Genomic DNA, 144,179 nt, shown 5'->3' with positions numbered 1-144,179 from the left:
ACAGGTGGCTGTGTGACTTCGTTTTGGCCTGTCGTGTATAGTAAGATTTGTTATGCAATATTGTAAGAAGGTTGCTTCAGGGAAGCTGACTTGCAATGTGATGAAATGGCTGGACTCTAGCAGCCATATTGGAGTATGAAGTCACTGACCTGAAGAAGAAAAGCAATAAGTGAGAATAGTGAAGAAAAAGATGGGTGCTATGGTTCCTTGCTGACATGGAGCTGCTAGGGTAGCCTGGATTGCCTAGCTCTGAACGTCTTTTATGTGAAAGAGAAATTTCCATCTTGCTTAAGCCACTGTTATTTGGGGAGTTCTCTTTTACATGCAACCACAGTAACATTTTCTGTATTAATTGATTTATCACATTATCACATTCTCTTTATGATGTCTCTAAACCTCAGGCACCCAGTTGTACAGTGGGCCATATTCCTAGAAAACTGGATATAAATTCATTCTTCTAAACAATACCATTTTTTTTTTTTTTTGAGACAGGGTCTTACTCTGTCTCACAGGCTAGGGTGCAGTGGTGTGATCAGAGATCACAGCAACTTCCATGTCCCAGGCAGGGACAGGGTCTTGCTATGTTGCCCAAGTTGATCTGGAACTCCTGGGCTCAAGCAATCTGCCAGCCTAGACCTCCCAAAGTGCTGGGATTATAGGCATGAGCCACCGCACACAGCCTCATGTTTACCTTTTTTTTTTTTTTTTTGAGACAGAGTCTCGTTCTGTTGCCCAGGCTAGAGTGCAATGGCCCAATCTTGGGTCACTGCAACCTCTGCCTCCCAAGTTCAAGCAATTCTCATGCCTCAGCCTCCTGAGTAGCTGAGATTACACGCACATATCATCACGACCGGCTAATTTTTTTATTTTTAGTAGAGATGGGGCTTCGCCATGTTGGCCAGGCTGGTCTTGAACTCGTGACCTCAGGTGATCCACCCACCGCGGCCTCCCAAAGTGCTGGGATTACAGGCACTTGCCACTGCACCCAGCCTAACAGTACCATCTTTGACATACTGTCATGAACCCTCTTTAAATTACCTCAGAGCGAGGCTGTAGCGAGCTATGATGGTGCCACTGCACTCCAGTACAGGCGACAGAGAGAGACTCTGTCTCAGAAAAAAAAAAAATTATCCCTTTTGTAAATTGGAATATGCATAGGGTGTATTTGTTTTAAGAGGCCTGCCTATTCCTTCTACCAGATCAGAACAATCTGACAAATTCAAACTGCAGTCCTTTTGTTCCTCTTAAAGGGCATTGTGTTCATCCTTGGGGTTCCCATTTTAAGACATCACATTAAGTCATCTTTGACTGAATCCTAGACATTGTATTTGGAAAATTATTTTTTAGAAATAATTTTAAAAATAATTTTAGGTCTTTTATTTTTTTTTAGCACTATTGGAGGTTATGATTTTAGGTCCTGAAGGATATTGCCTTCTCCAGAGGCACCTGGGACACTTGCTAGTCAGCAGCAACTCAACCCCATTTTAGAACCTGGGATTTTCTTTTTTTTTTTTTTTTTTTTTTTTTTTTGAGACGGAATCTCGCTCTGTCGCCCAGGCTGGAGTGCAGTGGCCGTATCTCAGCTCACTGCAAGCTCCGCCTCCCGGGTTCACGCCATTCTCCTGCCTCAGCCTCCAGAGTAGCTGGGACTACATGCGCCTGCCACCTTGCCCGGCTAGTTTTTTGTATTTTTTAGTAGAGACGGGGTTTCACTGTGTTAGCCAGGATGGTCTCGATCTCCTGACCATGTGATCCGCCCATCTCGGCCTCCCAAAGTGCTGTGATTACAGGCTTGAGCCACCGCGCCCGGCCTAGAACCTGGGATTTTCTACACCACCTAGATATCTGGTTATTTCTTGTTCACCTTACTTTGGCCCCACAGCTCTGGCCTCCAAGGCTTATTCCTCTAGCCCCTACACCTATGAGTAGTTGAAAGTCCTGCTCTGTGGCCTCTCCCAACTAGCCCAGAGTTGGGCTCACTCCTCTGGATCTCTGTGTACCAGGATCTTATTATTTGGATAAATCTTTGATGCTTTTTAAAAAATGATTTCAGGGCCAGAAGCAGTGGTTCACGCTTGTAATCCCAGCACTTTGGGAGGCCGAGGCGGGCAGATCACCTGAGGTCGGGAGTTCAAGACCAGCCTGACCAACATGAAGAAACCCCATCTCTACTAAAAAATACAAAATTAGCCGGGTGTGGTGGTGCATGCCTGTAATCCCAGCTAATCAGGAGACTGAGACAGGAGAATCGCTTAAACCCGGGAGGCAGAGGTTTCAGTGAGCCGAGATTGCACCATTGTACTCCAGCCTGGGCAACAAGAGCGAAACTCTGTCTCAAAAAAAAAAAAAAAAAAAAAAGATTTTAGGCTGGATGAGGGGCTTACACCTATAATCCCAGCACTTCGGGAGGCCAAGGTGGGCAGATTGCTTGAGCTCAGGAGTTCGAGACCAGCCTGGACAACATGGCGAAACCCTGTCTTTACCAAAAATCCAAAAAAGAAAAAAAAAAAAAAATTAGCTGAGCATGGTGGTGCACAGCTGTAGTCCCAGCTACTTGGGAAGCTGAGGTGGGAGGATTGCTTGAGCCTGGGAAGCAGAGTTTGCAGTCAGCCAAGATTGTGCCACTGCACTCCAGCCCGGGCAACAGAATGTCACCCTGTCTCTAAAATAAAATAAAATAAAATAAAATAAAAAATTTTTTTTTTTAAAAAAGGAAAATAAGTGAAAACAATTTTGTATTTCCCCAGATTTTTCGGTTGTCTGACTTACTTCATCCACTGTTATTTGAAGCAGAATCTGGGGCATTGTATCAGGTTTATTTCTTTTATTATGATAGGAATACCAGCCTGGGCAACACAATGAAACTGTAACTGCCCAAGGGGTTCACTCGCCTGCTACCTAGACAGAGCTGATTCATCAAGACTGGGGCATTGCAATAGAGAAAGAGTAGTTCACACAGAGCCAGTTGTATGGGAGACCGGAGTTTTATTATTACTCATATCAGTCTCCCCAGCATTCGGAGAGTAGAGTTTTTAAAGATAACTTGGTGGGTTGGGGGAAGCCAGTGAACCAGGAGTGATGATTGGTCTGTAATGGCAGTTTTATTATCTTAAGTAAAATAACTCAGAAACAGCAAGTCAAGTGCAAAATGTTCTCACTTGTAAGGGGGAGCTAAATAATGTGTACACATTAAGGTAGAGAGTGGAACAATAGACACTGGAGACTCAGAAGTGTGGGAGGAAGTGCGTGAGGGATGAAAAATTACTTAATGAGTACAATGTACCCTATTCGGGTAATGGCTACACTAAGAGCCCAGATTTCACCACTATGGAATATATCCATGTAACAAAATGGCACTTGTATCCTCTAAATTGATTTAAAAAAAAAAAAATTTAAATACCTTGTAAACCCCTAGCCAAATAAATAATAAAAACTTGCACTGGTAACTCTTTTTGTTTTTAAGACAGGGTCTTGCTGTGTCACCCAGGCTGGAATGCAGTGACGCCACCTTGGCTCACTGTAACCTCCGCCTCCTGGGTTCAAGCAATTCTCCTGTCTCAGCCTCCCAAGTAGCTGGTGCCTGGATAATTTTGTATTTTTAGTAGAGACAGAGTTTTACCATGTTGGCCAGGCTGGTCTCGAACTCCTGATCTTGTGATCCGCCCAACTCGGGCTCCCAGAGTGCTGGGATTACAGTGTGAGCCACCGCGCCAGGCCTTTTTTTTTTTTTTAATTTGAGACAGAGTCTCGCTCTATTGCCCAAGCTAGAGTGCACTGGCATAATCTCGGCTCACTGCAACCTCTGCCTCCCAGGTTCGAGTGATTCTCCGGCCTCAGTCTCCTGAGTAGCTGGGATTACAGGCACACGCCACCATGCCTGGCTAATTTTTATTTTTAGTAGAGACTGGGTTTCGCCATGTTGACCAGGCTGGTCTTGAACTCCTGACCTCAGGTGATCTGCTGACCTCGACTTCCCAAAGTACTGGGGTTACAGGCATGAGCCACCATGTCCAGCCTCATTTCTTTACTTCTATATGTTTTTATTCACAGGCAGTAAAAACCTCAATTATCTCTCCATTCAAAATGTTGGAATATCTCCTCTCTCTCTCTCTCGCTCTCTCTCTCTTTTTTTTTTTTTTTTTTTTTGAGACAGAGTCTCGCTCTGTCACCCAGGCTGGAGTGCAGTGGCATGGTCTCACCTCACTGCAACCTCTGCCTCCCAGGTTCAAGAGATTCTCCTGCCTCAGCCTCCTGAGTAGCTGGGGTTACAGTTGCCTGCCACCACACCCGGCTAATATTTGCATTTTTAGTAGAGATGGAGTTTTTACCATGTTGGCCAGGCTAGTCTCAAACTCCTGACCTCAGGTGGCCTGCCTGCCTCAGCCTCCCAAAGTGCTGGGATTACAGGCATAAGCCACCGCACCTGGCCAATCCCCTTTATGGACTAAAGCTGGGCATGTTGGCTCAAGCCAGGGGTTCAAGACCAACCTGGACAATATAGTGAAAACCCACCTCTACAAAAAATACAAAAAAATTGGCCAGGCATGGTGATCCACACCTGTAGTTCTGTAGTTCCAGCTACTTAGGAGCCTTAGGTGGGAGGATTACCTGAGCCCAGAGGCAGAGGTTGCAGTAAGGTGTGCTCAAACCACTGCACTCCAGCCTAAGTGACAGAGTGAAACCCTGTCTGAAATAAATAAAATATAAAAATATAATAAAAAGGAGTGTGGACTAAGTGACTTGCTTCTGAAGACTTGAGTATGGAAAGGGTAAAAAAGATCTTTGCAGGAGAAATCTGGTAGACACCAATTGAACAAGCTGATTAAAGTGAACATTGAAACCACCATTGCAAAATTATAACTGAGCAAACCTAACCAACTCCATTTTGCTTCCAGCCTCTAAACTGTCCTTGTTCATTCCTGGGCATAGGCTGAACTACTTTTGGGAGGAAATTACTTTATAGTTTATGGTTTATAACAAAGATAAGCCGGGCGCGGTGGCTCACGCCTGTAATCCTAGCACTTCAGGAGGCTGAGGCAGGCGGATCACCTGAGGTCAGGAGTTGGAGACCAGCCTGACCAACATGGGGAAATGGGGTCTCTACTAAAAATACAAAATTAGCCAGGCGTGGTGATGGATGCCTGTAGTCCCCATACTCGGGAGGCTGAGGCAGAAGAATTGCTTGAACCCGGGAGGTGGAGGTTGCAGTGAGCTGAGACTACGCCATTGCACTCCAGCCTGGGCGACGGAGGGAGGCTCTGTCTCAAACAAACAAACAAAAAACAACCACACAAACAAAGATGATAACAATGATAACAGCCCTTTCCCAAAACAAACTCCCTTCTCCCCTGGGGACTAGACTGCCTTTGTAGGACAAACAAATTAGCCACAACATTAGAAATTATGGTTTAGGAATCATGCAGCTGGAAGCTACAAGATTCTGACCCTCCCTGTACTGTTCCTAATGAAGCAGGATATTTCCCTGACCCTTTCATGGGACTTGCAACAGGTGTGCCTCGTTTACTTAGCCAGCCACTCTCAACTCCTTGCAGGAGGAAGCAGGAAAGCGAGCAAGGCAGGAATTGGAGTGCACAAACACTGGAATTGGCTGGCTGCTTCAGCACCAGTGGGATCAAACTCCACTCAAGCGGGCCCGTTGTGTTCCACCCCTTGTGGGAGGGAGCACGCAGGTGAATGGGTACAGGAGCCAGAGTGAGTGCTTTTGGGCACCAGCAGTAGTGAACTTTGTGCAGGCCCCTCTGCTGCGTCCAGGCAGGGGTACAGCCACTTCCAAAGCCCCAGGGGGTGTGTTACAGTGCTCTTTCAGCTCTGCCATCCATGGGCAACTTTGTTAACAGCTCAGTGGACCCGCTGCCCCTTTGTGTAGGCGACTGCCCTCTGCTAGCAAAGGCAAAGGGCCAGTAGACAGCCTTTTGAATCCACACCTGTGGCTCCTGAGCTCTTGTCCGGAGTCCAGGAGAAACGAGGTCACACAAACTACCTGAAGGATGGTCATGCAGGGGATTTTATGACTAATTAAAGTGGCTTTCAGCGGGAAGGGGAGCTAAAAAAAAAAAAAGATGGAGTGGGTAGGTAATCTTCCCCTGAAGTCAGCTGTCTCTGACCGGATTGTTCTCTGAAGTTTTGCCATCAAACTGTCCCTTTGAAGTCAAGTCACTTCTCTCCAATGACCAGCCATAGTCCCCAGTGTCCAGCTGCTTCTCCTTTCTGAAGGTGAGTCTGGGGTATTTATAGGCACAGGCTAGGGCAGGGCGGGGCCATAGGTGATTTAGGAAAAGGCAACATTCAAGCAGGAAAATGGGGATATAAGTTCTCACTTTGAGCCATGGCTCAGGCTTTTCAGCTTGAGGGTAGGGATTCGCCAGAGACCTGCCCCTGTCTGCCTAGAATTTCTCTGCCTCCTGCCTCTATCATTGTATCACGAAGATCAGTGCTTGAGATATTTTGCAGACCCTGCACTTGATGAATCAGCTGGAACCACCCTAGATCGATAAACTGGCTCATCTGATCTTACGGCCCCCACCCAGGAACTGACTTAGCACAAAAGGACAGCTTCAACTTCCCAAGATTTTATCTCTGACCCAACCAATCAGCACTCCTGACTCACTGACCTTCCCCACTCACCAAATTATTCTTAAAAATTCTGATCCCTTGCCAGGCGCAGTGGCTCATGCCTGTAATCCCAGCACTTTGGGAGGCCAAGGCGGGCGGATCACAAGGTCAGGAACTTTAGACCAGCCTGACCAACATGGTGAAACCCCATCTCTACTAAAACTACAAAAATTAGTTGGGTGTGGTGGCAGGCACCTGTAATCCCAGCTACTTGGGAGGCTGAGTCAAGAGAATCGCTCGAACCTGGGAGGCAGAGGTGGCAGTGAGCTGAGATCGCGCCATTGCACTCTAGCCTGGGCAACAAGAGCAAAACTCTGTCTCAAAAAAACAAAAAAACAAACAACTCTGATCCCCAAATGCTCAGGGAGACTGATCTGAGTAATAATACAACTCCTCCATCTCCCACACAGCTGATTCTGCATGAATTACTCTTTCTCTATTGCAATTCCCCTGTCTTGATAAATTGGCTCTGTCCAGGCAGTGGACAAGGTGAGCCCGTTGGGCAATTACAAATTTGGGGGCTCGTCTGGGATTGCCCTGTAACTACCTGCCTATGGTTCAGTAGCCCCCCTCCAGCAATGGATCCAGAGGCCAGCCCAAGCAGCCACCTAGTTCTCTTGGACTGGGGGCTGACTCTGGTACTCTCTACTGGCAGAACACTGTCAACCCCAAGAGCGTGGATTTAATTGCAATAGAGAAATAGTCCTGGAGAGTCATTCCTTAACGGTAGCCCTATTATGTGGTGTCTTGTCTGTAGCCCCATTGCAAGGTACTGTTTGCAGCTCCATCATAGGGTGTCTGTCTGTTTGGCTCCTGGGAGGTCTCAGTTGGCTCTCCCTAACTAATAGGAAGAGTCCTGATTCTGGAGACTTCTCCTTAATGAGGAAGATTTCAGGGCGATTTCTCAGATGGAGAATAGGAGGTTAGTTTGGAAGGGATACTGTTGGAATTCTTGGTTAGTGATCTGATTTGGAAGGCCTTCTGTCCATCATATCTTTGTGTGTGTGTGTATGTGTGGAAGGGATCTCGGAAGGAATTGCTGATGGAAGTCCAGCAGGCCTAACTCAGAGAACCCTTCTTATTTGTCTGGTCACATCTGGTGAGCCCTGAAGAAAGTTCAACAGGCCCATCTCTGGGTGTAATTCTCATAATTTGTGTGTGTGTGTGTGTGTGTGTGTGTGAGAGAGAGAGAGACAGGGTCTCATTCTGTCACCCACGCTGGAGTGCAGTGGCATGATCTCAGCTAACAACAACCTCTGCCACCCAGGTTTAAGCAATCCTCAGCCTCTCAAGTAGCTGAAGCTACAGGCATGTGCCACCACACCCGGCTAATTTTTGTATTTTAGTAGAGATGGGGTTTCGCCATGCTGGTCAGGCTGGTCTCAAACTCCTGACCTCAGGGTTTTGCCATGTTAGCCAGGCTGGTCACGAACTTCCAACCTCAAGTGATCTGCCAGCCTCAACTTCCCAAAGTGCTAGGATTTCAGGCATTAGTCACTGCACCTAAGTCTCAAAATTTGGAAGGCCAAGGTGAGAGCATCACTGGAGCTCAGAAGTTCGAGCCCATCCTGGGCAACATAGGGAGACAGTTGTGTCTACAAAAAATTTAAAAATTTAGCCAAGTGTAATACTGGACCTGTGGTCCCAGCTACTTAGGAGTCTGAGGTAGGGGGATTTCTTGAACCCAGGGGGTTGAAGCTGCAGTTAGCCATGATCTCACCACTGCACTGCAGCCTGGGCAAGAAAGCAAGACCTTGTCTCAAAAACCAAAAATTGAATCTCATATAATTTCACACTTCATTAGTGTCTTAGTTTGGACAGCTATAACAAATTACTGTAGAGAGGATGGCTCCAATTACAATCATATATTTCTCACAGTTGTGGATGCTCGGAAGTTCAAGATCAAGGTGATTACAGATCCCATGTCTGGTAAACCCCAGCTTCCTGATTTGCATCCTTTTGCTCTGTCCTCCCAGGGTAGAGAGTATAAAGAGAGAGGAAGCCAGCACACTCCATGACTTCTAATAAGGGCACCAATCCCATCATGAGGGCTCCACCCTCATGAACTAATTACCTCCCAAAGCCTCCACCTTCTATTGGCATCCCATTGTGGTTTTCTTTTTCTTTTTCTTTTTTTTTGAGTCAGAGTCTGGCTCTGTCACCCAGGCTGGAGTGCAGTGGTGCGATCTCGGCTCACTGCAACCTCCGCCTCCTGCGTTCACACCATTCTCCTGCCTCAGCCTCCTGAGTAGCTAGGGCTACAGGCGTCCACCACCATGCCTGGCTAATTTTTTATATTTTTAGTAGAAACGGGGTTTCACTGTGTTCGCCAGGATGGTCTCAATCTCCTGACCTTGTGATCCACCCACCTCGGCCTCCCAAAGTGCTGGGATTACAGGCGTGAGCCACCGTGCCCGGCTTTTTTTTTTCTTTTTTTTTTTTTTTTTGAGATGGAGTCTTGCTCTGTCGCCCAGGCTGGAGTGCAATAGAGGGATCTCAGCTCATTGCAACCTCCGCCTCCTGGGTTCAAGCAATTCTCCTGCCCCAGCCTCCCAAGTAGCTGAGACTACAGGTGTGTGGCACCATGCCCAGCTAATTTTTGTATTTTTAGTAGAGATGGGATTTCACTATGTTGGCCAGGCTGATCTCAAACTCTTGACGTCAAGTGATCCACCCACCTCGGCCTCCCAAAGTGCTGGGATTACAGGCATGAGCCACTGCAACTGACCCCATTGGGTTTATGGTTTCAACAAATGATTTTGAAGGAGACACAAATATGTAGCTCATAACACTCAGTCACTTTATTGATACAGAATGCCTGGGGTCCCAGCTAAACCCACCCTAAGCCTGGCCCTACGTGAAAACAGCTGACCCCATTTTTCCACCCAAACACTGCCTTTTTGGCCTGCCCTGCCCCTATGCTGTGCCCACAAGGGACATTAGCTGGCAAAGCCAAAAAAAAAACAACAGCTAAGCGTGGGAGATACAAGCCGCTGAACGGCAAGCAGAGAAGCAGCAACTGAGCATTGTAGACTATGGATAGACACGGCCAACTTCAGATAGTGTGGCTTCAAGGAAAGATCCCTTCTTCCCACACCACCCCCTTTCCATCTCCCATCCCACTGAGAGCCACATCCGTCAACCAATAAAATCCTCTGCATACACTACCCTTCAATCTGTTCATGTGACCTGATTCTTCCTGGACGCTGGACAAGAACCTGGGTGCCAAGAGGGCAGGGGCTTCAACACTGCACAGAGCCTGCTCCCACCAGAGAGGAGTGACTGGCTGGTTCCAGCATTCAATCCCTCTGGCTCCCACGCTCACTTGCTCACATGCTACCTGTAATGAGTAGTGACCAGTGGTGGGCTGAGTGAAAAGAGCCATTCCAGTTCCCACCCATAAAGGGTGTCAAAGTCAAGGAAGCAATCCCGTTTCACTATGACAACCATATTACTTTTCTTTCTCTTTTCTTTTTTTTTTTGAGATGGAGTCTGGCTCTGTCGCCCAGGCTGGAATGCAATGGCATGATCTCAGCTCACTGCAACCTCTGCCTCCTGGTTTCAAGCGCTTCTCCTGCCTTAGCCTCCTGAGTAGCTGGGATTACAGTCATATGCCACCACACCTGGCTAATTTTTGTATTTTTGGTAGAGACCAGCTTTCCCCATGTTGGTCAGGCTGGTCTGAAACTCCTGACCTGGTGACCCGCCCATCTCAGCCTCTCAAAGTGCTGGGATTACAGGCGTGAACCACTGCACCCAGTCTGACAACCATACTACTTTTCTAAGTTGTATTGTAGAAGCAGAAAATACATGTCCAGGCAGAAATGATGAGATGTTCACCTGGGATAAGAGATTTATGCTACTTTTCTACTGTGTAGTTCTTGCTGGGAAGGGGCTTCTCAGGCAGGGACTTCATTTCCTAGGCCTCTGAGAAAAGAAAAATAGCTCAGAGCAGCCTGTGGTATGGGAAGTATGCAAAATTCAGCAGGCCAGAGAGACATGAGTAGAGGACTTCAGCCATGCCCTGCCATGCCCAGGCCAGGGGACAATTGTTTAAAGATATTTTGTTCCTGACAACTGCCTTACCCATTGTCTTTGAATTCCTGGAATTTGTGATACAAAGAACAATGTACAGCCAATCAATAGCTTATGTTATTTGAATATAAATTCTTGGGAAACAAGTTAGGAATTATGTTTTCTTTTTCTTTAAAAACCTACTTGGTTGGGGGCTGGGGAGTGGTTTTGGGATGACGCAAGCACATTACAGTTATTGTGCACTTTATTTCTATTATTATTACATTGTAATATATAATAAAATGATTATACAACTCACCATAATGTAGAATCAGTGGGAGCCCTGAGCTTGTTTTCCTGCAACTACACAGTCCCATCTGGGGGTGATGGGAGACAGTGACAGATCATCAAACATTAGATTCTCATAAGGAGAGCACAACCTAGATCCCTGGTATGCAGAGTTCACAATAGGGTTCATGCTCCTGTGAGGATCTAATGCTGCCACTGATCTGACAGGAGGCGTGGCTCAGGTGGTCATATGAGCGATGGGGAGTGGCTGTAAATACAGATGAAGCTTTGCTTGCTCACCTCCTGCTGTGCAGCCTGGTTCCTAACAGGCCACAGACGGTACTGGTCCATGGTTCAGGGGTTGGGGACCCCTGATGTAAAGTATTATTCTTACTTTGTAAAATAGAATGCATGTGTATAATTTATGAAAAATAAGCATGAAGAATGAATCTGTAAAACGATATACCAAATTATTAGCAATGTCATCTGGAACCATATGATTCCCCCTTTTATTTTCATTCATAAAAATATCTGTATGCCTGGGAGGCTGAGGTGGGCGAATCACGAGGTCAGGAGATCGAGACCATCCTGGCTAACACAGTGAAACCCTGTCTGTACTGAAAATACAAAAAATTAGCCGGGCATGGTGGCAGGCGCCTATAGTCCCAGCTACTCGGGAGGCTGAGGCAGGAGAATGGCGTGAACACGGGAGGCAGAGCTTGCAGTGAGCTGAGATGGTGCCACTGCACTCCAGCCTGGGAGACAGAGTGAGATTCCATTAAAAAAAAAAAAAATCTGTATGCCTAATTGTTTTACACTGGATATATAGTATGTGTTCAATAGAGAAATAAGGAAGGAAGGGAGGGAGGGAGGGAGGGAGGAAGGAAGGAAGGAAGGAAGGAAGGAAGGAAGGAAGGAAGGAAGGAAGGAAGGAAGGAAGGAAGGAAGGAAGGAAAGGGAAGGGAGGGGAGGGGAAGGGAGGGGAAGGGAGGGGAGGGGAAGGGAGGGGAGGGGAGGCGAGGGGAGGGGAGGGGAGGGGAAGGGAGGGGAACGGAGGGGAGGGGAGGCGAGGGGAGGGGAAGGGAGGGGAGGGGAGGGGAAGGAAAGGGAAGGGAAGGGAAGGGAAGAAAGGAAAGGAAAGGAAGGGGAAGGGGAAGGGGAAAGGAAAGGAGGGAGGGAATGCATTCAGACTCACACCTTTATTTATTTATTTATTTATTTATTTATTTATTTATTTATTTATTTATTTATTTTTTAATAGAGACAGCATCTCACTATGTTTCCCAGGCTGGTCTTGACCTTATGGGCTCAAGCAATCCTCCCACCTTGTCCTTTCAAACTGGTGGGATTATGGGTGTGAGCCACCACACCCCGCCCACATCTTTATATCTTTTTTTAAAAATCGAGATACTGTATTTTTAAATTGCAAGATCATAGGGATCATTACACCCAAGTAGATATTACCATCCTCCATCCAAGAGTCCTTTGAAACACTTAAGTTTATTTGAGTGAGTGTACATAACCATTGCTCTGAAAAAAAGGAGCACACATACTAGGGCTTACTGTCTCTTTAAAAAACACCATAAATATTACAACTTCTCCTCTCCCTTTTGTGATGGGAAGAAACTTAAAACAAGCTCTTGAGGGTAGGGACCAGGTAGAATCTCTTCCTTCTATTCCTGCTTCTGGCATTGAGCATTGTCACAATGGGGATGTCAAGACTGGGACCAGCCAGTGCAGTGTCAGTGGTCACCATGTGAATGGCTCACCCTGTGTGTGTGTGCATGTGTGTGTGTGTCTCTGTGATTGAGTGCACATATGCACCTGCACGTGTCTTTTTCATGACAGAGGCCCCACACCTGTGAATGGATTCTAGGCCCTGTCCGCAGGTGTGGAGGGAAGCACTCCTCTATAGAAACTGGGGACACTTCAACATGTTCTCAATGAGTTTTGGATAAGACAGAGATTATACAGCGAGCTGGAAACTTTTCTGAGCTATACTTACTTGTATATAACCAACCTCCAAAGATATGCTATTCATTTCTTTGTAGATCATTCATACGGCAAGCTTCTGTTCTTTCTTCAGGTTATTCTCCTAGAATGTAAGCTCCATGCAGGTAGGAATATCTTTCTCCTTTATTCACTGCTGTGTTCCCGGGCTTGGAGCTGGGCTTGACATAGGCACTTAATAAACGCTTGCAGATTATATTCTCCTCAGCAATGGCCTTCTTCAGGAAGCCTTTCCTAACAGCCCCAAAGTGTGACCTCTGTGTCACTTCTCTGTATCCTCAGGCTCTTTCTATTACATATTTCACAATGTCAACTTGTCAACCTAGTGGATAGACTCTAGACTCTAAACATTGTGAAAAGGAATTGAATTTCATATATTTCTATTTCCAGTGCCAAGCACCAGCACAAAATAAGTGGTTAATACATGTTTATTGAAAACACATGTACAGATAGGCGCATGCTCGGTAGTAGTTTGACACTATTACCTAGAGAATCTGATGCTATACATTTGTAGGTACCAGCAGCATAGTAGCACCTCAAAAGAGGTACTGTTAACCCTGAGAGTACAGACATCAGAAGGAAGAAGCAAAGGTTTAAAATTTTTCATTACTCGACTGGGAGCGGAGATTCATGCCTGTAATCCCAGCACTCTGGGAGGCCGAGGTGGGTGGATCACGAGGTCAGGAGATCGAGACCATCCTGGCTAACACGGTGAAACCCTGTCTCTACTAAAAATACAAAAAATTAGCCGGGCATGGTGGCAGGTACCTGTAGTCCCAGCTACTTGGGAGGCTGAGGCAGGAGAATGGCATGAACCCAGGAGGTGGAGCTTGCAGTGAGCCGAGATCATGCCTCTACACTCCAGCCTGGGCAACACAGCGAGACTCCATTTCAAAAAAAAAAAAATTTTCATTGCTCAAAGGGAGAGAGCACCAGTGCCCTTCATGGGAATGACACCTGACTGTTGTAAGGATAACCTGATTATTACAAGTTATTACAAGTTTGGGCAATGGAATTAAATACATCTTAAGTTTCATATTTTTTGGCAGATGTTTTCATGCTACCAGAGATGAAGAAAAAAAAACAGATTTGAGAAATTTGGGAATTTCCATTATGACAACGTGAGAAATTCTTGTAAGTTTTAAGAGGTCAGGTTTTTTTTTTGTTTTTCTCCCTTCCTCTTATGAATAGTTTCTAAATTACCTCAAGAATATAGGAACTCATATGGTCTAACTTTCTCAGTTTAGCTAATCATAAATCTCTATTTACTTCAACAATTCTACGTAGGGTTTTCCTACAAGGCGCAGTTCATGTTTTAGTTGTCATTATCTGCAGACAAACTGAGTATGATACTCCCATTCACAAAGATCTCATTGATTTCTCTCTCCACATAGTGAATATATTACAGAAAGAGGAAAAGACTTTGTCAGGTTTTTGCTCGTTTGTTTGTTGAGACAGAGTCTCACTGTTGTCCAGGCTGGAGTGCAGTGGCGTGATCTTGGCTCACTGCAACCTCTGCCTCCCAGGTTCAAGCGATTCTCCCCCACTCAGCTTCCTACGTAGCTGGGACTACAGGCATGCACCACCACGCCTGGCTAATTTTTGTGTTTTCAGTAGAATAGGGGTTTCACCATGTTGCCCAGGCTGGTCTCAAACTCTTGATCTCAAATGATCTACCCGCCTCGGCCTCCCAAAGTGCTGAGATTACAGGCATGAGCCACCCCCGGCCACAGTTGTTTTTCTTTTTATAGTCTGACATGAATTGGACAAGATTTGAAAGTGGCTATAATAATGACAAAAAGGTCAGAGGGTAATTGTTTGCTTCCCTGCTCAAGGAAAAAGGGAGGGGGATTCTTTTAAGGGAGGGGTTTCTTTCATAATTCTTTTACTTAATAATTAATATCTTGCTGGGTACTGTGGCTCATGCCTGTAATTCCAGCACTTCGGGAGGCCAAGGCAGGTGGATCACTTGAGGTCAGGAGTTCAAGACCAGACTGGCCAAAATGGTGAAACCCCATCTCTACCAAAAATACAAAAATAAGTCGGGCATGGTAGCATGCACCTGTAGTCCCAGCTACTCAGGAGGCTGAGGGAGGAGAATCACTTGAACCCGGGAGGCAGAGGTTGTGGTGAGCCCAGATCAAGCCACTGCACTCCAGCCTGGGAGATACAGAGAGACTTTGTCTCAAAAAAAGTGATAATAATAATAATAATAATTAATGTCTTATTCAGAAACCACCATCCAGGATCCATGATTAATTCATTCAAACGTTGATTGAGGATGTACAATTTGTCATTGTGCTTTGTGATCAAGGATATGGAAAGAAAACACTCAGTGCCTGAATTCAAGGTCATCGTGTTCAAATGAACTTGATTTGTCAAGGGAATAAGTGGTCCAGTGTGACTGGAACACATGAGGATAACACTGGGGAGATCGGTGGTGATGACCTTGTAAAGGGCCTTGTGTAACATGCTAAGGAGGTTGGATTTTGCCCTGAGAGCAACAAGGAGAGCTGATAAGTAAGGTGGTGTCATCATCAAGTTTATTATTTTGTGGTGATAACTCCAGCAACCCTTGGATAGATTGGAGTAGAGATAGCATTAACAATTAACATCAGGAGGGTCCTTTTAAGAAATACTAAAAACCTAATGTAAGGCAGTAGATTGTGGATGGAGAAAAAGGATTTGCTGGCCAATTGGATGAGCAGAGTAAGAGAGATAGAAGAGTTGAAGAAGAGGAGGAGTTGGTTCTAATTTGAAAGGCTTAATGAACTGGGCGCCGTGTCTAGTGCCTGTACGCCCAACACTCTGGGAGTCTGAGGTGGGCGGATCACTTGAGGCCGAGAGTTCCAGACCAGCCTGGCTAACATTGTGAAACCCGGTCTCTACTAAAAATAATACAAATTTAGGCCAGCATGATGGTGCACATCTGTAATCCCAGCTACTTGGGAGGCTGAGACATGACAATTGCTTGAATTCGGTAGGTGGAGGTTGCAGTGAGCCAAGATGGTGACACTGCACTCCAGCCTAGGCGACAGAGTGAGACTGTCTCAAAATAAATAAATAAATAAATAAATAAGGCTCAGTGAATATTAATCATTAATTTAGCCAGGGAATAGAAGAAGTCTGGAGGATTATGAATTTGGTTTTAGACATCCGACAGTTTGAGATGTCTATAGCACACCTCAGTGGAGACAACTGCTAGATAGTTGGAAATTGACTTGGGAAACATCAGTGGAAAGGGGTTGGTATATGAGAGATTACCAAAGAGCAAATGCTGCAGTGGAATCAAGCACAAAGGGGAAAAGAAGAGATTGGTGTGGGCAGATAAGCAGTCACTGGCAATCTTTGTAGGAATTTCAGGAGAGTGGTACAGATAGAAGCTGGATTGCATGGAACTGAAAAATAAAGGAGTAGGTTCAAACTTCTATTCCAAGAAGACAGTTGGAGAAGCACAAGAAGACAAAATGGAGAGATACATTTGGGGGTTAGGACAGAATGCTTTCTAAGAGAGAATATGAAGACAAAGCAGAAGTAAGTGATGACACAAAAGCAGGAGGAGGAGGAAGGAATTAATAGTAACAAAAATGTGTTTACTTCTCAGAAAATTTTCAGGTTTACCAATCTCAGCCACATAATTCATGTGCCTGTGCTTAGACCGGGTGTATCATTCAGGAGTTCTTTCCATTCTGGCCAATTATAATGACCCCAATTCTAAGGGACTGGAGAGTTACATAATAGCACCGCAATGCATTGCAGTTCCAGTAAGAGGTTAACATGTGACTCAATGAATAACTCAGCTGGCTGACACATTTATGGACAATGAGCCATCTGAGCATTTCAGAAAAAATTATAGACCTACAGAAAAGTTCCTTAGTGGTCATCTGGTCTAATGTCTTGGATTTGCACAAGAGGAAACTGTAAAACCAGAGAGGTAACGTGTGCATACTTATATGCTATTTAGTGTCAGTCTCCATCATAATGATCATAATCCAGGTTTTATGGTCTTATCCAGGACCTTTGTCCTCACATTTCTTTGGTTAAAGAATTAAAATAAGAGGCCGGGGGCAGTGGCTCACACCTGTAATCCCAGCACTTTGGGAGGCTGAAGGGGGAGTATCACTTGAGGTCAGGAGTTCGAGACCAGCTGGCCAACAGGGTGAAACCCCGTCTCTACTAAAAATACAAAAATTAGCCATGCATGGTGTTGTGCACCTGTAGTCCCAACTGTCAAGAGGCTGAGGCAGGAGAATCACTTGAGCCCGGGAAGCGGAGGTTGCAGTGAGCTGAGATCATGCCACTACACTCCAGCCTGGGTGACAGAACAAGACTCCAACTTAAAAAAAAAAAAAAAAAAAGAATTAAAATAAGACAAATATTATTTAAGATTGGCTCAAATTACTCATCAGCAGACCAAAATCTGAAGCATTAAGTATTCTGATTACTTTTTTATGTTTATTTTTTATAAACAGATATTTGTGGCAGAATGCATTCCAATTCCTATCAAGTGCAGTTTTCTGTGTTTTTGCTCAATTCTGTCATTACTATATCATCATTAATATGTATTGAGCTCCAATGTTTCATGATCAAAATTTAAATATTATGTGTTAGTCTCTTCTCGTGCTGCTGTAAGGACACACCCGAGCCTGGGAAGTTTTTAAAGGAAAGAGGTTTAACTGGCTCACAGTTCCACAGGGCAGGGGAGGCCTCAGGAAACACAATCATGGCAGAAGGGGAAGTAAACATGTCCTTCTTCATCTGGTGGCCACAAGAAGTGCAGAGTGAAGGCGGTGTTCGGGGGAAGCCCTTTAAAACCATTAGATCTGGTGAGAACTCACTCACTATCATGAGAACAGCATGGAGGTAACTGCCTCCATGATTCAATTACCTCCCACTAGGTCCCTCCTATGACACGTAGGGATTATGGGAGCTATGGTTCAAATGAGATTTGGGTGGGGACACGGCAAGACCATATCATATTATATGTTAGCTATGTAAAAACATGTACTCTTGATTTTGCATAATTAATCTAAAAATAGAAGAGGGGCAGAAGGACACTCAAATTTGATAGTTAAAGGGTGATATGAATATAAACTCCCCAAATAGTTTTTTCTCTATAATCTTTTGCCTGTTCTTGCAAACATTCCTCACTTTAAGACCAGGAGATTCTTATTGCCTCAGGGAAAAGAAAGAGAAGAACTAGCTTTAGGTTAAGGAAAAAAAAATTTCTAAAAGGGACGTCTACCCAGAGGGAAGCCTTCCTCTGATCTAGTGGTGCAGGATGTAGAAGATGTGCAGGAAGAGATTAGACACCAAGACCTTTGCTTTACACATAGCTCCTTCTCCCTGTCGAAACTCAAGGGATTGTAATGATAAGAGTTAGCCAGCTTGCTTTAGGCAGACAGTAAGGGAAGGGTCCCCGGAGAACCTCCCACCCACCCCACAAGTACTTACACCAGATGTTTTGCTCAGATAAGGGAACTTGCACAGGGAGTTTGCCTAAAACATGCCTGCAGTGGAAAATTCCGTTCCTTAACACATACGCGGTAAGGGAAATAAATCAATATGGAGCTGCTCAGTCCAAGGGCCTTCATGAGCACTGGGAAGACAGGGTGGAGTCACCAGAAATTCATGCCTTAAGCCTTGGTATTCAACTGTGAAAGCGGCAACCAGTAACCTACTTTCAAGTCCCCTTGTTTTGCTGAGAGCTTTCCTTTCACTTAATAAATTCTACTCTCTGACTCTTCAAGTGTCTGCATGCCTAACTCTTCCTGGTGGTGAGATGAGGACCCAGACCTAGCTGCGCTAAGGAGTAAAACATCCTGCATCAGTAATTGATTAGAAAAGGGAAAACCCAGTTTATGTTGAGGGGAGAAAATATATGTAAAGACAGATTTAGCCTGACTTCTTGTTTTGAAATGGAGAGAATACCACTGCAGAGTGCACCTAGGCCTACAGTGATGTAACGGTAGCCTAATGAGTGCAGACCTCCCTTGATGACTCAGAAGAGAGTCAAAAGTCCCCTTTCCAGCATCCTTTTTGGGGAACTGAAAGGTAATTGAGTGTGACCTGCCATTGGGTCACCATGAGGAATTGGGTAGACAGGGACCTGATAACTTCTGCCACATGTCTGAGGGAGACAGTGGCTGAGTCTTGAAGGGATGCAAAGGTGAGGTCAAGTCATATTTGTAGATCAGTGGGCCCTACCACAACTGATATGGTTTGGCTGTGTCCTCACCCAAATCTCAGCTTGAATTATAATAATCCCCAGATGTCAAGGGCAGAGACAGGTGGAGATAATTGAATCATGGGGCATTTTCACCCATACTGTTCCTGTGGTAGTGAATAAGTCTCTCAAGATCTGATGGTTTTATAAAGGACAGTTTTCCTGAACAAGCTCTCTTGCCTGCCACCATGTAAGACATGGCTTTGCTCCTCATTCGCCTACCGCCATGATAGTGAGGCCTCCCAGCCATGTGAAACTGTGTCAATTAAACCTCTTTCCTTTATAAATTACCCAGTCTCAGGTATGTCTTTATTAGCAGTGCAAGAACAGACTAATATACGCCAACCAAGAGGACAGACCAATAGTCATACCACACACTCCAGCAGCAAATGTCCCCAGTGTCCTAGTGGCTGAGCATAACCAGGGTATCAATACTAAGTTGAGCAAAAACCTTGAAGCTCACAAGGATTCCAAAGCCTATGGAGAGACTCATTTATGGATAAAAGGGCTCCCTCTTCCTGCCAAGAGCACACATGGCTTGCCTATGGAACCCTGACACCTTGAAAAGTAAGAGAAAGAAGGATGAAATGGCTCTGATGTGGAGTTAAATATTAGATTATTTAATATTTACCCAGCAGGAGATGGTCTTAACAATCTTGCAGAGACTGAGGGACCCTCATCTGACAAGTTTAACTCCTGTGGCATCCTACTTCTCTGCCTCCCTCCTCCCTCCAACCAAACAGGGTGGAGTTTAGTGAGAATGTTTAGATCAATTATAAGCAGAGACAAAGGAGTAACGGTTGTGGCATATGTGAGTTGTAGTATTTAAATTTTTAACCTTACACCAAGCATGGTGGCTCATACCTATTAATCCCGGTATTTTGGGAGGCGAAGGCAGGTGGATCACTTGAGGCCAGGAGTTCGAGACCAGCCGGGCCAACATAGCAAAACCTGTCTCTACTAAAAATATTTTAAAAATTGGCCAGGCGTGGTGGCTCACACCTGTAATCCCAGCACTTTGGGAGGCCAAGGCAGGTGCCTCACCTGAGGTCAGGAGTTCGAGACCAGCCTAGCCAATGTGGTGAGACCCTGCCTCACTAAAAATACAAAAATGAGCTGGGCATGGTGGTGGGAGCTTGTAATCCCAGCTACTCAGGAGGCTGAGAACCCGGGAGGCAGAGGTTGCAGTGAGCGGAGATTGCACCACTGTACTCTAGCCTGGGCAACAAAGAGCGAAACTCTATCTCAAAAAAAAAAATTGGCTGGTCATGGGGGTGCAGGCCTGTGATCCCAGCTACTCAGAAGGCTGAGGTAGGAGAATTGCTTGAACCCAGGAAGCCGAGGTTTCAGTGAGCTGAGATCACACCACTGCACTTCAGCCTGGGTGACGGAGGAACACTGTCTCAAAAACTAATAATAATAAAATAACAAAATGAATAAACACAATTTTAGCCTTATAACACTTGCTATGTATCAGGCACCGTGATGAGATCTTTATGTGCATTATCTCATGTGATCCACACAGCAGCCTTGTAAGTTATTATTATACCCACTTTACACATGAGGAAACTGAGACTTAGAAATGATAAGACGAGACTTGATATCAAATCACACTGATTGATTCCAGAGGCTATGTTTTTTATGTTTCCCTGTAGGTCTCTATGTTTTCCCTGTAGGTCAAGTAGAATACTTAATGAAACAATAAACATTTCAATAATCACTGATTGATTGAGGTTTTGTATACCACCCTAAACTTTTATGTCTCTGAAATTCCAAGCATCATTCATTCACTCAACAAATATTTTTGAGTACTTACTATGTGTCAGTCCCTGGGCTTAGCAATAGGTGTATAATGGTTAATCAACTGCATTTGACAAAATTGGGAGTGGTCACCCAAAAGAAAATCAGGATCTCTTGCCCTGATGTTGAACCTAAGTCACTTTTCAGACCTGGTACTGTGGAACTGAAGAGGTGGCCAGTTCACCAGAATAAAGAACCCTGAAACATCATCTTGAGTATATTCTGTAATGATTTTCAGTCCTTTATCAAAAAGACCAGTGGTCATTTACTGAAGTAGCTGGGCACTGGGAAAAGAAGAATACCCAGAGGCATTCAAGGACCATTCAACACGGGCTGAGTTGACACTGAGATTTGGAGTCCTGAGGCATTACCATGTGTTGTTTGTCTTTGTCTTTTAGTGTTTAATTTAATAACAGATACATCACACACTTAAACATACATGAGTTTCAAACATTTTTTCAGGGCTGGGTGTGGTGGCTCATGCCTATAAGCCTAGCACTTTGGGAAGCCCAGGTGGGCAGATCGCTTGAGCCCAAGAGTTCCAGACCAGGCTGGGCGACACAGTGAGACCCCATCTCTAGAAAAATAAACACGCACCACACACCACACACACACACACACACACACACACACACACAAGAAATTAGCGGAGCATGGAGGCACATGCCTGTATTCCTAGCTATTTGGGAGGCTGAGATGGCAGGATCGCTGGAGCTTAGGAGGCAAAGGTTCCAGTGAGCTGAGATCAAACCACTGCATCCCAGCCTGGGTGACAGAGTGAGACCCTGTCTCAAAACAAGCCACAAAAACACAAATTTTAAAAAATAGAATCTAGATTTGTCATTCTTCAAAATAAAGCTTTAATTGGTTTTGGATTTTCTTTTTCTTTTTTCTTTTTTTTTTTTTTTGAGATGGAGTCTTGCTCTGTAACCCAGGTTGCAGTACAGTGGTACGATCTCAGCTCACTGCAACCTCCACCTCCCATGTTTAAGCGATTCTCCTGCCTCAGCCTCTCCTGTAATCTGGGATTACAGGAGCATGCCACCATGCCCAGCTAATTTTTCTATTTTTAGTAGAGACGGGGTTTCACTGTGTTGGCCAGGCTAGTCTCGAACCTGAGGTCAGGCGATCCACCTGCCTTGGCCTTCCAAAGTGCTGGGATTACAAGTGTGAGCCACCATGCCTGGCCAAATTTACATTTCTTAGTCTACATTATTTCTAACAGATATAGATTTATTTCCAGTTTAAGAGAAAAAGACATTGTGCATGATCCAGTATGTTTTAAAGATTCACTTACTGCCTTCATCTACTAACTTCTGGTTTTTCATAAAATCCTGACTTCTTAATTGGAAATTTTTTTCACGTAACTAATTAATTGTTTTCATTTTCAGAAAATGCATAAAAGACCAATCCAAAGTTCAGAATGATCTTTTTTTTTTTGAGATGGAGTCTCCCTCTATCATCCAGGCTGGAGCGCAGTGGTGGGATCTTGGCTCACTGCAAGCTCCGCCTCCTGGCTTCACGCCATGCTCCTGCCTCAGCCTCCTGAGTAGCTGGGACCACAGGTGCCCACCACCACGCCCAGCTAATTTTTTGTATTTTCAATAGAGACGGGGTTTCACCGTGTTAACCAGGATGGTCTTGATCTCCTGACCACGTGATCCAGCCGCCTCAGCCTCCCAAAGTGCTGGGATTACAGGCGTGAGCCACCACACCCAGCCAATAATCTTATTTTTTAAAACAAAATTCCTCTAAAACAAATTAGCTTCAGGAACCTGAAATTTACTCCAAGATCCCTCGAAACAAAGCAAAAAACAACCCCAAAAAGGATCATCACATACATGAAACCAAATACATAGATCAACACTCATAGGCAAGTTAGTCTAAGTTTTTGTTCTACTGACTGGTGACTTCTATGTAAAATGAGTTTTTTAATCAGGCCACTTTCTCAGATTTTAAAACAAACCAAAAACATTTAAATTGCAAAATACAACAAGGTAAATTTGTAGGTAAAAATTAACAAACCCACAAAACTGGAGTACTTCAAAGGTGGAGGGTTCAGTGGAGGGTATAACACGAAAGGAACTTCACAACTCAGAGAAACCATTGCTGAGTTTCCTCCATGCAGCACTGAAAGTAATGGAGAATCCTTCTCTTGAACATCTCATGCGTTAAAAAAATAAATAACTAAGAGCTACAAAGCTCAGCTTGGTTTTCATATACATTGCACTTGAAGTTTAAGATCCAATACTTGCAAATTAGGTCTAGTATGGTCTATGCCATTAAATTGTGCTCACCATTGTGCTCACCAATAGCATGGAATATTTGGAAACACCACATGTTTAATGCAGTGACATATGCACTCTCCTTTTTACAAAGCAATCACAGATTGCAAATTCCATAGGGCTGTGGAAAAAAAACAGTCATCTCCCTTCTGGAGTAACAAAGAAACAAACCATTTTGGCCCACTAACATTGAAATACATGGCAGATAGGTATTCATTCTTAGATGATTATGGATTTGAAAATAAACTTCATAAACTGGGGTGAAAATTCCAATATATCACAGTGTAGAACCATGACTTTTCATTGCCTTTTGCTCACTAAGATTGTCTATACAAACTTCCGTGGGTGGAATGAAAAGCACAGTTGACTCACTGGTGATACGTACACATGTGACCATGTATGCACATCACCATAGCATGAACGAGAGACATCATGAAGTGTGGCCACACTGCAACCCTACTTTCGATACTCACTGCAGGACCTTTCTATACTCACTGCTGCTTCTTTTCTTCTTCCTCCTCCTCCTCCTCTTCTTCTTCTTCTCCTTCCTCTTCCTCTTCCTCTCTCCTTCTCCTTCTTCAACACAAACTTTTTTTTTTTTTTTTTTGAGACAGAGTTTGGCTCTTGTTGCATAGGCTGGAATGCAATGGCACAACCTCAGCTCACCGCAACCTCCACCTCCCAGGCTCAAGTGATTCTCCCACCTCAGCCTCCCAAGTAGCTGGAATTACAGGTGCCCGCCACCATGCCCGGCTAATTTTTGAATTTTTCTTAGAGACGGGGTTTCACCATGTTGGCCAGGCTGGTCTCGAACTCCTAACCTCAGGCAATCCACCTGCCTCGGCCTCCCAAAGTGCTAGGACTACGGGCATGAGCCACTGCACCTAGCCACAAAAAATTATTTTTAAAAATATTTTGGATAAATATTATTCCTATTATGCCATACTTCATCTTTGTTAAGCACCACCAACCCATCTCCTTTGGGCAGTGATAGAAAACTCATAGTTGGTAATTAAGTCTTAGTTCAAGGTTTTGAAATATGGCATCTTGTTTTAATCATGAATGAAATCTAACACTCAGGAAACTGCCACCTGCCTGAACCTACACAACCTTGGCAGAATGTTCCAGGGCACAGAGAGGCACTAGCGCAGTCAGTCAAGGTAGGACTTCAAGGTAAGTAGTTATTTTCTCCACTTCACCGTTGAACATCTTTTTCCATGAGTCGTTTGTGCAGTCAGCTCAATCTAAATAGATTATTTAACAAAAAAGATAATTTTTGTCATAATCCACAATCAGATTTTCTTCCCAAATCTTACCTACTCTTCAGAATCGGTGGTTTTGAAGACTCAATCACTATGTGGCTTTTCAGGGACACCCATAGCTAACTGTCGTCATATGCTTCCCACTGTGATACCCCCTGAGAAAGATTATACGTGGGAACTAAGAACGAACATGGAGGAAACCTGGGGATGTGTACTCATACACACCATTACAAACGGAAACTGACTGATCAGAGTAGCTAGAAAGGCTATGGTGATCCCAAGCTCCAGGCCACTTCTTGAACCATCAAATGTCCACCAAAAGCCCTAAGACAGGGCTGTTAAAGTCAAGTACAGCTGGACTTTATTGACAAAATCCAATTTGGCACTGGCTTCGTTAATGCCAACAAAAGCTGCTATGCAGCGCATGACACTGGCCCACTCTCTTAAATTTGTGGGGTTCTCCGAGGTGACTGTCGATACAAGGGTACAGTAAATCAACAACAGCAGCTGCTGTCCTGCAGCAGAGAAAATGATGGTGGCGATCACCCGCTCTGGGAAGAGGGTGACATTCTTCTGGATCTGCAGCGGGTAAAGCACCAGGGCTAGGACCGCCCCTGCTGAGAAGAGCACGAAGCTCCTCTGCACCGGGCAATGATGCCAGGTGCTGGTGTGGAGGCCTCCGGGCCCGGGGCTGCTCATCCTAGCGCTGCGGCCCCCGGGGGCAGGGTCAGTGTCCAGGGCCCCACAGACCGCCAGCAGGGAGGGGCCGGAGACGGAGGTGTTGATCATATCCCCAACCTTGGCAGCCGGCCCTGCGGCCCCGGCTCACTGAGGGCCTCAGCGTCTCGCACTGTGCGCTCAGGAGCAGCACCAGAAGTGGTCATGCAATCTGGGCATCCATCACCCCCATTGGAGAGGCGCTTCCTGGCCCAGGCGGCGTGGAAGGAAGAGTCGTGGCCCGGGACATCCCCAAGTGCGGCTTATAGGGAGGGCCTGAAATCATGCTTACGAAACATTCGAGACTAGATGGAAAATACGAAGTACAGAACATTGAGAAAAATCATAAATTACACAACTCAAGAAATTCACAAAGGAAAAAATGTAAATGTCTCATAAGTGTGTTAACATTTAGCCCAAAGAGGCTGGGCTCGGTGGCTCACGCCTGTAATGCCAGCACTTTGGGAGGCCGAGGCGGCTGGATCACGATGTCAGGAGTTCCAGGCCAGCCTGGACAACATAGTGAAACCCCATCTCTACTAAAACTACAAAAAATTAGCCTGGCATTATGGTGGGCGCCTGTAATTTCAGCTACTCGGGAAGCTGAGGCAGGAGAATTGCTTCAATCCCAGAGGCAGAGGTTGCAGTAAGCCGAGATTGTGCCACTGCACTCCGGCCCGGGTGACAGTGCACGACTCCATCTCAAAAAAAAAAAAAAAAAAAAAAAAAATTAGGCCAAAGAGATTATTTAATTTATTTGAATGGCTGTAAAGAAGGTCTCAGAAGTTCCCTAAGATCCTTAAAAGTGAGTTAAGGCTAATACAGGGAACAGTAAGTAGCAAGGACATGTAAGAAATGAGATTGTCACATGAGAACATTCCAAAATAATCACTGCAAACTATTAGCAAAGTAGACTTGGGGTCAGGGTCAAGGTGAAATAATGAAATCTGAGAATTTCACACTGAGCAGGGATTCTCAAAGGGATCGGATCTAAAACCATGTAACATTGTTAACAAACCTTGTTCCCAGCACAAGAAAACAATTAAATAGGCCGGGCACTGTGGCTCAAGCCTGTAATCCCAGCACTTTTGGGAGGCCGAGACGGGCGGATCACGAGGTCAGGAGATCGAGACCATCCTGGCTAACACGGTGAAACCCCGTCTCTACTAAAAATACAAAAAAAAAAAACTAGCCGGGCGAGGTGGCGGGCGCCTGTAGTCCCAGCTACTCGGGAGGCTGAGGCAGGAGAATGGCGTAAACCCGGGAGGCGGAGCTTGCAGTGAGATGAGATCCGGCCACTGCACTCCAGTCCGGGCGACAGAGCGAGACTCCGCCTCAAAAAAAAAAAAAAAAAAAAAGAAAACAATTAAATCTTCTGGGATGAAGGGTGGAGTGGCAATATCCACATCTTTATATAGTTACCAAAGGTCACTCAGAATGAAATCAACCAAAAATGAACTCTGAAAGCGCTCTTCCAAATAAATAAGGTAGCTGGGCGCGATGGCTCATGCCTGTAATCTCAGCACTTTGAGAGGCCAAGGTGGGTGGAAAACCTGAGGTCAGGAGTTCGAGACCAGCCTAGCCCACATGGTAAAACCCCGTCTCTACTAAAAAATACAAAAATTAGCCGGGTGTGGTGGCACATGCCTGTAGACCCAGCTATTCTGAAGGCTGGGCAGGAGAATTGCTTGAACCTGGGAGGCAGAGGTTGCAATGAGCTGAGATCAACGCCACTGCACTCCAGCCTGGGCCACAGAGTGAGACCCTATCTCAAAAAATAGAAAAAAAAAGCAAACAAATAAATAAGGTAACAAGCCAATATAATAAAAGTCAATAGCAACAATAAAAGCAAATGTAGACCCACAAAGACTTCAGATATTGAATACACATACACAAAGTAAAAAATATTGAAGTATAAAATAATTTAAAGAAATAAAGGATGGAATCACAGAAATGAGCAAGGAAAAAAGCATCTTATAAAATGTTTAGAAATATTTTAAAGGAATCAAACACAGCTTCTGGAAATAAAAATATACAATTGGCTGGGTGTGGTGGCTCATACCTGTAATCTTATCTCTTTGGGAGGCCAAGGCTGAAGGAGGTCAAGGCTCAAACTCCTTGAGCCCAGGAGTTTGAGATGAGCTTGGGCAACATAGGGAGAACCTGTCTCTATAAAAAATTGAAAAATTAGCTGGGTGTGGTGGAGTGCACCTGTAATCCCAGCTACTCAGGAGGCTGGGGTGGGAGGATTGCTTGAGTCCAGGAGATCAGGGCTGCAGTGAGCCATAATTGTGCCACTGCACTCCAGCCTGGGCAACAAAGTGAGATACTATCTAAGAAAAGCCCATATTTTGTATGTATATGTATATTTATGTATTATATTTATTATATATTTATATTTATATCATATTTATTATATTTATATTTATAATATTTATATTTATATTTTTAAAATATATATTTATATTTCTATATTTATTACATATATTTATGTATATTTTGTCAAATGTATATATTTGACAAAATTTACAGTGGATGGATCAAACAATAAATTAGACATAGCCAAAGAGAGAATTAAACTGGATATAAACCTGAAGAAATTATATGGAACAGAGCACAAAGAAACCAATGGAAAATATGAAAAAAGATAAAGAGGTATGGAGGAAAGGAAGAACTAATATGTATTAATGGAGACTGAGACGGAGAGAATAGACTGAGAGAAGAAAGGCAATTTGAACAAATAATGGCTTCTAAACCTGATAAAAATGTAATTTTACAAATGTAAATATAAGAAACACATGTATAGCTAGCAGGATAAATAAAACAACGTATAAATACCAGTATTTTAAAAGTTGACAGGCTGGGTGCAGTGGCTCATGCTTGTAATCCCAGGACTTTGGGAGGCCAAGTCAGGATTGCTTGAGGCCAAGGATTCAAGACCAGCCTGGGCAACACAGTTAGATCTTATCTCTCTATCTCTCTCTCTCTCCCTCTATGTGTATACACACACACACACACACACACACACACACGTGTGTGTGTGTGTGTGTGTATATATATATATATATATATATATATATATATATATGAAGAAAAAACTTTAAAAACAATCAGAGAGACAGGTCACCTACAACTGACTACTGACTTCTCAAAAGCAAATGGATGCTAGAAAAGTATGGAATAAGATCTTCAAATATCTTCAAAGACTTTAAAGAAAACTATCTTTTGAAAGTAAGGGCAAAACCAAGTTATTTCAGATAAGCAAAAATTGAGAATGTTTATCACTGATAGCTTTCTCACAGTAATCAGGGCAGTGTAGTATTGGTGTAAGGAAAGATATGAAGTTCAATAGAACAAAAATAGATTGATAAATATAAGATCAGTTGATTCTCAAAATGGTGCCAAGCAATTCAAGAGAAAAAGGAAAATCTTTTCTTTTCTTTTTTTTTGAGACGGAGTCTTGCATGTTGCCCAGGCTGGAGTACAGTGGCGTGATCTCAGCTCACTGCAACCTCTGCCTCCCAGGTTCAAGCAATTCTCCTGCCTCAGCCTCCCAAGTAGCTGGGATTACAGGTGTGTGCCAACACGCCCAGCTAATTTTTGTGTTTTTAGTAGAGGTGGAGTTTCACCATGTTTGGCTAGGCTGGCCTCGAACTCCCGACCTCAGGTGGTCTGCCCACCTGGGCCCTCAAAGTGCTGGGATTACAGGCATGACCCACTGCGCCCAGCCGGAAAAACTTTTCAGTAAAACATGCTGGATTGCCTGGCACAGTGGCTCACATCTGTAATCCCAGCACTTTGTGAGGCTGTGGTTGAAGGAGTGCTTGAGGGCAGGAGTTCAAGTTCAGCCTGAACAACATAGCAAGACCCTGTCTTGAGCTGGGTGTGGTGGCTCACACCTATAATCCCAGCACTTTTGGAGGCCAAGGTGGGCAGATCTCCTGAGGCCAGGAGTTCGAGACCAGCTTGGCTAACATGGTGAAACCCTGTCTCCACTAAAAATACAAAAATTACCTGGGCATGGTGGTGCATGCCTATAATCCCAGCTACTTAGGAGGCTGAGGCACGAGCATTGCTTGAACCTGGGAGACAGACATTTAAGTGAGCCGAGATCATGCTACTGCACCCCAGCCTGTGACAGAGCAAGACTCTATTTCAAAAAAAAAAAAAAAAAAAAAAGGCCAGGTGCAGTGGCTCATACCTGTAATCCCAGCACTTTGGGAGGCCGAGGTGGGTGGATCACGAGGTCAGGAGTTCAAGACCAGCCTGACCAAAATGGTGAAACCCCGTCTCTACTAAAAATACAAAAATTAGCCAAGTGTGGTGACGCATGCCTGTAATCCCAGCTACTCAGGAGACTGAGGCAGGAAAACCACTTGAACCTAGGAGGTGGAGGTTGCAGTGGGCTGAGATGGTGCCACTGCACTCCAGCCTGGGCGACAGAGCAAGACTCTGCCTCAAAAAATAAAATAAAATAAAATAAGACTGTCTCAAAAAAAAAAAAAATGGTAACGAAAAGACAAGCCATAAGTGAGAGGTAATATTTATAAAACACAGATATGATGAAGGACCTATAGTCAGAATATATAAAGGACTCTCAAAATTCAATAAGAAGAACAAACAACCAATAAAAAATGTTGACAAGATTTCAGCAGACATTACACTAAAGAAATTGTACAGGTGGCAAATATGCACATTAAGAGATGCTCAGCCTCATTAGTGTATACAGAAATGCAGAGTGAAACTACAATGGGATGTCACTATGTACTAAGTAATATATCAAACACTGGCAAAGAGATGAAGGAACTGGAACTCCTTTATACCATTGATTAGAATGCAATGGTATAGATGCTTTGGAAAAAACCATTTGGCAACATCACATTAAGTTAAACATACACTTACCATATAATCCAGTCATCCCACTATTAATTATTATTATTATTATTATTATTTGAGACATTTGAGACAGAGTCTTGCTCTGTCACCCACACTGGAGTGCAGTGATACAATCTCAGCTCACTGCAACCTCCATCTCCTGGGTTCAAGCAATTCTTCTGCCTCAGCCTCGTGAGTAGCTGGGACTACAGGTGTGCACCACTACATCCTGCTAATTTTTGTATTTTTAGTAGAAGTGGGGTTTCACCATGTTGGCCAGACTAGTCTCGAACTCCTGACCTCAAATGATCCACCCACCGTGGCCTCTCAAGGTGTTGGAATTACAGGCGTGAGCCACCGCACCGGGCCCACTCTTTATTATTTACCCAACGATGAAAGAATGTGTCCACACAAAGATGTGTATGTGAATGTTTATAGCAGCTTTATTTATAATAGCCATGAACTGGAAACAACTCAGATGCTCACCAACTCATGAATGGATAAACAAATTGTAGTACTGAGGTAGGAGATAGGACTTGACTCCAGAGTCAGGGCTCAGACACTGGATGAAATTGAGGACTAGCTAAAACAGGGATGGAGAGGAAGCTGCTTTCCACAAGACACACCCACCAGTGTGCCATGTCAGTTTACCATTGCCATGGCAACACCTGGAAGTTACCACCCCTTTCCATGGCAACCGCCTGATGACCCAGAAGTTACCACCCTTTTCCTAGAAATTTCTGTGTAATCTGCCCCTTAATTTGCATGTAATTAAAGGTGGATATAAATATGACCGTGGAACTGCCTCTGAGCTGCTGCTCTGGGCATACTGCGTTTGGGGTGGCCCTGCTCTACGACAAGCAGTAACTCTGCTGCTGCTGTACACTGCCATTTCAAGAAAAGTTGCTATTTACCACCACCAGCTCACCCTTGAATTCTTTCCTGGGTGAGGCCAAGAATCCTTCCAGGTTAAGCCCCAGTTTTGGGGCTTGCCTGCTCTGCATCAGTACAACCAGACCCTGGAAACTACTCAGCAGTAAAGATTAAATAACTACCGATACATGAAACAACATGGATGTATCGTAAAAGCATTATGCTAAGCCAGGCACGAAAAGCTATTCACTGTATGATTCCATTTATGTGACATTCTAGAGAAGATAAGACTACAGGTACAAAAAATCGATTTCCAGAGACTGAGAGTAAAAAAAGGAGATTGATCTCAAAGACTACAAGTGAAGTTTTTTGGGGGACATTGCTGGTGGAATAATTTTCCTATCTTGATTGTGGAGGTGGTTACACAACTGTATACCTTTGTCAGAAGTCATTGCATTTTAAAATGCATTTTAAAATGCATTTTACTGCATATAAGTAATACCTCAATAAACCTGACTTTTAAACAAGGATGAAAAAATATCCTTACTGTTGGCTTAGCTGAAAATCATTAAACATATTGAAATCACAGACTGATTAACATTTAGTGACGGAAGGGGTTGGAAGTCTATGAAACTGCTACATTCATACATTTAATAGATGAAGAGGTGGAGGGGGAAAATGTTGTTTCATCTCAGTAGTGATTAGGGAAAGGCGACTCAGAACACCAATGGAGGTTTCTCAGTTTCATCAAGTCTCCATCTCAGGGCCTTGGCACCTCCTGCCTGAAATGATCTTTCCCCAGGGTTTCACGTGGCTCTCCCTCACTTCATTCACATGTGCTAAAAAGTCACTTCCTCTGAGACCCTTCCTGATGACACTCTCTAACCCTTCATTTCATCACTCTCTACTTCCTTATTCTGCTTCATTTTTCTTCATCACACTCATCATCACCTAACACTATATTGTATATTAATTTATCCATTTCTTTATTGACTGTCTATCCCTAGTAGATTATACACCCACAGGGGAAAGAATTTTTTTTTTATTGTTCATCGATTGTCTCTTTGGCCTAGCACAACGCTTGTAACATAATCGGTACTCAATGAATATTTGTTAAATAATTAAATGAATAAATGAATGAATGAGAAATGGTTTTATATAGGTACTTTTCTTTCACCAGATGTGAAAAACTTATAATGTTCTGGGAGATACAAAAAATTGGATACTTTTTTTTTTTTTTGAGACAGGGTCTCGTTCTGTCACCCAGCCTGGACTACAGTGATGAGATCACAGCTCACTGCAATCTCAGCCTCTGGGGTTCAAAGCGATCCTTCCACCTCAGCCTCTTGAGTAGCTGAGACTACAGGTGCATGTCACCAGGCCCAGCTAATTTTTGTATTTTTTGTAGAGATGGAATTTCACCACATTATCCAGGCTGGTCTTGAACTCCTGAGCTCAAGCGATCTGCCCCTGTTGGCCTCCCAAAGTGCTGGGATTACAAGCCTGAGCCATCACACTTTGCCAGAAATTTAGTACTATTATATTCTATAGAGGAATGTAGATTGGCACAATGTTTTTGGAGGGCGGTTAACCAATATCTATCAAAATTAAAATGTGTGTACTTTTTGATTCAGTAAGTCTATTTTTAGAGTCTATTTGAGAGAAATATTTAGAAACATGTACAGAGATATACAAACAAGGATCTTCACTGTATCATTAAACATAACAGTGAAGAATTAGTTAAAAAGTAAGGGAATTAGGCCGAGTGCAGTGGCTTATGCCTGTAATCTCAACACTTTGGGAGGCCAAGGCAGGTGGATCACCTGAAGTGAGGAGTTCAAGACCAGCCTGGACAACATGGTGAAACCCCATCTCTACTAAAAATAAAAATATTAACTGGGCATGATGGTGGGGCGCCTGTAATCGCAGCTACTTGGGAGGCTGAGGCAGGAGAATCGCTTGAACCTGGGAGGCAGAGGTTGCAGTGAGCCGAGATCATACCACTGCACTCCAGCCTAGGTGACAGAGCGTGAAAAACAAACAACAAAAAAAAAAAAGTAAGGGAATTATTATTACAGTTAAGCTAATTCTGTGGATTATGTTGCACCTGTAAAGAAATAATAGGGTAGATTATATAGTATTAACACGGAGACAATGCACTAGAGGACCGTACAGAGTAATGGTGCAGTTTTGGGACTCTGGAGCTGAGCTGCCTGGGTTTATACCCCAGCTTTGCCATTTACTAGCTCTGTGTTCTTAGGCAAGTTACTTAATTTCTCTGTGTCTCAGTCTCATCTTCTGCCACACAAGGACTGCAGTTTTTCTCACCTTATAGAGTTAACTTGTTAATAATTGAAAGTGTTTAGAACACTGTCAGGAATATGGTAGGCACACAATAAATAACTTTATGGTTATGTTGTTGTTATAATAATAATTGTTATATATTTTACTACTAATTGTTATTATTACTACCACTGTAGAAATAGTTTCAAAAGCTGCATTAGAGTAAGCTTTTCTAGGATGAGTTAGGAAGTGTGTTTGTTTTGCTTGTCATTGTAACCCCAGAGCCTAGCCAAGTATCTGGAACATAGAAAACCATTAATAAATAGTGACTTATTGAATGATAATATATTTATACCACAAGCTGTAGAACAATATGTGTAATATGCCCTTTAAAAGGTAATTTGGCAGCGTACAGTGGCTCATGCCTATAATTCCATCACTTTGGGAGGCCATGGTAAGCAGATCGCTTCAGATCAGGAGTTTGAAACGAGCCTGGCCAACATGGCAAAATCCAATCTCTACCAAAAATACAAAACACTAGCTGAGTGTGGTGGCGCATGCCTGTAATCCCAGCTAATTGGAAGGCTGAGGCAGGAGAATCACTTCTACCCAGGAGGCACAGGTTGCAGTGAGCTAAGATTGTGCCAATATACTCCAGCCTGGGCAACAGAGCAAGACCCCATCTCAGAAAAAAAAAAAACCGTCATTTATTTTTATTTTATTTTTGTTTTTTGAGACAGAGTTTTGCTCTTGTTGCCCAGGGTGAAGTGCAATGGCACGATCTCGGCTCACCACAACCTCCACATTCCAGGTTCAAGGAATTCTCCTGCCTCAGCCTTCCTGAGTAACTGGGATTACAGGCATGCACCACCATGCCCAGCTACTTTTGTATTTTTAGTAGAAGCAGGGTTTCTCCATGTTGGTCAGGCTGGTCTTGAACTTCCGACCTCAGGTGATCTACCCACCTTGGCCTCCCAAAGTGCTGGGATTACAGGCATGAGCCACCATGCCCGGCCAAAAAAGAGTAATTTAATGCTAAAGTGTTTAGAGATGAAATATATTCACCTCTGCAACTTACTCCAAAACACATTTTTAAAAAGATGAATTATTGATGAATGGGAATTGGCATAGATGGCTGGATAGATAGGTGATAAAGCAAATAAGGTAAAATGTTAATAGTAGAATCTAAGTGGTGGGTACATGAGAGTTTCAGTGTACAAGGCTTTCAACTTTTGTGTATGAGACTGTGTATGTGTGTGGTGTGTGTGTGTGTTCACCTGCACGTGCATACGTTTAGTTAGCATGGAAGAGATTGATCGTACAGGGTTTCTCCGCAGGGGGTGCCAGCAGCATTCCATATGTTCCAGAACATTGCTCTGTCGTTTGGGAGCCTACTGGACATACTGCAGTTGTTAGCATCCCTGAGCACTATGCCCTCAACAACCAGTAGAGCTACTCACTGTGACAACCAAAAATGCTTTTCCACGTTTCCAAATGCCCAAGTGTTGTGAACCAGAATCCGCATGAAACTGGTAACTATGATGATTTCTGTGCAGTTTCATTTGTGGGGCTTAGGGGTAAGGGAAGGAAATAGAAAAAGAGAATATTACTTGTGTTGTGCTTGTGATAAAAAAAAAAAAAATGCTTACACTTAAAAAAAAAACTACATTACAAAAAATAATTGTCTGGAATAATACAATAGTTAACTCCTTAGGAGTGAGAACAAGGCCTTGGAGAGAAGGAAGTCTTTAACTTTTTACTCTATGCATCTTTAATTGCTTTTATTTTTATAAGTATGAATTGTTTTAGAATAATATAATTTTTTTTTTACTAGGGATGGGGTCTCCCTATGTTGGCTAGGTTGGTCTCAAACTCCTGGCCTCAAGCAATCAATCCTCCCACCTCAGCCTAGTACTCCCAAAGTAGTAGGATTACAGACAGGAGTTACCATGCCCAGCCGCAACAATATAACATTAAGGTAGATTTACAAAACAGAAAACGAAGGTGAAACATTTACAGAGAAAACAAGCAACAGGGAGCGCTATAGGAGATTTTGTCTTCTTTTACATGTTTTGTACTAAGGATATAATACTTTAAGGAAATAAAACTAAACTTTAAAAACAAAAAGAATATTAAAATGCATTTTAATCACACATGAAAGCTAATATTTGCTATTAGCAGTAGGTTTTTTTGATTCTCAACTATATTTATTTAAAATGTTTAGCCAGGTTCAGTGGCTCACGCCTGTAATCTCAGCATTTCGGGAGTCCGAGGCGGGTGGATCACTTGAGGTCAGGAGTCAAGACCAACCTGGCCAACGTGATGAAACCCTGTCTCTACTAAAAATACAAAAATTACCTGGGCACAGTGGTGTGTTCCTGTAATCCCAGCTACTCGGGAGGCTGAGGCAGGAGAATGGCTTGAACCTAAGAGGCAGAAGTTGCAGTGAGCCGAGACTGCGCCACTGCACTCCAGCCTGTGTGACAGACTGAGCGAGACCCTGCCTTAAAATATGTGTGTGTATATATATATATATATACACACACACACACACACATATACATACATATATATATATACATATATATATATATATCAGCTGGGCTGGGTGCAGCAGTTCACGCCTGTAATCCCAGTGCTTTGGGAGGCTGAGGTGGGAGTATTGTTTAAACTCAGGAGTTTGAGACCAACCTGGGCAACACAGCAAGACCCCATCTCTATGTACTCTAAAATTGGAAAAAAAAAAAAAAAAAAAGAAAGAAAGAAATTATTAGGTGCAGCGGCTGACACCTGTATTCCCAGCACTTTGGGAGGCCGAGATGGGGGATCACTTGAGGCCAGGATTTGAGACCAGCCTGGGCAACATACTGATAACTGATTAATTTAATTAGCTGGGAATGGTTGTGTGTGCCTGTAGCCCCAGCTACTGAGGAGGCTGAGGTAGGAGGATCATTTGAGCCCAGACTTTAAGGATGCAGTGAGCTATAATTACACCACTGCACTGCAGCCTGGGTGACAGAGTGAGACCCTGAAAGAAAAAAGAAAGAAAGAAAGAAAGAAAGAAAGAAAGAAAGAAAGAAAGAAAGAAAGAAAGAAAGAAAGAAAGAAAGAAAGAAAGAAAGGAGGGAGGGAGGGAGGGAGGGAGGGAGGGAGGGAGGGAGGGGAGGGAGGGAGGGAGGGAGGGAAAGAAGGAAGGAAGGAAGGAAGGAAGGAAGGAAGGAAGGAAGGAAGGAAGGAAGGAAGGAAGGAAGAAAGAAAAGAAAGAGGAAGGAAGAGAAATAAATAAATAAATAAATAAATAATCTTCTTTCGAGTAACCCAGTCCGCACAGAAAGTAATTCATTGGTCATTTCCACCATAAAGAGATTAGTCTGACTACCTGGTTATGATCTTATTGTAGTCTTGTTACTATGGTGACTGAAGTCGCAGTGATATGCTTGCTGGTATTGAGCATCTTTGGAAGTTATCATTGTGGATGCTGCCACTTAGTGGTGGAATGTGTTGACTCTTTGTTGCCATATTCTGTCATTTGGACAAGGATTTCAGGCAAGTTGTAGGCCTATGTCCACCGTGAACAGATAATTCCTTTATTTATTTTACAAGCATTGCTGAGTCCCTACCCTGACAGAATGCTGAGAGGCACAATGAGCATTTGAAGTATGAAGCACAGACCCTGCCCTGAAAATGCTCATTCAAGAGACAAATACACAGATGAAGATTTTAATTAAACCGTGATGCTAAGTGCCATGAAATTGTGAAGTCTCACATTTATAGAGGATTTTACAGTTCAACCCTAAGAGATGGGTAATGCCAAATAAGGGATAAGAATTTACTAGCAGAAAAAAAAAATCCATGAAGGGAGTTGGAGTGATTTCTGAGATTCCAGCTTAAGAGGCTGAGAGAGTAATGGTGCCATTGATGGAGGCACAGCAGTTAAAACAGGGAGATGATTTAGGCACAAAAGATGGTGAGGGCCGGACGCGGTGGCTCACGCCTGTAATCCCAACACTTTGGGAGACTGAGGCGGGCAGATCACTTGCAGTCAGGAGTTCAAGACCAGCCTAGCCAACATGATGAAACCCTGTCTCTACTAAAAATACAAAAATTAGTTGGGTGTGGTGGTGTGTGCCTGTAATCCCAGCTACTGGGGTTGCTGAGGCAGGAGAATTGCTTGAACCTGGGAGGCAGGGGTCTGCAGTGAGCGGAGATTATACCACTGCACTCCAGCCTGGGTGACGCAGCAAGACTCTGACTCAAAAAGAAAAAAAAAATGGTGAGATGGTGAGATGTTTCCTTTAGACCCCGAATGTTTTGGCTAGTCTTCATTTGCTCCCAGATTCATTCCCATACCCTTTGCTGACCACATGGATGGTTTTACACGGACGCTCCTAACTTCTGGTTTCAACCAACGGGAGGTACCAGGAAGAGATCAAAGGGGTGTTTCTCTCCTGCCTACCTGCATCTCTTCTCACGGTGCTGCATCCCTCCACTATGGTAGGGCCTGTCAGTCAGTTTCCTTCCCAAGGCTCTAGCTCTCACCATACTCACATAACACGTTTCTTGAAGACATCGTCAGATACTGCACTGCCTTCTATAAATTTTCTTTTTTTTTTTCCTTTTTAAAAATTTTTTTTGAGATGGAGTCTCACTGTGTCCCACAGGCTGGAGTGCAGTGGTGCAATCTTGGCTCACTCCAACGTGTGCCTCCCAGGTTCAATAGATTCTCATGCCTCAGCCTCCTGAGTAGCTGGGACTACAGGCAGCCACCACCACATCTGGTTAATCTAGAAATTTTCTTGAAGACATCATAGTTTCCATGAAATAAAATGTAGAAGTAAAGTAGAGGGCAGAGGTCTAGTCTTTGTGAACTGAACCACCACCTAGATAGGGCGGGAGATGGACTACAACCCATAAAAGGAAGTCATCAAAGATCTTCCAGAAAAATCAGAAACACGTTCTGTCCTGGACACCAAAGTAAGACAACATTTCAAGAAAATGTGATTGAAGACATTATCCAATACTGCAGGAAGGTCAAGGAGAAGATGAACCAAAATATACTACTGGACTTGTTAATTAGGATTCACTATATCCATTGCATTTCATTATTTTAGAGGTTAGTTTTAATAGAAGCAGGGGTAGACGCCAGGTTGTTGAAGGTTAACCAAATTTAAAAAGTGGGCAAAGGGTTTGAAGAAGACTTTTCAGCAAAGAAGTCACACAAATGGCATGCATATATAGTGGCACTGTTCACTTATAAAGGGTTTATTTTATTTTATTTATTTTGAGACAGGGTCTCACTCTGTTGCCCAGGCTGGATTATAATGTAGTGTCATGATCACAGCTCACTGCAGCCTCGACCTGCTGGGCTTAAGCAATCCTCCCACCTCAGCCTCCCAAGTAGCTGGGACTATAGGTGTGTGCCAACATGCCCAGCTAATTTAAAATATTTTTTTTTTTTTTTTTTTTTTTTTTTTTTTTTGTAGAAATGGGTCTCACTCTGTTGCCCAGGCTAGTCTGGAACTCCTGAGCTCAAGTGATCCTCCCTCCTTGGCCTCCCAAAGTACTGGGATTACAGATGTGAGTTACTGTACCCAGCTAATGAGCCAATTTTATAGAATCTTGTTTTTTGTGTGTGTATTTGGTTTTTTTTTGAGACAAAGTCTTGCTCTGTCGCCCAGGCTAGAGTACAGTCGCACCATCTTGGCTCACTGCAACCTCTACCTCCCAGGTTTAAGTGATTCTCCTGCCTCAGCCTTCTGAGTAGCCAGGATTACAGGCCCACGCCACAATGCTAGGCTACTTCACCATGTTGGCCTGGCTGTTCTCAAACTCATGACTTTGTGATCTACCCGTCTTGGCCTCCCAAAGTGCTGGGATTATAGGCGTGAGCCACTGCGCCTGGCATAATTTTATAGAATCTTAATTATAATCTCAATAAAGTTAAATGGAGAATGTTCAAGGAAATTGAGGAAAAAGAATTAAAGCATTATACATGATTGCTCAGCAGACAATGAAGCTTTGACCCATAATTTTTTTGTTTATTTAACCTTATTTGAGAGAAATTTGTCTTAATATAAAAGCATGTTTCTAGAGGAGAAATCTCAAAATTAATTAGTGGTGAATCTGCATATTGTGTGACATGAAAATAAACCCAAGGAGAATGACTTTACTTTGAATATGTCAATATGAAGTAAGATGTAAAAATGGTAAAACCAGTCCTGGCTTATCTCATTTGCAATTTTAATGTTACTGCTTTAAACTAAGAATCCGAAGAATTCTATTCTTAGGCCTTAGAAAGGAATAGGACTATCCACGTTGGAAGGGACTTATAATGTAGCTTTTAGAATCTTTTTGCTTCACATGGATCTCACAGCAGAGCAACTGAGATAAACCTGCAGCTAGTTCGAACTTGATGTCAGAAGAAAAGACAACAGAAAATCTTTTTCTTTTTCATAAGCTTCTCTCTATTCACACTAACCCTAATGATTATTCACCCTTCTTTTGGTATAATCTAGAGGTTCTTGCCACAGTCATTTATTTGTTCCTTTAGCCTAAAATGTCAGAAGCACCAGTTATTACTCTTTCACTGTGACATATACACTTTAGATAAATTAACTCTGAAATTTCCTTGTTGGTTGGCATCACTTGGACTTATACTGTTCTCCTGGGATTGGTTACAATGAGTTTAATACATCTAGAGCACTGCCAAAGCATTATAGCAAAATATCAGAGCACCTCTGGCAGTATTCTGGAAAGCATACTGTGCAAAATGCAAAAGTCTCCCTATTTAATTATGCACTTGACATTGCAATGAATTACAGAATCAGCCTTTATGGATAACCAAATATATATATTGAGTGCTCACTGCTTTGGGTGTTTTGTTTGTTTCCAGTGGGGTTGGAAGCTTTGGTTTTAAGGAGAAGAAAACTAAAGAAAGTTCTAAATGCTTGGGGATCAGAAAATTGATCCAGTTTTCAAACACCAGGTGCAAAGATGAGAGTAGGAGTTAGTTTTCGCAAATAGGTAGATTCTGCTAAGTATATCATGGTGCACTTCATGTTGATCCTGAGGCTTATGAGAACTTAAACACAGAAGACATTAGGAACCAAGAGGGAGACAGGAGAGACAAGAGAGACAGAAAAAACACACAGAGGGAATTTTCTCCTTCCTTCCTTCCTTCCTTTTATAATTTTATATTTTATAAAAAATATAAAAATATAATTTTTATATTTTTAGTAGAGACGGGTTTCACCATGTTGGCCAGGCTGATCTCAAACTCCTGATCTCAGGCGATCCACCCTCCTTGGCCTCCCAAAGTGCTGGGATTACAGGTGTGAGCCACTGCGACTGGCTAATATTTTTTCTTTTCCTAGAGATGGGTCTCACGATGTTGCCCAGCTGGTTGTAAACTCCTGGACTCAAGCGATCCTCCAACCTTGGCCCCCCAAAGCACTGGGATTACAGGCATGAGCCACAGCAGTTGGTAAGAATATTTTCTTTTTGAGCAAACCTGAAACTTTACAAAAATGGACAATGTACTAGGCAACAAAGGAAGAGTCAATGAATTCCAAGGAGTTTTACTATTATACAAGCTATGTTCTCTTACCTTACTTTGGCCAGGGTAATTGTTTGTAGATTAAGGAATCTATTCACTGATTTAAACAGAAAGGGATTAAGTTGGCTTACCCATAAGCCCTCAGGAGTTCTGAACAAAGAGCCTTTACCTACGACAGTATTCCAGAAAGAGAATACTAGGTTGAATTTGTAAGATCAGGTCCTAGTACTCCACTGAACTAGGCTGTCAAGGGAGCTACTGATGTCACTGGGATCAGAAAGAGCAGGATCAGGATGCTTTCCACAGAGGCAGGAAGCCGCTTCCAACTGCACCACATCTGCCTTGACTCACTCCAGCCAAAACAGGCACCCTGTGCACTGCCTCTCTCTCTCTCCATATAGCTTACTTCCAGGTTAAAATCTTCTGCAAATTCACCTGATTAGGAGAACTTCAATCACACCTAGAACCCTGGCTTCAAGGATGTGCCAATAATCAATTGTTGCCTCTCAGTTCCAAATTCACTCCCTCAGAACCTGCTGTGTATTAATGGATTGGACTTCTTTTGAAGCATTTCTTTTGCAGTAAGTGTGATGTGAAGCTTTGCCAGTAGAGGGCGATGAAGGACTGTTGCAGGAAGAAGGTGACACCACCCACCACCCCCATCCCTTTCCAGATTTTCTCTCCCTCCCTTCCTTCATCCTTTTACAAATATTTATTTTTGCATTTTTTTTTTTTTTTTTACTGCTCTTTGTGGAGTAGGGCTACTCCATAGTGTGCCCATTTATGTTTTATTTATTTTTACTTATTTTAGAGACAGGGTCTCACTATACTGCCCAGGCTGATCTCAAACTCCTGGGCTCAAGTGATCCTCCCACCTTGGCCTCCCAAAGTGCTCTGGGATTACAGGCATGAGGCATTGTCCCTGGGTTTTTTGTTTGTTTGTTTTGTTTTGTTTTGTTTTGTTTTGTTTATAGGGTCTTGCTCTGTCACCCAGGCTGGAGAGCAGTGGTACAATCACAGCTCACTGCAGCCTCAAACTCTGAGGCTTAGGAAACTCTCCTGCCTCAGCCTCCTGAGTACTGAGTAGCTGGGACCACAGGCATGGGCCGTCATGCCCGGCTAATTTCTTTTTAAGAAAGTTTTTGTAGAGATGGGCATCACGATATGTTTCCCAGGCTGGTCTTGAACTTGTGACCTCAAGCAATCCTCCTGCCTTGGTGTCCCAAGGTTCTGGGGCTACTGGCATGAGCCAGTGGGCCAGCCTTCTTTTCCATATTTCATTGTTCGGTTTTTGTGTTTTCTTTCTCCTGCCACATGGTGGGTTAGGGTACCAGCATGGGAGGACATCAGTGGTGCTCTGCAGCAGCCATGTGCACCCAGAGATCACAGTATCTCAGAACCTTGCCACCCTGGCCTAGGCCTGGTGACCTCCTTGCCTTGGTCCTCCTGATGGGTACACTGTGTGCCCAACCCTGACACCCACTGCAGTGCCCCAACTCCCATTGTGCACCTGCATTCCGTGCCAATATTGATGGGATGCAATAAAATTAGTAATTAGAGGGACATTTATGCTTTGGAAAACATTTATTAAAAACCCATAAAATTGAAAAAATTGAGCTAAATATTAAATTTGAAAAACGAGTTCAAGAGCAACAGAGCAAACAGAATAAGGGGAACAAAATTACAAAGATAGAGGCACAAATCAATGAATAGAAAACCACAGAAAATTAGAGAGAATGACCCAAACAGGAAGCTGGGTTTTTTTTCTGTTTGGTGGTTTGTTTTATTTTATTTTATTTTTTTTGAGACAGAGTCTCACTCTGTCGCCCAGCCTGGAGTGCAGTGGTGCAATCTCGTCTCACTGCAACCTCTGCCTCCCAGGTTCAAGTGATTCTCCCGCCTCAGCCTCCTGAGTAGCTGGGACTCCAGGTGCATGCAACCATGCCCAGCACATTTTTTGTATTTTTAGTAGAGACAGGGTTTCGCCATGTTGGTCTTGAACTCCTGGCCTCAAGTGACCCACTGGCCTCGGCCACCCAAAGTGTTGGGATTACAGGCGTGAGCCACCATGCTTGGCAGAAGCTGGTTTTTTTAAAAGATTACTTAGGCTGTGCACAGTGGCTCACGCCTGTAATCCCAGCACTTTGGGAGGCCAAGATGGGTGTATTGCCTGAGCTCAGGAGTTCAAGACCAGCTTGGACAACATGGAGAAAACCCATCTCTACAAAAAATACAAAAATTAGCCAGGCATGATGGTGCACACCTGTAATCCCAGCTACTCCGGGGGCTGTAGTGGGAGGATCACTTGAGCCCAGGAGGTCGAGGCTGCAGTAAGCCAAGATGGTACCACTGCACTCCAGCCAGGGTGACAGAGAGACCCTGTCTCTAAAAAAAGAAAAGGTAATTTAGGCAAAGAGATAAAAGATACAAAGAAGTAGTAGACAAAATGAAGCAAACAAACAACCAGAGTCAATAATAATAGAAATAACAGAGGTTTTAAAACCGAGTTGACATTAGTATAATCCCCCATGTAAAAATGATCCCAAACTAGAAAGTTTTCCAAATGAGCTCTACCTCAAAACGTAGCGTTATTCTCTATAATATTCTACTGTCCTTTAATAACACATTGTAATTCAATTCATCAAAACTTTATACAACTCTGTGATTGGTGCTTTTTTTTTTTTTTGAAACAGAGTCTCCCTCTGTCACCCAGGCTGGAGTGCAGTGGTGCAATCTCGGCTTGCTGCAACCTCTGCCTCCCAGGCTCAAGCAATTCTCCTGCCTCAGTCTCCCAAATAGCTGGGATTACAGGCATACACCATCACACCTGGCTCATTTTTGTATTTTTAGTAGAGATGTGGTTTCACCATGTTGGCCAGGCTGGTTTCGAACTCCTGGGCTCAAGTGATCCACCCTCTCTGGCCTCCCAAAGTGCAGGTATTATAGATGTGAGCCACCTCGGCCAATGGTTGGTACTTTTATCAGTGCAAAATATATTAATTCATGTAATAAATTTTTATCAATTAGTTTCTATTGGCAAGACACAATGCTAATATTAGGGATACATTTCTGGATAAGATATGTAAGTCTCTTGCCTTTATGTTGCCTATATTCCAGTGGATGAAATGTACAAAAAAACCCACAAGTAAATATCACATAAACAGAATAAAGTATGGTTGGGCCTTGTGTGGTGGCTCATGCCTGTAATCCTAGGACTTTGGGAGGCCGAGGTGGGCAGATCACCTGAGGTCGAGACTTTGAAACCAACCTGGCTAACATGGTGAAACCCCATTTCTACTAAAAATACAAAATTAACTGGGCATGGTAGCACAAGCCTGTAATCCCAGCTACTTGGGAGGCTGAAGCAGGAGAATTGCTTGAACCCGGGAGGCGGAGGTTGCAGTGAGCCAAGATTGTGCCATTGCACTACAGCCTGGGTAACAGGGCTAGACTCCATCTCAAAAAATAAAATAAAATAAAATAAAAATAAAGTATGGTTACATTTATGTGAAACTTAGGTATTTTATATATATATATATGACGTATTTGAACTCACAAAAAAGTTAACAGTGGACCATGTTATGTTTTGGCTCTTGAAATTCTTCCATCCAAGTACTAAAAAGGCCCAACCCTGCTTAGCTTTAAGGAGATCAGATGAAATTGGGCGCCTTCAGGGAGGTATGGCCATAGAGTTGGCTCTTGAAATTCTGTCAGAGGCTGGGTGTGGTGGCTCATGCCTATAATCCCAGCACATTGGGAGGCCGAGGCAGGTGGATCACCTGAGGTCAGAAGTTCGAGACCAGCCTGGCCAATATGGTGAAACCCTGTTTCTACTAAAAGTACAAAAATTAGCCAGGCATGGTGGCAGACACTTGTAATCTCAGATGCTTGGGAGGCTGAGGCAGGAGAGTCGCTTGAACCAAGGAGGCGGAGGTTGCAGTGAGCAGAGACCGTGCCAAAGCACTCCTGCCTGGGCATCAGAGTGAGACTCTGGCACCAAAAAAAAAAAAAAAAAAAAAAAAAAAATTCTATCAGAAACAGTTAAATTACTTAATATTTTTGTTTGCACTAGTTTGCAAAAATTAAAAGCCATCCTCACTTTCTTTTTAGAATGTGTTTAATTTTATTCCAGATTGAAGGGATACACATGCATGTTTGTTAAACAGGTATACTGAGTACTAGTAAAGATTGAACTTCTAGTGTACCATTACTCAGATAGTGAACATTGTACCTGACAGGTAATTTTTCAACTCTTATCCTCCCCCAGCTGTCACCTTTTTCGGAGTCCCTGGTGTTTATTATTAATATTGCCATTTTTATGTCCATGTGTACCCATTGTTTAGCTCCCACTTATAAATGAGAACATGCAGCATTTGATTTTCTGTTTCTGAGTTAGTTCACTTAGGATAATAGCCTCCAGCTCAATTCATGTTGCTGCAAAGGACATAATTTCATTCTTTTTTATGACTGTCTGGCTTTCTTAGACTAAAGAAAGGAATAGGATCACTTACAACTTACATGTCAATGAATATACACTAAGGGAGGGAATAAAATCAAAATATGTTTCCTGGGAACAAGCAAGGTTTTCAAGCCTAGAACTTAAAAGGAAAGCATTTACAACATGAACATTTTATCTTATTATTATTAATAAAGCAAGGACTCAATTAAATATAGACTTAACGGGAGGTATTTTCACTTTAATCAGCTACTTAAAGCTCTTTACTTTTCTTATGAGCTCAAGGTGAGGCTTTTGAAGCACACTATTTCTATATACAAAATATGTATAGGCCTCGGAGAAAAGGTCTCTGTTTGAGCAAGATTGTTTACTTTGGATGTTCAGTTTTCACCCTGGCTAAGCAAAGGGAGACTCAAAGATGGGAGATGTTTTAGGGTCCAATACATAAAAGCATTCTCATTGTCTCCTGAGTTTTGAACCAACTGAGAAGATCATGCAAGATACAGACAGATGAGGATCAGCTTTAATATTGATGAAGCTAACTGGAGAATGTTGTTTTACATCTGCGGACAAGGGGATATATAGGCTAATACTTCATCCCTGACTCTGATACACTTTCTAGGCACTGGCTTGGGCCAAGGGAAAGGAACTCCCATGCCTGGTCAAGAGTGGCTCAGAACATCTGTAGCAAATAAAAATACAGGACACAGCTTGGCACGGTGGCTCATGCCTATAATCCCAACACTTTGGGAGGCTGAGGCAGTTGGATCACCTGAGGTCAGGAGTTCAAGACCAGCCTGGTGAACATGGTGAAACCTTGTCTCTACTAAAAATACAAAAAATTAGCCAGGTGTGGTGGTGGGTACCTGTAATCCAAGCTACTCAGGAGGCTGAAGCATGAGAATCGATTGAACCCGAGAGGCGGAGGTTACAGTGAGCCAAGATCATGCCATTGCACTCTGTCCTGGGCAGTAAGAGCGAAACTCTGTCTCAAAAAATAAATAAATAAATACAGGACACACAGTTAAATGTGAATTTCAAGTAAATAAAGTTTGTTTTTTTTTTTTTTTTTTTTTTGAGACGGAGTCTCGCTCTGTCGCCCAGGCTGGAGTGCAGTGGCCGGATCTCAGCTCACTGCAAGCTCCGCCTTCCGGGTTTACGCCATTCTCCTGCCTCAGCCTCCCGAGTAGCTGGGACTACAGGTGCCCGCCACCTCGCCCGGCTAGTTTTTTGTATTTTTTAGTAGAGACGGGGTTTCACCGTGTTAGCCAGGATGGTCTCGATCTCCTGACCTCGTGATCCGCCCGTCTCGGCCTCCCAAAGTGCTGGGATTACAGGCTTGAGCCACCGCGCCCAGCCTAAATAAAGTTTTTTAAGTATTGCATGGGATTTGCTTATGCTAAATGTATGTGGCTGCTTATCTGAAATTCATGTTTAAGTGGTTATTTTATCTGGCAACTCTACTGCCACTGGTCTCATTTCAACTCCTCAGGTCCCCTCCAATACATTTTCCACACCACAGTTATAACTCTTGAAATTCATTATCTGATTGTGTCATTTGTTAGATTTTATTTCAATTCTTCATTGTCTTTAGGATAAGGTCTTTCATTCTTGCTATGGCCTTTAAGGTCCTGCCAGACTCTCTAGTTCCATCTCATTGCATCTCCAGCCCTTCTTGCCTTAGATTAGAGTCTTTCATGTGGCCAGCCTTGCCTGGAATGTAGTTCCCTCCCCACCTCACATCTTGAGTCCTCCAGCTCAATCTTTAGCATCGCATCCTCCAGGAAGCCATCCCTGACCTCCCAGACAAGGTTAGTGCCCCTCACAATACTAACCCAATATATATGTGCCCCTCCAGAGTGTAAATCCCACAAAAGCAGGGACCACGTCTTTCTTCGTACCCAAGTATTGGGGTACCTAAGTCACTACGAGATAGACTCAATGTCCAATAAAATGCCCAGCACAAAGCATTCATTCACAAATGCTGAATAAACACTAACCATTACTTAAACTTTTCTCAAAGATTGTGCTCACCACTATATGCCATATTAGCCTACTGTATTTGGAGATACTGTGCCTTCACTGTATCTCTCTGCTCTTACAGATATCTACATCATTGATGTGAAGATGATTACACTTTTGGAATTCATTTGACTTCTTTTTTAAAAAATATTTTCTCTCTCCTTTTTTTCTCTAGTTAATTCACGTTTGGGGGAAAGGCAGGAAAGGGAGCTCTTTATTTATTTATTTATCTGCTATGGACTGAGAACCCAGATAACAAGTTTCTCGGAATTACATTTATCAGATTTTGAGAGAGGGACTGTGGAGTTCTTCTAAAAGGAAAACAACTCGGGGGTTTCATTGGGTTCCTGGGAGTCCTTTTTGCTTTTTTGGCTTTTCTGGCTCTTTTAGGTTGCCAGATAAAAGATTTCCAGATAAATGAGATGCTATTGCGTATTTTTCCACTGTTCAGATGTGGAGAGTTTAAAATCATTTCCAGGCCAGGTGAGGAGGCTCCCAGCATGTTGGGAGTCCAAAGTGGGAGGATTGCTTGAGCCCAGGAGTTCAATACCAGCCTGGGCAACATACTGAGGCCCTGTCTCTACAAAAAATTAAAAAAAATAATTTTGACAAATTACGGATTTACATACTACTAATGCTCTTGAAGTGCATATTTAATCAGTTAATTCTCCGCTGAAAACCTCGTTGCTTTCAGAACAAGGCTAAATGTTCTTTCCTTAAATTTTTCCAACACTAAAAATGTCCCAGGCACTTGAGCATTTTCATGTGTTATTTTACATAACCTTCCTAACTGTATAAGGTAGCTACTACAGGGTATTATATTGTACCCATATTTATTTTACTCAAGTTCAACCACACTGCCTGAGGAGGGGGAAAAGGGAGTGAACAAGAGCAAGTTCTCTGGAAGAAGGGACTTAGACAATGCTCCTGACCTCCCTTGAGGCTGTCTGGTTGGAGCCTAAAGATAAAGGAAAAAATTTAAGTGTAATTTGTGCTACAACAAAGCATACTTTTTAAGGAGGACAGGTTCTAGGCAAGACCAGGACTAGAGTGAGGACAGTGAGGCACTTGTCTTGGGTGCAAAATCTGAGGGAACTCCAAAAAACTCACTCATCAAGAGCAATAATATTTTAATTATATACATATATATAGCAATATAATGTTCTATATATGGCATTAAATGTTATATATATGGCATTTTATGTGTATATATATATGGCACATATATACATATGGCATTAAAATCTATTTTAGACAGAGTTTCACTCCTGTTGCCCAGGCTGGAGTGCGATGATGTGATCTCGGCTCACCACAACCTCTGTCCCCCAGGTTCAAGCGATTCTCCTGCCTGAGCTTCCCAAGTAGCTGGGATTACAGGCATGTGCCATCACGACCTGCTAATTTTGTATTTTTAGTAGAGATGGGGTTTCTCCATGTTGGTCAGGCTAGTCTGAGACTCCTGACCTCAGGTGATCCACCCACCTCGGCCTCCCAAATTGCTGGGATTACAGGCGTGAGCCACCACTCCCAGCCTAATGCAATATTTTTAAAAAATCAAAATTAATGGTTGGGTGCAGTGGCTCATGCTTGTAATCCTAGCACTTTGGGAGGTCAAGGCGGGTGAATCACTTGAGGTCAGGAGTTCAAGACCAGTCTGGCCAAGACGCTGAAACCCCATCTCTACCAAAAATACAAAAATTAGCCAGGGGTGGTGGCATGTGCCTGTAATCCCAGCTACTCGGGAGGCTGAGTCAGGAGAATTGCTTGAAGCCAGGAGGCGGAGGTTGCAGGGAGCTGAGATCACGCCACTGCAATCCAGTCTGGGCAACAGAACAAGACTTGTGAATGTCTCAAAAAAAAAAAAAAAAAAAAAAAAAAAAAACCCAAAACCTAAAAAAAAAAAAAAATTACTGAAGAATATCCATGAAAAGCAAAATACCCAAACTTTATGTTTTATTTTACATTTTAAATTTTTTTTATTTTAATAGGAACAGGGTCTGTGTTACCCAGGCTGGTCTCAAACTTCTGGGCTCCCAAACTACTGGGCTCAAGCTATCCTCCCACATTGACCTCTCAAAGTATTGGGATTACATGCATGAGCCACCGCACCGGGCCCCAATATCAAAACTATAAACAAAGACAGAATCTAACTCCAAACTTGCATGACTCATTTCACCATACCTTCCCCCAATCTTGGCCCTGTTCTACAGCCTAAGTAACTGGTTCAAATATCAATTCTGTCATTTACTATTTGTGTGATGTTAGACAGTTACTTCTTTTCATCAGTTTCTTGATCTGTAGAATGGGGATAATAATGGTATCTCCATCACAAGATTGTTGTGAGGATTAGATGAGCTGGGCACATGGTAGATGCTACATAAATGTTGGCCACTATACTGAGAGTCCTGTTGAGTGGCAGATGTTTTTATATCTGTTACCATGCTTTTTTTCCCCTTCTGATTAAGTCCTCAGATCTGTTATCATGCTTGAAAAGACCTCAGAACTATATGTGTCTTGTACAACTGCAATAATCTTTTGCCATGTACATATAGCATATATCAATCATCTTTTTTAAAAGAAGGATTAAAAGAAGTGACAGCAAAGTGTAAAAATCTTGCCTGGGATTGGAGTGAAGCTAATCCCTTTTGCAAGTCTGATAATTCCACCTGATCATCAAGTTGAGGGTAAAAATTTGAGTATTTCCTGAAAAGCTGGTTCCCAAGATATTTTTTAAAATGCTTTGAATCATGGCAACATTAGATAAGTGTATTGTTTCCCAGGGTGACTAGGAAAAAAATCTTATTAACTAGGGTGCATTGGGATTAAGAAAAAGATCTCCCTTTTGTAAATCACAGGCACCAAGGAAAGGATCTTGTGGGAAAACCTGGTGTCAAAGTTGGATTACCTGGCCACCCCTGAGCTGGTTCCCCTCCAGTTCATCGCATGATTTCTATCATAACAACTCTTGTATTTAGTGGTTTACATGTTTATCTCCCCCACTAGAGTCTCTGAGAACAGTGACCAAGTCTAGTTCATTTTTGAATACCTGACACCAAGCACTATGCCACCCACCAGGCACAAATTACATATTTAACGAATAAATGAATGAATGAAAATCTGTTTTGGCAGATTTAACCCAAAGGTTTCCTCTTTCAAACAATATAGTTGGGGGGGTTGGAGGAAAGGAGCCACATACAACATTTCCTTTTAGCACTCTGCAGAGAATGCTAAATGCAGAGAAGGTTTTATGCACAAAAATATTCATGGCATTATAGTACCGTCTATGGCACAGTCTCGACACGGGGCAGTTTTCTCTTGGTCGCCTGCCCAACTGGGTAAGTGGATGCCAGCTCAGCTCAACTCCGCCTCTCCCAGCCCAGCCCAGCCCAGCCCTCAGGGTCCGCTGCGCCTGCGCAGGTGGGGAGGGCGCGCGCCTGCCCCATGCCCCTCCTTCCCCCAGGTGGCGCTGGAGACCCCGCCGCCGCCGCCGCCTCTCCCCCGGCCAGACCCGGGCGGCGCCGGCCGCCTCGCCGGCCGCAGGTCCGCCTCCGCCGCGCCGAGGGCGTGGGCTCCCGGCTCCCGGAAGCGGCGGCCGCGGCGCGGAGCCTAGCGGGCGTCCGTCGCCGGAGCTGCAATGAGCGGCGCCCGGAGGCTGTGACCTGCGCGCGGCGGGCCGACCGGGGCCCCTGAATGGCTGCTAGCTGAGGCGGCGGCGGCGGCTCAGGCTCCTCGGGGCGTGGCGTGGCGGCGGCCGAGGTGATGCTGCTCAAGCTCCTGCAGAGACAGACCTATACCTGCCTGTCTCACAGGTATGGGCTCTACGTCTGCTTCGTGGGCGTCGTTGTCACCATCGTCTCCGCTTTCCAGTTCGGAGAGGTGAGTAGCGGCGCCGCCGCCTGGACCGGGCGTCTCGACCCTGCGCTGCCCTCGCCATGCCCCGCGATGCCCCAGTACAGTATGTTTTTTTTTCATCATTAGAGATGGGGTTTTGCCATGTTGCCCAGGCTGGTCTCGAATTCCTGAGCTCAGGCGATCTCCCTGCCTCGGCGTCCCAGAGTGCTGGGATTACAGGCGTGAGCCACCGCGCCCGGCCAAATACAGTATTCTTTATCATAAACGTGTACAGAGACTATGAGCAAGTCAGAACTGAAAGAAGGCATGTATGTGATTTTAGATATTGCTCCCCCCGCCTGCCTTTTTTAAAAATAGAGACGGAGGTCTCCCTATGTTGCCCAGGTTGATCTGGAACTCATGGGCTCAAGTGATCCTTCCTTGTTGGCTTCCCAAAGTGCTGGGGTTACAGGCATGAGCTACCGCACCTGGCCCAAGAATGCCACTTTTAGCAACTGGGAGAAAAGCTGTATTTTCAAGTGGTTTGAAATCTGTCTCTTAGTTTTAATTTTTATCTTTTTCTTTTATTTGGTAGGAGGTTACAAAAGGTTTTAAAATTAACAGAGGAGTTTTTAGAAATGCTATAGTATACATTTGCTTGAAGTCTTTACCTCAAACAAAGACTTCAAGAGAGAAAGCTCCAGATGTGTAAGTGTGGACTATCTAATGAATATCATAGCACTTGCTAGTCTTTGTTTCATGTGTTGCAACTTAATGTATCTGTGGGTAATTAGGTGCCTTATTGCTTTTGTGTGATTTTTTGGCCTTGATTAATTTTGAGTTAACTGTTTATTAAGTCCTATGCAGTGTGAAGGTGACTTAAAGGCATCAGGTGTTAGAATTTTTCATTTCATTTTATTTTTTTTGAGACAGATCCTTGCTCTGTTCCCCAGGCTGGAGTGCAGTGGCTCAATCTCGGCTCACTGCAACCTCTACCTCCCAGGTTCAAGAAATTCTCCTGCCTCAGCCTCCCGAGTAGCTGGGACTACAGGCGCGTACCACCATGCCCAGCTAATTTTTGTATTTTTAGTAGAGATGGAGTTTCACTATGTTGGCCAGGCTGGTCTCAAACTCCTGACTTCAAGTGATCTGCCTGCCTCGGCCTCTCAAAGTGTTGGGATTACAGGTGTAAGCCACCACCCCTGGCCTGAATTTTTCATTTTATATCCTTTTCCTTTTGCTTTCATTCCATGCCTGGCTGTTTACCAAAAGAGAGACATTTTGTTGTAGTATTGAAATGGCCACAGATCATAAGGTTTGGAACAGACAAGAGAAATGAGAGGTAGACAATGCCAACAGGTGCCATGAGAGGTGCAGGCAGCTGGCCTGTGGTTAACTTGTAAGGCATAGTGGAAAAGAGGAGCTGCATGATTAGGCAGATTTGGGCTTGAATGCTGCCTCCAGTTGATAATAATCATAATAATAGCTAATATGTATATTGGTCTTAACAGGTGTCAGGCACTCTCTTAATTGCTTTACAAATATTAACTAATTTAATCCTCAACATCACCCCTGCGAGATAGGTACTATTATTATACTCATTTTATAGGTGATTAAATGGAGGCATTTGCATGACTTAATCCAGCCAATTCGTGGCAGAGCTGGGCTTCAAACCAAGGCAGGCTGGCTCTGAGCTGTGGTTTTTTTTTTTTTTTTTTTTTTGAGACGGAGTCTCACACTGTCACCCAAGCTGGAGTGCAATGGCGCAATCTCGGCTCACTGCAACCTCTGCCTCCTGGGTTCACGTGAGTCTCCTGTCTCAGCGTCCTGAGTAGCTGGGATTACAGGCGCACACCACCACACCCGGCTAATTTTTTGTGTTTTTAGTAGAGACGGGGTTTCACTATGTTGGCCAGACTGGTCTCGAACTCCTGACTTCGTGATTCGCTCGCTTTGGCCTCCCATGGGATTACAGGCATGAGCCACCACGACCGGCCCAAGCTGTGCTCTCAAGCACCCCTTTTTATGGTTTCTCAAACAGCCCAGGCTGTTCCTTGTCTGATCTTGGGAAGGATATTTAACCTCTCTGAGCTTCCTCATCTTTGAAACAGAGGCAAGAATACCTTCCTTGCAGGGTTGATAATGAGGATTAAGTAAGACCTGTATGTAAAGCACCTCACACAGTTCCTAATACATAACAGACTCTCATTAAATGATCATGGCTACTGCTGCTATTATATTTTCAACTATTTTATGTCCTTAAACCTTATTTTGAAATATATCCTTGAATCAAAATACTTTGATCATATAGTTAATATTACCGACTTGTTAATAATCTCACTAATTGTACTGGATTGTAAGCTCACTAATTGTAAGTCCTTTTGGACTAAGAAGATCATTGTTTTTTGTTTTGAGATAGTCTCACTCTGTTGCCCAGGCTGGAGTGCAGTGGGGTGATCTCAGATCACTGCAACCTCCACCTTCCAGGTTCAAGTCATTTTCCCTGCCCCACCCTCTTGAGTAACTGGATTTACAGGTGACCGCCACCATGCCAGGCTAATTTTTTTGTATTTTTAGTAGAGACGGGGTTTCACCATGTTGGCCAGGCTGGTCTCAAACTCTGGACCTTAGGTGATCCGCCTGCCTTGGCCTCCCAAAATCCTGGGATTATAGATGTGAGCCACCGTGCCTGGCCCTCAGAAGATCATTAACTGTGAATTTGTTATCTTCTTCTCCTCCTCTCAATATAACAGGTATTTGATGCTGTATTTTGATAAGCCTTTTCTGTACTCATCCAAACTTTGAGAAGTAGAATTGAGGGAAGGAAGTATGAAATAAAAACAAGCTGGGTGAGGTGGCTCACGCCTCTAATCCCAGGACTTTGGGAGACTAAGGTTGGAGGATTGCTTGAAGCCAGGCGTTGGACTAGCCTGGGAAACAAAGGAGACTCTGTCTCTACAAAAAAATAAAAAATAAAAATAAAGGCTGGGCGTGGTGGCTCACACCTGTAATCCCAGCACTTTGGCAGGCTGAGGCAGGAGAATTGCTTGAGCTGAGGAGTTTGAGACCAGCCTGAGCAACATGGTGAAACCCTGTCTCTACAAAAAAAGTAGAGTAGTCCCAGCTGCTTGGGAGACTGATGTGGGAGGATTACTTGAGCCCTGGTGGTTGAGGCTGCATGAGCCGTGATTACACCATTGCACTTCAGTCAGGGTGACAGAGTGAAACCTTGTCTCAAAAATAAATACATAAAAAAAGTTAGCTAGGTGTGGTGGCACATGCCTGTAGTCCCAGCTACTCAGGAGGCTGCGGCAAGAGTGTTGCTTGAGCCCAGGAGTTTGAAGTACAGTGCCTATGATTGTGCCACGCACTCCAGCCTGGTTGACCCTGTCTCAACAAACAAACAAAAAAAACTCCTACAGGGAGAGCCCTCAGAATGGGGACTAGTGGTCACAAAAATGCATTGCCTTGGGCTGTAGGTAGCAGGTATCAGACTGTTGTAAGTTTGTTAGCTCCACAAATGGGTTTACTAGATTGACTGCTCTTAAGATCCTTTTTAGCTTAGAAACTTCCAATTTTTAAATAGTTTGTCCTCTGTTAGTTGCTACTGTATAGATTTTAAAACGTGCTTTTGAGTTAAAATTTATTTCAGGGCCATCATTATTTAATCGAGCCATTTATATGCAAGTCCACAATTCCTCACACTCAGGAAAATACAGACTATACATAGCCTCAAGTCAGTTTAGGTCATTTTGCCACCAAATAAGTACAGGGCAGGTCAAGTTTAGTTGCCAAATAAGGTACAAAAAGATCTCTAGTTAGTACTGGTCTGTTTTGAAAAAAAAAAATAAATAAATAAAAATCAGAAAAATAAAAATGAGAAACAAAAAGTTAGAAGCCCCTCCAGTATTCAGAGCATTTTGGATTTCAGGATTACTAATAGAGGATTGTAGATCACTGTGTATGTGTGTATCTGTGTGGGGGTATGGTATATGTATAGCATATCACTTCCTTTGTGCACTAAGTATGAAAACAAATATCCAAATACGGAAACAAATATCCAAGAATTAACTTACATAAAGAAGCAAAATAGGTTCACACAGAGTCTGCTAGTAACGAATAGTAATGTTTTCCTGACCTCTCTGCTCCCTTTCGCTTTCCTGCTTTCTGTTGCCATTTTGAATCAATGAGTTATTTTCTGTGAAAAGGAGAGTTGAAAACTGGGTCTAGCTCGAGTTATGTTCAGCCTCAGTGGTGACCAGTGTCTCATACTGGCCTTATTTCAAGAAATTAGTTATGTTTGTATTTGATTAGTTCACTCATTAAACAGATATATTTGAGTGTGTTCTTGGCCAAAGGCAACAAATAGATGAAGTAGAAAGAGGCCTGGCCTGAGAGTCAGGGACTGTCTGGCCTGCTTCTCGGTGGTTCCCAAACTGAGTTTCTCCCAGCGATCTTGTGGGTTGGGAGTAGCCCCTCTTCTCTGTTTTGTGTAAATTTCTTTTTCAGGGGATGGGGAAAGTTTCATTGTTTAAAAAATGTTTAAGGCTGGGCGCGGTGGCTCACGCCTGTAATCCCAGCACTCTGGGAGGCCGAGGCGGGCGGATCACGAGGTCAGGAGATCGAGACCATCCTGGCTAACACGGTGAAACCCTGTCTCTACTAAAGAATACAAAAAATTAGCCAGGCGTGGTGGTAGGCACCTGTAGTCCCAGCTACTCTTGAGGCTGAGGCAGGAGAATGGCGTAAACCCGGGAGGCGGAGCTTGCAGTGAGCCGAGATCGCGCCACTGCACTCCAGCCTGGGCTACAGAGCGAGACTCTGTCTCAAAAAAAAAAAAAAAAAAAAGTTTAAAAACTATGAGACTGTATTTCTAAGGGCCTCATTTTAGCTTTAATGTTCTGTGAATACACATTTATTGGATGCTTCACATGAGAAGCATGAATTACAATGTAATGGATTTTATACTAGAGAGAAAATGCCAATGGCCACACAGAGCCTTTTTAAAAGGTCTCTTTCTTTGGGGGGGTTTGAGAGAGATACATAGGCCAGCTAACTATCAAACTAGGGACCTTGTCTTATTCTCTGCTGTATTCTTAGCAACTAGAAAGTGATTGGTACCCAGTAGATGCTGAATAAATACTTGACTGGTGCACGAATGAATGGATCGATGAATTGGGTTGATCTTAACTGACATCATTTCAAATTTATTTCAAGTAAAGGCAAATTTTTTGCTCTGATGCAGTGTTTATAGTTCCCTTTTATTTCTCAAATGTGATTGATCAGATTATAACTTGAACCTTTTCATGTTCTGAGAATCATTCCTGCTCTGGTAACTTTCTCTAAAAACCTGAGACCTGTTAGACTGTACAGTGGAAGATGCTGTTGTTAGAATATACAGTGGAAAATGCTGTCAGAGATACAAACAATTATAGCTCATGCCTTTGGCTATCCTTTAGTTGAGATGAGGCTGAGATATATGTATGAGGACTGAGTAACAACACAGGGGAATAAGCAATTGAATGCTGGAGTTGGTACACAACAATTGCTTAGAAAGTCAGAAGACAGAAGAATATTGTGGGTTGAAACATCCTCGAGGCAGTTCCAAGACCTTTACAGGGAGGCATGAGCTTTAGGGAGGCTCATGTACAAGTAGGAGTTTAAACAGAAGAGAGACAAGGAAAGATTTTTTTAGGAAGTGGTGGGAGTAATTTTAGCATAAAGTTGGTAATGTCAGAAAAGTTTGTGATTGCTTTTTCTTTTTGAATTACTGATGGTTTAACATTGCTGCTGGAATTAGTTAACAGCACTAGATTGCAAGTGACAGACTCCCAACTCAGACCTAGCTTATTAACTAGTTTATTATTAGCCAGTTTATTAACTGGGATAATTGAAAAATACAGGATGAGGCCAGGTGTGGTGGCTCACATGTGTAATCCCAGCACTTTGGGAGGCCAAGGCGAGTTCGAAACCAGCCTGGCCAACATGGTGAAACCGTGTCTCTACTAAAAATACAAAAATTAACTGGGCGTGGTGGTGCGTGCCTTTAGTCCCAGCTACTTGGTAGGCTGAGGCAGAAGAATTGCTTGAACCCCGGAGGCAGAGGTTGCAGTGAGCCAAGATTGTGCCACTGCACTCCAGCATGGGCGACAAGTGAGGCTCTGTCTCAAACAAAACAAACAAAAAGGTTAACAACAACAACAACAAAAATATATATGGTGAAGTTTCTGGCAGGGGTGGATCGAGGTGCTCAAATGATGTCACCAGGAATCTCTTTTTGTCCCTGTTCCTCACCTCTGCCTTCCCCTCTTTTAGTTTACTTCTCAGCATGCTCTCCTCATATGAGAACAAAGATTGCTGCTGGCAACCCCAGCTTCTGTTCTACCAGTTCAGTAACTGCAGCAGAAAGCTTTTCTTTCTCATTAGTGCCAACTAGACTGAGGGCTGTCTGCCTAGCCAGAGGAATGAGTGTCCTTGTTATACCCTTGTTAACCACTGGGATCATCTCCAGAAATAGGGGAGTGGGTGGGGCTATCCGTCTCAGCTGAACCACATGAACTGAGAGGAGAGCCCCAGAAGATAATCACGAGGCTGTTACCCAAAGAAGAGCAGGAACAACAGATGTCTTGAAGACACTGGCTTCAGTCAAAACCCATTTCCTTTCCCTGACTTTACTGTTGACATTGTGTCTGTGATAGCTGTTAGCCCTCTACCTTGCTCTAGAAGTTGTAAAGTGGGTTGTTTCTATTTTTAATATCTGGTTAATTATCTATGAAACTTGTTTTCTTGCATGGATATATTAATATGGAGCTTTGTTAAACACAGCCCAAGTGTGCCCTTATAAATCTTTTAGTAATGATCAAATATACACCTTTAACTTAATATGGTGATTTGATAATTGCATTTGGTCTTTCTCTTGAGATCTAAATATTGTTCATTTTGTTAATGAATTTTATCACATTGTGAGAGAAAAACTTAACCTGACTTTTTTTTTTTGAGACAGAGTCTCATTCTGTTGCCCAGGCTGGAGTGTAGTGGCACAATCTCAGCTCACTGCAACTTCCACCTCCTGGGTTCAAGTGATTCTCTTGTGTCAGCCTCCCGAGTAGCTGGGATTACAGGCACCCACCACAACACCTGGCTAATTTTTGTAATTTTAGTAGAGATGGAGTTACAGCATGTTGGCCAGGCTGGTCTCAAACTCCTGACCTCAAGTGATTTGCCCGTCTCGGCCTCCCAAAGTGCTGGGATTACAGATGTGGGCCCCTGTGCCTGGCCTTAACCATGCCTGCTGCCTCTCCAACAAGCTCTAGAGCCACACTTCCTACCAGCTGCCTACACCGCATGCGTGGCCTCCTGCCTTCCTGAGACTCCGCCTTGTTCTTCCTGGCACTTTTCCCTTCCTAAGCCCAGACATAGTTTCAGAATAATTTCTCTAACAGTTTGGTGTTCTTGCCGCTTTTGGGAGGACTCTCAGAAGATGGAGGAATAACTTGACCCAGGACCTCAGCAATCCTTTCCTGGCATTGGTTGCAGTTATGCTCATAGAGCCATTCTTAAGCAAATCTGTTGAAAGGAGAAAGGGGTTACTTTTAGACCAATCCGACCTACCTCTGAATCCGGGGACTGGTCTCCAAATATTTGTTATGTAGGGATAGGTACCTTTATGGAAGAAGAATAGATAAGTGATGCTGGGTGGGCAGCTGGCTGTAATTGTCATGTTGAATAAGCACACCTTGTGGGATGTGTAGCCAATCCCTTTATTCTTTATCTTCCACTGTCTCTTTCTGTTGTCTTGCGCTCCTGCCCCTGGATGAAGATTCAGGTGGGCCTGAGACTTCTGTGGTCACTTCACACTATAGAACAGAATGTGAATTCAGCAATTAGAGTCTTCCGTCCTAAAGCATAACAACTTAAAGCCTAAGTTCCCTCTCCCAGTACAGGCCTGCTGCAGGCAGAAAGTCTGCAGTTGAGGAAGGGAGGGTGGCCACAGTAGGCATTTTCTCACTTTTCATCACTTGATGCTTCTCTTTCTGCTCTGTAACCTGTTTCTGATCCCTCCTGTGTTGGAGCACATGGAAGAAAGGAAGGAAATGAGAACAGGAAACTTTTTCCTGAATAAGTGCAGGAGCTCTCTGGGATTTGCAGGTGTCAGAGTTTATTCCCTCCTGAGTGTTTTCAAGGGGCATCCTTCAGAGACCACAGCCACCACCGTGCTCAGGAGTGGTCACTTGCTTTTCCCCTGATGAGACCAAATGCCTCTTTGTTCCATTTGGCTGCTTATTCCTTCCATAGATCCTAAGAATCTGATAATAATGGGAGCTTCTGCTTTCAGCCTCTTTTGCCCAATGAGTAGACCCAGGATGACCTTCTGCTAGTTCTCCGTTGTGTGTGGCCCACACTCTTTGCTCAGACTAGGGGAGGGTGGGCTGATTCCAGCAGAGTGACAACTTCTCTCTTGTCCTCAGAGCTTAGCCGGCCAGCCCTTTATATTTTTCAGGTGTTACACAGACATGGTACCTGCCCAACTTCATGGACCCATAGTGAGTTCTCTTGGTAATTTTGTTGAGCCCTTTTCTTGGGTGTAAGGAAGTGGGAAACAGACTTCCACTGCTCCCCCTTGAATGAGGTGGAGCAGGAGTCACACAATGCCAGCTGCTTGTGAAAACCTCCTCTGATCGCCACCTCCTGGACCTTTCTACCATGATTTGGATGAGTTTGCAACTATTCCTTAAGAAACGTTATATCTTGGCCCAACATTTCACTTTGGAATATGGTATCTTGTATTTTGCTGCCTCAGAAGAAATTTATTTTTACATGCACAGCTTCTCAATTTGGGTACCAGTTAATTGAGCTTGCCTGGGAGATGAAACTTATTTGCTATTTCTGTGCTCAGCATCCTGGTCACAAAGATGGAATCTTCCTTATCTTCAAATCCCTGTGCCCTGGCAGAGTACTGCCTCATTCATTCAGTTAGTAGTTAATTTTTGAGTACTGTGCCAGGCCCCTGGGGATCCAGCAGTGAACAAAGCAGACTCAGCTCCTGCTGACAAGGAGCTTATATTCTGGTGGTGCAGTCAGACGTTAACTGCTACTTCATTACTATTGTGAGAAATGCTGCAAAGAAATAGAGCATCATTGTGGAAGAGACCAGCAGTGAGAATCAGTTTGGTCTGGTGGCAGGGGATCAGGAGATGCTTGCTTTTTTTTTTTTTCTTTTGTTTTTGAGACGGAGTCTCGCTCTGTCGCCCAGTCTGGAGTGCCATGGCTGCGATCTCGGCTCACTGCAACCTCCACCTCCTGGGTTCAAGTGATTCTCCTGCCTCAGCCTCCTGAGTAGCTGGGATTACGGGCTTGCACTGCCATGCCCAGCGACTTCTTAAATTTTTAGTAGAGATGGGGTTTCACTAATTGGCCAGGCTGGTCTTGAACCCCTGACTCAGGTGATCCATCCACATCAGCCTCCCAAAGTGCTGGGATTACAGGTGTGAGCCACTGCGCCCAGCCGGGAGATGCTTTCTTGCTTGATGCTGTTTGAGTTCAACAGTAAAGGGTAAGAATTGCTGAGACTGAGGACAGAGGAGGTCAAGTCAGCTCTAGGACAGTGGTTCTTAGCTAGATGCGATTTTGCCAAATGTCTAGAAACATTTTTGGTTGATACAGGTTGGGCATGGCATGGGGTTGCTGCTACTGGCATTTAGTGGGTAGAAGCCAGGGATCCTGCCAAACATCCTATAGTGCACAGGACAGCCCCTACAACAAAGAATCATCCAGCCCAAAATGTTGGTAGTGCTGAAGTTGAGAAATCCAGAATTAGAAGGGGCAAGAATGACTGCAGGGCAGTTAATCTGCAGGTCTGGCCTGGGACTAGGTCAGTGGAAGGACATAGGAAGAGAAATGGACAGATGCAAGAGGCTTAGGAGGCAAAATCCTCCAGTCCTTATCTTTCATTATGTGCTAGCACTCCACTAACATCTTGGGATATAAAAGTAAGCGAGATAGACAAGTTCATTTGCTCTCACAGACCCTACTTGTAGGTCTTCAGTGAATATTTGTTGAATGAATACTTACAAGCATCAAAATTTATTTTTGTTGCTGATTGTGACTGAACTTAGGAAGAGTGGTTTAAGTGAGGTGCCTAATGTATATAAGACATCTTGTATAGAACCTGGTGCTAGATATTCAGCTAATTAAGTGCCAGCTGTCCCATCTCAGGATTGTTTTCCATGTGGCCGCTGTGCTCATGAAGACAGGACAGGAGACCACCCTGTGGGCTTATGCCTGTTAATCTTTCCTTAAATACGGAACAGAAGAACTCACAGTGATTTCTTTACCTCGGTGTGCTTTGTTATGATTGCTATGAAATCAGAGGGAGCAAGTGCTTTATTTAAGATAGCTTGTACTGTATATTAATATATGTAGGCTTCCTCTAGTTCCTTCTAAAATATAACAGGTGTATCTATAATAGATTATATATATTCATGATATATCTTTTTAAAATTTCTGTCATTCTTTAGATGGTTCTCATCTTGTGATACAGATGCAGAATCTTTAGCAGTTGATTAGTCAGCCTATGTGTGATTCATGTGCGTACTAAATTAAACAGGAAAAAGTGATCTTTCAGAAAGACCAGGTCACACCCATTCAGGGAGTGAAACTCATTCTACGATCAGACTAAAACTCATGTTGCCCACTTTAAGATTACTTCCCAAAATTGCTTCATTTTTTAGGATTCTAGTTTATCTTTTTCCTTTGACATACCTTTTTTCCCCCTTCATTTTCTCACTTCATTTCTGTCTCTCATTAATTCCAAATTAGATAATGCTTCTAAAGCAAATTTTCAGAAGTTGTTCATGTGACAGGCTTATGGAGGTGTTCTCTCTGGGCCAGTGTATTAGTCCATTTTCATACTGCTGCGAAGAAATACCTGAGACTGGGTAGTTTATAAAGAAAAAGAGGCTTAGGCCAGACATAGTGGCTCATGCCTGTAATCCCAGCACTTTGGGAGGCCGAGGCAGGCGGATCACCTGAGGTCAGGAGTTCAAGACCAGTCTGGCCAACATGGTGAAAACTTGTCTCTAGTAAAAATACAAAAATTAGCCAAGTGTGGTAGTGGACATCTGTAATCCCAGCTACTTGGGAGCCTGAGGCAGGAGAATTGCTTGAACCCAGGAGTTGGAGGTTGCAGTGAGCCAAGATCGTGTCATTGCACTCCAGCCTGGGTGACAAAAGCAAGACTCTGTCTCAAAAAAAAAAAAAAAAAAAAAGAGAAAAAAGAGGTTTAAGGTACTCGCAGTTCCACGTGGCTGGGGATGCCTTACAATCATGGTGAAAGGGGAAGGAGGAACAAAGGCACGTCTTACATGGCGGCAGTCAAGAGAACATGTGCAGATGCACTCTTGGAACTGCCCTTTCTCATCAGATCTTGTGAGACTTACTCACTATCACAGGAACAGCTTGGGAAAAGCCTGCTCCCATGATTTGCTTAGCTCCCACCAGGTCCCTCCCATGACACATGGGGATTATGGGAGCTACAATTCAAAATGAGATTTGGGTGGGGACACAACCAAACTATATCAGCCAGGTTCTCTGCTGCTGACTAAAGACACAGAGGGCTGGGCATGGTTGCACAGGCCTGTAATCCCAACACTTTGGGAGTCCGAGGTGGGTGGATCACCTGAAGTCAGGAGTTTGAGACCAGCCTGGCCAACATGGTGAAACCTTGTCTCTACTAAACACACAAAAATTAGTTGTGTGGTGGCAGGTGCCTATAATCCCAGCTACTCGGGAGGCTAAGGCAGGAGAATCACTTGAAGCTGGGAGGAAGAGGTTGCAGTGAGCTGAGATTGTGCCACTGCACTCCAGCCTGGGTGATAGAGTGAGACTGTGTCTCAAAAAAAAAAAGAAGAAGACGCACAAAGATATTTAGGTTGCTTTCTGCTCTGGAGGAACTCATAGTCCAGACAGGGAGATGGACAAGCAAATAGGCAAACTTAAATGTGATGAATGCAGTTGAAGAGGTAGGTATGGGTGTCGGGCACACTTTCTCAGATGGTGTGACACCTGAGCTTGATCTGGAAGGAGATGGCTGAGTAAAGGAAGGGGAGTGTTTTTGTTTGTTTGTTTCGTTTTTTAAGGGAAAGATGCCATTGGTGTAAAGGTATGGATATGAGACATTATTAACTTCTAAGAACAAAAATAGTTCTAAAGGGCTGTAGCATCTTTGGAGTGACAGGGGAATGAAGCCGAAGAGGCAGGCAGGGGCCAGTTTAGGACTCGCCTGCTGGGTGGTGCTAAGAAATGTGAATTCATCCTAAAGTAAATGGGGACCATGAAAGGATTTTAAGGAAGAGTGATGAAATCAAATCTGTGCTTAGAACAGTTGCTCCGGAGGTAATGTGGAAGATGAATTGCAGGTGGGAGAAAATGGGCAATGGGAGACAGGGTGAAAATCCCACATCAAGTATAATGTTTCAGAATCCATAAGTTTTTTTAATATTTTTATTTTTTGGGGCAGGATCTCACTATGTTCCCCAGGCTGGTCTTGAACTCCTGGGCTCAAGTGATCCTCCCACCTCAGCCTCCCCATAGCTGGGATTGTAGGCATGTGTCACCTTGGCTAGCTAGCAAGCTATTTAAAAAATTAATTACTTTTAATTTTTAATTATTATGGCTGTATAATAGTTATGCACATTTATGGAGTACATGTGATAGTTTTATACATGCATACAATGTGTAATGATCAGGCTGGGTGCAGTGACTCACACCTGAATCCCAGCACTTTGAGAGGCTTAGATGGGTGGGTTGCTTGAACTCAGGTGTTCAAGGCCAGCCTGGGCAACATGACGAAACCCTATCTCTACAAAAAAATACAAAACTTAGCTAGGTGTGGTAGCACATGCCTGTAGTCCCAGCTACTCTGGAGGCTGAGGTAGGAGGATCACTGGAGCCCATGAGATTGAGGCTACCTTGAGCCATGATTGTGCCACTGCTCCACCCTGGGTGACAGAGTGAGACCCTGTCTCCAAAAAAAAAAAAAGAAAAAAAAAGAAAAAAGGGAATGATAACATCTGGGTAATTGGAATATTCATCATCTCAACCATGTTTCATTTCTTTGTGTTGGGAACATTCCAGATCTTCATTTTTAGCTATTTTGAAATATTACAATAAACTATTTTTCAGTTGCCCTATTGTGCTGTCGAACACTAGGACTATCTAACTGTATTTTTGTACCAATTAGCCAATCACTCTTCATCCCCACTGCCCCCACTACCCTTTCCATACTCTGATAACCACCATTCTATTCTCTACCTCCATGAGATCAGTTTTTTAGCTCCCACATTTGAGTGAGAAATGTGAATGAAATTTGTTTTTCCGAGCCTGGCTTATTTTACTTAACATCATATCCTCTGGTTCCATCCATGTTGCTGCAAATTACAGGATTTTATTCTTATTTATGGCTGAATAATATCCCATTGTGTGTATATACCATTTTCTTTATCCATTCATCCACTGATGTACACTTATGTTGCTTCCAAATCTTGGCCATTGTGAATAGTGCTGAAATAAACATGGGAGTGTAGGTATCTCTTCCATACACTGATTTCCTTTCTTTTGGGTTTATACCCAGTAGTGGGATTGCTAGATCATACAGTCGTTCTATTTTTAGTTTTTTGAGGCATCTTCAAAGTGTTTTCCATAGTGGCTATACTAATTTACATTCCCACTAACAGAGTACAAGCATTGCCTTTTCACCAAGTCCTTGCTAGCGTTTCTTATTTTCTGTCTTTTTGATAATAGCCACTTTGACTAAGGTGAGATGTCTCACTGTGGTTTTAATTACGTATTTCCCTGATGACTTGTAATGTTGAGCATTTTTTAATATACCTATGGCCACTTACATGTGTCTTCTTTTGAGAAATGTCTATTCTGATGTTTTGCCAATATTGAAATCAGATTATTTGGTTTTTTTTTTAATGCCGTTGTGTTGTTTGAGTTCCTTATATATTCTGATTATTAAATCCTTGTCAAATGAATAGTTTACAAGTAATTTTTCTCATTCTGTAGGTAGTCTCTTCATTTTGTTGATTGTTTCCTTTGCTGTGCAGAAGCTTTTTAGCTTGATGCAATTCCATTTGTCCGTTTATCTTTGACTGTGTATTCTCTTTGGGTCTTACTCAAGAAGTCTTTGCCCAGACAATTGTCCTGAATTTCCCCAGTTATTTTCTTCTAGTAGTTTCATAGTTTCAGGTCTTAGATTTAAGTCTTTAATCCATTTTGATTTGAGTTTTGTATATGGTGAGAGATAGGGGTCCAGTTTTATTCTTCTGCATATGGAAATCTTGTTTTCCCAGCACCATGTATTGAAGAGACTGTCCTTTCCCCACTGTATGTTCTTGGCACTTTTGTCAGAAATTAGTTTGCTGTAAATCTGCGGATTTATTTCCGAGTTCTCTATTCTGTTCTGTTGATCTTTGTGTCTGTTTTATACCATCACCATGCTGTTTTAGTTTCTGTAGCTCTGTGGTATACTTTGAAGTCAGGTGGTATGATGCCTCAAGCTTAGTTCTTTTTGCAGTCTTTCAGGATTGCTTTGCCTATTTGGGAGCAGAATCAGTGAGCACTGAATATTGATTTTTATAACTGTACAAAGACCTGAAAGGAAAGTGTCTTTGTTTTTAGAGAGAGGCTTTTTGTTTTTGTTTTTTTTTTTGGGACAGGGTCTTGCTTTGTTGCCCAGGCTAGAGTGCAATAGCTATTCACAGACACATTCATAGCAAACTGCAGCCTCAAAGTCCTGGGCTTAAGCAATTCTCTGATGTCAGCCTCCTGAGTAGCTGGTACTATGGGTGTATACCACCATGCCCAGCTAGCATTGTTTATTGCTGCCTTATTGTTTGGCTTTGGACAAGTCTCTTTATTTCTTTATAATAGAATATAGTAGAATAACTTATGTCAGAGTTCTTCAAAATCACTTACAGTCTAGCATTTAACAGTGAGCTATTATGGGCCGAGCATGGTGGCTCATGCCTGTAATCCCAGCATTTTGGGAGACCAAGGTGGGAGACCAGCCTAGGCAACATGGTGAAACCCCATCTCTACAAAAAAAATACAAAAATTAGCCAGCATAGTGGCATGCCCCTGTAGTCCCAACTACTTGGGAGGCTGAGGTGGGAGGACTGCTTGAGCCTGGGAGGCAGGGGTTGCAGTGAGCCTGAGATCACACCACTGCATTCCAGCCTGGACAATGAAATGAGACCCTGTCTCAATAAAAAAATAAAAAATTAAAAAAAGTAAGTTATTATGCTGCCAGCAGTTTTCAAAGTATAGTTTGGGGACTCCTGGGGTCCCAAGATCCTTTTCAGTTATCCTTAAGGTCAAACCTAGTTATATAATAATATTAGGACATTATTTGCCTTTTACTCACATGAGAGCACAGTGGAGTTTTCTTGAGGCCTATAGGACATGTGACATTGCAACAGACTGATGCAGAACAGACATTGTCTTCTATTAAATAGACATTAAAGAGATTTTTAAAAATTACTAAGTACCATTTCTCACTTTTTTTAATTTTTGAAAATATAGTTGTTATTTATGAGAAATAATGTTAACCTGTAATGGGTTTATTTATTTTTACATGAGTATTTATTTATTTATGAGATGGAATCTTGCTCTTTTGCCCCAGCTGGAGTGCAGTGGCATGGTCCCGGCTCACTGCAACCTCCGCCTCCCAGGTTCAAGCAATTCTCCTGCCTCAGTCTCATGAGTAGCTGGGATTGCAGGCGCCTGCCACCACACCTGGCTAATTTTTGTATTTTCAGTAGAGACAGGATTTCACCATGTTGACCAGGCTGGTCTCGAACCTCTGACCTCAAGTGATATGCCCGCCTCGGCCTCCCAAAGTGCTGGAATTACAGGCATGAGCCACCGTGTCCAGCCTAAATGAGCACCTAAATTTTTCCTTAGTTTTAATTTTAATACAGTAGATATCAATAAATATAATCCATATACATTTTTCAAAGCTGTTTGGAGTCCTCAATAATTTTTTATTTTTTCGAGACGGGGTTTTACTCTTATTGCCCAGGCTGGAGTGCAATGGCTCAATTTCAACTCACTGCAGCCTTTTCCTCCTGTGTTCAAGTGATTCTTCTGCCTCAGTCTCCCAAGTACCTGGGACTACAGGTGCATGCCACTATGCCTGGCTAATTTTTGTATTTTTAGTAGAGATGGGGTTTCACCATATTGGCCAGGCTGGTCTTGAACTCCTGACCTCATGATCTGCCCGCCTCGACCTCCCAAAGTGCTGGGCTTACAGGTGTAAGCCACCGTGCCCAGCCTGAACTCTTGAGCTCAAGTGATCTTCCTGCCTTGGCCTCCCAAAGTGCTGAGTTTAGAGGTGTGAGCCACCACACCTAGCCAGTCCTCAATAATTTTAAGAGTTTAAAGGGGTCCTGAGACCAAAAAGTTTGAGAACTGCTGCTCCTAGTATTTAACAAGAAACATACGTTAAACAAAAGAAATACATGGTATCTCTATCATGCGAATACAAATATAAGCCACTGTCATCTCTTAACACTCTTGCTCCATTATAATCCATTATCCAGACTGCAACCAGAGTACATTTTTAAAATGTGAATCAGATTATATCATGTCCGTTGCACATAATAGAAAATCCAGACTCCTTTCAATGTCTTATGTATGTCCCTAAATGTAGCACCCTACCCACTTCTCTGAAGAGCCTGTATCAAGTAACGAGTGTGTATCGTGTAACTATTTCTGCGAAAATGTCTTGTAAAAAACTATCCCCAAAATTGCTGGCTTAAAATGAGAGCAGCAGACTCCACCTGTTTTTGTGTGGGCTGTAATTTAATAATGACGTTTACATTTTTGAGTGGTTTTTAAAAATTAATATTTCACAACAACATGAAAATTATATGAAATTCATACTGTGGTTTCTCTTCGGATTTCATAAATCTTTTGCCTTATACTAAGATTTCCATGGGGCTGGGTGTGGTGGCTCATGCCTGTAATCCCAGCAATTTGGAAGGCTGAGGTGGGAGGATCACTTGAGTCCAGGAGTTCAAGACCAGCCTGGGCAACATAGTGAGACCCCATCTCTACCAAAAAAAAGCAAAAAACAAAAAAACAAAACCGAAAAAACCACTTAGCTCAACATGGTGGCGCCTGTTTGTAGTCCCAGCTACTCAGAGGCTAAGGTGGGAGGATTGCTTAGGTCTGGGAGGTTGACACTTCAGTAAGCCGAGATTGTGCTACTATGCTCCTGCCTGAGCAACATAGTAAGACCCCATCTCTACAAACAAAAATAAATATTTTCATGGAGAGGAACAACTCTGACTTTTTGTTTTATTTTTGAGACAGGGTCTCACTCTGTCACCCAGGTTGGAATTCAGTGGTGTGAACACAGCTCACTGCAGCCTCAGCCTCCTGGGCTCAAGATCCTCCTGCCTCAGCTTCCTGAGTAGCTGAGACCACAGGTGTGTGCCACCAAGCCCAGATGATTTTTTCATTTTTTTGTAGAGATGGTGGGGGGTGTCTCCCTGTGTTGCCCAGGCTGGTCTTGAACTCGTGGACTCAAGCATTCCTAGCACCTCAGCTTCTGAAAATGCTAGGATTACATGCATGAACCACTGCGCCCAGCCCAACTTTGAGTTTTTTGCTAATTTTCTGAGGCCTTGCTTTGGCAAGGTGATGCGGTTTGGATTTGTGTCCCTGACCAAATCTCATGTTGAATTGTCATCCCCAAAGTGGGAGAAGAGGCATAGTGGGAAGTGATTGGATCATGGGGGGGATTTCCCCTTTGCTGTTCTTGTGATAGTGAGTGAATTCTCAGATCTGGTTATTTTTATTTTATTTTATTTGTTTTGAGACAGGGTCTCACTCTGTTGCCCAGGCTGGAGTGCAATGGCATGATGTCAGGTCACTGCAAACTCTGCCTCCTGAGTTCAAGTAGTTCTTCTGCCTCAGCCTCCCAAGTAGCTAGGATTACAGGCACACGCCACCATGCCCAGCATCCCAGCATTTTTTTAGTAGAGACGGGGTTTCACCATGTTAGCTAGGCTGGTCTCAAACTCCTGGCCTCAAGTGATCTGCCCGCCTCGGTCTCCCAAAGTGCTGGGATTACAGGTGTGAGCCACCATGCCCTGCCCCGAGATCTGGTTGTTTAAAAGTGTGTAGCACCGGCTTGGTGTGGTGGCTCAACCTGTAATCCCAGCACTTTGGGAGGGCGAGGTGGGTAGATCACCTGAGGTCAGGAGTTCAAGGCCAGCCTGGCCAACATGGTGAAACCCCGTCTGTACCAAAAATACAAAAATTAGTTGGGTGTGGTGGCAGACACCTGTAATCCCAGTTCCTCAGGAATCTGAGGCAGGGGAATCACTTGAACCCAGGAGGCGGAGGTTGCAGTGGGCTGTGATCTTAGCACTGCACTCCAGCCTGGGTGACACAGCGAGACTCCATCTCAAAAAAAAGAAAGAAAAAAAAAAAGAGTGTGTAGCACCTCCCCTTTGCTCTCTTCCTCCTTCCCTCTGGCCATGTAAGATGATGTGCCAGCTTCCCCTTTGCCTTCTGCCATGATTGTAAGTTTCCTGAGGCCTCCCAGCAGTGCTTTCTGTACATCCTGCAGAACTGTGAGGCAATTAAACCTCTTTTAATTAGAAATTACTTAATCTTAGGTAGTTCTTTATAGCAATGCGAGAACAGACTAATCCACAGGGATAGAGTAAAAAAGAAAAAAAAAATTATGTGAAATTTAAATGTCAGTTTCTGTAATTTAAGTTTCATTGGACCACAGCCATGTGCATTTATTTACATGCTGTCTGTGGCTCTTTTCACATTACAGTGGCCGCATTAAATAGCTGAGACAGAAACTGTATGGCCTGCAAAGTCTAAGATGTTACTCTTTGGTCTTTTACAGAGAAAGATTTCCAGTCCTTGATTTACAGTGGCAATTACTTGCTCTCTGGATGTGCAGGTCATTGGTTAACTGATTGGGGTTGGACTTGGTTGGCTCTGCTCCACGGGTCCCTCCCTCATCCTCCAGGGACCAGCAAGCAAACCTGGTCATGTTCTTCTTCTCAAGGCAAAGGTAGAGTCCGAGAGATCCTCTAGATACTGGCAAACGCTTCTGAGGTGTACGCTCAAAACTGCTGCAGTCACTGCCTTTTTCTTTGAAGGCATTCAACTTTTCTTGTCTTAGGAGCTTTGTACTGCCTATTCCATGAGCAGGAGAGCACTCCCCCCCAGGTCATCTGGTGACAGGCTTTCTTGTCACATAGGTCTCAGCTGTAACACTTCACTTGGGCCTTCCCCACCACCTGTCCTAAAGCAGCCTCTTTCCCCAAGTCCTTCTTTATCACATTCCCCTATTTTTCCTTTTTTTTTTAAATAATACTTTTAGTATCAATCTGAAATTGTATGTTGATATATATGATTTCTTACCTCTCTCCTTTAAAATGTAGGTTCTGTGGGAGCAGGGGCCTTTCTGTCTTGTTCACCACTGTATTTTCGGCCCCTGGAAAGCTGGCACCTAGAAGTAAGCTGAGCGCAGAAATATTTTTTTCTACTATCTAAATATGGAAAGGTCACCCCTGGTAAGCAGTTTCTAAATTTGACCTTAAAAGAAAGAATGTGAATTTAGTTTATATATATGTATGTGTGTATATGTGAAGTTGGAGTAGGCTTTACATTTTAGAGCAGTTTTAGGTTTACAGAAAAATTATATGGAAGATACAGGAAATTCCCATATACCCCCTCTCCCCTAAATAGTTTTCCATATTTTTTTAATAGGCTTGGTTTATTTACTTATTATTATTTTTAGAGACTGGATCTTGCTCTGTTGCCCAGGCTGGAGTGCAGTTGTACAGTCAGCTCACTGCAGCCTTGAACTCCTGGATTCGAGAGATCTTCCTTCCTTCAGCCTCCCAAGTAGCTAGGTGTACAGACACACACCACACCTTTTTTTTTTTTTTTTTTTGTAGAGACTGAGTCTCACTATATTGAACTCCTGGTCTGAAGGAATTCTCCTGCCTTAGCCTCCCAAAGCACTGGGATTACAGGTGTGAATCACCATACCTGGCCTGTTTCCCCTGAAAACATCTTGCATCAGTGTGTTACATTTGTTACAGTTGGCAAATCAATATTGACAGATTTTTTTATTAACTAACGTACATAGATTACACTGGGATTCATTCTTCATTTTATACAGTTCTGTGGGTTTTGACAAAAGCATAATGTGCTGTGTCTGCCAGTATAGTATTGTACAGAATAGTTTCACTGCCCTACAATTGTTCTTGCTCTGTGCTTCACCTGTTCATTCCCATCTTCTCCTTCCTCCCCACTGGCAACCACTGATCTTTCTGCTGTGTCTGTAGTCAGGCCTTTTCCAGAATGTCATTTCTTAGAATCACATAATATGTAACCTTTCCAGTTTGCTTCTTTCCCTTAGTAATATTCATTTAAGTTTCCTCTATGTCTTTTCATGACTTGATGGATCTTTTCTTTGCAGCACTGAATAATACTCCATTGTCTGGTGCCATTCACCTTTTGAAAGACTCTTGATTGCTTCCAGTTTGGTGCAATTATGAGTAAAGCTGCTGTATACGTTTATGTGCACATTTTTATATGGACATAATTTTTCAACTCAATTAGGTAAATACCTAGAGACATGACTGTGATAAGCCTATGTTTAGCTTTGTGAGACACTGCCAAACTGTCTTCCAAATTGGCTGCACCATTTGAATTCCCACCAACAACCAGTGATAATTCCTGTTGCTTCACCTTTCCTGACTTGGTGTTGTCAGTGTTTTGGATTTTAGCCATTCCATTACGTGTGTAGTGGTATCTCATTGCTGTCTTAATTTGTTATTCCCTAATGACATGTGATGTTGAGCATCATTTTATATACTTGTTTACCATCTGTATATTTTCTTTGGTTGGATATCTTCAGATTTTTTTTGCCCAGTTTTTAATTGGGTTGTTTGTTTCCTTATTGTTGAATTTTAAGAATTCTTCCCACATTTTGGATACCAGTCCCTTATCAGATATGTGTCTTACAAATATTTTTTCTCAGTCAATAGTTATCTTTTCATTCTTTTAACAGTGTCTCCCAGAGCAGAGCAGAAGTTTTTTTGAGATGGAGTTTCACTCTTGTTGCCCAGGCTGGAGTGCAGTGGTGATTTCTTGGCTCACTGCAACCTCCGTCTCCTGGGTTCAGGTGATTCTCCTGCCTCGGCCTCCCAAGTCGCTGGGGTTACAGGCATGCGCCACCACGCCTGGCTAATTTTGTATTTTTAGTAGAAAGATGGTGTTTCTCCATGTTGGCCAGGCTGGTCTCGAACTCCAGACCCCAAGTGATCCACTCACCTCAGCCTCCCAAAGTGCTGGGTTTACAGACATGAGCCACCACGCCCAGCCAGAAGTTTTTAATTAGTACAACTGATCAGTCTTTTTCTCACCTATGGATTGTACTTTTGGTGTTGTATCCAGAAAGTTACCATCAAATCCAAGGTCACCTAGATTTTCATTGTTTTGGAGACGAGATCTTGCTCTCTCATCCAGGCTGGAGTACAGTGGCACAAACACGACTCACTGCAGCCTCCACCGCCTGAGTTCAAGTGTTCCTCTCACCTCAGCTTCCTGAGTAGCTGGGTCCACAGGGGCATGCCACTATGCCCAGCTTTTTTTTTTTTTTTAATTTTTTTTTTGTAGAGATGGGTCTCACTTTGTTGCCCAGGCTGGTCTCAAACTCCTGGGCTCAAGCAGTCCTCCCTCCTTGGCCTCCTACAGTGTTGGGATTACAGGCATGAGCCACCATGCCCAGCCATGTAACTTTAGAGTCAGTTTGTCTATAGCCACAAAATAACTTGCCAAAATTTTGAGTTTGCATTGAATCTGTTAGTCAAATTGGGAAGAACTGACGTCTTAACAATATCGAGCCTTCCTGTCTATGAACATGGAATTTCATTTAGATCTTCTTAGATTGTTTTCATTGGCTTTCTATAGTTTTCTTCACAAAGATTTCATACATATTCATACATATTTTGTTAGAATTATGCCTGTGCATTTCTTGTTTTTCTTTTTTAGCTGGGGGTGCTAACCTAAATTGTATTGTGTTTTTTAGTTTTAAATTCCAATTGTTCATTGTTGGTTATAGGAAAGAACTTGACTTTTGTGTGTTAACTTTGTTTTTATTTGCTTTTTGAGAGAGAGTCTTACTATTGCACAGGCTAGAGTACAGTGGTGCTATCGTGCCTCCGTCTACTGAGTAGCTGGGGCTACAAGTGTGTGCCACCACACCTGGCAAATTTTTGTATTTTTAGTAGAGATGGAGTTTCACCATGTTGGCCAGGCTGGTCTTGAACTCTTGACCTCAGGTGATCCACCAGCCTGGGCCTCCAAAAGTGTTGGGATTACAGGTGTGAGCCACCGTGCTGGCCCTGTATGTTAACTTTGAATCCTGCAGTCTTACTATATTTGCTTATTTGTTTCAGATTTTTTTTGTTGTTGATTCTTTGGGGTTTTCTACATAGACAATCATGTCATCTGTGAACAAAGACAGTTTTATATTTTTTCTTCTACTCAAACCAAGACAGTTTTATTTCATCCTTCTCAATCTGTTTACCTTTTATTTCCTTTTTTTGTCTTACTGCATCAGCTAGGACTTCAGGTACCATTTTGAATGAGAACGGTGATGGGGGGAGGAATCCACCCTTGTCTTGTTCCTGGTTTTAGGAGGAAAGCATGTAGTTTCTCATCACTAAGTATAATATTAGGTGAAACTTTTTTTGTGGATGTTCTTTATCAAATTGAGGAAGTTCTCCTGTATTCCTAGTTTACTGAAAGTTTTTATCGTAAATTAATGTTGGATTGTCAAATGCTTTTTCTGCATCTATTGGTATGGTCATACAATTTTTCTTTTTTACCTTGTTGATGTGAAGGATTTTATTAATTGATTTTTGATTGTTAAACCAGGCTTGTATACCTGGGATGAATCCCACTTGGTTGTGGTAAATAATTCTTTTTATATATTGTTGGATTTGATTTGATAATATTTTATTGAGGGTTTTCACATCTGTGTTCATGAGAGATTAGTTTATAAGTTTCCTTTCTTGTAATGTCTTTGCCTTGTTTTGGTATTAGGGTAATTGTGGCCTCAGAATGAATTAGGAAGTGTTCCCTCTGCTTCTATTTTCTAGAAGAGATTGTAGAGGAGTGGTATCATTTTTTTTCCCCTTAAATGTTTGGTAAAATTCACCCGTGAAACCATCTGGGTTTGGGGCTTTCTATTTTGGAATTTTATTAATTATTGATTCAAAATTTTTTGTAGATGTAGCCCTATTCAGATGACCTTTTCTTTTTTGAGTTTTGGATCGTATGTTTCAAGGAGTTGGTCCATTTCATCCAAATTATAAAATCTGTGGAGATAGAGTTGTTCACAATGCTCCTTTATTTTTTTAGCAGGGAGGGTATTGTAGTGATTTACTTTTCTTTTAAATTATTGTGGTTAAACATATATAACATAAAATTTGCCATTTTAGCTATTTTTAGTTGTATAACTCAGTGGCATTAGTTACATATACAAAGTTGTGCAACCATCACCACTGTCTATTTCAAAAACTTTTTCATCCCCAAACAGGAACTTTGTAACCATTAAATTCCTCATTCATCTCTTCCTTTAGCTCCTGGTTGCCTCTAATCTACTTTCTGTTTCTATGGATTTGCCTGTTCTGGATGTTTTATATAATGGAATCATACAATATTTGTCTTTTTGTTTTTTGTTATTATTCTGACAGTTTTGGCTCGTTAGTCTATGTTTACATGAGGAAAGAAAAATTGTAGCAGCCTGTTCCACCATTTTGCTGATGTCAGGCTCCAGACTGATAGTTTTGATTATTGCTTTTCTAATATATATTTTATCAAACACTTTATCCCTTGACTACTTTGTAATGCTCCACAAAGGAAGAAACTTTGTTTTGGTCATTGCTGTGTCTAGAATGATGCCACATAGTATTTATTGACTGAGATAATTAAGTTACTGTGTTTTAAATGATTGTTTGAAAATGTGATTTTTAATAGCTTTATCATATTTATCTGAGTGTACCATAATTATTTACTCAATTTCCTGTTTAATTTTTAGATCATGTTTCATGATCTAAACATTAGATCATTTCATTTTTATTTTTATCGGTAATAATGGTGATTATCATACAGAAGCCTTTGGGTGGATCTATGATAATTTCCTTGGCATATGTTTCTTGTAGTGGAATTAACCAGATAAATAGGCATGAACATTTATTTCTTTGTTTCTTTGGTACATACTGCCAATTGCTCCTCAAGAAAGGAGCAATTTTTTAAAATGGCCTGGCAGCTATTTTTTTAAAAAAATAACATTCTTGGCCTGGCTCAGGCCTGAATCCCAGCATTTTGGGAGGCAGAAGCAGGCAGATTGCTTGAGCCCAGGAGTTTGAGACCAACCTGGGCAATGTGGTGAAACCCTGTCTCTACAAAAAAATCCAAACATTAGCCAGGCATAGTGATGTGCACCTGTCGTCCCGGCTACTCAGGAGGCTGAGATGGGAGGATCGCTTGAGCCTAGGCTCAGTACGTCAAGGCTGCAGTGAACCTTGATGACGCCACTGCACTCCAGCCTGGGTGACAGAGCAAGACCCTGTCTCAAAACAAAAACAAAAACATTCTTTTCACCTTTTATGACTTTCTAACATTTCAGATCCGTTTTTTATAAGGCCTCTTCTTGGTGTATTTTAAAAATATCTAGGTAACAGTAAGAGATAAAATTCATTTGTTAGTGGAGGTAAATACAATGAGTTTCACAAACAGATATTGTGCAAAACTTCATTTCAGTAAACTTTTTAATGACAATTTTGCAAAAATAAGATTTGAAAATGTTAATTTGACTAGTTTGGCTTCTGGTTTACTAATTATACTAAAAGTCTATACCAAGTTAAACCATTTTTTTGTTCATATGTTGGTTGTATTTTTTTTCACGTGATGTATTTTAATTATTTGCTTCATATTTGTCTCCTCAGTAGTCTGTGAGCCCCTTGTGGAGTGTAATAAGTTCAGTGTTGTATCATCATTTTAATACCTTATACATCCTATAGTACTTTGTAGTTGCCAGAATATTTTAATGTATTAATATATCAGCTCAATGTATTAATGTAACAACTCCTTAGGGGATAAGATAGTATTATTTAAATTTTACAGCTGAAATTTAGGGTTAAATTGACTTGTCTGAAATCGCAAAACTGGAGCTTAGGTCCAGTTGTTCTGATTGCCACCTTGCGTACTTTTGTGATAGTCTTTAAGGTTTGAATTGCTGCAGCACTAATCAAACTTAGTGCTGTGACCAAAATCTCCATTTCTGTTTGGCCCGTTATGGCGACCACTAACTGCATGTGGCTGTTGAGTGCTTGAAATGTGGCTAGGTGATTAAAGTAGTGAATCTCTTATATTATTTAGTTTACATTTTAAATAATGATTTGTGGCCAGATACCATATTGGACAGCGCAGGTCTACTCTCATAGGTAGAAGAACTATTTGTCAGGACGTTGTAGCAACAACTCAAACATTGGCTGCAGAGTAGAGCACTGGATTTAAAGTTCTTCCTGTAGAATTCGGTGATTCTGAAAACTCTGAACAATGAAACTAGCAACCTAGATATATTCAGAAAGTCAGTTTGAATACTTTTTGAAAGTATTTTTGGTAGTTCATTGGTGCTTTTTTTTTTCTCTCTCTTTTCCTTTTAGCCAAGTATGATTGCTAAGGGTTCTTTTTGTTTTCTTTTAGATATGACTTTTATATAGCACAGTGCATTGTCAGAGCACAAAGCAATACTTTTGTTTGTTTTGTTTTTTTGAGAAAGTCTCACTGTCACCCTGGCTGTAGTGCAGTGATGCTGATTTTGGTTCACCGCAACCTCTGGCTCTTGGGCTCAAGCAATTCTCCTGCCAGTGAGTGCTACAATGCTTGGCTAACTTTTTAGTTTTTTTTTTTTTTTTTTTTTTAATAGAGACAAGGTCTTACTATATTGCCCAGACTGGTCTCGAACTTCCAGGCTCAAGCAATCCTACTGCCTTGGCCTCCCAAAGTGCTGGGATTATAGGCGTGAGCCACCATGCCTGGCCAGTATTCTTAATTCTGACTTCTAGTACAATTTTCTTCCCTACTCCCCAAGTGGCAAACGAATCCTTCCTTTTTCTCCACTCCCTTATTTCCATAAAAATCTTAGCTCTCTCTCTATGGAAAAGTCTCTCATGATTATTCCTTTTGTCTAATAGTGTTTGTTATATTTTAATCTGTACTCATTTGAAAGCTACACAGTAGTCCTACATCATTTCATGCAAATAAATGATTAATCCTCAACAGGAATGTCAGCTCCTTGAGGACAGCCCTGATTTCCATTTTATCTTCCTTAAAAAAAATCTGTTATGTTGTGTTGTCTGTTGCTGTAGAGGATCCAAAGAGGGTAGGCATGGTGTAGAAAAGTGTCTGAGTTTAATTAATGTTTGACTAAATAGTGGTCAGCCATCTTCGGTTTGAATCAATTCCTTTAATTTATGTGAAGAGAAGAAATCATCCCTGTGTTAACCATTGAGCTCCTAATTTTTTTAAGTTGTGCTTTATTGTACTAAGCCACTTTGCATTGAGAAAATGGGTGTCTTTAATCAAATGTGATTAGAAATGCTGCTGGTGATCAGCAGATTTTACTTCCTGATTCATATCATAGGAGGAGGAGGTTTAATAGAAAATATAAAGCTTAAAATGTCTTTAATATATCTTAGTCTTTCTTTTAGTGCCTGAATGCAAAACACATTTTGTTTTCAGGGAGAAACTAGGGAGACTTTTGTAATCTAGGAACATGGTACATTTATCTTTTCTTTTGCCCTTGTTGGAGGGAAGACAAGGTTAGAGGGACCTTGATTCTGAGGCAGCTTCTTAAGGCCTCTTGGCATGTTCAAGTGCCAGTCTTTGCGGTATCACTTTCTGAGTCCACTTCCTAGACTTTTGAGACTTTTTTTTTTTTTAAACTCAGCCTAATTCCCTGGAGATTCATTAAAGTTGATGAGAGATTCCATCTTTTTCAGCACTCTTTTTGAGTCCTGGCTTCTTACAGAAGTGGCGTAGCCCAGGAGGTCTCCTCATAGTGTTATGTCTGGGAGTCTCCATCTGCTGTAAGTGGAGATTAAGGATTTTAGTGGTTTTCTTTTTAGTATTGTCCTCAAGAGTGCTGGCAAGCTGATTTGCCAAATTAACTAGATCAGAAGTGGGCATAGTTTCCCATTCTGTTCGGGCCCTTTTGACAAGCTGGGAGAGTTCTCAAGAAAGGCTGTTCACTAACATGGAATAAAAGGCTACTTGAATAGATTCAACATTTTCTTTAAATACAACCTGGAGCGTACTATAATAGTTGTACATAAGGTTCTTGGGCACAGACCTGGAGATTTTTCCAGGGTAAGGCTTTAGGAAGAGCCTCGAGAATAGACTTGTGGAGTGTTTTTTTTTTGTTTTGTTTTTTCTTCTTCTATACCTTCGACTCTATCCATAGTCTTTAGGGGTGTTTTTGTCTAAATCCCCCTCAGGATCATGCCAGTGAGCCTTGACCATCCAGTGTTGTGCCTGACCTTCACTGACGAGAATGTGAACCACCTGTTGTGGGTGAGAAACCCTGGCTGATAACCCTAAGTTACTATGTTGAATTAATCAGCAAATTGGTGAGGATCCCCAGTAACCTCTGGAAGTTCCCTGGCAATGGCATAAAATTCAGCCTTGCTCCAAAGAACAAAAGAAATTTGGGGTCTAGAGGAATTGTCAATGAGTTTAATTTTCATTTCTTTCTTTCCTCTCTGTCTCTTTTTTTTTGTTTGTTTTTTTAAGAGACAGGGTCTTGCTCTGTCATCCAGGCTCGACTGTTGTGTTACGATCACTTCAGCCTCCAACTCTTGGGCTAAAGTGATTCTCCCACCTTACCCTCCCAAGTAGCTGAGACTACAGACATGCACCATGCCTGGCTAATTGATTTGTGATTTTTTTTTTCTTTTCTTTTTTTTTTTTACAGACAGGATCTCTGTATGTTGCCCAGGCTGGCCATGAACTCCTGACTTCAAGCCATCCTCCAGCCTTGGCCTCCTGAGTAGCTGGACTCCAGGTGTGCACCACCATGCCTGGCTAATTAAATTTTTTTTTTTTTTTTTTTTTTGTCTGTAAAGACAAGGTCTTACTATGTTGCCCCAGCTGGTCTCTAATGCCCAACTTCTTGGCCTTGCAAAGTGCTGGAATTACAGAATGAGCTACCACACTCAGGCTAGTTTAAGCAAATTGTTTTATTTTTATTTTTTTCCTTTATACAGTCTCCTTTAACTTTAAAGGGACAGATTTTGGCAGACCAGAGAAAGAGAGGAGAACAGAGAGAAAAGAAGGAAGGGGAAGTCTCATCTGTTCCAGAGAGGAAAGAGTTTGGGTCCTTAAGGCCTTGTTCTTTTTTTAATTTTTTTTCCAGCTTTTTTTTTTGAGACAGGGTCTCCTTCTGTCACCCAGGCTAGAGCACCGTGGCACAGTAAGTGCTCACTGCAACCTCCACCTTCTGGGCTCAAGCAATTCTCCTGCCTCAGACTCCCAGGTAGCTGTGACTACAGGTGCGTGCCACCACGCCTGGCTCATTTTTTGGTGTTGTAGAGACAGGGTTTTGCCATGTTGCCCATGCTGGTCTCGAGCTCCTGGGCTCAAGTGATCCACCTACCTCTGCCTCCCAAAGTGCTGGGATTAAAGGTGTGAGCCACTATGTCTGGCCTTTTTTTTTTTTTTTTTTTTGAGACAGGGTCTCTTTCTGTCACCTAGACTGGAGTGCAGTGATGCAGTCATGGCTCACTGTAGCTTCTACCTCTTGGGCTCAAATAATACTCCAGACTCAGCCTCCTGAGTAGCTGGGACTACAGGTGTGTGCCACTATGCCTGGCCAATTTTTAATTTTTTTGTAGACATGAGGTCTCACTATGTTACCCAGACTGGTCTTGAACTCCTGGCCTCAAGTGATTCTCCCACTTCACCCTCTGAAAGTGCTGGCTTTACAGGCATCAGTCACCTGGTCCTTGTTTTTTCTTAACTGTTTATCTTAATTAATTTTGAGATTCTGTGTTGTAGAGAGGCAATTTTAGGACCCTGAGTGTGCTTAGAAGCTTCAAGGTACCAATTAAAGTATGCCTCCCACTCAGATTTTTAATTGTAGGACTGCTGTCTTCTATTTTTTTTTTTTTTTTCTTTTGAGATGGAGCCTCGCTCTGTCACCCAGGTTAGAGTGCAGTGGCGCGATCTCAGCTTACTACAACCTCCGCCTCCCAGGTTCAAGCAATTCTCCTGCCTTAGCCTCCTGAGTAGCTGGGATTACAGGCACCTGCCACCACGCCTGGCTGATTTTTGTTTTTGTATTTTTAGTAGTGATGGGTTTCACCATGTTGGTTAGGCTGATCTCGAACTCCTGACCTCAAGTGATCCTTCCTCCATGGCCTCCCAAAGTGCTGGGATTACAGGCCTGAGCCACCGGGCCTGGCCCTGATTTTGTTCTAAGAAAGACAAGTTTGTGGACTCAAAAGATCTCCAGGATGGCCATCCACATTAGTTTTGATGTTCTCTATCCATTGATTTAAAATTGTTCACAAGAGAAGACCATAATTTTTATTTTAATTAAAAATTTTTTTATAATAGGGAAAAAATAGAGACGAGGTTTTACCATGTTGCCCAGGCTGGTCTTGAGCTCCTGGGCTCAGACAGTCCTCCCAACTCAGCCTCCCAAAGTGCTAGGACTACAGGTGTGAGCCACCACACCTGGCCAAAGACCATAATTTTTGAACATGTAGCTAGCTGGCAGGGGTCCCAGGAGGGGGACTTTGATTGAATGCTTTTTTCGGCTTCTCATTAATGTCCCAAGAGCAAAATAAGAACCCTATAAGCCCTGTCAGGGAATGTTTGGGGTTTGGACCAGGGTCCCGCAAACTAAAGTACACGTGCAAGTGTATGGAAACAAGTCAGAACAAAACCAAAACCAAAAGTTCTGTCTATTGGGGTTCTCTTCCACGGTGTTGACAGTTCTTTCCATAGAGTACCATAATGAGCATTAAAGATCTTTTGCCCTTCCCTTAACCCCCTACCCCAAATCTAGAGGCTCATTAGAGAGATGCTGTGTTTTAGGGCAAGTAGACTGCTTCAGTGCCTTCAGTGTTGAATTCATGGGGTTCTGGGTGGCCATGGGCATTGTCTGATCAAAAGAACTTTAAAAGGCGGTACCTTACTGGCAAGGTACTTCCTGACTTCAGAGACAATGCGTCAAAGGAACCAGTCCAGTAAAAGAGCTCTTGTTCAGGTCTTCTTGTTGTACAACCAAAACACTGACTGTTGGTGTTAATCTTTTTCCATCAAGCCTTGGGGGTTAGCAGCATTACAGATAGGAAAGCCTGACAGCATTTGCACAAAACAGTAGAGTCAGCCTGTCCCTTCCCTTCCTGCTTTAAATCTTGATGCTTGCTTCTCTTCGTTACTAATAAATGTTCTTTGTCACATTTTTCCCATAATTAAATTTCATCAGTATTAAAAACATGTTCAGGCAGATATCCTTTCTCATCAGTGATTTTCTTTGGGAACTGATCTGCTCCTTTTTGGTCCGCAGAAGGTGTTTCTTCTGTTATCTTGACATTTTTAAGCCAAATCTCTTTTTAAAATGATCAAATCGTTCTTTGCTGGCATTACATTCTCCTGCTTTAGACCCTTATTGTCCTTTTGCTTTAAGTTGTCATCTCACAACTTTGCTTTTTCTTGCATTATGTTAGTCTATAGGTATATGTTCCTTATAGCAATTCTGGACCCATGTTAAAGCGCATTTTCAATACAAGATAAAAAGGCATTTAGCAAAAAATGCAGTTTTCAAGCTGGCAGTGACAGCTTCACAATGACTCTTAGCTAAATTCATTTGTCTTGAAATGGCCAGCAACCACTGCTGCAGATCTCAATTTATGGTGCATATCAAACCATTCAACTTTTTCTTGTAATGTCATGACTTTCCTCTGCTTCTTGGGAGCACTTCCATTAGCACTAGTGGCACTTTCTGAGTCCCATGGTGTTCTTCACAGTTTACGATATTGCCTTAAATATGAAAAATATCTAAGAAAGATAAGAGATCACTTTTTACCGCAACATGCAATTTACTAGAGAGACAGACTGCTCACATGGAGATAGTGTCACTACAGATACTCGCAACACATGAGCTCGCTGCAATAGTAACAGGAGGTGGGTACGAAATTATTGCAGTACAGTATATACTACAGTTGATTTTATTCAGTTATGATTTATTGCTGCATTTTTATGTTTGTTTACATCTCTCTCAATTGCAAATGGTACCATGTACAGTCTGTAAGTGTTTGTATATATGTTTTAATATTTTAGCTTTTTATAATATAATAAATTTGTGTAAGTTCTAGATAATGAAAATAGAAATGGTAGGTGCAGCTTCCATGATGTCTCCTAAAAGTCGGGGCATGTCTTTCCCTTTCCTTTCTGTGGCTGGAATGAATTCTAAATGCCTGGGCCCCACAGCCCATCTGAATGTAGCAGGGCCACTTCTTAGTGGCTGTGGAATAGGATGCTGGAGGAAGCCTGGGCAGGAAGGAGGGCATGAGGAGTAGAAAGAAAGGACACACAGAAAGATTAGATAGAAGATAATGAGCTGGCAAAGGAGATGGAAAAGGAGCCACCAGGGCGACAGGAGGAAAACCAAGAAAACATTTCCGCAAAGAGGAACCGGGCAACTGCTATGAATACTTGAGTAAGAGATGAGGAAAATGCTGTTGAGTTTGACAATGTGGGGGCCTTGGTAAGGCCACGAAAATGGTGAGAGCATAAGTGATACTGGACTGAGCTGAAAGGTGAATGGGAAAGCAGGAGATGACCTTGAAAGGGACAGAAAATGTGGGGTAGAGGGACTCACTGGAATGGATATGGAGTGCAGGGAAGGTGTTCCCAAGGTACGGGAACATGTTTGCGTGCCAGTGGGAATAATCCTATTGAAAGGAAAAGAGAGGCAGGGTCTTGAGAACACACAAGTTGATGAGACCTAGAGCAAATAGAGATTGGATGTCTGCAAGGTGGAGGGACACTTCCTCTATGGTAAGAGGAATGAAAAAGAAAATGGGATATATGTGTGGGTAGGTTTATAGATTTAGGGTGGAAACATGAGGGAACGTCTATCTAAAGTTTTCCATTTTCTCCTGACATATTTAGCAAGGTCGTTAGCCGAAACCTCACAAGTAATAAGGTCCTTATCCTCCCATATCTTGTCAGTCCCTTCTGTTTCTTGGTTTTTTGGTTGTTTGAGATGGAGTCTCACTCTGTTGCCCAGGCTGGAGTGCAGTGGTGCGATCTTGGCTCACTGCAACCTATGTCTCCCAGGTTCAAGCGATTCTTCTGTCTCAGCCTCCTGAGTAGCTGGGATTACAGGCGCACGCCACCATGCCCAGCTAATTTTTTGTATAGTAGTAGAGACGGGGTTTCACCATATTGTCCAGGCTGATCTCTAACTCCTGAGCTCAGGAATCTACCCTCCTCAGCCTTCCAAAGTGCTAGGATTACAGGCATGAGCCACTGTGCCCAGACGGTCCCTTCTGTTTCTGCTTGTGTTTGTAAATGCTCTGGGAAGAGTCTTTCTTAAACTTTAGAGGGATTCTAGTAACTGCCTTAAAATCCTTCAGTGCTCCCAAGACACAGAGGGCACGTCATGCTTAGGGCCCAGCTTTCTTTCCTAGACCCATTTCTCAACAGTTATCTACCTGTCCTCTGGACAAAGCCAGCCACACAGTTGTCCTAAAACAATTTGCCCTTGCTGCTTCTCAGCCTTCGAGCATGCTCTTCCAACTGGCTGGCCCAGTCCTTTTTTCCCTACCTGGTGAACTCATTCTTCAAGACCCATTTCAAATAACCACATCCTTTTAAACCTCTTTGATTCTGCTACCCCATTCCAAGCATGGTGAGACACTAAGTCTTTTAGTTTGTCCGTGTCAGGAACTATAGCTTATTCACCTGGATCTAACACAATGTATGTGGCAGGCAGTAAGTGAATACATGAATTTTGATTGCTTTACCCATTTCTCTAGCAATTCTAATGAAATTAAAATTTAATGAAAGTTATATACTCTCAGTCTTCGATGCGAAGAAAATGCTGTTTCTTTTTTTGTTCTAGGTGGTTCTGGAATGGAGCCGAGATCAATACCACGTTCTGTTTGATTCCTATAGAGACAATATTGCTGGAAAGTCCTTTCAGAATCGGTGAGATCTATTTTGGAGAAATCTATTATTTGGTCCTAAATCATGAGTCATAAATTGCCATCCTGTAAATATGACAATTTAAGTGGTCTTTCTGAGTTATAGATATGGTTTAACTTACTCAAGAGTATGCCCATCTGATGTGTTTACTTCAGCAGCACATATACTATAAAAAAAAAAAAGAACAATACAGAGAAGATTAGTGTGGCCCCTGTGCAAGGGTGACACACCAATTCATGAAGTATTCCATAAAATATTTTTTTTAAATAAGGAAAGAAAACATAATATGCTCATCTGAAGAAAGTGTGTTCACCACATTTGGTGGGTGAAAAATCTGATTCACAGAGAGTAATCCCACCTTGTAGTTTACTGGGTATCTTAATTTCCATGATTGCGTTTTCTGTCTCCCCAGGTCTGTGAGGTAAAGGGAATTTCATTCCCCTGTAGGATGATGAAACCAGATGGCTACTACACAGCCAGTTTCTGAGCCCTGGCCAGAATTCTGTTGACAGCATCCTGTGAACTGAGACCACTCCCCAGTAACCACTGGGCCTGAACCCCACTCCATTGGTCACATGTTGCTGCTTATCTGTGAGGGAGGAGCAAACAGCCTCATACCTCATAGTGTGGGTCTTTCTCTTGGAAGGCCAAGCTTCTTAGTGCCACCATTCTGGAATCCAGCCTTCACCATTTCTTGTCTTTGGGGATTTTTTTTTTTCCTCTTCACAAGACAGGCCTCAGAATGGAAGCAATTTTTTTTCAACACCCTCCTTCCCTTTTTGCAGATAAAATGAATCACACAGTCCTTTCTGATTTTGTTTCTGTCTTCTCACTATTTTTTTGGTTTGTTTTAGAAAATGTAGCCATTTCATTATAAAAGATGCCATCTTATCTTATCTTATCTTATCTTATCTTATCTTATCTTATCTTATCTTATCTTATCTTATCTTTTTTGGGAGATGGAGTTGCACTCTTTCCCAGGCTGGAGTGCAGTGGCATGATTTCGGCTTACTGCAACCTCCGCCTCCTGGGTTCAAGTGATTCTCCTGCCTCAGCCTCCCGAGTAGCTGGGATTACAGGTGTGTGCCACCACACACAGCTAATTTTTGTATTTTTAGTAGAGACAGAGTTTTGCCATGTTGACCAGGCTGGTCTCAAACTCCTGACCTCAGGTGATCCACCCGCCTCGGCTTCCGAAAGTGCTGAGGTTAGTTATAGGCATGAACCACCGCTCTTGGCCTATTGTCATTTTAAAATGAATTAAGTATTTTTAAAAGTTTCAGTTTTATTTTCAAATATGGCAAATATAAACTAAAGCACTTTGGGGTCCATAAGGATTTTTGAATTTTAAGGGACCAAACAGTAAAAGTTTGAGGACCCTTCCTTAATATATGTATCGGTTCTGAAACTTTAGCTTGCAGTGGAAGGCTTAAGAAAATGACAGTTACTTCCCAGCCCAGAGTTTCTGTGTCTGTAGGTCTCAGAGGGGTTCTGAGAATTTGCACTTCTACCGAACTTCCTGGTGACACCAAAGTTGCTGGTCTGGTGCCCCCACTGTGAAAACTACTGCAGTAAAGGATTTTTAATGAAATATAATTTTCACTTTAACAAGTTAATTTCCCTAAGGAAAGTTCTAAATTGATTAACTTTTTAAAATCTGATGTTTATTGATTTGTGCTTTATGCTGTGCCACGTGCAGATGGTTTACAGATACATAGATCCCTGCCCTGAAGGAGCTTCAAACCTTTTTAAAATTTTTTAAATTAATTTTAAAAATTAATTCATTACTTATTTATTTTTAGAGATGAGATCTTACTGTGTTGCCCAGGCAGGTCTCAAACTCCTGGACTCAAGCAGTCCTCCCATCTTGACCTTCCAAAGTGCTGGGATTAAAGGGATGAGTCACCATGCACAGCTGCTTCAAACTTTTAGAAAGAAAACTAGCTTATTAGAAAATGCAGATTTTGAGGTCAGCAGTTTTAATCGAACACTCTTGTTCTCTTTCTAAAGTTTAGAGGTTGTACTAAAATATAGTTTGATTTTTATGTAGGCATAATTCAAAATTTCTTCATTTTGATGGTGACAAGTAAATGGATCATAAATAACATTTCACATGGTCTAATATATTTTAAGATACCATAACATTCATATATTTTCATTATTTTGCTAGTTTCTCTACAATTTTTTTTTATTTTAAAAAAATTATTTATTTTAATAGAGATAGGGTCTTGCTGTATTGTCCAGGCTGGTCTCAAACTCCTGACTTCAAGTGATCCTCTTACCTCAGCCTCCCAAAGTGTTAAGATTACAGGCGTGAGCCACCATGCCTGGCCAGTGTAAATCTTTTTAAGGTTGTTTGCTCTGAATGAAAAAAATCCCATTCCATATGTCAGTAAAAGTGAATATGTAAACTATCCACTGCTACTTATTGTGAGGCATTACATCTATCTAGGGCTCAATTTTGTTATCTGTAACATGTAGATATTAGATTAAGATCTGTTAGATTAAGATTACAATCTCTTCCAAGTGTTTGGTTCTAAAATACTATTTAAGGCCAGGCGCGGTGGCTCATGCCTATAATCATAGCACTTTGGGAGGCCAAGGTGGACACATCACTTGAGGTCAGGAGTTCAAGACCAGTCTGGCCAACATAGTGAAACCCCGTCTCTACCAAAAATACAAAAATAAGCCCGGGCGGTGGTGGGTGCCTATAATCCCAGCTACTTGGGAGGCTGAGGCAGGGAGAATTGGTTGAACCTGGGATGCAGAGGTTGCAGTGAACTGAGATGGCACCACGGCACTCCAGCCTGGGTGACAGAGCGAGACTATCTCAAATAAATAAATAAATAAATAAGACACAAAATACTATTTAAGTTCTCTGTTTTCTCACCTACTTTATAGAATGTAGAACTAAGGGACTGTTAAGTGGCTTTAATATTCACTTAACAGTGATTAAAATGAAAGTTGTGTCAGTGTCATCGCTGCTTTGGTTCTGAGTCATGGGTGACTTAGTCTTAGTTTTCAGCTCTAAGATAAAGTATTCCTTCTCATCTGTGAACCAAGATAGTGACCTAGTGGTTAGAATGAAAGATTCAGAGTGTGACCATGTCTAATAGGAAAACAACTGACTCATTGACCTCGTGCAGATCACACAATCTCCTTCCATTTGTCAGTTTCACCAAAGTTAAATTGATCATGTAATACATACAGTGTATTATGTTTTAATCAGCTAAATATATATGATATATTAAAAATATTTAATAGCAGATGATTACTTTTACAGGAAAACTTAAGATATAATTCTCTCCTTTAACCTTTTCTTTTAAAAACATCACTTAAGCAGTTTTTAAAAATTTATTATTAGTCTGAGCATAAATCACCTGGGAGGTTGAGAATGAGATGACCTTGGATAATTTACATGTAGGCAGTGTGAGGCAGATTGATTTTTTTTTTTTAAATGAGAAAGACTGATGTATATATGATAAAGGAATGAACTAATAGTTAGGCAACAAATATGTATTAAACCCCACCCATGTGGGAGGAACTGTTCTAGGCCATATAGTGGTGAACAAAATGAACTCATTGGTCTTATATAGATAGAATTGGCGTTTTAGTGGGAAAAAAAAGTGAAGTATATAACCTACATGTAAATCAGTGGTTCCCAAAGTGCAATTTCTGGACCAGCAACATCAGCATTACCTGAGAGCTTGTGAGAAAAAGAAATTCTACAAACTAGAATTTCAATAAATTAGAATTTGTTTATTGATAAATTCTGAAAAACCCTAGATAGGGAAACCTTTGCAAATCATTACAGTAGGGAGAGAGAGCCTGAAGATGTGGGAAATAATTAATGAAGAGAGGAAATAATTAATGAAGCAGGGCACAGAATGCATGATACAATTTCTGCCCTAGAGATATTCCGTCTAGTGGAAGATAGGGCTGCATGGAAAATAGCACAACACAGTATGATCAGGATTCCTTACAGTCCAAAGTAGTGTGGAAGCTGCATATTAAGCTATAGATTCTCTTTGTGAGAGGTGAGGGAAGGGAGGAAGTTGAGGAAGGAGGAGGTGGTTAAAGGAAGCATGAAAGAATGTTCTAGGCAGAAGGAAAAGCATGTTCAAAAGTACAAAGGCCTGCAAGTTCGTTTCATCTTTGGACGAGGGTATACAATTGGATCATCCAGAACACAAGGTGCAGATTATGAAGGACTTTGGACCTTATTCTACAGGCAGTGGTGAAACTTGACAAGACAGTTGGTAAATACTCAGCTATCACATATGCCAGAGAATAAGTTGATTCCTTATTTTCCTGATGAAGCTCTGGAACTCTGTTGTTTCTTTGATCTTTATTTTCCACTGTTCTCTTCCATTTGCTCTCTCCCCTCTGCTCAGGGAACTTGACCTCTGGGTCCTTGAACAAGCAAGATATGTTCCTGCCTCAGGGTATTTGCATTTGGTATTCCCTTTCTCTGGCACATTCTTCTCCTAGTTACCCACCTAGCTGGCTTCCTCACTTCCTTCATATCTTTGCTGAATGTACTGAGGCCATCTCTGATCTCCCTATTTAAAACTGACCACCCCCTCCACCCCATAGACACTCTTTCTATCCCCATTTGCTGCTTTACTTTCTCCACAACATTTAACATCATCTGACTTTATTTATTTATTTCCTGTCTTCTCCCTTCTGGAATGTAAGCTCCATGAAAGCACAGATTTGGGCTTTGTTTTATTTACTGCTGAAACCCGTGCACCTAGAACAGTACCTAGCGTATACTGAGTGCTCAATAAGAATTATTCAGTGAATGGATAAACTCATCCAGTTATCTCCCCTACTTCTTATAAGCTAAAGGTTGTTGTCATTTCTGTTTATTTTTTCCTTCCATAATTTAAAAGATTTATCTACCAAATGGCATTTATTTTCCCACAAGATAATATGGTAGCAAGTCTACCATATTACCACAAGATAATATGGTAGAAAGTCTAGGCTGTGCTTGGGCTGTGAGGAGGATAAAAGGATGGTATGCTTTGGTCCGTGGCCTAAAAATCAGACTGTGAAACCCATACAGTTCCTTGGAAAGTACTAAACATGAAATAGCACTATCTAAAGCAAATTTGTCCAACCTGCGGGCCACATGTGGCCAAGAACGGCTTTGAATGTGGCCCAACACAAATTTGTAAACTTTCTTAAAACATGGTGAGATTTTCTGTGTGTGTGTGTTTTGTTTTGTTTTAGCTCATCAACTATTTTTAGTGTTAGTGTATTTTATGTGTGGCCCAAGACAATTCTTCTCCCACTGTGGCTCAGGAAAGCCAAAAGATTGGACACCCCTGATCTAAAGTAATGTCAGTACCCAGATGTACATACACATGAACTCCTGTGTCATAAGTCAGAGTGGCATGCATCCGGGCAGGCCCCTGAAAGATGGGTAGGTTTTTGAAAAGTGAGAGAAAAGGGAAGAGTGCTTTTGGCAGGGATAAAATCTGGGTAAAATCACTAAGGTGAGGCTTAAACAACATACTCTGTAGTTAAAAGCCTGCCTGACTCTTTATTATGAGGACAAGATGATCAGGAAGAAATGGTGCAAGTTCAGGAAGGTCTTCTGTACTAGTCTCTCATATGTCAGCAGATAACTTACTGGGCTCCTATGTCCCAGGCACTCTTCTCATTGCTTGGATACTTTAGAGAACAAAGCAGGAAAGTTTTCTGCTTTCTTGGAGCTTACATTCTAGGAGAGGGCCACACATAATTAATAGAATAGGTTACAAGTTAATTATTTCATATGTTACAAAAGTAGTAAGTGCTGTGAACAAAAAAAAAAAAAAAAAAAAAAAGGAAAAGCAAAGGTGAGGCTGGGGAGGGTCCGGGCTTGCAGGGAGCAAGGCACAAGAAGTCTACAGCATTAAGCAGGGCTAGGTCTTCATCGTAGGTTTTGATAACTTTTTTTGTAATTTGTTCTTTTTTTTAGAGACAAGGCCTCGATCTATCACCCGGGCTGGAGTGCAGTGGTACAATCATAGCCCACTGCAGTCCCACCTCAGCCTTCTGAGTAGCTAGGACTACAGATGCACACCACCATACCCTGATCTTTAAAATTTTTTGTAGAGACAGGTTCTCACGATGTTGCCCAGGCTGGTCTCAAACTCCTGGGCTCAAGCAGTCCTCCCATCCTGGCCTCCCAAAGTGCTGTGGTTATAGGCGTGAGCCACTGTGCAGAGCCTGTAATTATGTTCTTTAAACTTCTAATTTATTTTCTATGTTTGACTGCATTTGCGTCCCAGTGTCCTTGTTTGCTAAATTATGAGAACAGGCAGTTTAATGTAAACTGAGCTTCTAAGACTACTCTACTTCATCCACGAACCATCTTTAAATCTTTAATATTAGCCTTCTTACAGAGTGGCTGTGAGGATCAAGCGATGTAAATTACGTACGTGTCTAGCATAATACAACTCACAGAGAAGGTACTTGACAAATATTAGCCCCCCAGCTACAGTTTGAAAACATGCAGTTCTGTGATAATATGTCATGGTTGGATTACTTCTTCATAGATTTTTTTTTCATAATCTCTGGGTTTAAACCCTGTGATATTCTTATTCCCAAATATATTGGAAAAATTCATTTCAACTGTAGGATTTCTTGGTTTGCTCTAGGCTGTGTCTGCCCATGCCGATCGATGTGGTTTACACCTGGGTGAATGGCACAGATCTTGAACTACTAAAGGAACTACAGCAGGTCAGAGAACAGATGGAGGAGGAGCAGAAAGCAATGAGGTAAAACTGATTTTTTTTTTCCCCCACATCAGATGGGTAATGTGGCGATGTAATAAGGTCTGAGGGTGGCACATCTCACACATGAGCATGAAAACCCAATCATCATGCTAATGAACTACAAAAGGATCTAGTAAAACTGATTCTTTTTTTTTTTTTTTTTTTTTTTTTTGAGACGGAGTCTCGCTCTGTCGCCCGGGCTGGAGTGCAGTGGCCGGTTCTCAGCTCACTGCAACCTCCGCCTCCCGGGTTTATGCCATTCTCCTGCCTCAGCCTCCGAGTAGCTGGGACTACAGGCGCCCGCCACCTCACCTGGCTAGTTTTTTTTTTGTGTTTTTTAGTAGAGACGGGGTTTCACCGTGTTAGCCAGGATAGTCTCGATCTCCTGACCTCGTGATCCGCCCGTCTCGGCCTCCCAAAGTGCTGGGATTACAGGCTTGAGCCACCGCGCCCGGCCATGATTCTTAAAATACAAAACAGGCCAGGCATGGTGGCTCACACCTGTAATCTCAGAACTTTGGGAGGTAGAGATGGGAGGATCACTTGAGGCCAGGAGTTCAAGACCAGCCTGGGCAACATAGTGAGACTTCATCTCTACAAAAAAAAAAAAAAAATTGTTGGGTGTGGTGGCGCACGCCTGCAGTCCCAGCTACTCGGGAGGCTGAGGCGGGAGAATCATTTGAGCTCAGGAGGTTGAGATTGCAGTGAGCCGTGATTGTGCCACTGCCCTCCAACTTGGGTGACAGAGCAAGACCCTCTCTCAAAAAAGAAAAAGAAACAAAACAAAACACATAGTCTGGTGAGTACAAGCAAGCATGCATTAGTGAAGGATAAGTTGATTTTCACAGTGCCATCCAAACAAACTTGCCTCTCAGTTCATGCCATTATGAGATCTTGGCAGTCATCCATCTGGCCTGTGTTTCTTGGTGCCCAAGGAGGACTCAGCCACTTTTGCCAGATACTGGCCTCACTTTGTTAGATGATTTTATGAATGTGGTGCTCTAGTGATGGCTTGTTCTCCAAGGGACTTAAAGACAGAGGACCTCCTCCCCCACTGCCCTGGCTGCCTGCTCACTCATTTTGAGCCCCAGGTGTGGTATCTTCTTGAAATAAGTGTTTATTATGACAGATATCTCCACAGTAAGACAGATTCTTCCCTTGAAAAATATAATAGGCCCACAGACTTGTTTCCATTTGAAAACGGCAGTAAAAGGTATATTCCCTTTATGCCATTTAGTAATAAATTACGGACTATGGAATTAGAAACTTTGGTACTTTTTATTTAATATATGAGATTGGTCATTTTATTTACTTTATCTGGGAAAGATACAGCAGACTTCTGGATAGCCATCAGAGGTAGGAACCTGGCTGATGTAATTCCCCTTTGATTCGTTAGGAGTATTTGTTAGTACCTACTTGTTGACTTCTTTGTGAATGTCAAGAGTGCATCCCAGTGCAGGTCTTTGGCCACCTTATATTGGAGCAAATTCATTTTCTCTTTGTTAGAGGTTATACGACTTTCCCAGTGCATGAAAATGGCTAGCAGCCTGGTACAATGTTTTACTAATAAAATATAAAAGTGTATACTTTAAGCAAACTGTTTTGGTTACAGTGGGAGGTACAGTGTTGTTGGTAATATTTCACTGGAACATATAATTCATTATGCATTTTAAGTGTGGTAAGCATTGTCAGTCCCTCTTACTCACATTTAGGGCTACCACTAGTCCATATGTATGTAATAAACTGTATTTGCTTTTTATTAGAGAAATCCTTGGGAAAAACACAACGGAACCGACTAAGAAGAGGTAAGCATTTTGATTTCCTCTCAAGAATAAAAATTGAAGGATAGAAGTGAAATTTCAGATTATTTGTTTTTATTGGGTATTCAGGATTTTGTATTTACTCTATTATCCATATAGTTTTTGACCCCAAATTAAGGTACATCTATTAGATGGGAAATTTTGCAGTGCTGAGTGCATAGTTGGTTGAGAGCTCTGGTTATTTTGCTAACCAAAGCTTCACTGCATTGCGGAGGGTTAGAGTCCCAAGATTTCCTTCTCTATAGTTCCCTCCCATTAATCTGTCTTGGTGCATTATTCTCTTGGTCCACTTTCACTCTAACTTCTACCCAGTATTTTCACTTATAAAATTTATGTCCATCATTTACTTATAGGTTCAATATATATGTCCTTATCTTTAAAAGCTGTGAAGCTGTATGTTTTATGTTTAAGAACCTAGGAAGGAGGTTTAGCCCAACAAGAAGAACCAAATATACCTATCTTGACTTGAGTCATTCCTGACTCTGACAGGTCCTTAAAACAAGACTGTCTCACTGACAAGCAATCTCTGTTAATTGTCACCTACCCACTTAACCATCAGACTTTTAAAAATGCTTATTGATAGAGAAGATCCTGAGAATTTCAAGATCCAGAAGTGCCTTCTTTTTTTTTTTTTTTTTGAGACGGAGTTTGCTCTTGTTGCCCAGGCTGGAGTGCAATGGTGCAATCTCGGCTCACCGCAACCTCCGCCTCCCAGGTTCAAGCAATTCTCCTGCCTCAGCCTCCCAAGTAGCTGGGATTACAGGCATGCACCACCACGCCCGGCTAATTTTGTATTTTTAGTAGAGACGGGGTTTCTCCATGTTGATCAGGCTGGTCTCAAACTTGCAGCCTCAGGTGATCTGCCCACCTCGGCCTCCCGTAGTACTGGGATTACAGGTGTGAGCCACCGTGCCAGGCCTCAGAAGTGCCTTCTAAGCTATCTTTTTATGTTAATTATATAACTTTATTTATAAACTATATTAACATTAATCCTGGTTTTTAAATGGTTTTTAAATTATTTAAATAAAAGCAATAGTGCAACACGAAGAAAGATTGAGAAGAAAGTGAAAAGAAAAAACTCACAAAATTTTATAACCCTTATTTAACAACTGTTATATTTATTATTCCCTTTTCATGCATATTTGAGTAGTTGTAGTTTATAATCTTGTGTGCAGTTTTGTATCCTACTTTTTAAACTTTATGTAATTATACATATGTGTCATGTTGATGTATTATCTTCATACTTCATATCTTTCAGTTTTAATAGTTGTATAATATTCTATAAAGTGACTACTGTAATTTACTAAATGTTGGGCATTTCTGTATTTCACTATTGTCAGTATTTCATGATACTTATATTTGGGTCTGTGGCATTTTCTGTGTGTGGGTTTGTTTTTTCTGTTTTGTTTCTCTTCCATACTTGGACTGGACTAGATTCCTGAAAGTAAGGTTACTGAGGAAGAAGCTTATGTATGTTTTTATGGTTCTGAGTAAGTGTATATGTATACATATGCGTATTAGACAAGCATATATGTATATATTACCAACTTGCTTTCCCAAAAGAGTTGGTGTCGTTTGGAGTGATACCAGCAGTATTTAAGAGAAGTAGATTTACTGCACTTGTGCTAATATTGAGTCATCATTTTTTGAGGGGTGCTAATTTAGTAAAGGTGATAGCTCATTGTTTTCTTTTACATTTCTTTATAAAGGAAGTTGAACAATTTTTTATGCTGTTTAACTGGTTATTGGTCCTACTTTGTGAATTTTCTAGCCATGTCCTTTGACCATCCATTTGTTTATTCAGGTAATAGGTTTATTGTAGATATTTCTTAAAATCAGATAGAAATATCTCATAAAAATTTATATTAGAACCTTGTCACAGTTGCTTTTGTTTACATCAATGTAGTGTCATATCCAATGCATTTAGTTGTTTTCTAACTGGAATTGGTAACTTGTATCTGGTAACATGACACTCTATTAACCAGAATCTACCTCCTTCCTAATCTGCCCAATAATGGGCTTTATTGAAATTATGAATAATCTTTAAAAAATGATAGTAATGAAGTGCTTAATTTCATGTGCACTTTGGAGTTAGTATATATTGGTGGGAGTCTTATTAATGGGAGTTTGGAAGCTCTATCTTTAGAGTTGGATTGAACAATTTTATATCATACTTGCGAACTTAATTTTTGTATCCATGAGATAAAAGTCTTCATTTGTTAAAATACTATGATTTTTTTATGGGCTATAAAAAATCTGAAAAATTCAGTAGTATGACAAGCTTCTCATTGTTGATTGCATTTCAAGAATGTAGCTGTGAACATGTTGGTGTTTCTTTCCAGTGAGAAGCAGTTAGAGTGTTTGCTGACGCACTGCATCAAGGTGCCCATGCTTGTCCTGGACCCAGCCCTGCCAGCCAGCATCACCCTGAAGGACCTGCCATCTCTTTATCCTTCTTTTCGTTCTGCCAGTGACATATTCAATGTTGCAAAACCAAAAAACCCTTCTACTAATGTCTCAGTTGTTGTTTTTGACAGTACTAAGGATGGTAAGATCTTTTTATGGATATTTTAAAATCATACTATCATTGGATGTTTGAATAACAAAATTCTGAGTGGAATAGAAACAATTTATTCTTAAGTGTCTGATAAACTTTTCTAAAAATGCACAAAGAGAAGCAAAAGAGCTGCCATTGTATTTTGGCCTAACCTCAAAAAGGGATTGCTGCATATATTTTACTCTTGTGTAATACACATACCTTTCTGTGCTGTGATGAGGACCTTCAATCTGACATCACAATTACCTTGTTCTCTTGGCTATGAGTTATTCTAGAGGCAATTTTTCTACTATATAACTCCTCTACGAGGTTGCATTCTGCAGTTTGGACAGAACATACCTGGAGTATTCATTCTGAGATATATGAACTGAATGTTTGTGTTTCCTCCAAAATTTGTATGTTGAAATCATAACCCCCAGCATGATGGTATTTGGAGGTGGAGCCTTTGATGGGATTAGTGCCCTTATAAAAGAGATCCTTGGTTGGGCATAGTGGCTCATACCTGTAATCCCAGCAATTTTGGGAAACTAAGGAGGATTGCTTGAGCCTAAGGAGTTCAAGACCAGCCTGGGCAACATAGTGATAACCTGTCTCTACCAAACAATAACAACAACAAGAACAACAAAAACAAAAACACAGCTGGACATGGTGGTATGTGCCTGTCGTCCTAGCTACTTGGGAGGCTAAGGCAGGAGGATCACTTGAGCCCAGGAATTCAAGGCTGAGCGGTTCTCCAGCCTGGACAGTAGAGTGAGGCCTTGCCTCAAAATAATAAATAATAGCAGAAGAGACTCCAGAGAGCTCCCTCTGCTCTCCACCATGTGACGTTATGAGAAGATGCCCTCTGCAGCCTAGAAGAGTACCCTCACCAAAACCCAAGCGTGCTGGCAATCTGATCTCAGACTTTGGCCACCAGAACTGTGATAAACAAATTTCTCTTATTTATAAGACAACAGATGATTTGGGCAGATAATGGAATTAAAATGGTAATTCCTGGCATAAAACTGCACACACATCCTTAGAGATCCCATTCTCCCACTTGGCCAGTGCACTGCTGAGCCCATAACCTGCATCTTCTGCTCTAGCCTCTTGTCTGACTCATTCCTCCTCTGCATGGATTGTCTCTGTTTGGAAGGTCTGTGGTTTTTATGTGTAAAATGAAAGCTGTCATGTTCCCTTTCCAACACCAAGTCTAGTTCTCCAGCTCCCATTCTGCTAGTGTCATACCTCCCAGCTTAAATCTTTGGAACCATCTCTGACCCCTTCTTACCTTTTACATCTATAACTAATAATTAACTTCATCTTATGACTTGCTTTTCTTTTTTTGCACATGATTCTTAGGTTCTTACATTACTTATTTCCTCCACACCAGACTGAATTCACTCAGACTCCAGTAATGAGACTCCTGCTGTGTCTGTGTAAAGTCCATCTCAGTCTGTCTGGCACACAGGTCTCAAATAAACCTGAAAACCTTGATTTTATGGGTTCACTGCCTTTATGAAAAGAATAATATAGCAGTATATGTTTGCTTTTCACATGGATACAAACTTCTCTTCCTGGTGTTTGGGATTCAGCTTTAATTGCTTTGATTTTGTCAGTTGATCCCCACATCCCTGCCCTCCCCACATCATGTTGCAGCTGTCAGTGTCTTCACACATGTGGTGCTAGGCCTTGTGTCCCGCTGCCTGTCCCCTTCTCCTTCCCTTTCCGTCCATCCCCTGCTTCATTCAGCCCCACTTTAAGCCCTGTGTCCTTCATGAAGCTCCCAAACTAATATATTCATAATGATTTTATTTTTATTTTTACTTTTCTACATTTCTATAATACTTACAATCTAACTCATAACTTAGGTTTGATTGCACAGGAGTTTATGGTTTTTCTCATGGAATTTTTTTTGTTGAACAGAAAACTTACCACTCACCAGTTTATGTCCCGATCAGTGCCTAACAGTGCTCGCTCCCTGATACTTAACAAGTTATTTTTAGTTTGAGGTTGGGTGTGGTGGCTCACGCCTGTAATCTCAGCACTTTGGAAGGCCAAGGTGGGCAGATTGCTTGAGCTCAGAAGTTCAAAACCAGCCTTGGTAACATGGCAAAACCCTGTCTCTACAAAAAATCCAAAAATTAGTCTGGCATGATGGCATGCACCTGTAATCCCAGCTACTTGGGAGACTGAGATGGGAGGATTGCTTGAGCCTGGGAGGTTGAGGCTACAGTGAGCAGAGATTGTACCACTGATCTCCATCCAGCCTGTGCAAGAGTGAGACTGTCTGAAAAAAAAAAAAAAAAAGTTATTTTTAGTATGAAAGGAAATGTTAACCTTTCCAAGTATAAATATATCCCCCTACACTCTATAGATCCTGAACTGATTTGTACCTCAGCACTCACATATTCCAACTGCAGCCTGGAGCGGGGTCTACTTAGCAAAGTAGTTTTCCAGTCAAGCTTACACTTTCTGATTTATAGCAAACAGATTTCCTCCAGTGGCAGTTCATTTTACCTCTAGACTAAACTGACTTTCAAAAGGAGCCACAAACTGCTTCCTTATAACTTTCTCACATAGGTTAAAGTTGTACCTCCTATGGTCACACAGAACTCATGTAATCCCTCTCCCTTGGGACATTTTATTTTCCTTTCTTTGGCTGTCTCTCAGGGACTTGTGAGTGTCCCAGTTTGCTCTTCTCAGATTACTTCTAAAATGTGTCAATGGGAAGTGAACATTCTATTTTAGTGTGGTTCCGTCTTGGCAGGAAGAGCAGGACTGTCCATTTAACGAGTGCTTATTAAGTGCCTGCTGTGTGCCAGGTACTGTTGCCTGTACTGAAGATAGAGCAGGGAACAGATGGACAAAAATCTCTGCCCTTATCTTGAGTTTACATCTTGGTGGAGGGAGTCAGACGGTAAACGCGATAAATAAGTAGATTACATAGTTTGTAGAAGATAATTCTGTGGGAAAAAAAAAAACAACAAGCAGGGGCAGCAGCAGAGAAGTGTCAGCCAGGGCAGGGGGATTGCAATTCTAATTTGGATGGTAGGGACATTCCTCACTCAGAAGGTGACTTTTGAGTGGAAATGTGAAGAAGGTGAGGTAGTCAGCAACGTGACTATCTGGGGAAAGAGTGATCTGAGTAAGTAGAATAGCCATTGCAAAGGCCCTGAAGCAGGCGTATATCTGGCATGTTTGAAGAAAAGCAAGGAGGCCAGTGTGGCTGGAATGGAGTGAACAAGACAGAGACAGACAGTAGATGAACCTAAAGAAGTAAGCGGGGGACCAAATGGCATAGGCCTTGGTACCCATAACAAGGATCTGCCTTTAACTTGGAGTGGGATGAGGAATCACCAGAGGGTTTTGAGTGGAAATGTAATGTGATCTGACTTATATACATTCCAGAGGGATCAGTCTGGCTTCTTTGGTGGAAATAGACTGAGGAGGGGCAAAAGTTGTGATAATTCAGACAAGAGGGAAGGTTGCTTAGACCAGGGAGGTGCAGTGAAGGTAAGAAGGGGTTGGATTCTGGACAATTTGAAGGTCAACCCAACAGGGTTTCCTAATGACTCGGTGTTGGAGAACATCATCACCTTTTTTATTCTTATTTGATGTACTTTACTTCTGTTTAAAAACACAAAAATGTGATGGAAATTCAGTATGGCCACAGCACATTGTTGACTCATACTGAACTCACTGTTGAGTAAAATTTATCTTTAAAAAAAAAAAAAAAAAAAAAAAACAAAAACTTACATGCTCTAATGCTCAAATACCTATTTTAGTTTATGCTCCTATAGTTGGTTTTGATACCAAGTTATAAAGGTTTTACTTCATAGGAGATTTTGTTTTGCCAGATTTGACTCATTGCTCCAAATAGTCACAAATCTGGGGAATCCATAGTCTCTTATCCAGGACAGTAGCTTCTCTGCCATCTTCATATGAATCTACACATTTCACAAGCATGCCTTCTGTACTTCCAATACATTGATAGAAGGTTCAGCAAGACGGGACCTGTGAGTAATCTCCTAAACCTCCCTCTAGGTTGATTGCGGCTTTGTTATCTCACCTCTTTGGTAGAATTGGTTAAGTTCTAGCCCACCTGAGCACCAAGCCTGTACATCTTTGTTATATCCATGAAGATGACATGAGATGCTCTTAGCTACTTTGCTGAGATTACAAATATATATACCAGGTCTGTTAGGTAGAATTCATCATGTCAATGGAAAGAGAGAGAGAAAAGTTTATCTGATAAAGTTGTAATGAGCTCATACTCTTAACAGCCAGTGCTTCCTTTTAAGATAAACAGTGTATTATGAGGGCTTTCTTTTCTCCCGTGCTCACTGACTATATTGTTGTGTTTCAGTTTTTGAGACCAGGTCTCACTCTGTCCCCAGGCTAGGGTGCAGTGGCATGATCATGGCTCACCACAGCCCCAACTCCCGGGCTCAGATGATCCTCCCATCTCAGCCTCCTGAGTAGCTGGGACTATAGGTGCACACCACCGCCACCGCCACCACCACCACCACCACCACCACCACCACACTGGGCTAGTTTTTGTGTTTTTTTTTTTTGTTTGTTTGTTGTAAAGACAGGGTTTTGCCATGTTGCCCAGGCTGATCTAGAACTTACGGGCTCAAGTGATACTCCTGCCTCAGCCTGCCAAAGTGCTGGGATTACAGGCATGAGCTACTGTGCCTTGTAACTCTAGTACACTTGAGACTCATGCCCAGGATTGACATCTCATCTCGTCAGACTGTAATTTGGAGAACCTGCCTTCTTTGTTTATCTTGAAGATCAGAATTGGAGCTTTCTGACCTCTCTTCTGTTTTCCACAATCCCTGAATGTCAGCAGCGAGTTTGCTGATCTCACTTGTCCTCATCACTAACTCTCTCCCAGTCGGGCTGTATCACCCCCAATCCCTACCCCGACTTACGATGCTCTGTTCAGCAGCACCCAATGAATTTTAGGGATTCATTATGAGAAAACTGTGCCTCTTAAGGAACCACAAGATCCATAGTAGCCCCCTGCTGTTAACATACATGCCACTGCCTGGCATTCAAAGGCCCCCTTTGGTTACCCTTGTTTCCTAGTACTCACCACTCCCAAATATTTTACTCTAGTCAAACAATTCTTTTATTCCCCCATCTTTGCACATACATCTGTGATTTCTATCATCCTATCATTTCCTTCTTCGCATTCTAGCTTAAATTTGCTTCCATGAAGCATTCCCTTTGTGTCAATCACTTATAGTATGGTGAAATTTAACATTTCAATGTACACTGATTTACACTCTTCCCCTTTTGTTGAATGGGCTAATTTTGTCTCCTTCAGCTTCCTTTTTTTGACCATATGTTATGCTGCTTTAATAGGTCTCAGAATGTTTTCACAATGTTCTGCCAGACACCATAGTTAAGTATTCATTAAAAATGTGCTTGTTTATTGTATTCTTGGTTGTAGTTGAAGATGCCCACTCTGGACTGCTTAAAGGAAACAACAGACAGACAGTATGGAGGGGCTACTTGGTATGTTATTTTAAATTAAATTGCATTTTTACAATAGACTGGAATAAAAATATGAATAATAAAGCTGTTTTTCTTTGAGAATCTTTTTAATGTTTATTTTTTGTCTAAGGGTAGCTTACTAATATTAATGACTATTGATTCAAGTAATCCTAAAAGTCATATTTTGAAGCTTGTGTTGTGATGCAATAGATCTTTATTAGTTTTCTCAGCTGTAGGTTTTCACCAGCCTCGTGATGTGGAAAATGAGTTGTGTTTTTCCCCTTATTTTAGACAACAGATAAAGAAGTCCCTGGATTAGTGCTAATGCAAGATTTGGCTTTTCTGAGTGGATTTCCACCTACATTCAAGGAAACAAATCAACTAAAAACAAAATTGCCAGAAAATCTTTCCTCTAAAATCAAACTGGTAAGAACATAGAAAATAGAGCAGTTAGCCTGGCACATTCTCATTTAATGTGTGATTCTTGTGGTCCCTTTTTTTCTCAAAGTTTAGCTGATAAACATAAGAAGCAAAGAGGGATTCTGTTCTGCCAGAAGAGCCTCATTCCTTACTTTTAATTTGGGCAAAAATCTAAGAGTCTTATTTCGTTTGCTTTTTTCCTAGATAGAGCAGGATTCATTTGTTTAACAGATGAGCTCCTACAATGTCTTAGGTGACATTACAGCTGCTGGGGATGCAGCAGTGGACAAAACAGACAAAGGCCCGGATGGAACTTAGGGTGTGAACAATGGAAGCATGGGAGGAGGAGATGAGGGGAAGTCATAAATGTCATCAATGCACACAGCCTGTTGTTTACCCAAAGCTTTCACTCTTAAAGGTAGTGTGCTTCAGATATATGGAACATTTGCTAATGAGAACCATTCATTAGTAGCTAATTGAGGGACAAATGTATTTGAAAGTTACACTTATTAGCTCTTGAGACTTGACCATTGATGCCATTTGTTAAGGTGGACTCTGGAGGCTGGCCTGGGACATGCCTTTTCCTTAACATGTATTGTTTTCAGAGCCTTTGTCTGATTGACTTAGGACATAGTCCATGTAGGTGTTCTCTCTATTTGACCTTACGTCAAGATGCCTGTTATTCTGTCAGAAGTGTTTCAGGTTGTAAATCGTGAATGTCTCATCTCTTAGAGTAGACAGCATAAAATCCTTGCCTCAGAATTTGTGAGGTTCTAGTTGTCTTGATTTTATAAAGAAATGCTCTTTGAGTTCTGCCCCTGGGTTTAGCTTACCTGATTCTGACTTCCTCCTGTTGTATGTCATTTAACAATTTTGAGGGTGAAAGGCTGAAGATGGAGTAGTGGTGGAGGAGCTGTGATTAGAGGTGACTAGAGAGGGGTTTTTGCTTAGTTCCTGTCTTAACCATGTTTTTATATGGACCTCCCCCAACGAAGTTCTTTTTAACTTGTTTCTCCCTACCCCAGACCAAGTGTTTTACTGTTTTGTGATACATTGTATTATCCTTGTAATACAATGGTAATTTGAATAACCACTTACGAAGTTTTTACTTTTTTCGTATTTTTCTTCGTAACTTTTTTTTTTTTTTCTTTTTTAAGAGACAGTCTCACTCCATCCATCACCCTGGCTGGAGTGCAGTGGTGAGATCTGGGCGCACTGCAACCTCTGCCTCCCGGGTTCAAACGATTCTCTTGCCTCAGCCTCAAAATGGCTGGGATTACAGGCATGCACCACCATGCCTGGCTAATTTTTGTATTTTAAGTAGAGAGGGTGTTTCACCATGTTGGCCAGGCTGGTCTCCAACTCCTGACCTCAGGTAATCCAACCACCTCAGCCTCCCAAAGTGCTAGGATTACAGGCATGAGCCACCATTCCTTGCCCTTCATGACTTTCTTTATTGTACTTTGAAATACTGTAATGCCTGGCTATATTAGAGTTGAATTTGTTCTTAACTGCAGTTATTTTGGAATAGATAATACATTTGTCCTTCCTCTGAGTTATTTTTAGTACTGATTTGGGCAGATAAAACCATGGATTAACTTTCATTTCAACCAATGTTTATTTATTTGACTTCTTGGCTTCCTAGTTATTAGTTCCAGAATTATAGACACATATATATCTGTACTTTTGACCACCAGTTCAACTTGCTGATGTAGATAGAATGGCATTCTTGATTCTGTTTATATAATTTCAATATAATAAATGCTGAAAAGAAAGAAGGTTCATTCCACTTCTCCACACTCCACTCCATTTGAATATCCCACATCACTTGGCCTGCTGCCACTGCCCACTAGTGCGGACTGCTCTCATGCGTCTACTGGTGGATGGGTGTGTGCTGCCAGAGAATGCCAGTCCCAAGTCATGGTTGACACTTCAGCAAATTATTTTTGGGTGGCGTGTGTGGTATAAGCAGGTCGAGGTAGAGTAGGGTAGCAACTTGAATTGGACAAGGAGAACCAGCAGCCTCCAGGCATGGTGAGATCCCTTTCCACAGTTCACTCACCAAGTTGGAGATTTTTTTGGATTTTCAGAGTTGTCTTTGTGGGGGCCAACACCTCTCAGAGCATCAAGCTCATCACACATAATGTTCCTTGAAGGTTGTTTTCATGATTCCGACAGCTGTGATCAACTTCAGGTACTAGGACTTAAGATTTTTAGAGACTAGAGAGAAAATGAGAAAGAGGAAGAAGAGAAGCAGTGTCAGCATTAGAGTCCAGGCCTCAAGTGACTTGCTTTCCTTAGGCTCTGCTTCCTGATTATGTTATGAGTACTCTGAGAATGAAGTTTCCTATCATTGGGTTCCCAAACAAACAAAACACCTTTTGTGTGTATGATGAGCTCCAAATAAGAGTTTATACAGAGTGCCATGAGAACATCTGGGCTTTAGGTGTACTTGGGGTCAAGGCAGGGTTTGCATAATAGAAGCATTTTAGCTGGGCCCTAAACAGAGCAGCCATTCTCCCAGCAGAGAAGGGAGCAGAAGAGACCATTCTATGTAGAGAGAACAGCCTGAGCAAAAGGGTTGGAGGCCTGAATGTAAATGGTATTTTCAGGGAACCAAGACAATGGTTTCTAGCACAGGCAGGGATTTTGGTGAGGATGAGATTGTAAAGACAGGTTGAGAAACGTCTTTGTTAAGAAGCCTAGATTTTTTCCTGAAGGCAGGGTGAGGACACAGTCTGATCTGCTTCTAAAGAACATAACAGGGAAAGGTGTGGTAGGAAAACCAGTTCAGCTGCTGCTGCCATAGCTCAGCAAGACGTTCCCATGCAGTAAGTGCCTTGGCAGTGGGATGCCAACAATGGAAATGATTCCAGAAGCATCTAAGAGAGACACTCAGCATCAATTGGTGAACTACAAGCTATTCAGAAGGAGGAAGGGGAGAATGAAAGGGAAAGTGGACCTTTCTGGTGAAGATGGAAGTTATGGAATTAACCACACTCAGAGTTTCAGTGGCAGAAGCAAATGTCTTTTGGCAGAAGCAAATGTCTTTTGGAAGGAGACCCAGAGGTCAGTTTCGGATGTGTTGCATTAGGGGTGTATGTGGCATGTCAGAGGAGAGGGCTGTTAGGCATTGGACTTCAAGACTTGAACCGTTGAACCACTTTGCCCTTCCAGGTTCCCCCAGGAGGCCTTTGCCAAGGCCTGTGGCCCTGGAGCCACCTAGGGCTCAGCTCAGCTCTGTCCCACAGATTCTCACTAGGCCACGGGTGTCTCAGGACAGGTACGGCCCTATTCACCTTTTTACCCTTAGTGATTACTTGGCACTTAGGGGGCTGCTTAAGGAATGAGCCAGGTGCAACGATGTCTTGGGATATACAGGGAAACATTTTCAGCAGTGTGATTATTCATAGGAGTCACTCTAGGCACAGAAATGTGTCTTTGTACATTGTTGTATATACACAACTAGGCCTTTGTCATCCTGTTTAGAACAAAACCTGAAGTTGTTTTTTTTTTTTCCTGAGGCAGGAATGTGGGACTTGAAAATAGTTTCATTTGTAAGGTAATGGATTTGAATTCATAAACTCTTTTGACTGTAGTCTTATAAATCAGTCTTTTCTACAAGAGGCTTTCTAATTTGAGATACCTTGAGGTGGGTCTTCAATGATTAAATACTCTCTAATTTATCTTTATAATTTTTGTGTATGACAGACACAGAATTCACCTTTTGATAAATCAGATCATCAGTCCTTATTTTCGGATACCTCTAAATCATTTTGTATCTGTAGACATTTTCATTCATGGTGGGTTTTTACATTTATTTTTTGATTTTTGTTTTTCTTCACTTCTTTTTTAAACGTATTTTAGAGCAAGTGGGAAATCTTCCCAAAGCTGTCAAGTGAATTCTCATGCTAAGTTTCGTTCAATTATAGTAGTTGCTGAGTGGGTGTGCAAAAGGTGGAGGAGATGTAGACCCTGCCCTTAAGCATTTATAGTCACATTTTGGAAGCAGCGTGTGTGTATAGAGTTGGCAGTTGGAAACAGGAAAGGTCTGTGGGTCAGAGACATGGGGGAAGTTTTCAAAGAGAAAGAGGCTGACCTGGGTTCTTGAAGACTGAACAGGTTGTTTGTGCAGGCAGGGTGGGAACAGCATATTGTCCTGCGTGGACTCTGCCCCCGCTCAAAGCTCTGATTAGGGCCTAAGGTCACAGTAAATTGTCATAATTTTGTACTAAAGCCCTTTCTTTTAGCTAATTCTCTGAAACCACCTTGTGCACTTGTTTTAAAGCATAGTACCTTTTTCTTTTTTTGTTTTATTTCTAAAATAAAAAAGCTTCAATAGATGAAACAACCAACTCTGAAACTGATTTAAGTTTGGGAAAACCACCAGGACATATTAAGATCTAGTAGCAGCTGGGCGCAGTGGCTCACACCTGTAATCTCAGCACTTTGAGAGGCCAAGGTGGGCAGATCATGAGGTTGATCTAATTGGAGATTGAGACCATCCCAGCCAACATGGTGAAACTCCATCTCTACTGAAAATACAAAAATTAGCTGGATGTGGTGGCACATGCCTATAATCCCAGCTACTCGGGAGGCTAAGGCACGAGAATCACTTGAACCCAGGAGGCAGAGGTTGCAGCGAGCTGAGGTGGCGCCACTGCATTCCAGTCTGGTGACAGAGTGAGACTTCATCTCAAAAAAAAAAAAAAAAAAAAAAAAATTCTAGTAGCTTTGAATTGTTGAATCACTTAAAGGCACTAATTTGGTTTTCAGTTGGTGTTAGCAGACATGTGGGTTTTTTTTCCTAAAAGATTTTTAATGATTTTAAATCAAATGAATCCAAAATGAAAGTAGATTACACCTTCTGAATTTGTAAGCACTTTAAAGTTGTTGGGAGCATAACTTCTAATAGGAAAGCCTTTGTTGTTATTTTGGGTTTGCATGTTCTTCTAGACAAAGTTTTCTCCACCTTTGCACCATTGACAGTTGAGACTGGATGCCGCTATCCTTAGGGGACTGTCCTGTGTATGGTAGGATGTTTAGCAGCATCCCAGGTCTCTATCCTCCAGTAGTATTTGCAGATATGTGATTGTTTAGACAACTTGACACAGCCTTTCTTTTTGGCATTCAAAAATGACCAGTTCGATATCATGATTTTTAACTAAGGCTTATCTTAAAATACAATTATTTTGTCTGCCTTAAAAGGATACTTTCTCTTTTGCACTCATTGTTTTTGGTTGACTTAAAAACATGCATTCAAACTTACTTGTATTTGTTGACTGCTATTGTTTTTAAAGCCAGTTTTTAAATATAGGCTACAATGCTGAGAACAGTAGAATGAACTGTTTATTATTCTCACAATAAGCAATATTTTAAAGTGGTTCTATATATTTTATATTAATATACTCTAATCTTGCCTTGATAGTTAATCATTTGTAGAATTTAAAAGCGAAGATTATTTACACTGCTTTTTCAATTCTTATATCTTGTGACGTGGTCATTTATACTGAATTATACTGAATTTAATACTTCTGGGATTGTTTTATCATCCCTGTCCTATGTTAGACAGTGTACAAAATGTGTTAGATTTGCTTCCAATATATACATACATATGTACATATTGTATCTAGAAGTTTAACCGTGAAGTATCAAGCACTTGAAATCTGGTTTCCATATCTGTCATGCCATTGAAATTGGTCTCCATTGAGCTACTAATTACAAAACCCACTTAATTTTGTTTCTTGTCCCTTAATTTTGATGCTTGTTGTTTGTCTTTAGAAATATACCAGAATTAATATTTTTTTCTCTTGGGTTCTACAACACTGCTTCTCCTGACCATCATCTATATTGTCTTTCCTTGACTCAAATTGATCCATCAGTTGCTCAATCGTTGTAGCCTACCCAGGCCGTGGCCTCAACCACCATTTAGTTCTCCCTCTGTCTGTCTTCCCTTGCCTCATACTCCTACAAGTGCCAGGTGTATCAGTCATGTTATTCTAGATGATGCTGCTGGAACAGACATTCTGGAATCTCAATGGCTAAAAGCAACAAAGCTTTATTTCTTAGTCATGCCACATGTTGTTCACTGTGGGTCTGTAGGGGGTGGGTATAGAAGTTGTTACTTTTTGCAGAAACTTATAATTTATGTAAACTTATAATTTAAAGTAAGATGCTGTATATGGAGGCAGTTGCCCACAATTGCCCAAGCCACGAACTCCAGCCTTAGGCACAAACTACAACTACTCTTCCCACTACCTCCTCTTGGCTCACAAAAGTAATGATGATGTCCAGGATTGGGCTGCCACCTAGTGGCTGTCAGAGGGTACTTCCCCACCCTTTTTACGGTGGTAGAAAATATTTCTCATACATGTAAATATTACCTTGACCTCATTAATTTTCATCTCTTTCCGAATTACTGTATAGTTACTGTAGAAAAACCTCTTCTTGCTCTTTTATGCCCATATAATTAGAAACCAACGCTAGGCAAGGCTGCTAATAAAAGAATAATTTTAGTGATATACCTTCTTACCAAACAAAGGGCCAATACAAGTTATGAAATTAAACTAGACACACCTCTTCTTCGAGGTGACGCCAAGCCAGCACCTGGGCCCGAAACTGGCCTGCAGTCCCTCAGCTTTGCCCACTGCCTTCCGACCCTGGACCTTCGCAAAGTGAACGAGCTTCAGGATTTTGTGAAAATGTATAAGCAGGATCCGAGCATTCTGCACACGGAGGAAATGTGCTTCCTGAGGGAACGCGTGGAGAGCTTGGAGGTGAAGTACCACGTGCTACTCAGAAAGCTATTATAAATCAGAAGAAAATGCCAAGGAATTAAAAACAGGTAGTAAGAAGGTGGAGGAAAACATAGACACAGACGAGCCTTCAAGTGAGGAAAGTGATCTAGAAATTGATAACGAACCTGTGATTGAACCAGACACTGATGCCCCTCAAGAAACAGGAGATGGGGGCGAGGCCCGGTGGCTCATGCCTGTAATCCCAGCACTTTGGGAGGCTGAGGTGGGTGGATCGTATGTTAGGAGACCAGCCTGGCCAATGTGGTGAAATCCTGCCTCTACTAAAAATACAAAAAAAATTAGCTGGGCATGGTGATGCGTGCCTGTAATCCCAGCTATTTGGGAGGCTGAGGCAGGAGAATCACTTGAACCCGAGAGATGGAGGTTGCAGTGAGCCGAGATCACATCACCGCACTCCAGCCTTGGCGACAGAGTGAGACTCCATCTCAAAAAATAGAAATAAAAAGAAGTAAATAAATAAATTATTCTAGAATAGTGACTTTTTCTCTCCAGGGAGCCCTCAGAAATGCTTTGGGGTGCTGTGAGAGGGAGGAAAGGGACAGGAGAAGCCAGAGGGTAGACAGGGACCCAGGCAGACTACTAATCCCCTGTGTGGCCTGCCTCCCAACACCCGGCACATATGCCGAGGCAAGATAGTGACTCAGTGAGAACCAGCTTAGCGAATGCTAAATATGTGCCAGGCACTCACTAAGTAAAAGAGGTAAAAGAAAGTGATGAGCAGGAAGACAGTTACAAGCACCTGCAGGTGCTCACACATGCACCTAATCTGTGAGAAGAGTTAATGGCCTATGTAATAAGGGGAAAAGATATAAATGGAATTTCTAACTCTAACCTCTGGTGTTTTGGACTACGTACGCTCAGGAAACTGCTTAGAAAATGAGCTAAGAATAGTCATGCAGCAAACAGAAGAGCTCAGAATAAGCTCATAGTAATTTGTGTTTGCTTCTGTTTTATAGATTGAGAAAACCATAAGCTCTTTTAGAAGCACTAGTTCAGCAGAAGGATTTTATTATCCTACATTTGTGGTTTTCAGGCCTCTCCCCTTTTCCTGAGTGATGAAAGCCTTTTCATAGGAAGTTGCGTGATACAGAGTCAGAACAGGAAACAGATAAAGAGTTGTGTGGATTTTGGTAGGGGTGGCAAAGCCTGTTTGTAGAACTTGATGTTTGTGATGTTCACTCTTAGATTTATGATTGCCCCAAAAGCTTTGCCCCAAAAACTAGTTTTCCCATGGAAGCACTTAAGGCAGCCCTGCCGAAGATGCTCCTCCCGCGCATGTGGCACAAAAGCTGTTCAGACACCCCACTAGCAGATGTGCTTGTCACCAACTCCAGCAAGGTTAATTACATTGCAGGTTTTTTGCCCAATATAAGCAGATTGATAATATTCTAGAAGAAAAGTCACAAAACTGTTGGCCAGCAGGCATATTTGCAAAGAAGTCAAAAATCATTTGAGCCAACACTGAAAAATTGGGGAGATTTCATACAACAGTTGGAGATTCTTGCTTCTCAGGAGACTGGCAGCACTTGGTGCCACTGAGTGGTTGCAGCTTTCAGATGGCTCTGAGGTGTTGAGTTTGCCACTGCCTTTACCACTCCTTCTTTTTAGATGCCTGTTTTGTTAACATTCATTTGGGAAATGCATCTGGTCTGTGTAGGTCTTTTTGTTGTGTTTTGATATTGTCTTACCATTTCAAGATTAAAGATCAGGGTGGTTGTGGTAGCTCACGCCTGTAATCCCAGCGCTTTGGGAGGCCAAGGCAGGTGGATCACCTGAGGTCAGGAGGTGGAGACCAGCCTGGCCAACATGGTGAAACACTGTCTCTACTAAAAATAAAAAAATCAGCTGGCCGTGGTGATGCACTCCTGTAGTCCCAGCCACTTGGGAGGCTGAGGAAGGAGAATCGTTTGAACCCTGGAGGTGGAGGTAGAGGTGAGCCAAGATCGCGCCACTGCACTCCAGCCTGGCGACACAACGAGACTCTGTCTCAAAAAAAAAAAAAAAAAAGGAAAGATTAAAGAGCAGACTGGGAATTTGAAGGTGCCTCATCCTTGAGACTCAGTCTTTTCATGTGTAATCCTCTTGTTATTTGATAGTTGCAGTTGTATTCAGAGGCCAGTGTAGCGCTTCTAAAACTGAATAACCCCAAGGATTTTCAAGAATTGAATAAGCAAACTAAGAAGAACATGACCATTGATGGAAAGGAACTGACCATAAGTCCTGCATATTTATTATGGGATCTGAGTGCCATCAGCCAGGTAAGGGATGCACAGAAGCTTTTACAATCCAAATCAAGGGTTAGGATGTTAAAAATATGTAAGTTACTATATTAGAAGAGGAAAGGGGACTTACAGAGAGGTGAGTTGATTGGAACTTTTCTAATTTTCCAGTCACTGCCATTGGTTTGGTATTAACTGAAGTGACCTAGAATCAGATCCAAGAACCTTTTTTATAAAGTGTGTTAGAGAAATGCTGTCTCTTTGAATTTTGGGTTTAAAAATATATATACTGAATCTTCTGCATTTTTTATAATGTTTAAAATTAAGACTCCATTGTTAAAAGTCTACCAGAGCACCTTGAGAGCAGATGGGGCAGAGGGAAAGGACAAAGAGGAGGAGGTATGACTTAAGGGGTATTTCACATCTTCATGTGCCAAGTGTTTTTCTCAGTCTAAGCAGGATGAAGACATCTCTGCCAGTCGTTTTGAAGATAATGAAGAACTGAAGTACTCACTGCGATCTATTGAGAAGCATGCACCATGGGTTCGGAATATTTTCATTGTCACCAACGGGCAGATTCCATCCTGGCTGAACCTTGACAATCCTCGAGTGACAATAGTAACACACCAGGTACAAGACTTTCTAAAAATTACGAGACTGTGGTTTCTAATTCTGCTCCTTTAGTGTGGTACAGGGATTTCCATAATTTCGTTCTCTTTACCCTTCTATCTCCATTTCTGCCTTTCTTTAGCTCTTCATTGCCTTCCCTTCCTTCCTTTCAAAAACTAAACCAAACCCAAACAGCTCTCATTCACTCTCTTTTTTTGTTTGTTGTTGTTAAAAGGATGTTTTTCGAAATTTGAGCCACTTGCCTACCTTTAGTTCACCTGCTATTGAAAGTCACATTCATCGCATCGAAGGGCTGTCCCAGAAGTTTATCTACCTAAATGATGATGTCATGTTTGGGAAGGATGTCTGGCCAGATGATTTTTACAGTCACTCCAAAGGCCAAAAGGTGAGTGCCTAAGAGGAGGGGGGATGTCTAGTGTGGAAGTCACTTAGCAGATCAGAAAATCAGTGCACATACTACTATAGACAAATATCACACAGGCCAGGCACGGTGGCTTACACCTGTAATCCCAGTACTTTGGGAGGGAGAGGTGGGTGGATCACTTGACCCTAGGAGTTTGAGACCAGCTTGGGAAGCATAGGGAGACAAATAATTGTTTTACTTTACAAAAAGTAAAACAATTATTTGGGCCCAGTGGAATACTCATGTAGTCTCAGCTACTTGGGTGTTGGGGGGCAGTCGGGGGAGTGGGGGGTCACCAGCCAAGATGAGAAGATTGTTTGAGCTTGAATGTTGAGGCTGCAGTGAGCTGTGATTGTACCACTGCACCCCAGCTTGGGTGACAGAGTGAGAACCTGATCTTGAAAAATAAAATAAAATAAAATATATATATATGATCAAATAATCATTTTTGAGTGCTAAGCTGAGAAGTCAACAATTAAGAACACTACAGTTAGAAATTTGCTTTCCTCCATTCTTAGACACCCAGGATCCTCACTTTTCCCCAACCATCTAAATTTTCTGCTACGATAGCAGAAAAAACAAAATCACTGTGAAACAGAAAATCATGGTTAGAATGTCAGCAAAATGGCCAAAATAGAAAGTTAACTCAAGTTAGTGCTGAAAGCTATAGATGAAATTTCATTTAAGGCAGGCTGTTGCACTCTAACTTTGTTGAGAGGTGGGATGGAGAAGTGGTTAAGAGTGCAGACTTGGGGGCCAACTCTTCAGGATGACCTTGGGTCTCTTCTTCTGTGTTTTCTCTCTACTTCTGTGTTTTCTGTCTGCATAGTGGGGAAAGTACAAAAACCCTTGTAGCATTGTTGGAAGGGTTCAGTGATAAGTTAGAGACTTATCACCGTAAACTGATAAGTTATAAAACTCTGCAAGTAAGTGCTAATAACAAAACTACTTTGTCTGTTATTGTTTATGCTACCCAACCAGGCCCATTCTCCTGTTCCCCTATTGACCTGTCTCCTCTGTATCAGATTGTAGGGCTAAAAGTTGAGCTTGTGGCTTAACAAGGGGACAAACACAAGATCAATGACTGTGTAGTGCTTTTCCTGCTGACAGGTGTGCCTTGGTGCTGAGGCGTGTGAGCATAGGAGGCTTAAATCAGATGGGATAGGGAAGAACGCCCATCCGAATTGACACGTACTTTGAAGAACAAGTAAGAGTTAGTTTAGGTGAAAAAAGATATTCCAATTAGACAGAATATGCAAAGGCACAGAGATTTTTAAAGAGGAGTGTATTTTTTTTCAATGATTTTAAATTTAAAAAGTAACCATGTACCCCATCACTCATTTTTAGAGCAGGTGAATGCACAGCTCAGAATGCTGTGCCGATTAGTTTATCACAGGGCCTTATGCATGAAGATAGAGGATATTGTCTCTCAGCTTTGAGACAAGATTGTGCACAAATACACTGATGAGCTACTGATAGTTGTTGCAGAAAAGCAGTGACCGTGCATACTTCCCACCAGCTTTGACATGCTTTGGTACTTGCAGTCAAGTCTGGCATGGTGCTCCTTTATTTCACAGTAGATTATCAAAGCATGTTGTGAGAGGCTAATCCATGAGTTGAATCCTTGTCTGTTTTCCTTGAGTAATGGAAAAAAGTAAATATGCTCAGTAAGAACAGTCAACACAGCAGGATCTAAACAATGACTATAGGTACAGGCAAACTTAAAGCGCTTGTGAGTGTGAACACTCAGCCCTTTGAAAATTTTAATCTTTCTAGAGACTTAATTTCTTTTTATAAAGGGAATCGTAAGAATAAAACGTATCAGAAGCCAGAAGTCATTTTATTTTCTCTTTGGTTTTATCATAGGTTTATTTGACGTGGCCTGTGCCAAACTGTGCCGAGGGCTGCCCCGGTTCCTGGATTAAAGATGGCTATTGTGACAAGGCTTGTAATAATTCAGCCTGCGATTGGGATGGTGGCGATTGCTCTGGTAGGGATGTGTTAAACTGTCATTCGTTCATTTTTATGGACTATTTTCTTCTTAATCATTATTGAACATGTACTATAGACGTAACCAAACATTCTTTATTTATTAATAAAGAATCAGTAATGCTGGACATGGTGGCTCAAACTTATAATCCAGTGCTTTGCAAAGCTGAGCTGGGAGGATTGCTTGAGGCCAGGAGTTCAAATCCAGCCTGGGCAACATAATAAGACCCCATCTCTATCAAAAAAAATTAGCCAAGTGTGGTGGTGCACACCTGTAGTCCTAGGTGCTTGGGAGGCTAAGGCAGGAGGATCACTTGAGCCTAGGAGTCCGAGGCTGCCGTGAGCTGTGATTGCACCTCTGTACTCCAACTTGGGCGGCAGAGTGACACCCTGTCTCCAAAAAAAAAAAAATATATATATATATATACACACATATATATATATATATGTATGTATGTGTGTGTGTATATATATATAAGTAATCAGTAGACTCTTTGGAGGTGGTAATTAGTGCTCCCATGTGGCCCAGTTTATTCATTGTTGAGGGCATTGAACAAGAGAAAATATACTTGAAAATGTCTTCTTATTTAAAATATGAAAATCTGGAATATACTTAGTTCTATAAACCCAAGAGCAAGCATCACTCTCACTGGTTCTTATAGGAGCTCACTGCTGGTCGCCGTCAGCAGCGGATTATGATAGGTCACAGAATGACTAAAGACTTGCAAAAGAAATAAGTATTTTCCTCAGCAACTCTTCTCCCTCCCTCACATACTTATATTTTGACTTACTGATAATAGCAATTTGTTACATTTACTTACTGCCTTTCAGTTATAAAGCATGAAATGTATAGAGCATTATTCATATATTCACTTGAATTTTGTTTGTCACCTGAGAGAGAGTATGTACACAAATGTTATCCCCATTTCCATATGAAGAAACGGATTTGGAAATGCTTGCATATTGGAGAAAACAAAGCTTCAAGTTGTATTTCAGTCAGATATGTCAGATGCTCTTTAACTGTGGGGAGAGAATACAGATGTACAAAGTAGATCTGTGTAGACCAGAGAAGTCAGTCTCTACTAGAACATTAGCATTTGATAACAAGGGGTATCAAACACGATACCCACATTTGGACATGTTTTTGGCAGTTCTGATAGTCACAGTCTTTAGAATAATCTCTTTTTGTTTTCGTGCTCCTCCATTTCTGTCAGCACATGGCCCTTGAGCAAATGTAAGGCCTGTACTTGTAGGTTGCACAGCTACAAAATGCCAGGGCCTGTTCATCATGCTTCTGTCAAGTGACTCCCTTTTCAGTTTATTTTCTTCTTAAGGTACATGAGATCTTTTACTAAAGAATGAGGTGAACCTTTTCTGACTAAAACTTACACATCAACCTTGAAAACATTAATATGAAATACAGAACTGTCTTTTTTGTTTGTTTTTTGAGATGGAGTTTCAATCTTGTTGCCCAGGCTGGAGTGCAGTGGTGTAATCTTGACTCACTGCAACCTCCACCTCCTGGGTTCAAGCAATTCTCTCACCTCAGCCTCCCGAGTAGTTGGGATTACAGGTGCCCACCACCATGCCCAGCTAATTTTTGTGTTTTTAGCAGAGATGGGGTTTACCGTGTTGACCAGGCTGGTCTCAAACTCCTGACCTCAGGTGATCCAGCCGCCTCGGCCTCCCAAAGTGTTGAGATTACAGGCGTGAGCCACCGCGCCCAGTTCAGAACTGTCTTTCAAAATTGTAATTACAGCAAGATTCCTTCTTCTTCCTCCATTCTACAGGTAACAGTGGAGGGAGTCGCTATATTGCAGGAGGTGGAGGTACTGGGAGTATTGGAGTTGGACAGCCCTGGCAGTTTGGTGGAGGAATGAACAGTGTCTCTTACTGTAATCAGGGATGTGCAAATTCCTGGCTTGCTGATAAGTTCTGTGACCAAGCGTGCAATGTCTTGTCCTGTGGGTTTGATGCTGGCGACTGTGGGCAAGGTATGTTTACTGCCAAACAAACAAGAATAGGAGGATAAAAAATCCTTGACAGGTAGAGTTTTGAATGGCTTTTGTTATTTACAATAATGATTCTCTGTGTATCCTTTTTCCAGCCTTACATTCAAACTAGTTATAAAAGAGAACAACATAAATCACTAAAGAGGATCTTTTCCTGTTATTCTTGCAATCTGGTGTTTTGTTTTGTTTTGTTTTGACCAAGCAGATTTACCTTAGCTGAAAATATGTGGTGAAGTTTTAATTTGGAAACAAAAATTTTTTGTTTTTTTTTTTGTTGGATTGGATTTTGTTGGTAGCATATAAATGGAGTTTGTTTTGGCAGAAAGTTTTTTTCAAATGGATAAAAACATGGAAATTGATTATTGTAATTTATTGTTAAGAATCATACCATATCTCTATAATGAGTCAGGATCACTATTTCATGGTAATTATTGTGACTGCCTCAGATAGTAAAATGAGCCCTGTACCAGTAACTGTTGTATTAGGATATCTGGTTATTTTGAAATTAAAGTCACTCTTAGAAAGTGAAAACTCAGTGCTTACTTCAGCAGCACGTATACTAAAATTAGAACAGTTTAGGCATGAGTATGGCCCCTGCACAAGGATGACGTGCAGATTCATGATACATTCCTTATTTTTTTTTTTTAAAGAAAGTGAAAACTCAGACCCAAAGAATTAAAGGAAAACAGAGGAAAAATGCCTAGTTTTTTAAAAAAATCATGTTTCTGTTTTTTCCTCTAGATCATTTTCATGAATTGTATAAAGTGACCCTTCTCCCAAACCAGACTCACTATATTATTCCAAAAGGTGAATGCCTGCCTTATTTCAGCTTTGCAGAAATAGCCAAAAGAGGAGTTGAAGGTGCCTATAGTGACAATCCAATAATTCGACATGCTTCTATTGCCAACAAGTGGAAAACCATCCACCTCATAATGCACAGCGGAATGAATGCCACCACCATACATTTTAATCTCACATTTCAAAATACAAATGATGAAGAGTTCAAAATCCAGATAACAGTGGAGGTGGACACAAGGGAGGGACCAAAACTGAATTCCACGGCCCAGAAAGGTTACGAAAATTTAGTTAGTCCCACAACACTTCTTCAGGAGGCGGAAATCCTTTTCGAGGATATTCCCAAAGAAAAACGCTTCCCGAAGTTCAGGAGACATGATGTTAACTCAACAAGGAGAGCCCAGGAAGAGGTGAAAATTCCCCTGGTAAATATTTCACTCCTTCCAAAAGAGGCCCAGTTGAGTCTCAATAAATTGGATTTGCAACTGGAACATGGAGACATCACTTTGAAAGGATACAATTTGTCCAAGTCAGCCTTGCTGAGATCATTTCTGATGAACTCACAGCATGCTAAAGTAAAAAATCAAGCTATAATAGCAGATGAAACAAATGACAGTTTGGTGACTCCACAGGAAAAACAGGTTCATAAAAGCATCTTGCCAAACAGCTTAGGAGTGTCTGAAAGATTACAGAGGTTGACTTTTCCTGCAGTGAGTGTAAAAGTGAATGGTCATGACCGGGGTCAGAATCCACCCCTGGACTTGGAGACCACAGCAAGATTTAGATCGGAAACTCACACCCAAAAAACTGTAGGTGGACATGTGACAAAAGAAAAGCCCTCATCTCTGATTGTTCCACTGGAAAGCCAGATGACAAAAGAAAAGAAAATCACAGGGAAAGAAAAAGAGAACAACAGAGTGGAGGAAAATGCCGAAAATCACATAGGCGTCACTGAAGTGTTACTTGGAAGAAAGCTGCAGCATTACACAGATAGTTACTTGGGCTTTTTGCCATGGGAGAAAAAAAAGTATTTCCAAGATCTTCTTGATGTAAGTTCCATCTAGCCTCATTCTTTCTCATGCTCAGGAAGTGTAAATAAATCTCATGATAATATCATTATAGCTACCATTTATTCAGCACTTCCCTGTGCTGGCCATGGAACTAAATGCTTTTCTTATGTGGTTTCATTTAATTTACCCAATAACCCTAATAATAAAAAATGCCATATGAAGGTATTTATTATTGCTATCCACATTTTGTAGTTTAGGAAACAGCCCAAGCGTGAATGAGTAAGGGATTTAGCCAGGGGCATACTTCAAGGAAGGAGAGCGGGAAGTGGCATGTTGTCTTGTCTTGACATTTCAGATCTGGTATTTCTCCAGCTTTACTGATGAAAAAACCCTGGAGTTCAATTAAGTTCATTAGCTTCCCCAACATTATAACAGCAAATCAGTGTGAGCCAAGCCTCAAAGTTGGAGTGCTCGTCACCCTGTACTATGGCTTCACTGTGCTGTGGTGTCATCTGTACCTCTCCTCAGTGCTCTCACAGGGGAATGCAAGATGACAGGAACATAGCCATTGCTTGTGGAAGCTCAGGGACCAGTAGAGAAGACAAATTTGTGGGGAGATAACTGTAGCAAAGAGGTGTGTTTGTGTTGAGATATGGGCAAAAAGTCCAGAGGGGAGGACTCCTTAGCTCTGCCTAGAAGTACTGGGAAGGCATACAGGAGGAAGTTCCCTGTGGACTGACCTTCAAAGAGGTGGGAGTTGACAGACCAAGACAAAAATACACAGTCTAGGCTGGATAGTGAAGGCACACAGCCACGAGTGGGTGTTAGACTGGGAGAAAAGAGGGGGAAGGAGGAACTATGTCCTCAGCATTTTAGGAAGTATCTTGTGCCTTGCACATAAGGCATTTACAGATCTAATGAAGGACTGCAGTGTTCTTGACGATGTTTATTTCCTCAGTTTTCCCCCTTTTCTTTCCTTTCCTTTTTTTTTTTTTTTTTTTTTTTTTTTGAGATGGAGTTTCGCTCTTTTTCCCAAGCTGGAGTGGTACAATGGCGTGATCTCGGCTCACTGCAATCTCTGCCTCCTAGGTTCAAGCGATTCTCCTGCCTCAGCCTCCTGAGTGGCTGGGATTACAGGCACATGCCAACACGCCCGGCCAATTTTTTGTATTTTTAGTGGAGACTGGGTTTCACCATGTTAGCCAGGCTGGTCTCGAACTCCTGATTTCAGGTGATCCGCCCGTCTTGGCCTCCCAAAGTGCTGGGACTACAGGCGTGAGCCACCACGTCCAGCTTCTTTCCTTTTTTTTTTTTTTTTTTTAATTTACAGAAGCATTATAGGCTAGTAGTAAAAATTGCAAGCAATTCAAAAAAATACAGTAAGAAAAGGAAAGTTCTTCCTTCTTCAGTCTCCCTCCTGGAGATAATCAGTGTTAATAGTTTGATGGGTATTCTTCCAGTATCTTTCTGTAGCTATGCAAACATACCTATGTGTACGTATGGTTATATATAGAGAAATATATATATAGTGTAAATTTACATGTATTTCCCTGCAGTTGCCTTTTGATGTAGTATGTGGGCAAATGCCATTATTTATTTATTTATACCCATGCCAATGCTATTATTCTTTTTAATAGCTGCAGGTTAGTTATTTCCAATGTTTTGTGATTACAAATAGTGTCGCAGTGAATACTCTCGTACATATATCTTACACTTCAGTGAGTTTTAGTTCTGCAGGTAGGATTACTAGGTTTGCAGATATAAACTTTAAATATGTCTTTCTGAAATGTTGTACCACTTCATATTTCCACAAAAAGTATGCAGGAGTGCTTGCTTCACTGCAGTCTAACCAACACCAGTGAATATCAGTCTCCTTACATTTTTATCAGTTTGAGAAGCAAAAGTATTTCTGTAAAGTGTTTGAATGCTTTACCAATTTTCTTTGCCTATTTAGTTCTGCCACTTACTGGTTTTGATTTTATAATATTAAAACTATTATACGATGAAACCAAATTTGTTTCTAGTCCTTGTGCTTACAACTCAAGGACTTGCACATTTGATATCATCTGCAGAATTAGCTTGTTACTGAAAGTACTATCAAATTTATATGTAAATAAATTTTCTAAATGTTGCATTGAATTGGCTTTGAAATCTCATGGTCAATGACCAGTCCTTGAAGAATACCCTCCATATGTGACTGTTGTTACATAGATCTCCCTCGTACAGCTGTTGTTCTCAAACCAATATTGGTGATACGTGCACTGAAATCCAGTTGAGTCCTGCTAAATCCAGTTTAGATCCTTAAAGTGACCTGTTAACATGCATTGCATTTGCTCCTAATGGAGGGTTCGTGACTAGTTATTACCACATTATATAAAATGTCTTGTAACAAAGTATACTTGTGCACTAAACATAATGCTGAGTTACATGTAGAATTCTTGTTTCAGGAAGAAGAGTCATTGAAGACACAATTGGCATACTTCACTGATAGCAAAAATACTGGGAGGCAACTGAAAGATACGTTTGCAGATTCCCTCAGATATGTAAATAAAATTCTAAATAGCAAGTTTGGATTCACATCACGGAAAGTCCCCGCTCACATGCCTCACATGATTGACCGGATTGTTATGCAAGAACTGCAAGATATGTAAGTCTTCCTCGTGTTTGAGTTGTTGGCTTGTGTTCAGAACTAAGGCTACTTGAAGTTTGCATATTTACCATACTAAATTTATGGCTCTAATATTTGATGACTAATATGTTAAAGGTATGATCTAAGTGGGAAAGAAAAAAGTCCATCTCTGCAAATGTTAGATACGGTACATACTTTGAATATCCAGAGTTTGTAATGTGTTATATTTGGACAGGTTCCCTGAAGAATTTGACAAGACGTCATTTCACAAAGTGCGCCATTCTGAGGATATGCAGTTTGCCTTCTCTTATTTTTACTATCTCATGAGTGCAGTTCAGCCACTGAATATATCTCAAGTCTTTGATGAAGTCGATACAGACCAATCTGGTGTCTTGTCTGACAGAGAAATCCGAACACTGGCTACCAGAATTCATGAACTGCCGTTAAGTTTGCAGGTGTCGTATTGTCTTATTCTAAACTTTTTGATATTTTAAATGAGAATTTTAATTCTGGTCAGGCGTGGTGGCTCACACCTGTAATCCCAGCACTTTGGGAGGCGTAGTCGGCTGAGCTCAGGAGTTCAAGACCAACCTGGGCAACACAGTGAAACCCCGTCTCTACTAAAAATACAAAAAATTTGCCAGACATGGTGGTATGCACCTGTCATTCCAGCTACTTGGAAGGCTGAAACAGGAGAATCGCTTCAACCTGGGGAGGTGGAGGTTGCAGTGAGCCAAGATCACGCCACTGCACTCCAGCCTGGGCAACAGAGTCAGACTCTGTCTCAAAAAAAAGAGAAAATTTTAATTCTGACCATGTCCCTTTTTCCCCTACATATTTTAATTTATTGCAAGTAAAAATAACTCTTAATATTTACTGTGGGTATTCATAGCTAGTCTGTTTTAGTGCCAGAATTATAACCAAATTTGAAGTTTGTATTTTATGAAATTACTTTTTGTAGGTTTTCAGTAGAGATTGATCTTGTATTGTCTGGAAAAGAGCCAGACCATACCTGCGTATAAGATTCTTGTGGTATATCCATTCTAGGACTTCAGATGTGGCTAACCAGAGATCTCAGCCAGGCCCCTCCTTCATGGCATCCTCTAGTCCCAGGAGTAGGAAACTAACTAATGGAGGTGCCCAGATAAATCTAGCTGCAGGGCATGATTTCTCCTGAGCCCTGGACCACCTTGTGTAAATGGGTATCTCAGAGACCAGAACATTCTTTGAGATGAAGATGAAACATTTGTGTTGGCATTGTCTCATTCTGCTCTTCTTAGAGTGCCTTTTTCTTAAGAATCATATAGGCAAACTCTCTTCGAAGATAGCATTTAAACCATTTTTGGAAGCTTTCACCTAATTTTTATTTTTAAAACCACAGTCATTACTTACAACGCACATAACAGGTTTATCTTCTTCTTTTTCTTTGTTAGGATTTGACAGGTCTGGAACACATGCTAATAAATTGCTCAAAAATGCTTCCTGCTGATATCACTCAGCTAAATAATATTCCACCAACTCAGGAAGCCTACTATGATCCCAATCTGGTAAGTGGAATAGTTTACTTTTATGTACAACAGAAAGTACATCCTTATCAAGTGTTATTTACAGCATTTCTGTATAGCACTTCAGAACTAGAAGCAGGCTGTATGGTTTTATATGGCTTTGTTGCAAAATAGTAGCACAGATAATCCAGAATCATTCATAGCTTGCTTTGGAATCTTCCTGTTCACCCCATAGATGCGTAATTTGGATTTGTTGCTTATATTCCATAAACAGATGTCCTGTTCGCTGAGGGTGACAGAAAATAGCCCCAGATTATTCTCATTGGCCAGAGAGAACAATCCTGAGGTTTAACAATCAAGAAAAATTCATCACATGGAATGTCATCGTTCATCAAAGCTCAATTGCTTTAATGCTGGCACTTACTCCATTTTACCAGTAGAGGCAGTGGGTGACTAACACACAACTACATTGGGATGTCATTTGGCTGAAATAATTGGAAGACTGTAGATTATGAGAGACATTTTAGTTTCAGAGAAGTTAAAATGTGAAGAAAATCGTAGAATTGATGAAATGAATATAATACAGCCATTAGATATTTTCTGTTAATTTTTTACTGATAAATGGAAAAATTCTTATATAATTAGGTGGGGGAAATAATGGGTACTATCATATAGACAGTATGAGTTGAACCTATAGAAATCCTGCAAGTACATATACAACACACATACCCCAAAAGACAACAGAAATGACAGTAGGTTAAATCACAGGTAGTTTTTAATATCCTTTTTGTACACTAGAATTTTTCACATTTTCTACAATGAGTAGATTTTGCTTTCATAATCAGAATAAAATGGTATTTTTAAAAAATTACTATCTTGCAAATCTTCAAGCCATGTATAAATAATGACTGCAGATAGGACACCTCCTCCCTCATGAGGGGACGTAGTGTGACAAGTGGCAGCCATTGGTGAAAGAGGTCAGCATAGCAGCCATCAGAGCATACAGTATGAGTATTGCCTATCACATGTGGATTAGTTTAGCATATGGCATGGGTTAGTATATAGATATGTGCCACTTAAAAGCCAATTCTCTAAATGTGCTAAGACTTAACATTACTAAATTAATAAAGTTGAGATAAATAGAAGAGTAAGACCTGGTATCAGCCCTAAAGGAATTTGCTCTAGTGTGATTAACAGATAGGAATCAGCAGGTCAAGAATGAGACTAGGGCTGGGCACGGTGGCACATTCCTATAATCTCAGCACTTTGGGAGGCCCAGGTGGGTGGATTACCTGAGGTCAGGAGTTCAAGACCAGCCTGGCCAACATGGTGAAACCCCATCTATACTAAAAAATACAAAAATTGGCCAGGCACGATGGCTTATGCCTGTAATCCCACCACTTTGGGAGGCCAAGGCGGGCGGATCACTTGAGGTCAGGAGTTCGAGACCAGCCTGGCCAACATGGTGAAACCCCGTATCTACTAAAAATACAAAAATGAGTTGAGTGTGGTGGCAGGTTCCTGTAATCCCAGCTTCTCAGGAGGCTGAGACAGGAGAATCACTTGAACCCGAGAGGCGGAAGTTGCGGTGAGCTGAGATCGCGCCACTGCACTCCAGCCTGGGCAATAGAGTGAGACCCCGTCTCAAAAAAAAAAGAAAAGAATGAGACTATGAGACTACTTGCGGGTTGGGAATTCACCAGATGCCTCACGTAGAGCTGGTATGCAGTCAGGCTGATAACAGAGGAGCAGCTTGTCTAGGTACTTCAGCAGTTTCTTTTGGGTTTTTGGCGTGATCCAGTAGGATAAAGTACTTCAGGTTTGGTTTGTGAAAAATGCATTATAAACTATTATATAAATCATAGTAATTGTTTGCCAGTATGTTCTTAAATATGAAAAAGATGTATATGTAGTCACAGTTGGTGTTTTTCTTACTTCCGAAGAGAATAGAATCAAAGTTTTAAAAATCAGATCTTAGGACTAAATTGCCCTACTTTCAGCTCTGATGTGATATCTGATCTACTTATATTTTCTCATAGCCACCGGTCACTAAAAGTCTAGTAACAAACTGTAAACCAGTAACTGACAAAATCCACAAAGCATATAAGGACAAAAACAAATATAGGTAAGTAGTACACACATATTCCCTTTGTTTAGTATAAGAGTAATTACAAAGGTCTGGCTTTTTCATAAATCTACAATATTTTGTCTGTTAAACACTCTTCTAAAATTTATATGAGATTGTTTGCTGTAGTAGTATTAAAAGTTTAAGTTATTCCTGTGGATGTTGAGTCCACTACAGTGTTTAAAAATGTATTTTCTATTGAAGTTTTATTTTTTATATCCATGTAATTATTTAAACTCTTCAAATATGTTTGATAATTAGGTTTGAAATCATGGGAGAAGAAGAAATCGCTTTTAAAATGATTCGTACCAACGTTTCTCATGTGGTTGGCCAGTTGGATGACATAAGAAAAAACCCTAGGTATTGATTTTTATATATAATTTTTAATTATGCAAATAAACCTGAATAAAAGGCAGCAGGACTGGAGAGAAGGGAGTAGCTTATTTCTGTATGGAACAGACCAAAAGGCCTAACAGTGGAGGCAGTGTTGGGGGTTGAGTGAGAGATAGGAGTTGCAAGTTGAGGTGGGGTCCCCCATGCAGAGGGATGAGCCTGAACTTCTAAGAACTGGGTTTTATTAATAACAAGCTGTTCAGGGAGAGCCGGGGCAGATCTCATTGTGGGGAGGTGAGGCCAGGCAGCTGGGACATTCTAGAAATGCCTTTTTAGAATTGTGGCATTTCTAAAAAGGTGCTTCCAGAACAGTTGTTTAGATGGTTAGATTTATCTTAGCAATTCAAAGTAAAGTTCAGATTAGGTTTTGAGGAAAAAGGAATGCTACCGTAAATGTGAACATTAATCCAGTATACTCCAGCCATCCTTTGGGGATGAATAAATTTTCAGGTTTACCTAAGCCTTAACAATTTCTTTACCAGCCCCTTAACTGTTACTTTAGCAGGTTTGATAAAATGTGCTAAAAATATGCATTTTTGAGTTTTTAACTTTAGTGGGAAATAGGTGTTTCATCAACTTCTTTGGAAAATAAAGACACTGGCATATAAACTATATATTTTTGAGATAGGATCTCACTCTGTTGCCCAAGCTGGAGTGCAGTAATGCAAACACGGCTCACTGTAGCCTCCACCTCCTGGGCTCAAGCAATCCTCCCACCTCAGCCTCTTGAGTAGCTAGAACCACAGGCATGAGCTGCTGCACCCAGGTAAAAATCAGTATTTTTAATTTCTGAGTCTTTTAAATGCATTAGGAGGTCTTTAGTTTTACCTCGCTGAAATTAGGATTCTAATTACAAATGATCAAAGATGTGAACCTTATAGACATTTTAAAGCCATTGTATTTTTTCTACAAATCCTGTTCTCGTTTGGAGGAGAAAGAAATTGGAATTTTCAAAAAAGTAAAAATATCTTTAACACCCATTTAGTGTCTTCAGTAATCCAGTAAAATACTTGATTTTTTACAAAATGTTTCTCACAAGCCAACCAAACCATAAGGTACAATAATAATTAGCCAGCATACAGCCCTCTTTGCATATGCTGTTCCCTCCACTTGAAGTGTACTGTTTTAATTTCTTAAAATAACTTTAGCTTTTAAGAACCAATTTTGATGGGAGTACAGACTTCCCCCTATTTTCTTGATGAGCTCTCTCATTTATGAGTAGTAATAATGTGAGAATTTGCAGTTTTTAGTTGTGGCCGATACTTGTAGGTCTTTGTGCCAGTTTGAAAGTTACTGGGTTAGAGTATTCATAGACATTTTCATGGTACTTAAAGGGACAGGGGTTTAGTAGAAAGACACATGGCAAGCCAGGCTTTTCCCACAGTTTGCCAGGCCCAGCTGCTGCTTGTGTACCTGAACAGATTTTATCATTAACCCTTGTTTATGTTGTTTTGTTTTACTTTAATGAAGGCTCATTTTAAGTCAGGCGTGGAAAACTAGACTTCAGACTGACGTCAGCTCGAAGGACATGTTTATCCTGTTAACAGGGAGTCTGGGATAGACAATATCCAGGCTTTGTTTTTCTCTGACTTTCTTAGCTCTGCTTGTGTTGGCTTCATCATCAGGCCACAGACCATTAACACATTCAAGAACTTTACCATTGATTAAATAATATCATCTAATAGCCTGTCTTCACATTTCCCCAGTTGCCTCCAAATGCCCTTGATAGCTGTTGTCTGCCTCTTTTGTTTGTTTTTAAATCCAAGATACAGCCAAGGCTCATATATTATATTAGGTTGACATAGCTCTTTAGTATCCTTTAAAGCAGTCTCCAGGTTTAGAGAAAGATTAGTGAGCTCGCACATACCTGTCACTTGTCTTCCTTCTTCAGAAAGATTGAATCCTGATCGAATTCTTCTTCAGAAGGAAGACAAGTGATTTACATTTATTTACTTCCATTTATATTTAACCTTGTTTCATCTAAACACACCCACTCCATCACTGCTACCTGATTAATATTAAGTGAATCTCAAACATTGTATCATTTTAGCTCCATATTTTTTGTATATATAACCACAATACCATTATCACCCTAAAAAAAAAATAAATAATGATTCCTTAATATGACCAACTACTTTGTCAATGTACACCTTTCACTCCTCTTAACTTTCATAAGGACTTATGTGTTTTTTTGGTTTTTAAGTTTGTTGGTTTGAAGTTAAATCTATGGGTTTTCCCTCCATCTATCTTTTTTTAACCATATAATTTTTTGCATGTATAGTATATGAAGAAATCTGATTATAGATTCTATAGCTATCTTATACTTTGTCCTTCTCTGATTGAATCCTAGTTGTTTAACATGTTTCTATGTCTCTTGTATTTCCCATAAATTAGTAGTTGGATCTGAAGGCTTGATTATCAGGTTTGATTTTTTTTTTTTTTAATTTTGGTGAATCTACTTCAAAAGTATTGGCATACCTACAAGCCATTTTAATGGGCCCTCAGTTTAGTGACCTTTGCCTTGAAAGGAACTTGAAACAAGCAAGGAAGCACCACTGTAATCTGATTTTTTGCCAGAACTCTAGCATCTTACAACTTGGTTAGAGATATAGTAAGCAGAAATTATCAAATTCATAGAATCTGTAGCTATAAGGCACTGTCTGTCTCAATTATTTATATGATTTTTCTTTGTAATATAACTATCAGTTCAGAGAACTTGGTTTTGATTTTTTTTTTTTTTTTAATCTTTTTGAGACAGTCTCACTCTGTCATCCAGGCTGGAGTGCAATGGTGCAATCTAAAGATTGCTCACTGCAACCTCTGCCTCCCGAGTTAAGCAATTCTTCTGCCTCATTCTTTTGAGTAGCTGGGATTACAGGCGCGCCACAATGCCTGGCTAATTTTTTTGTATTTTTAGTAGAGACAGGGTTTCACCCTGTTGGCCAGGCTGGTCTCAAATTTCTGACTTCAAGTGATCAGCCTACCTTGATCTCCCAAGGTGCTGGGATTACAGGCATGAGCCACCACACGTGGCCTTCAGAGAACTTGGTTTTAGGTACTTATGGATTATCTCTTTTTTTGCCTCACCGCAGCCTCTGCTTCCCAAGTTCAAGCGATTCTCCTAGCTCCCAAAGAGCTAGGACTACAGGCACGTGCCACCACATCTGGCTAATTTTTGTATTTGTAGTAGAGATGGGGTTTTGCCGTGTTGGTCACACTGGTCTCAAACTCCTGACCTCAGGTGATCTTCCTGCCTCTGCCTCCCAAAGTGCTAGGATTACAGGTGTGAACCACCATGCCTGGCCACTGATTGTCTTTCCTAGCTGCCAACAAAATATTCTAGTCAGTTAACTACATTTATTGAAGAATTAATTCAGGACCTTCTAAAAAGAAGTCATTAAATTAATTTACTCCCATAGTTAAAAGGCCATCTACCCTAGTTCTCTTGTTTTATAGGTGAGGAATATCTAAAGGAAAACTGTATAGAACATCATTCCCCCAGAGAATCATATCAGCAAATATACCAACTTGGGACATAAGTCCATTTAAAATATATGTGGAATCCACATCCTTGTTTTGTTAGGTCAGGATTATCTGTATGTAACTAATAACCCTGGCTCTCTGTTATTTCAGGAAGTTTGTTTGCCTGAATGACAATATTGACCACAATCATAAAGATGCCCAGACAGTGAAGGCTGTTCTCAGGGACTTCTATGAATCCATGTTCCCCATACCTTCCCAGTTTGAGCTGCCAAGAGAGTATCGAAACCGTTTCCTTCATATGCATGAGCTGCAGGAATGGTAAATTCTCATGTTTTATATATGTGCATGTGTGTATGAGTGTATACATTATACATGCGTATGTATCTACATGTTAGTGATGAAATGTTTTTTGGCCGGGTGCGGTGGCGCAAGCCTGTAATCCCAGCACTTTGGGAGGCCCAGACGGGCGGATCATGAGGTCAGGAGATTGAGACCATCCTGGCTAACACGGTGAAACCCTGTCTCTACTAAAAAATACAAAAAACTAGCCGGGCGAGGTGGCGGGTGCCTGTAGTCCCAGCTACTCCGGAGGCTGAGGCAGGAGAATGGCGTAAACCCGGGAGGTGGAGCTTGCAGTGAGCTGAGATCCGGCCACTGCACTCCAGCCTGGGCAACAGAGGGAGACTCCGTCTCAAAAAAAAAAAAAAAAGGTTTTTTTTTTTTTTTTTTTGATTTCCTTTTTTTTTTTTTGAGATGGAGTTTCGCTCTTGTTGCCCAAGCTGGAGTGCAATGGCACAATCTCAGCTCACTGCAATCTCCGCCCCCTGGGTTCAGTGATTCTCCTGCCTTAGCCTCCTGAGTAGCTGGGATTACAGGCATGCGCCACCAAGCCCGGCTAATTTTTTGCATTTTTAGTAGAAACGGGGTTTCACCATGTTAGCCAAGCTGGTCTCGAACTCCTGACCTCAGGTGATGCGCCCGCCTTGGCCTCCCAAAGTGCTGGGATTACAGGTGTGAGTCACCATGCCCGGCCGAAATTTAATATGTTATTTGCTCTGTAATTTATTTGTAAAAGTATAGTTATAATTTTTATTGAGTTTAATATTTGAAAGACATTTATTTGCATTTTAAGGGATTTGAAAAAATGCGTAACTGGGTTCTTTCAGTCTAGTTGGAACTTCGTTTATTCAGCTGTTTGTTGACCAATGTGTAAGTGAAGGAATTGTTTAGTATAAAATGAGAGGTACATGAGGTCGGTATGTGCTGAGCTGATAGTCAAAGACTTTGGGGAAAATGAATTAAACTAAGTCCTGAAGGCAGAATCTCAGAAGTGGTGAGAAGGGAACAATGAGCAAAAGCTTGGAGGTGGGAATGATCTGGGCAATTTGGGGGCTAGCCCAGCTTAGTTGGAGAATTCATATATTGAAATAGTGGAATGTAAACCTGAAAAGGTATTAGGAGCCATTTCCTTCAGTACTTCAACAACCAGACTATCTGGTTAGCCTTTATAATCAACTGGGAAACTTTATAATGAGTAAAGGATTGAGTTAAGCATTTTGTTTTGTTTTCTTTTGCTTTGAGACAGAACCCTGCTCTGTCACCCAGGCTGGAGTGCAGTGGCATGATGTCTACTCACTGCAATCTCCACCTCCCGGGTTCAAGCGATTCTAATGCCTCAGCCTCCTGAGTAGCTGGGATTACAGGCATGTGCCACCACGCCCAACTAATTCTTGTTATTTTTAGTAGAGACGGGGTTTTGCCAGGTTGGCCAGGCTGGTCTCAAACTCCTTGGCTCGAGCGATCCTTCCACCTCAGGCTTCCAAAGTGCTGAGATTACAGGCGTGAGCCACAGCATCCGGCCCTAATTTTCATTCTTATATTTGTTAAATCAGCTAATTTATTGAGTATCTACTGTGGGAATAATCACTAGCAATATTGGGTGTTCAAGTAACAAGTACCTTACTAAGACCTTTTTTTTTTAACTTAATTGTAACATGGTACTTGACTAAGAGCTTTTCTTGCACATTCTCATTTAACTCTTCTAACAACTCTGTAGTAGGTCCATTTTATCCTCAGCACAGCAACAGGAAGTAACTTGCATAAGGCATCTCGGCTCCTGAATGCGGGAGCCCATGTATGAACCTGGGCAGCCCATTCACCAGATTCTGCCTACAACACCGGCTAAGTGTGCTTAATCATCATCACTGCCATCAGAGTAGTTACCCTTTTTCTTGAGAACCTGTTGTCTGTTAAACACTGTGCTAGGCAAGATATTTACTCTCTACAGTTAAAAGTATTGTTATTGCCACATTGCAGATGAGAACATAGTAATGTGAGTTGAGTAACTTGCTCCTGCTGAAGTAGCTGGCAAGTGGCTGATCCAGCCTGACTCCCAACCCTATGCACATTCCACTATATTCCAAAGCTGCTTTATAAGTTTTCTTCATCTTTCATTCTACTGCCATTGCCAACATTTAATTATAAAGATAATTTTATCTTTTGGTTTAGGAATGAGAGACAGGACTAGCTGGATTTCCTAGGCCAACTAAGAATCCCTAAGCCTAGCTGAGAAGGTGACCACTTCCACCTTTAAACATGGGGCTTGCAACTTAGCTCACACCCGACCAATCAGATAGTAGAGAGAGCTCACTAAAATGCTAATTAGGCAAAAACAGGTGATAAAGAATAGCCAATCATCTATTGCCTGAGAGCACAGCAGGAGGGACAATGATCGGGATATAAACCCAGGCATTTGAGCTGGCAATGGCTACCCTCTTTGGGTCCCCTCCCTTTGTATGGGAGCTCTGTCTTCACTCTATTAAATCTTGCAACTGCACTCTCTTTTGGTCCGTGTTTGTTACGGCTTGAGCTGAGCTTTCACTCACCATCCACCACTGCTGTTTGCCGCCGTCACAGACCTGCCGCTGACTTCCATCCCTCCGGATCCAGCAGGGTGTCTGCTGTGCTCCTGATCCAGTGAGGCGCCCATTGCCACTCCTGATCGGGCTAAAGGCTCGCCATTGTTCCTGCACAGCTAAGTGCCCGGGTTCATCCTAATCGAGCTGAACACTAGTCATTGGGTTCCATGGTTCTCTTCCGTGACCCATGGCTTCTAATAGAGCTATAACACTCACCGCATGACCCAAGACTCCATTCCTTGGAATCTGTGAGTCCAAGAACCCCAGGTCAGAGAACATGAGGCTTGCCACCATCTTGGAAGTGGCCTGCCGCCATTTTGGAAGCGGCCTGCCACCATCTTTGGAGCTCTGGGAGCAAGGAACCCCCGCAAGGAACCCCCTGGTAACAGGAAGATTTTTGGCCCTTTGCTTGCCTCTCTGTGCCAGATGCTAGGAATACTAAGATGAAAGGTATGTGGTACCAGGCTTTGAGATGTTCACAGTCTATCCAGGAAGACAGATACCAGGCAAATTGTGATACAGTATATTGAGGGCAGCAATAAGAGTTCAATGCAGTTGGTGTACGTAGGAAGGACCAGCTGATTCTGTTACAGGAAGGTGATATTTGGACTTGGTTTTGAATTATGAAAATGACTTTTCCAGGTAAGAAAGAGCATTCCTGGTAGAAGAAATGGCATGTGCAAAGGCACAGAGGTGTAAGATAATCCTGTGTCAAGGAAAAAGATTGTGAAAGACTGTATTTGATTAGACTTTTTTCTTTTGAGAATGGACCCCCCAGGAGAGATTTTTTTTAGATGTTTGTCATGATCAGACTTCATGATTTGAGATGATAACTAGTATTAGAGTGGAGGTTAGAGTGTTGGAGAAGTACTTAGAGTGGGGCAGGGTTAACTGGAGGCAGGGAGTTGATAAGCATTTCAGTAGTCCTAGAAACAGTCAGGTGTGAACCAAGGATACAGCCCAGGCAATAAAGAAAAAGCAGTAGACGAATTGGGAGACATTTTAAAAGGGAAATGGGCAGACCCTGGCACTAGAACTCCTCGCTGTCTTGGAGTTGGGCAAATGAGACAATTAGGATGAATATTGCTGCTATCTTTATGTTTTTATTTTCATAAGGAGAAGTTATTACTGAATCATGGGTCTTCTCTCCCAGAAATGACAAGAAATGGCTTCTCACCATTTTCACTTTCCCTTAACTCAGAGGAAAAAGATCTTTAGGTGGTTCTAAGTGTTAACTCCCCAAATCCAATTTGTGACTAAATTTACCCTCAGGGGTCCATTTGAATAAGAAAAGAGTGGGCTTAAAAGTAATTTGAGAGGTCCTTGATTTCTGTGCTGTACAAATGGTGTGAATCAGGTGTGGGTGCTCTCGCAGTTATTCCCCTGCCCTGGGGGCTGCTTGCTCCTCTCCTGCTCAGCTCTGCATCGTCTCTCACTGCTAGCCCTGCTTCCTAGAAATTGTCTTGTTTCTCTTTTCCTCCATGAGTTCCCTGCCCATCTTTCCCTAGTTGCCTGCATTGACTTTCTTCCTGTCCCCATAGAAGCCCATTCCTTTTGGGGTATAGCACTGCACAGCCATCTGTCTGGTTGTGTTTGTCTCTCCCGATGGACTGTGCATCCTCTTCCAGGGCAAAGGTGGTGTCTTACTGCTGAGTCCACAGTGCCTCCCTAGTACATAGCAGGCGCTCATTTGATGGGTTCTCTTGCAGCTGGGGCAACACGTTAACTGTCTGTAGTCTGTGGCTGCTTAGCTCTTTAAGAATCCACATTGATTCTGAATGACACTAGACATTAGTTGACAGAGCTGGTTATGATCCTATTAACAGATGTGGGAAATACAGGGGGAAGACCTGTGTGTGGGAGAGTGCCATTTTGGATATGTGACTTAAGGTAGAGACATCCACACCCAAACAGTGGAAAATGAGAATCTGTAACTCAGCACAGAGGCCAGAGTTTGGTAATTACTTGCATATCTTCCAAACCTGTGGTAAGCATTTTTATTTAATCTTCATAACCAATTGTTCATTATTTCCAAATTACAGATGAGGAAATGGCTATACTGCCTCTTTTTATCCCCAATATTCTGTTGACTCCAGGTCCAGTTGATTCTACCTCAGGAATGTCTCTTCTATTGCTTATTTCTTTTCGTTGTCACTGCTTCCTTTCATGCCTGGTCTAAAACTAAAATGCCTGCCTTTCTTGTTTGTCCATCCCTCAAATGGCCACCATGATTATGTCACACACACCCCCACCTGTCTGTTTCATCCACTTTCCCACTAGAGTGTTCTGTCCAGACCCCACTGTGTGGTTTTGCAGAGCAGCTGCAGTTCACACCTTCTCACCTTCACCTGGCTTAGCTCCCCCCATGCTGCTGCATGGATTCACTCCACTCAGTCCTGCAGGGTCCAGCTGGCCACTGTGCCACTCTACTGCTCCTTCTCTTTCTCATCCTTATGCTTCCTGTCCCCTTCAAGGCTCACAGGAAATGCCGCCATCTCTGTGGTGCTGTCCTCATTTCTCTAAGTTTTTCCACAAGACTGCTTTTGATAATGCATATTTCTGTCTGTCTTATGTGACGGCAAGTCATCAGTCAGCATGTCAGCAACGCCTCAGGTTTCTAAACACTTAAAGCAGGGACTTCATCTTGTTTATCTCTCCATATCCACAGGAAGTATTTATCAAGTAACTGAGTGAATAAATAAGTATGAATGAATAAAAATGAATGAAAGAGTGGTTTTGTTTAAGTGCCAGAAGTAATTTTCTTTTGAAATCCTTTCCCCTGCCTGGGTAACTTTACTAGTTCAAGTATAATATTTACTATGACATAGTAAAAAATCTGAACTCATGTTGGAAATGTATATTGTGTGAGCATTTTAGAATTGCAAGACAATGTTTTTGTTTCCCAACATAGTTTTTATAAAACTAGTACATAAATAATGCTTAACTAATGGTAGTGAAACCATACACAGAAGTACATAGTTGCTTTCTTCTCTCTCTGCACAGGAGGGCTTATCGAGACAAATTGAAGTTTTGGACCCATTGTGTACTAGCAACATTGATTATGTTTACTATATTCTCATTTTTTGCTGAGCAGGTAAGTTTTATATGTTTTGTGTGGATATTAAATGGTATTTCTTGGTATACTAGCGTCTGAATGTTTTAGAAAATGATATACACTTACAATCAAAATTTTAGCTTCTCTTATTGTCTTATAGCTCATATGTGAATATGTTAAATATGTTTCACAATATTCAGGCAGCAAATATAACAGTGTTTTATTCATTTCTCTTCTAAATCTATTACCAGTATTCTTTTTATCTGGAACTCAACAGATTAACTTGTAGATACCAGGCTAAAACCAAGTAGCTCTAAGTATTTGTAACCAAAAAACCATCTAGGATCCTTATCTAATGTTAATTTTCTATGGGTCTCCAATTTTCTTCCTCTCTTTCACCCTTCCTTGAGTGAGCACAGTGTCTTCAGACATCCCACAGTTCCGTTGTGTTGTCCCACTCACGCCGGTAGCTCCCATTTATCTTTCTTTCAGTTGCTAGGAGTTCTCCCTCCTCTCTCCTCCTTCCTCCTCTCCTCGTCAGCCCCTCTACACCTGGGCTTTCCTCTGCATGAATGTACACATGCAGCCTCCTTGAGGTGAGCGTCCAGAAGTAGGAGGGAGATTTGTGAGGTAAAAAGAAAGGGATAAGAGAGTCCTCATTAGGCTATTCACATATGAAATACTCTGAAGAAAAAGGATTAAAGGAGGGGAATGGGCATCTTTCCCGACCTGACTTGGGTTGGGCAAGTGACTTGGCCTCTGCCTCCAATCAAGGTGACTATTGAGTGGAGCTTTTCTAGCTGTCACTCAGATGAAACATACACCAAATTGACTTATACCAAGAAGGACAGGCACCCAAGTACTGAGAGCTTTAGGATAAACGAATGGGCTTCTTGCTGCAAATGGAAGGAAATTCAGGAAACAGACTGGGCAGGTGAACAGGACAGCAACTTAACCTTCATCTGCTTCCCAGGGATTGTACATCTTGTTCTTGATGTTTGTTACCATTGTTCCTGGCAGGTAAAAGTCTTATGAAAAATCTCAGAAAGGCTGTGCCTGCTTTTAGAACAGGGTCCAGTGAGGAACCTTTGAGTCTGCTGTGCTGACCTAGGATGGGGAAGGAAAGGAGCCCTGACTGAAAGGAGCAGTCACGGTAGTGGAAAGGAAGAGGAGTGTTAGTCTTTCCTCTGTGTCATCTATACCAGCAGAGAACAGGGAACTAGAGAGGCAGGAAGAGGGAAAGGAAGGGCAGGTTAAATCCCAGCACCCTGCTCTCTACCTACTGGAGTCAAACTCCTTCCTCCTGCCATACCTACCACCTTCACAAACAAATCAGCCAATGCTGCCTCTTCCTTCCCTCCCAAATCCCAGTTCATCATTCAGTCCATGGTGGCTTATGTTTGGACAAAGCCCTGCCTCCACCTAGAGATGAAGGAACAAGCCAGTCCTACATGGTTGGGGAGAGGGAAGACAGGGTAAACATAGAGATCCTAGATGGACAACATAAAGAGCACATTTTGGGCTGGGTGCGGTGGTTCATGCCGGTAATCCCAGCACTTTGGGAAGCCAAAGTAGGCAGATCACTTGAAATCAGGAATTCACGACCAGTGTGGCCAACATGGTGAAACTTCATCTTTACCAGAAATGCAAAAATTAGCTGGGTGTGGTGGTGTGCATCTGTAGTCTCAGCTACTTGGGACGCTGAGGTAGGAGAATCACTTGAACCCTGGAGGTGGAGGTTGCGGTGAGCCAAGATCACGCCACTGCACTCCAGGTTGGGCAACAGTGAGTGAGACTCTGTTTCAAAGAAAATAAACCCCACATTTTTAAATTGAAATTTTATTATAGTGTTGATTTGGTTTTCTGTTTCAGATGTATTATGGGCAAACTTTTTATGAGGACAAAAGTATTCAAGTTCTAAGCTACTAATTTACAAATGAACTTTTATATTACAATCCATTTTAAATTGGGTGTTGCCTGTGTTCTCCAATGATTGTGATTAGGTTAAGTAGCGGGGGAGAAATGCTGATAAGATTTTCAATATAGGTGTGTGTTTTTTTTTTTTTTTTTTTTTACAAACGTAGTCATTTTCAAACCCAGAGACAGTGTCTTACTGCTAAATAGAGACAGTTTCCTTCAGTAGAAAGACTTGACAAATGGATATCTTGTAAATAAATATGCTTTGGTAATAGCTGTGTAAAAATCTGTAGTTGTAGATCTTAGAAAAATGAAGCATGGGCCAAAATAATTTCAATCCTCTTGGGTCTCTTTGTGGGCACATATCTAGGCATATTGACCCTACAAAGCTATAAACAAAACTAATGTTTGTTTTTATTTTGGAGGAGGAATGATGGAGATTCGTTTGTTGTCTGTTTTTATGTATAAGATTGTGGAAATGATTAAGGTCATATGGCTCTTAGAAAGTATGATGCACTTATATTCTTTCATCAACATGATAATTAAATTGTATTTTGTGTCTTTCATCATTTAGTTAATTGCACTTAAGCGGAAGATATTTCCCAGAAGGAGGATACACAAAGAAGCTAGTCCCAATCGAATCAGAGTATAGAAGATCTTCATTTGAAAACCATCTACCTCAGCATTTACTGAGCATTTTAAAACTCAGCTTCACAGAGATGTCTTTGTGATGTGATGCTTAGCAGTTTGGCTCGAAGAAGGAAAATATCCAGTACCATGCTGTTTTGTGGCATGAATATAGCCCACTGACCAGGAATTATTTAACCAACCCACTGAAAACTTGTGTGTTGAGCAGCTCTGAACTGATTTTACTTTTTAAGAATTTGCTCATGGACCTGTCATCCTTTTTATTAAAAGGCTCACTGACAAGAGACAGCTGCTAATTTCCCACAGCAATCATTGCAGACTAACTTTATTATGAGAAGCCTATGCCAGCTGGGAGTGATTGCTAAGAGGCTCCAGTCTTTGCATTCCAAAGCCTTTTGCTGAAGTTTTGCACTTTTTTTTTCCATTTCCCATTTTTAAAATAAGTAGTTACTAAGTTAACTAGTTATTCTTGCTTCTGAGTATAATGAATTGGGATGTCTAAACCTATTTTTATAGATGTTACTTAAATAATGCAGCAATATCACCTCTTATTGACAATACCTAAATTATGGGTTTTACTAATGTTTAAGACTGTAAATGGTCTTAAACCACTAACTACTGAAGAGGTCAATGATTGACATCTGAAATGCTTTGTAATTATTGACTTTCAGCCCCGAAGAATACTATGATTTCATGTGCAGGTCTAATTTCAAAGGGCTAGAGTTAGTAACAGTGCTACTTACCAGATGTAATTATGTTTTGGAAATGTACATATTCAAACAGAAGTGCCTCATTTTAGAAATGAGTAGTGCTGATGGCACTGGCACATTACGGTGGTGTCTTGTTGAATACTCATCGGTATATTCCAGTAGCTATCTCTCTCAGTCAGTTTTAGATAGAACAGAGGCCAGCAAACTTTCTTTGTAAAAGGCTGGATAGTAAATTATTGCAGGCCACCTGTGTCTTTGTCATGTATTCTTCTTCTTGTTTAGTTTTTTTCAAACAACCCTCTAAAAATGTAAAAACCATGTTTAGCTTGCAGCCGTACAAAAACTGGCCACCAGCCAGATGTGACCCTCAGGCCATCATTTGCCAATCACTGAGAATTAGTTTTTGTTGGTGGTGGTGGTGATGGTGGTTTTTTTTTTTTTTTTTTTTTTGAGACAGAGTCTCGCTGTGTCGCCCAGGCTGGAGTGCAGTGGCGGAATCTCAGCTCACTGCAGCGTCCGCCTCCCGGGTTCAAGCAGTTCTCCTGTCTCAGCCTCCTGAGTAGCTGGGACTACAGGTGTATGCCGCCACACCTGGCTAATCTTTGTATTTTTAGTAGAGACAGGGTTCCACCATATTGGTCAGGCTGGTCTCGAACTCCTGACCTCAGGTGATCCACCCGCCTCCACCTCCCAAAGTGCTGAGATTACAGGTGTGAGCCACTGCGCCCAGCTAAGAATTAGTATTTTTATGTATGGTTAAACCTTGGCATCTAGCTATATTTTGTTTATGTCGTAATACAATGAATTTGTGAAGACCAGATTCCATGAGTAACTCTGACAGGTATTTTAGATCATGATCTCAACAATATTCTTTCAAAATGGCATACATCTTTTGTACAAAGAACTTGAAATGTAAATACTGTGTTTGTGCTGTAAGAGTTGTGTATTTCAAAAACTGAAATCTCATAAAAAGTTAAATTTTTGTCTGACACTTTGATTTTTAAATCTTTGAGGATTGAGTTTACTGTTACTCAGATTCAGCAGTCACTTGAGTGCCTTTACTGTGTATCAGGTTCTGTGTTGAACATTACTAAAATTAAGTGGAAAGTAAGGAAAGATAAGTATTATACAGAAGAATGTTGCTTTATAGGGGGGAAAATAGTTTCTAAATGGACTTATATGGTAAAAATTTAGGGTATGTTGGTATCATTATAAAAGCTGAGATTTATTCTAGAAAAGTTAGAGAAATGAACATGTGTCTGTAATGACGATTTCTGTGGTTAGATGAATATAGTCCATACCTAATTAGGAGCTTGATAATGGGATGGATAATACAATCATAGGCTATTCATAGACTCATTCTAATGATTCTGTGATTCAGTAGAATCATTAGAACAGAGGAACCTCAGAAGTTGATGAGCAGTCAGATGGTCAGAACCGATTGATCAAATGAAATCCTATAGAAGGTCACTATGTGTTTTAGTTTTTTGTGCTGCTGTAACAAAATACTTCAGACTGGGTAATTTACAAAGAACACGAATTCGTTTTCTTATAGTTATAGAGTCCGAGAGTCCAAGATCAAGGGGCTAGCAGGTTTGGTTGTCTGGTGAGGGCTGCTTTCTGCTTTTAAGATGGCTTCTTGAATGCCATGTCCTCACAGAGCAGGAGGGCAAGAAGGCACAAACTGCTTCTGTCAAGCCCTCTAAAAAAGGCATCTAATTGAATTCATGAGGGCTCTGTTCCCATGACTTATTACCCTCTGAAAGCCCCACCTCATAATACTTTTAAATTGCCAATTAAGTTTCAACATGAATTTTGGACAGATAAAAATATTAACCACAGCATTCTGTGACACAAAAGAAGGAAGGCTACTCCTCCTGCCTGATTCTCAAGGTGTTGCCTCTAGCTCCCAGGCCCTTCAGGCAGAGTTTCAAAACAACTGTCTGGACCAAGCCTTGCTTTTTATCGTCAAGGACACCAAGGCTGGGGGATGACATGACTTGCTCAAGGTCTTACAACGAGTTAGAGGAAGAGGTACGGTGGGAATCCAAGTTGTCCCTCTTTCCTGTCCCCACCAGTCCATGCTGCCTCCCCAGGACTGTGGCACATATGGGTGAAGAGCACACCCTGCAGTCAGACTACAGGAGTTCAAGTCCTGGATCCTACAGGAGTTCAAGTCCTGGATCCTACAGGAGTTCAAGTCCTGGATCCTGGACACTGCTTGCCATGATTTAGCTTTCTCTGCCAAAATGTGATGATGGTAATTATGAAAATTCTTGTAAAACACTGTTGTCCAGGCCAGAGGTGAGGCTCCTAGTCTAGTTGTCAGGGTGAGATTATTACATTGCTCTTAGCTAAAAAAGTGATACATTTTCTAATTAAAAAGAGGATTTTTTTTAACCTACCTTATGTCTTCAAAATTGTTTTTTTGTTTGTTTTTTGAGACAGGCTCTCAATCTGTTGCCCCAGGCTGGAAAGCAGTGGTGTGATCTCAGCTGACTGTAGCGTCAACCTCTCAGGCTCAAGTAATCCTCTCACCTCAGCCTCCTGAGCAGCTGTGACTACAGGTGTGCTCCACCACACCTGACTAAATTTGTTTATTTTTTTGTAGAAACAGGGTCTTACTATGTTATGCAGGCTGTCTCAAACTCCTGGACTCAAGCAATACTTCTGCCTCGGCCTTCCATGGTGCTGGGATTACAGGTGTGAGCCACTTCACCTGGCAAAAGTGTTCATTTTGAAAATTATTTCTACATATACCAAGAAGTATACAAATAATAACAGATCAAGGATTTAAACTGAAGTGTAATCACTTCTTAGGTCAAAACATCTAAGGAGGAAACAGCACCAGTTCCACACAAATTCTTCCACAGAGCAGAAAAAAGGAAAATAGAGTATCATCCAACTCGTCCCTTGAAACACAACCCCAACACTTAACACTTGGCTCAGATACCACAAGACAAAAACCATGGGCAGTCTACTGCAAAAGAATCCCGAACAAAACACTAGCAAGCCAAATTCAGTTCTTCCCAGAAGAACAACACTTCACAGTCAAGTGGGGCCTACTCCAGGAATGCAAATTTGGCCCAACACTTGAAAATCAATTCACCACATCAGCAAGACCAAAAGAGAAACGATGATAATCTCAACAGATCTTTCTTTAAAAAAGACCATAAAAATTGTTAAAAAGACCAATAGGTGAATTCTTATCTGCTCAACAGTTATCGACACTTTGCCACATTTATTCATGCTCTGTTTTTCTTTGTGATACATTTTAAGGGAAATCCCAGGCTTCATTGTGACAGGAGTACAGAGCCGTGGTGGTTAAAAGGATGTGAAGGGGGCTTCTTGTCAGTCTAATTGCTTTTCTCCTCTCACTTGCCCTAATAACAGCTACATCTTACTGCACACAATCTATGTGCTAAATGCTTTAAGTTCATCATCTCATTTCATCCACAACATATCCCCATTTATCAGTGAGGGAACTGGGGCTTAACTAGGTTTAGTGCCTCATCTCAGGTCTCACTATTAAGTAATAGAGACAGCTTTTCCACCCAAGTCTCTACAAAATTTTTAGCCACTACATAAATGTGGATTCCAAGGGACAAATCTAACTGAAGCTTCTTAAGAAAAACAAAGAGGGGTACAGGAGGAAGATACTCTTCCTGAACCATTACTCAGTACCGTCTATCTGTGCCTCTCTATGCACATCAGCTTTTCTCCCCTTGGTGAGGACATGGCATTTCCTGTCTCACATACTCCAGAGACGCAGGAAGTTTCGTCTCTGGCTTCAAAATAGAAAACCCTGGTGGGAGATGAGTTACTGTGATTGGCTCATTCTGGGCTCTGTGCCCACCTCTGTAGCCAGAGGGATGGAGATTTTTACCGAAGGCAGGAGGGGAGTGATGCTGGGCCGACAAAAACATCACTTTCCAGTTTCACAGATTAGAGATGGTGCAGGTGGAAGACCAAGTTCCTGGATTAGGTACTCGAGGTGAAGACAAGCTGCCATACTTGAAAGCAATTGGAAAAATCTGTTGATACAGAGAGTACAGTGAACCTTGTAAATTTTTCATTACTGAAAGGATTCAAAAAAAATGTAAAGCATTCGTACAGTACCTGCCACGTAACAAATGTGCCATAAATGATGGCTTTTATGATTCACAATTGGTCCCAATTGGAATCTTGCTTCTCCTCTCTCGCCAGCCTCATTCTTGGCCTCATACTACATCAGCCACGTTGCATTTTCCCAAATGTGCTGTGCACTCTTATGCCTCCATACCCTTATACATGCTGTTCTTGTTATCTACTGAGTAGTTTATGGAGACATTTCTATGAGTTTTTAAAAATTATTATAAATAGAGATGGGGTCCCACCATTTTGTCCAGACTGGTCTCAAACTCTTGTGTTCAAATGATCCTCCTGCCTCAGCCTCCAAAAGTGCCGAGATTACAGGCATGAGCCCCACTGCTCCTGGCCTCTAAGATTTCGACTATATTACCTGAGTTCTTCAAGACTGAATAAGGAAAAAAGGGATGTAATATTTAGGTTTTCAAACAATCATGACAAGATTCTACACCACTGGTTACTACAAAAAATGGGAAAATATTTTGTTAGGAATCCAGATAATTGAAATAAATGGGTGATGATCTATATGGGAAAGTATTAACAATGTGGTCATCTAAGAATGAATACTGAGACAGGTCTTGAAATATTGGTGTGTCTGTTAAAAATTATCTGTAAATTACCTGCTGAAGCACATGGTGAAATCTCCAGACATGCTCTTTATAGCAGTGAAATGCCAAGATGCTGGAGATAATCTTGGGAAATTTTTACTACGAATAAAGATGAAAAATGACAGATGATCTTTTGTAAGGGTCACTAGGAAAAACAGCTGAATCTTTATGATGATGTAGTGAATAGAACTACTTAATAATAACAGCATGTATAAGGGTATGGAGGCATAAGAGTGCACAGCACATGTGGGAAAATGCAATGTGGCTGATGTAGTATGAGGCCAAGAATGAGGCTGGCGAGAGACGCAAAGCAGGATTCCAATTGGGACCAATTGTGAATCATAAAAGCCACCATTTATGGTGCATTTATTATGTGGCAGGTACTGTACTACGCTTTACAAACTTTTTTTGAATCCTTTCAGTAATGAAAAATTTACAAGGTTCACTGTATCCTGTATCAACAGGTTTGATGTAGTAATGGAATTACAGGAACGAGTCTGGGAGTCGTCGTCAGTCATTCCTTACCCAATACACTGGTGTATTTAAATGAGCCAGTGGATTGCTGAGCATCATAAGGAAGAGAAGTCAAAACAAAACAGTAAACAGGAGGGTTCCTTTGAATTTCTTACTTGAACTAGGCAGTTGAAAAGTGATTGGCGTCAATAAGATCCTGAAGCCTTTGCCAAATATTAAAGAAGTAAAATATAGGCCAGGAAAGTTGGCTCATGCCTGTAATCCCAGCACTTCAGAAGGCTGAGGTGAGAGGATCATTTGAGCCTAGGAGTTTGAGACCAGCCTGGGCAACATAGTGAGACCCCATCTCGGCAAACTTTTTTGTTTTTTTTCTTAATTAGCCAGGCATGGTGGCACGTGCCTGAGTCCCAGGTACTCAGGAGGCAGAGACAGGGGATCATTTGGGCCCAGGAAATCAAGGCTGCAGTGAGCCGTGATCATGCCACTGCACTTCAGCCTAGGCAATGGAGCAAAACCCTGTCTCAAAAAAAAAAAAAGGTAAAATGTATGATTTCAAATAGAAAAAGGATTGCAGAGCTATGAGCAAACTAAGGCAAGTACAAAGGTTGAAATATATTTTAAAATTATGTGGGGGAAAATACATACAAGCACAGAAAAAAGGATGAAAGGAAATACCCCCAATTTTAAACTGTATATTATTTCTAGGTAGTGGGATTATCGGTGAGTTTCATTTCCTTCATAAATTATATCTTCAAAAATTGTTTTGCAATTGATACTAATTACAAATAATTGTTTCACACCAAATAATTTTACAATTATACTCCCACCCACTGAATGGGTTCCGTTTGTTACATAGATTCATCATCACTCCATGTAGTCAGATTTTGTAGTTTTGCCATTGTAGTGGACTGTCAAAACACAACATAGACTATGGGACAATTTTTTGTAATGCCAAACGCGTACAGAACTACGCCGTGTTGTTCAACGACACATTTTCATGTGGTAATAAAACTTAGAAAATGAGTGTGGGTGAATGATTTACATAAATTTAGGATAATTTTCTTATATCCCTGAATGGGGAAGGGTGGGGGACCGGGTGAGGATCGGATGGAAAGGCCTGCCTGAGAAGATTCAGTGAATGTCGGTAAAGCTCTACTTAATATAAATTAGGTGGTATGTTCATCATGTTTCATAATTTACATATTATTCTGCAATTTTTTCTTTTTTTTTTTTTGACACGGAGTCTCACTCTGTCACTCCGGCTGGCAATGGCGCGGTCTTGCTCACTGCAAGGTCTGCCTCCTGGGTTCAAGCGATTCTCCTGCCTCAGCTTCCCGAGTAGCTGGGATTACAGGCGCCCTCCACCACGTCCCCACGTCCGGCTAATTTTTGTATTTTTAGAGACGGGTTTCACCATGTTGGCCAGGCTGGTCTCGAACTCCTGGCCTCAAGTGATCCGTTCGCCTCGGCATCCCAAAATGCTGGGATTACAGGTGTGAACCACTGCGCCCAGCCGCAATTTTCGATCATCAACATTTACAACTTAAAAACTGGAAGACACCAGGCCTCAAGTGTACTCGCAGCCCGCCCGGGCGGCTAAAGCACCCTGGCGATTTGGGCGCGCAATCGCATCATGGGGGCGGAGCCTCGCCACCCAGTTCACGCCTGCGCTCTGCGTCCAGCCAATCAGCGACGTGTCCGGATGAGGCGAGACGCGCTTTTTCCCTGTGCGAATCCGAGCTTGCCTCAGAAGCGCCGCGGAGAAGGGGCCACCTGAGGTGAAGCGCCGCGGAGAAGGGGCCGCCTGAGGTGAAGCGCCGCGGAGAAGGGGCCGCCTGAGGTGAAGCGCCGCGGAGAAGAGGCCGCCTGAGGTGAAGCGCGTGTGTGGAGGAGTTGTGGAGGACGCCTGTCGACGACCGGTAACTGGGCCTCGGCCAGTGCGGTTTGTTTCAGGTGTGAGCAGGGGAGGCGTCTATCTTAGGTGTCCAGGCCAGAGGCTGCCCTTGACCGGTGAGATAAATCTTACCTCCTGGTGTTGCCTGGGGCCTCTGACGAGCAAACGGAGGCCGCGAACCTCACTGGGGAGAGGGGCGGGCGGTTGGAAAGCCGGCGGGCTGGGCTGGGGCTGGGCCCCATCGCTACACCTTGGGACCCCTGACAGCAGGGACGCGGCGGGGCCGGGCAGGGCCC

General features: G+C 41.9%; 1 protein-coding gene, 3 non-coding genes and 1 pseudogene across 6 annotated transcripts; 3 read left to right on the top strand and 2 right to left on the bottom strand.

The window, feature by feature from the left end:
• Positions 1–24,493: 24,493 nt before the first annotated feature.
• Positions 24,494–25,415, bottom strand: LOC104657407 (annotated as a pseudogene).
• A 25,367-nt stretch (positions 25,416–50,782) lies between these two features.
• Positions 50,783–137,768, top strand: GNPTAB (N-acetylglucosamine-1-phosphate transferase subunits alpha and beta). 3 transcript variants are annotated; one of them, XM_010357190.2, is made up of 21 exons: positions 50,783–51,175; positions 84,387–84,472; positions 91,120–91,239; positions 93,000–93,041; positions 95,399–95,604; positions 101,057–101,121; positions 101,392–101,526; positions 110,435–110,596; positions 111,008–111,187; positions 111,402–111,572; positions 113,457–113,580; positions 115,370–115,573; positions 116,333–117,435; positions 119,844–120,043; positions 120,261–120,480; positions 121,459–121,572; positions 123,570–123,655; positions 123,917–124,015; positions 127,682–127,849; positions 133,453–133,543; positions 135,996–137,768. In XM_010357190.2, exons 1-21 carry the CDS (start codon positions 51,059–51,061, stop codon positions 136,071–136,073), a joined length of 3,771 nt encoding a protein of 1,256 aa, XP_010355492.1. In that variant the 5' UTR covers positions 50,783–51,058; the 3' UTR covers positions 136,074–137,768. The 3 variants fall into 3 exon arrangements, with proteins under 3 accessions (XP_010355492.1, XP_030795050.1, XP_030795049.1); XM_030939189.1 differs by lacking the exon at positions 50,783–51,175 and adding an exon at positions 70,708–70,740; XM_030939190.1 differs by lacking the exons at positions 123,570–123,655; positions 123,917–124,015; positions 127,682–127,849; positions 133,453–133,543; positions 135,996–137,768 and adding an exon at positions 121,805–122,836 and having other exon boundaries at positions 50,804–51,175.
• LOC115900143 lies at positions 84,623–84,730 on the top strand. The gene has a single exon (XR_004059820.1). It is a non-coding gene; the product is annotated as a U6 spliceosomal RNA (small nuclear RNA).
• Positions 91,266–91,366, bottom strand: LOC115900205. Its single transcript, XR_004059873.1, has one exon. It is a non-coding gene; the product is annotated as a small nucleolar RNA U13 (small nucleolar RNA).
• Positions 116,127–116,230, top strand: LOC115900146. Its single transcript, XR_004059823.1, has one exon. It is a non-coding gene; the product is annotated as a U6 spliceosomal RNA (small nuclear RNA).
• Positions 137,769–144,179: the final 6,411 nt, after the last annotated feature.

The sequence above is a fragment of the Rhinopithecus roxellana genome, chromosome 10, assembly GCF_007565055.1.
Source record: "Rhinopithecus roxellana isolate Shanxi Qingling chromosome 10, ASM756505v1, whole genome shotgun sequence".
NCBI lineage: Eukaryota > Metazoa > Chordata > Mammalia > Primates > Cercopithecidae > Rhinopithecus > Rhinopithecus roxellana.
This window is presented reverse-complemented; position numbering and strand designations above follow the sequence as displayed.

What these genes read in the sequence shown, in the direction of transcription:
- GNPTAB (XM_010357190.2), top strand. Translation starts at nt 51,059, where the DNA reads ATGCTGCTCAAGCTCCTGCAGAGACAGACCTATACCTGCCTGTCTCAC. An exon ending in GGAAAGTCCTTTCAGAATCG is followed by an intron (nt 84,473 to 91,119) that starts GTGAGATCTATT and finishes GGTTTGCTCTAG; the next exon opens with GCTGTGTCTGCCCATGCCGA. An exon ending in GGATGGTGGCGATTGCTCTG is followed by an intron (nt 113,581 to 115,369) that starts GTAGGGATGTGT and finishes TCCATTCTACAG; the next exon opens with GTAACAGTGGAGGGAGTCGC.